The sequence below is a fragment of the Pipistrellus hanaki genome (assembly GCF_964339955.1).
Source record: "Pipistrellus hanaki genome assembly, chromosome: 9".
Taxonomy (NCBI): Eukaryota; Metazoa; Chordata; class Mammalia; order Chiroptera; family Vespertilionidae; genus Pipistrellus; species Pipistrellus hanaki.
In genome coordinates this window covers 37,933,737-38,077,915 of record NC_140511.1, presented here as the reverse complement: position 1 = coordinate 38,077,915, position 144,179 = coordinate 37,933,737, and positions in this window count along the sequence as shown.

The window sequence follows — 144,179 nt, the reverse complement described above, 5'->3', positions numbered from 1 at the left end:
TTTACAAAAGGTTGGCAAAGTATGCGATGTAAATGATAGTGTTTGGGAGGGGAGCAAGTACTATTTGGTGGGTGATCTGTTTTGGTTGGACTGAGGGCCTCTGTCCGTGCCAGGCAAGTGAGCAGAAAGGGCAGACAGGATGGCATGGGAACCATGCACCCTAACTTGTGCGCACAGAATCAGACTCTCCTGGGTGCCAGCAAAGGAAGCGGGAGCCCATGAAAATGTAAAACATGAGGCAGCAAATTATGACAGCCTGAAACGCAGGCACTGCAGTGTTGTCTGCGGATCAAAGTGAATGCATCTGCAGATAAACATATGGGGAAAATTGGGCCCATAATTCTGGGCCATTATGATTACAGAGCCGTGTGTGCGGCGGCCGCACTTAAATATCATGCGCTGTTCTTTTCCCACTCTGGAAATGGACTGAACGGACCACAAAATGCTTTGCAAAAAGGCAGGCAATCTGTGGGGAGAATAGAAACCTCCTTTATCTTGGTACAAAGGGGCCTGCATTTCGCAAGCGTAGCAAGAGCGGAGTGATGATTCTCGTTGGGTGGAATTCTGATTAGAAAATGCATATGATTTGTTTGTTGTGCGTGTGAGTGAGTTTGAGAGGAGGGCGAAGGAGAGAGAAGAGAATATCCAAATTGGCTGATTCTTTTGCTTCATCAAAGAATGGTGCAGGGGTATCCCGCATTTGAAGCTGCACACTTGGCGATGGCAATGGCTCTTTGTCTAGATTTCTTTTGGAAGGGAGATCAAGGCCGTGGAGCAGGTGATGATTTGTGAAGTGCTGGCAGTGTGACAGTCTCCCTGAGGGTATTCTGTGTCTGTCCTATGAAACATTCTAGGAGAAGGGGACTTTATGGTCATAAAGATTTAGAAAATACATGTATTACATCCTGTTACCTAAAGGCTATCATGCAAGTCTCATTCCAGGTATTTATCTGAAGTAAACAAAAACACTAGCTCAAAATTATACATGCCCCCCCCCCCCCCCATGTTCATTGCAACATTATTTACAATGGCTAAGATATAGAAAGGACCTAAAATACTATAAAAGGAGTATCATCCCCTGCACTGAAAAGTTGCTGGTGCGATTCATAGTCAGGGCACTCACCTGGTTGTGGGTTTGATCCCTAGTTGGGGCATGTACAGGAGGCAAGTAATCAATGTTTCTCTCTCTCTTTCTCTATTTTTCTGTGCTCCCCCCCCCGAATTCCTCTCTCTAAGCATGCCCACGAGTGAGGATAAAGCAAAACAAAACAAAACAAACAAACAAAAAAACCCATGGTGGTATGTATGTAAAAACACAGACACATACTCAGAATAAAACCATGTCATCTGGGACAACATAGATGGACTTAAAGGATTTTATGCTAAAATAAATCAGACAGGAAAGGACAAATGGCATATCATTTCACTTATAAGTGGAATCTAAAATAAAGCAAAATAAGATAAAACCAAGCTCATAGAAACAGAGAACAGATTGGTGGTTACCAGGCTGGGGGGTAGGGGTGTGGATGGGCAAATGTGTAAAAGTAGTCAAAAGTTACAAATGTCCATTTATAAAATAGATAAATCATAGGGATGTAATGTACAACAGTGATTATCCTATCTAACAAAGAGGGGATGTGCAAATTGACCATCTCACCATCACAAAGATGGCGGGCTATAGCCACAAGATGGTGGTGCTTGAGTCCCCCAGTCCTTTCAACCCTGCCGGAGCAGGGGGGTGTGCAGGCGTGCAGTGTAGCCAGACCACCCTTAGGCATGTCCAGCCACTCCTTGGGCCTGCCACTGGAGTCCCACAGTCTTTTCAGCAAGCCAGGGGGTGAGGGATGGGTAGGGTGGGAGGGTGGGATGGGGAAGGTGTCAGGTGCATGGTGCGGGCGGACCTGCCCTCAGCCCCGCAGCCACTCAGGGCTGGCCCGAGGCACAAGCAAGCCTCAGATGTCAGCTGCCCAGCCACCCAGGGCAAGTCTGAGCCACAGGCAAGTCTCAGATGGTGGCTGCCTGGCCACTCGAGGCTCAGGTAACCAGTGCCAGCAGAGGCTTGTGCTGCTGACAGTGGCAGCAGAAAAGGTGTAATGGGGGCATCGCCTTCCCCTAATCACTGGGTCACCTCCCACCCCTGAGGGCTCCTGGACTGTGAGAGGGGGCAGGCCGGGCTGAGGGACGCCCCTCCAGTGCATGAAATTTTCATGCACTGGGCCTCTAGTCTATAATAATAAAAGCATAATATGCAAATCAACCAAATGGCTGAACAGCGGAACAACCATCTGGATGACCTACTGGATAACCTTCCAGATTAAGCTGGGGCTCCGAGGATCTACTCTTGTACAGATTTCATGCATCTGGCCACTAATAGTTAACAGTTAATAGTTAATAGTACTGTACTTCATATTTAAAAGTTGCTAAGATAATAGATAAGTCTCATCATAAGAAAAAAAATTCTGTAATGATGTGTAGTGGTTAACTAGAGTTATTGTGTTGTTCATTCTGCATTAAATACAAATATTGAATAATTATGCTGTATATAGTATAATATCTCAATTATATCTTTAAAAAAAGCCTTTATTTTGCTCTCACTTTAGAGGGTGGTTCTTTTATTATCACAGCAGAGCCTACCTGGCCCAGGCTAATACAGTGATGCTATTGTACTAGTCCCTTAGAACTTTATTGTCTTTATCTATAACATGGAGATGATTATTAATTCATCGTGGGTTGTTACAAAATAACGTGCAAAAAGCCAAATTTAAACATAATAGATCCACAAAGAATAATTGATTCATTTCATCTACTAGTGTTTCTCAAAGACAATATTAAACATTATGCATAATGAGTTTATCTGAAATTATACTGAGAGTTTAGTAATGCAACGATAAAAATAACCATCATAATAGTAAATATTATTATTATGTTGGTTTTTCTATGCTATGGCTCTTCCATGTTAGAATGATTTTAATCTGCTCAGAAAATGAACTTGACCAAAGAATAGAGTTAGGGAAAGGGAGCAAGTGGACCTAGAATCTAGATAGATTAGACCTAAACCCATGATCTTAACCTACCATACAACTCTCCCCAGCAGTATTTGAAAAGAAATTGTGATTATTTCCAAACTTGAACATCCCTTATTTTCTTCTTTATTTGGTAGAATGGGGCCTTGCCTGAATGTTGAGCTGCCCAGGAGGCAGGAATCCACCCTGACTACCTGTGCTTTATGAATATTTATGATTCAGGGAAAAGCAACTGGCTGGCAGTTGTAAGCCCTCATGATAAATCTTCATGCAGAGGCTGTTCTGGCCGCAGACAGTTGCAGATTAGATCGGACAAGGAAAAATCAGGCTTGGGAAAGGTTCTTTGAAGCTGCATAATCAGATTATGATAATTTCATCAAAACCCAATTCAAAAAGCTAACATTTATCATTAGTCTGTGTACCTCCTAATTATTTCACGAGAATTATTCCACGCAGGGATGACAAAAAATATTCTAGCTTGAGAGAGCGTTCAAATGCAGTGTGTGCACAGCCAGATATATGGCATGGGCATATGGGTCACATTTGCATTAGGGGATTATTTGAGACAGTTTTCTGAAAATGACAAAGGCGGTGGTATATTTTAAAAGACTGATATTAATCATGAACATTAATTTCTCTTTGCCACTTTCTATAGTGAAACAAAAATTTGCTCCCAAATGGTAAGCAAGTATTTGCCAAGAATGGCAACAACCTTAAAATTACTCAAAGCACACATAGTTAAAAATACTTGTCTCAGGAGGATGTGAGAATCCCTAAATACAGAATCATTGAGAAGGGAAGGCATTTATCAACTTCTGCTTTCTCTGGTGTTCAAATCCTTCTCCCTTCTGTGTTCTTTACCAGGTTGGAGGCCCCAACCAGGGACTGAAGCTACAATACTCAGAGGTATATCCTTAACATCATTGCTCCTAAACCAGAAAGAAGCAGTCAATCACAGAGTACTGCATAGATAATTTACAAATCCATTCCCTGAGCTCCCTTGCTATACCCATTATATCAGCTGAGGCTGCTATCTGTTTCCTATGAACCAGTAGAATGTTTTCCACATTTTTAAATGGTTGAAAAAGTCAAAAGAAATGTTATGCTTCATGATGTGAAAGTTATATGAAACTCAGATTTTATTGCCTATAAATAAGTTTTGGGAGCATGGCCATGTTCATCCATTTGTGTATTGTCTATGGCCAACTTTGTGCTACAATGGCCGAGCTGATAGTTGAACAGAGATCATGTGTCCTGTGAAGTCTAAGATATTCACTCTCTGGCCCTTTACAGACATAGCCTCCTCATTGTTCTCCCTTTCCCTAGTCCTATATCTTTTTTTTAAAAAAAATATATTTTATTGATTTTTAACAGAGAGGAAGGGAGAGAGATAGAGAGCTAGAAACATCGATGAGAGAGAAACATCGACCAGCTGCTTCTTACACACCCCCTACCGGGGATGTGCCCGCAGCCAAGGTACATGCCCTTGACCAGAATCAAACCCGGGACCTTTCAGTCCACAGACCGACCACAGCTCTACCACTGAGCCAAACCGGCTTCGGCAAGTCCTATATCTTTTGATATATTCTCCCACTTCACTCACAATGATCAGCCTAACATTCAGCTTTGACACTGTTGATCACCTGTAACTCCCCACTCCAGAGTGCAAAAAGACTACCAAATGGCAGAACAAACAAACAACCAATCAAAGCATAATATTCTAATGATATGCTAAGGCTGCTCAACCACTTGTTATGATGTGTACTGACCACTAGGGGTCAGCCAGTTACCTGGTAAGCCAGTTGCTATGATGTGCACTGACCACCAGGGGGCAGATGCTCCCACTGGAAGATAAGCTTGTTGCTGGGGTTCTGCCAATCCAGACTGAGCAAGATGGGCCAGACACACTGTGGAACCCTCCTGCAGTCCCTCCCCAACCCAATTGTGCACCTGTGGGGTCCCTCAGCCTGGCCTGTGCCCTCATGTAATTCAGGACCCCTTGGGGGATGCCAAAGAGCTGCTTTCACCCTGATCTCACAGGCCACTCCCTTTGGGAGGGTGCCAGACACGGGGCTCATGGCTGGTGAGCGCTGCTGCAGCAGCAGGAGCCTTTCTTGATCTGAACTGTTTTGGCAGGAGCCTGTGGTAGGCTCAGCAGTGCCAGAATGAGTGAAAGCGGCAGATAGGAGCTGCGGACAGCATTGAATTGTGGGTTTCAGCCTGATCCCTGCAGGCCACCCAGAGGGACACCACCCATGTATGAGTTCATGCACTGGGCCTCTAGTCATTATTACTGAGCTTAAGTGATACGCCTTCCTTGACTCACTATCTTGTCTGAGTGCTCCAAACACAGATTTTTTTTTTTAATTTATTGTTTTCCCTTTCCTTTCCCTCCTCTCCTCTTTTATTTCTCTTATTGTAGCTCATACCTTAATATGTTGTCATTGTGGATGTGTGCCTATGCCCTTCAACACTCATGTTTTATATCCTACCATCCCGAAACCTAAACTGAATATTTGGATTATTATAGGTCCTCAGTGTCTAATTAAATAAGTGATATTTAATCTTCTTAATTGATGAACTTTGTTCATATTTTAAGATTTTATTTAAATGCTTCAATATCATATGGACCTTCTGTGATCATCCCATTGGCCATCCCAGGAGTAGTCATATATGCTTCTGAGAATAAACTATTAGGAATAAGGGATAGCTTTTGACCTAGGTGGTGTTCTCTTTCTGAATTTAATGAGCTGTAGACTTATGACTTGTGTGTTTTCCTAAATATATGCAATACTTCAGAAAATTTTATTTAAATTAAATTTTACCATAATATAAAACTCCTTCAGAGAAAAAGTGATTTAAAAATGAGATTTGCAAGATAAGTAATACCTTTTACTAATAAAATAATCACACACAGAGATAGTTGCTCAAATTTTAATAATTATTGCATTTTCTCCAAAGTTTCATTGTATCAGTTCCAGATTAATCATTTATATTAAGCCAATTAAATAAAAAGTGAGTGCCAAAAATAGAATTAATTCCTCTTTATAATATTAATCAGTTAATAAAATTTAGTTTTTCTCCAGCTTTGATTCTGAAAATGTTTAAACCAAACAGTTTCAGAACTCTGGTAATAGACTAAAATTATCTCTGAGACAATCAGATTTGTATTCATTTTTCAATTTCAAAAGAAATCTTTTGTCTCTCTCCTTTTTTATTTTTTTTTCACCCACTTCTGCCTTATTTACTTTCTCTCTCTTCCTCCTACCCAGTCTCATTTTTGACAACTTAAATGGCTTCCTTTCAGGCCTAGTGCTCTATATAATAGATTTTTTCAAATTCTCAAGTTGCAGCAATAATCATTATAAATCAATTAGACAGCTATTTTACAAACCAAAGGGAACAAAGAAATGACCAGTTTAGCATATAGTGGCTGCTAGAGTCCAGTTACTCTAGAGCTTAGCCCTCAGCCATTTCTAAGGTAATGTTTTGAAGGGAGAGGGAACTGAAGAATTCAGTTTGAGGAAGAAGTTCAATGTGAGGTGCAAATGGAGAATTCAGCTTGAAACGTATGTCACAATTAAGGTATAAAATCTAAGTTAAAGAAAGAGGATTAGGAGTTGTCAGGCTTAAGGAGGAGTTGAAGCTATGGTGTATGTAAACTTGCATTGGAAGGCATGGTGGGAAGAGAAGAGGGTAGAGAATGGAACTCTACATAGTACCAATATTTGAAAAGTTGCTGAGGAGCAGTGTCTGGAGAGGGGATGGTGAAAAACAATCCAGATTGCTTAAAGGAAGGCTGAGAAAGTGGTTGCATGGAATTGATGTTGAGAGAGAATGTCAAGAAGTAAGATGTCAAAAATGTAAAAAACAGAGTTGTCACACAAGATGAGAACTACAAAGCCCTTAGTTTTGGCAACAAGAGGTTGTTCTAGATTTCTACAGCTATGCCATTCCAATGGAGATGGATGGCAGTTTTCAATACTTTGAGGGTTGATAGACTGTAGACAACTGCGGATTATTCTCAGTTATGGGACACGAAATAGAGAGGCAACAAGGAGACAACTGAAGAAAGATATGGAGAAGTTGAAACTCAGGAAAAGTAAGGCATGGTGAGAGTCCCACAGGACTCTGAATTTGAATCCAGGTTTTTAAGGCTTTGAATGTTATGCTCTTAAACTGGTGTTAGGTTATTAAAAGACTTAGCAGGGTGTCAGGTTCAGACACACAAAGGACAGTGTTTTTAGGTCTAGTGACATGGAAGCATGAAACAGATTGACAGATCTCAGAGGGAAGGGGGGGTGGGAAGAGATGAATCAAAGAATTTATATGCATATATATGCAAAGAAATTATATGCATAGTCCATGGATACAGACAACAGTGAAGTGAAGACCTGAGGTAGGGTGGGAGCCTGGTGGAGAGGGGCAAAAGTGGGGTGAGGAGGGATAGCTGTAATATTCTCAACAATAAAACTAATTTTTTTTTTTTTTACACAAGAGCTAAGAGAACAAAAATAAAATAAAGCAGGCACTCAAATGTCAAGATCAGAATCCCCTCACAGTTATGGTGTAGACCAATTATCTTTTCTCCTTGGACCTGGAACTAAATATGTACTTAATGCAAGCTTTTTGACCTGGACTCAATAGAATGTCACCTATGTCCAAGGCATGACCAGATAATAGCATTGCTGAGCCCTAGGACAGCCTTCTAGTCATGTGATGATGAGTAATGCAAAAATAACACCAGTATATTTGCTTTTCATGTTGTAAGGCTATACTTTTCAAAGAAGAAAAAAATATTTCAGGAGCGATTACAAAATATAGATCATTTTTCTCCTTCAATTCAAAGACTTGCTCCATATTGAGCAAATGCTTATTTAAGCAGTTGCTGGGGGCTGGGGAGTGATAACAATGAGTACAGTAGAACTCATTTAGACTAATTTTTGTAAAAGGAGATGATTTGCTAAGCAAACAGGTGTTTCACAAGCTGAACTGAATTAGAGTGATGACTAAATCATAATGAAGCTTGCAATACACAAACATGATAAAAAGAATACTGTGTCCTGTTATAGGAGCTGGGTGTGCTGGCAATCTAATGATTCTGCCAGGATCTAGAACACGATCCACTCCACTTGTCCTGAAATAGATTCACTGACATTAAGGATCAGGAGTTATAAATTTGGAGGCCATGTTAAGCTTTCAAGAGAAAGTTTTTGTACAGGTGAAGCTTGCCAGATTCCATTGATTAATTGCAGAACATTTACTAGGCTTCATGCATCATTGGCATTGCCACCTTGAATCTACAAAATGTTTACATGTTTAGGTATTCTTATTTTACAGATGAGAAAGCTGAGGTTCAGGGAGGTTAAATTGCTCTGGGTTATACAGTTAGTAGGAAGTGAACCTGGGTAGGGAAGCTGTAGTTGTGGCTACTAAGTCAAACTGCACTATAATTACCTTCACTTAAGCACAATGTCAGGTGGGAAGTGGAGGAAATATGACAGGGTACCCTGTATCTCCCAGGAGTCAACTCATACCTCATCCCCTCATCCCCATGTAAGGCTTCAATCTTAGAGGAAATAGCACATAACTGTCAGAAATGGCATAGCACTGTCAGCACACAGCACAGGCCTTGTCCATTAGGCAACACTACTCACAGTTCTATTGGTTTCTCACCAGTGAAAGCATTGCCATTGTTTTCTTATAGTCTTAAATAAAAACAGGGGGTATCTAGGTCCAGTTTACTGAAAATATATACTGTTACAGTAGCTATGGAATCTGTCCCCCTGTACCATTTTGATCTTGGGTTGCCCATGCTTGAACAACCACTGGGAGTGGATAATGGCTTAAGACTATTCACACTGTACATACCAATGTCTCCATGCTTCAGGCATGTTTAGGGGCTGTTAGCGTGGGCTGGGCAGGCACTTTCTAAGCATCTATATGGATTATGTCATTTAGTTCTCAAGAGAACTCTATCAGGTAACTATTATTATTACTATTCCTATTTTATAGATAAGGAAAGAGATTCACAGTGGGTTGAGTAATTGTTTCCCCTTTTTCTTAAAGAACTTGCAATATAGAAGAACAATTCTATAATTCAATGTATTGCATTAGTGAAACTAGCCGGGTACCCACCCTACCTAAGGAAGTGTTGGCCTCTTCTTTTTATTCTCTTAGAATATTTCCACTCAAGGCACAAGCTAATTCAGGCTTCCAGACTCAGGACTTGGAGCCACGACCAATTTTAAATGATGTCTTTTCATCATACAACATAGTGTGCTGGGTAAGACCATGAGATGGATTTGGACCACGCTGTGGATAATGTTCAGTGCCAGGTAAAGGGTGTGACCCATATCCTGGGTGCAAGGAGAGCCTCCTTTGGGGCGAAGGCAGGGAAAGGTCCTTGTCTTAGTAAAGCCATTTTGGCTGCAATGTGGAAAGTGGGCTGGAGGCAGAGCTATCAGAAGTTACGAAGCTGAAACAGCTGCCTTGGTGAGTACAGATGAAGATAAGAATTGGGGAAGCAGCCAGGAAAAAAAACACAGTGTAAAAACACTGAATAGATGTGCATTAGCTGCAATGAGATTAGCAAATTGAGACATGATGCCATTGCAGTGAGAATTAGCAATAATGTATATAAAACACCGAATGCAGTGCCAGCCGCTACCCCTGAAAAATTCTTTTCTTACTGTTACTGTGACTGCTGCTGCTAAAAGGTGGCATTCCTTCCAGCACCAAGTTTTCCCTTAGCCAGGCATCACTTTCATCTTTTCTCAATCTTATTCTTGATCATCTATTGAAATCACTAAATCTAGTTTTCAGAGCTGGCAGGGCACTCACAGGTTGAGGAGACCACCCTTTCTTTCTCCAATGTCCATTTCACTGACAACAAACTGAGGTTCAGTACTGTGGTGGAGTTGGGGTTCCCATGTGCTGGCTGGTAAGGAAACCTCTTTTGAGGACCCTGAGCAGTTTCCAGGGTTCCCACCCACCACTTTGGATCAAGTGGCCCTTTGTCTGGATTCCCACATCTTTCTGTTCTTTTCCTAACTTAGTACCTTGCTATTTTAACACCATTTGTGAGTCTGTCTTCCCACTTGGCTGTGACCAGGGAAAGCCCACCAAAATGTGATTCTACAAGCCCCTGCATTTATCTTTCATGTTGCACTTTATACGTTTTCTATAATAATTTATTTCTAAAATATCTTTTTTTTTAAACTAGACTGTAACATTTTGTGGAGGAGGAAATATCTACCTTTTCACTATCACTAATGGCTAGCACAGTGCCTGCCCATGCTGGGACTGAAAATATAGTTGATGAATTCATGTATTAGTATTTGTATTCTCTGTGTGAATGCAATATCTGGCACACACTAGGTATTCAATCTATATTTGCTTCGTGTGTGTATATCAATGATTTATATATTTTTAAAACTTGGGCTTCAATACAAAAAGCTTGAACACAAAGTCTGTTAATCTTAAATGGATGACACATTTATTGGAGAGAACAATAAATGCAGTTCTTTAAAAATGGCCTCAGGTATAATAGTTAATGTTCAAGTATGACTTATTTACCATCCCAAATGTTTTTTTCTCTTTAAGAAATATGTGATGCGACACAAGTTACATTAGCTCACTTAAATGTATGAGAGAAGTGACTTATAATTTGAAATATAATAATTTACTTATTTGATTTATGATTTACCAAGGCTAACACTTAACTATTTGTTTTCTCATGTATAGTTATATAACTTACATAAGTGAATAAAAAGTTGTAAAAGAAGTCTGCATAAATATTTTTATTATTGCTGTTACTATTTTTATTTCACCCTTTTATAGTTTCCCAATTTAGGGTGGGTTGTTTTAAGGTGAAGATTCAGTCATTCTTTTGTGATAATGCTATATAGTTTGCAAAGTTTTATTTTCAGAAAAATAAAGAGAAAGCATGTAATTTGGCATCCAGAAGACCCAAATTTGAGATACAGCAGACTTTCTTCTGTTTTTTAATCTGTTAACACGTGTGCACATACAAATAGCCTATCCAGCCAGCTAGTTGCAGATATATACTTGGCAGGGCCCAGTACAAAGTGAAAAGGAGGGGTACTTTGTTAGAACATTATTAAACATTTCCTGATGGTGACAACACAGTACGGTGCTTCTAAGTGTGGGCCCTGTGTGACTGCACAGGTCAGGACGCCTTTGCAGCCAATCCTGCAGCAGTTAGGAGAATTAACAGGTTAAGTAACATGCCTCACACAGTGTCTGGCTTGTAATAGTAATTTAACAAATGGATTTCTCCATGTCAGCTTTCAAGTTGCTCTCACAGAGCCCACCAAGTCTAATGCGTTTGGTAGCTTCTGTCAGAAATGAGTTCTCTATACCAAGGGGACAAATGTGTTTTAAATGTGATCCACTTAACTTCCTCTTTAGGGTAAAGGGGGAACAATACACACTGGAACATCCAAGGCTTGTAGAACAAAGATGTGCCCCAAATGTCAGGTTATTCCATGTGGTCCTGTTCCCACTGGAAAGCTCATACGTTGACACCATGTGCTACCTGGAATTCCAGATGGCCAAGCTAAGGAACCATACCATCAAACAAAAGGTTCTGGCTCTCCACTGTGATAATCTTGGGCACCTAGGGGAGGGGGTGTGGAGTAACATGTTTCCTAATGAAAGTGGAAAGGAAAACCCAGAACAAATTTGTCCCAGATGGACACAGCATCGGACTCCTCTGGCTTTTGTAGCTCCCCTCTGCACCTCCAAATGCGGCTGTGGCATTAATGTGGATGCTTGAGTAAGGCTATAATCACAGGGTTTTACAGAACCTCCTCCTCGTGGAATGGATACGACATCTGGAATTAAAGAGGTATTCTCTTTTAATCACTGTTCAATCTTCCACAGGGATAAGTGAGGATGTATCTTCCAGCTGACCAAACTGATTCAGTTAAATAATATAATCTATTTATACACAAATGCAGATTTAATGTCACCGAGGTTCCTTAGCATGCAGTTATAATGAGCTATCTCTTTCTCCAGGTGATTAGGAGTGTTTAGTTTGTTTCAAATGCATATCAAGCCTCATGATTGCCAATGAGCCAGGGACTCTATAAATTAGCCTCCCACAGCTGCTGACCTCTGCAGGTGCAGCAAAGCCATTCATTTAGGGGATAAGTCTCCTCTGAAGGTAAGTTTGGAGCTGATTTTTTTCATTAATTTTAAAATGCAATGTACCTTGGCTATCCAGACTCCACAGACCCTTGTCTCCTCAGAACTAATCAGAAAATGCAATCATATGTAGGATGAGCAGGACCTGAGCACTCATTTCTCTTAAACATTTTTTTTAAGAAATGGGGAATCTGAGGTCTAGAGAAGTGCCCTCTCCAAGCCCACAGAGTGATTCAGTGTAAGACTTTCAACTAAAACCCTAGATTCTGATATTCAGATACTTGCTTTTTCTCACACAGTGTCAGCTTTCATCCTCTTGAAATGACAAATTACTGGGTGAGGTAGGCAGTGTGCTATGGAGGCACAATTGGCCTATAAATAGTGACCAGGTACCAGTTGGGGCCAGACCAAATGTTCTCTGTATGACCTTGAGCAAAGCACTTCACAAATAGGAGCCTCAGTTTACCTACCAGGAAGATGGGAATTTGAGGTGCACTCTAGGGACTGTCTGTTCTATCACAGGCCTTTTAGTAGCCTTTCCTTTTTAGAATATTTGTGACTCTCTTAGCTAAAGGCTTTGTATTTGTTCTCAAATATAACTTTGTTAGGATCCTTTCTGGGATGCTATTTTGATGAATTAAAAAACACACACATACTAATAGCCAACACAAAAAGGTGAAAGCTAAATGAAGAATGATTTCACATATTATCTTCTCTAAAGAGATGAAAGATTCAAGAAGGGAGACAGCAGAAACTGCCAATTCAACAAATGAGATTGTGCCTCTTGTCAATGAATATCCCTCTTCCTGTCTTGGTCAATAGCTGTGGAAGAAGCAGTTCTATCACCATGTGCAAAACGGATGCCTCTGCAGTTACTCCTGGTTTTCAAAAGAAAAAGTAATCATTGTGTGCTATTTGAATGTCTTCATAAATTTAATGTATGTCTTTGATCAAGATCAGTCCTGCATGGTCTTAGAATATCAATAGTCCATGTTCATTAGTCCTGAACTGAATAGCTTGCACACTTTGGCCAGAAGATGGGAACTGTTTTTAATGATTTTTTTTTTGCCACTTGGCATTAAAAGTGGGTTCTATGTCATTGGTAATTTTTCTAGCTACTTAGAGGCTATTCATTCCCTTACCCAACCAGGAAGGTCAAACGGTTGCTCTCTGCAAAGAGAGGTGTAGCTGCAATCGGACTCTCAGGATAGGGCATAAGTTATAGCAGCTGCTGGGCAGAAATTGCTTTTACTCAAGCCTTGTGGTAATGGGGTGGTCATGCATGTTCCCCATCATGCCATTTTTAGAAGAGAATGAATAGACTTAGGTTCTAATCCCGGAAGTGGTACATACTTACTGGTTTTGAGTTTGGGACAGTTATTTGATATAGAAGAGTCTTTTTTGATGGCCCCTAATAATCCATGTCTCTCACTATATACAGTCTGTTGTAGTCTCTTTAAACCTGGGAGGTTTCAAACATAAGCTATTTTAACCAATGATTGCTTCAACCATGATTTTTGTGAACCAAAAGAATGTAAAGGAACTGATATTCTGACATTTAAAATATATCTTAAGAAGGCTTGACAGTGTCCACTTTTGCACTCTGTGGTACATAGTTGTCAAGTAAGAAGTCTGGCTTTACTGAGACTGCCATGCTGGGTTGCTGTGAGGAAGCCCAAGTAACCATGTGATCACTACAGATTGCTCCATGTTTCATTGCTCCATGGTTCTCTGCCTGGAGGAAGTTTAGGCTGTGGTTAATACTCCAGCTGGGCTCCCTGATGGTGGTCAGCACCAGATTCCAGCCATGGAACTGAAGCTACTTTGCACCTTCCAATCACCCAGAACCCTATCTAACACAACATGAAGAAGAGTAATGGCTTAACCAACTGAATTATAAAAAGTAATAAATTATGTTATTTTATTATTATTATTATTATTATTTGTGTGTGTGTGTGTGTGTGTGTGTGTGTGTGTGTGTGTGAAATCATCTATCTAATAAAGGGGTTAATATCCAAAATATACAGGAGGATCTAATAAAGGGGTTAATATCCAAAATATACAGGAGGATGAGGTATGAGACTAGAGAGCTATTAACCAGACCAAATGCTTATAGAATTTAAGGCTCTGCTTGGTATCATGTCAATCAATGTTTCTAGTTTCATTTTCTCTAACGGACCCCAGATATTGTGCTCTGGCTGCTTTTGGCCATTTGGAATTTGGTGAATATCTGAATTGCTTGCAATAGATATTCATAGCTTTCACAACTTCATTCTTTTTCTCTTCCTATTTCTGTGCCATGAATATAGTGTCTATCAGGTAAAATGCCACCTATGAAGCTATTTCTACTCACCACTACCCAACTGCCACCTATACCCACTATAAAGTAATTGCCTCTGAGATCCTAGGAATATGATATTAAGGTAGGGTACTTACTGCAAGGATGCTGAGAACAAGTTGCAAATTCCTTCAAAGATCAAATCAAAGGACACTTGCATTTCCTTCATCATCAGTGATCTTTAAGATTAATCTAGATTTTTTTCTTTTAAAAATGTATGATGATTACCACTTAAAAAATAGGAAGGTGTGATATGTTGTATATACATACGTACATACAATCCAGCATTATTAAATGGTCAGATGCACAAAGTATAGTGGAGCTGCACAGAGCAATTCCCTAATATTATACTATGTTCAGAGGGCTGCTAGTTATCAGAGGTGCTTCTGATAACTAGAGTGCAACACCTCACCTTTTTTTTTTATTTAAATTTTCTGACAATTGGATCCTGAGATACACCATTCCCTTCCTCTTTGTCTTAAATATGTGCTCAGTGGTTTGTTATGGGAGTAAATGGGTTTACATGGTTCCCAAAGTGTCAAAATACTTTCTTACACTATATTTACCTTATTTGCAAATATTTGAGTGAAGTAAGAAACACAATTACGAATAATTCACATTGATTGAGGGGCTGTGTGATAAGCATTGAACTTAATAGTGCCAGGTATGTTTTTATATTTAATTATTAGACTTAGATATTCTATGGGACAGCAAAATACCCCAAGTAACCAAAGCAATCTTGAGAAAGAAGGACAAAGATGGAGGTATCATCCTTCCTGATTTGAAACTATACTACAAAAGCACAGTAATTAAAACAGTATGGTATGGGCATTAAAAACAGACACAGATTGATTGTACAAAATAGAGAGACCAGAAATAATCCCATGCATACATGCTCACTTAATTTATGACAAAGAGTCAAGAATATACAATGGAGAAAGGAAAGACTCTTCAATAGATAGTGTTGGAAAAATTGGACAGCCACATGCAAAAGAATGAAAGTGGACCTGTATCTTACACCATAAACAAAAATTAACTAAAAATGGATTAAAGACCTTAACATAAAACCTGAAACCATAAGCCTCCTAGAAGAAAACATAGGTGGTAAACTCTTTATCACTGATCTTGGAAAAAGATATTTTGGATTTGACACCAAAAGTAATGGCAACAAAAGCAAAAAATAAATGAGATTACATCAAACTGAAAAGCTTTTTATAGCAAATAAATCAATAAACAAAATGAAAAGCAGCCTACTGAATGGGAGAAAACATTTTCAAATCATCTATCTAATAAAGGGGTTAATATCTAAAATATACACAGAACTCATACAACCCAATCACAGATAATCTCATTAAAAATGGGCAGAGGATCTGAGTAGATATTTTTGTAAAGAAGACATACAGAGGGCCAGTGGGTATATGAAATGATGATCAACATTACAAGTCATCCAGCAAGTGAAAATCATACCCACAATTTGATATCTTATCTACACTTGTTAGAATAATTGTTATAAAAAAAAGATGAGTTAACAAGTGCTGGTTAGGATGTGGAGAATAGGGAACCGATGTATATTACTGGTGGGAATGCAATTTGGTACAGTCCCCATGGAAAACAGTATGGAGGTCCCTAAAAAAATTAAAAAATATGCAGTAATTCAATTTCAGGGTATTTATTCAAAGGAAATAAAAATACTAACTTGTAAAGACATCTGCACCAAATATTAATTACAAAATTAGTTATAATAGCCAGATATAAAAGCAAAATAACTTTCCATTGACAGATGAATGGATAAAGAGTGGTATATACATAATACACTCTCTCTCTCTCACACACACACACTGGAATATAATTCAGTCAAAGAAACAAGAAAATATTGTCATTTGCAACCTTGAGGGTATTATGCTAAGTGAAATGTCAGAAAAAAACAAATACTGTATGATCTCATTTACATGTGGAATCTTAAAACTCCCCCCAAAACCTCAATATCCTAGATACAAAGTACAGGTTGGTGATTGCTGTTGGCACAGGGTGGGGAGTAGACAAAGTGTATGAAAATGGCCAAAAGCTATAAACTTCTGATTACAAAATAAGTCATGGGTATGTAACATACAACATGGTGTTAATACGAATACTGCATGGCACATTTGAAAACTGCTATGAGAGTAGATCCAAAGTTCTCATCACACACACAAAAAAATAATCTCTTGTGTGGTGATGAATATTAACTAGCCTTGTGACAATCATTTCATAATATATACAGATATCAAGTCATTGTTATACTACTAAAACTGGTGTTAATTATATCTCAATAACTAAAAAACACATATATACACAAAAAAAGATCAGACATAAGGTACAAAGAAGGAAACCTATTTCCCCTGAGTCACCCAGATGGTGAAGAGCTAGAGGGTAATTCAAATGCTGAGTTGTCTGATTCCAACTGGTACCTCTTCCACCCCATCAACACTACTTCTCATGGACCCTATTCTTGGGGAGTCTATATGGCATATGCAAATAAAAATAATCACAAATATAAGAAACTTTATAATTAAGTGCTGCCTGAGAATTACAGTTATTTATTATAGGTGCTTGGGGGAGAGGAAGTCACTGTGGGTGAGTGTAGTCTGAGAAAGCATCCTGGTTGAGATGAAACTTAACATAAAGTTTAAAAGAAATCAGGTGGGGGTATAGATTGGTGGAGGAGAGCATGCACAAATTTAATTATTATTGTCTGCATTCAACACTTACTGAAAGCCCACTGAGTGTAAAACACAGTTAGTGTTATGTATGACACATAATGAGTAAGATTAGGCTACTTCATGCTGCCATATCTTCCCATGTACAGCTGCTTCTCTGACTGCTATGTTCTCCCTGAGACTGTCCAACTGCTGAGACACCCATTATTCAACATCCAGTCTGGGCATCTTCTTCTCTATGAAGCTGTTTATCTTAGTGGTTATGTCTCTGAGTAGCTGATCTGCAATGCCTGGATTTGAAATCTGCTCTACTAGTGAGTAGATGGTATGTCTTAGACAACTAACTTCTCTGCGATCCAGATTCCTTGTTTGTAAAATTAAGACATGTATCCCATAATATTATGACAAGGATTAAGTTAGTTAATATACATAAATTGGTACGGCACCTGACAGCTTTCTGAGTCAACAAACATTATCTGGAATAATGATGGTGATAGGTAATATGATGGAGGATGAGGAGGAAGAGGAAAAGGAAGAGGAAGAAAGAAACAAAGAGCTATTCCTGACCAAGTCCACATCCCTCGTTCTCCTGTATTACAGTGTCCTTGAATCACCACTGTCCATAGCCCAGGCAACTTACAGAACTGTTCTCCTCCCTCCTCCCCACTTTCATTACAGAGTGAGCTTATGACCAAACATAATTCTATGCACATCTGAATTTCTGCTTTTTGACATCAAATAACTTTTCCATACATCTTGAGCAAATTGTTGAGCGAATTCATGGAGTCCCCATCGAATTGTTATTACCTATGGCTGCCCAAAAGGAAACAAAGGAAAAAAAAATGACCACCAGGAAATAGGACTTTCAAAGATGCACCAATAGAAAACTAATTTTATAGAGGGAAGTAAACTTGCCAGAGAAATTGAGAGGAGGGGAGAAAGGGAGCTAGTATCTACTGAACACCTGACATGTACAAACCACTATCCCAGGAGAGATGGAAATATTACATATAGATTTTACATAGAGATTTCATTAATTTATGCTTATTATGTGACTGAGGATCACAAAAACATAGTGATAATTAAAATAAAAGTGATTTATGAAATAAATCAATTGTCTGAATTGTGCCTTATCTACTGAATTTTATCATATTTGATTTTCATAAGGATTTTTTTTGTGCCAGGTATTATTACATTCCTTATTATTAAAGAGGAAAGCAGGTTAGTGGAGTTAACTGATTTGATCCAAGTCAAGTAGCCATTCAGGGGCAAGAGCCAGTTCTAACCAAATTCAAAGTCAATGGTTATGTCTAGGAAGTAATGGCTCTACTGCTCCCAGATGTCAGGACCTCTTGGATAATATCACTAAATATCTGGTAAGTTATTGCCAAAAAGTCAGAACTGACTGATTGTGTTTCTCAACAGATTTCCTGTTTTGTCAATCTTTGGGTTATTGAAATCTCATTCAAAGAAAAAATAAATGATATGTGAGTATTGGAATGGATCTGTAAAAATAGATATTGCTAAAGAGACAGCAAAACAATACCTGGATTGTTGCTGGAAAGACTAGAAGGCAATGTAAGGTGCAGCCATGACAATGCACCTTGGAACCTCCAGCCATAGGGAATAATTGACTGAAGGCCTTGGCTGCCGCTATTTGATATCCATTGCTGAATTTGAAGCAAGGCCATGCCTCCCTGGCCTTCTCTAGGCAAGGGCTGAGCATGGTAGAGATACTAAGGTAGGCTAGCTCCAGGAAGATGAGGTGTTTTCTGAACTGACTTTAGCTTGAGGATCCCCCAGTGGCTTTGTTGGATTTGTCTTAGATTGCATGGTAGTCTCAAGGGTTACCCACCAACCTTCTCTCCCTCTCTCCTTTGCTTGGAGTCATAGACTTGCCTTGCTGGTAGCTCTCCCAATCTTCCCTGGTGATTTGCCTGCTTTCTCTCACACAGGCTTACCCCTTAAGAGAATCCTTGTATATTCAATCTGGTTTTGGAGTCTGCTTTTTGGGGAATCTAGATGAATACAATACAGAACAGCCATGTCTTAGCAAATTGCCTCACAGACTGATTCAGTTCTGACAATAATTTTTATGCAAAATGAGGAAATTATCATAAAGCTTTAAAAAAGATCACTTATGAGGGATATGAAAACTCTTAAAGTATTAAAATGATTTTAAAATTTATTAGGTGTTTTGCATATGGGCTCTTGCTTATTCTTGACCACAATCCTACAGTGTAGCATTAGTCTTCAATGATAATTGTCCAGATGAGAGAAATTATACAATTTGGAAGCACTCCTAAGGTTACACAATGTTTTGGTGACATGCTAAGGCTCTAATCTAAGTCTCATGACTGAGAACTTTCATAGAGTGAGGTTTTCAAACACTCCATTCTATTCAGCATCAGTTGTTGCTATATCATTTAATCATTCTTGTTAGATCTGCTGTTTACATATAGTAAAATTACAATGTGGTCAGATCTAGTTAAACGACTTCTTAAAAAAGGGATATGTATATATCCATTGCAGGTTTAGTAGTCAGTGTTCAAGGGTGGTTAGTTTAATTAAATTGAAAATTGATATACATGGAAAAGACTTACGATGTTTACCAAGAATCTAATAACCTAAGAGCTATGCAAATTTAAATTGATTTGTTTAGGCTTTCAACTTTAAAATATCATGTTTGTTTTTTAAAAGAAAAACTAGATACACACAAAAATAATGACTAAACATCAGAGGCCAATAATGAAGTGGAAGCTGAGAACAGAAGGCTTTATAAACTGCTGACTACAGACCTCACGTTTATATAGCATGCTGCCTCTTGGCAGGCACTGTCACAGATAGTATCTCATTTAATTGTTGCAATACCCTCAGAGGAAGGCATGATCAATTTGTTTCTAAAGATGGAAGAAAATGAGCTTCAGAGAAGAAAGGATTACACCATGAAAGGATTACAGTAGCAAGTATTCCTGGCTAAAACTTAAAGGTAGAGGAGGTGAAGTTATGGGGCTAGAGGCTTATGTGCAAGATTTGCCAAAGCAGATTTTCATGGTGGAAAGTGGGCCTATGGAGAACATTTCTATGCTGTACATAAGAAGGCATGATTTGAGCATTTGGCAACAATGACTAACAACATCCTGGCAGAATAATGGGTATAGGGACTATTGTGGGTCACTCTCAAATGGCCACATGAGACAAGATCAGTGGTGGAGAGATGTACCATTGGATGAGGAAGAATGTACCAAATGCCATGTGACAACTAGCCAATGTATGTGTTTTCAAGCACATGTGAGACTCCTCCACTGAGGATGTTGACATTAACTGGGTCAGCTTTTATAGTGGGATGGATTTCCTCTGTGTGCTGATTTAAACAGGAGCCAGTAAAATTTAGTTTCACTTTTAACATGACTCTTCTTCCTCTTTCTATAGACTAATAAAATGCAAATTCTGCTTATACAGGGAGGCACTTTGGTCAGAGCAGAAGAGCCCTGTGCTAAAAGTTAAGACAGCTTGCATTATAGAGCTAGTATTCCAACTCACTAGTTATGCAACCATGAGCAGATAATTGCTGTTTTCTGATTCTCAAAATAGAGGGTTAAACAGGAGCTAGCATGCTTTCAGGAGCTATGTGAGTGATGTGCCTATTTTATGTGACAATAGGGAGTACCCGGACCTCTGTGAACTGAGGAATATAAATATTAGAATACAAAAGTTTTAAAACTCAATGTTAGAAAAATATGCAGTCAACTTTGGTTTGTGGATCACCAATGTGTAACTTCTAGACTAAATGTTTTCTAAATTAACATTTGATGACTTCAAAGAGGAAAATGAGAAGCACTGATTTCTTTGGAAAATATAACCATTAATAATTGTTAAATGTATACTATCATATGGTGAATATTGTTCTCTTGTTAAACAATGTGCTTTTCCCTTTTGTTTTTACTCCTACTCACTGTAAAAGCAACTGGCATAAGTGGTCCATATGCAGTAAACACAGCGAGATATAAATTATTCAGAAATTTCAGAAATAATAATGTGTTACAGTGTTATTTCTAGGTAGACAGAGAGAGGAAATGGAAGAGGAGAAGGAAAAGAAAGAGGAGATAGAGGGGAAAGAGAGGGAGGAGGAGGGAGACAGAAGAATAAAGAGGTGAAAGAAAAAGAAAAAGTCATGAGACTAGTGGGCTTAGAGTACAGCTTTAACCTATGAACCGTAGAGAAGAACCGTAGAGAAGGAGACTCATAGGTGGTAGAGAAATCCTGACAGGCAGATGATGAGAACCTAGATGCTTGTTAGAGGCTAGAAGGGTCCTAGCCATAGAAATCAAAGCTAACTTTCCAGGATGTTTCAGAATGGATGCGATTGTCTTCCCAGGGTGTGCCCAGGAGACTGGATGCAAAATCCCATGTTCCACATTGTACACGAGCAGGAGGCCACACAGGGCTGAGCTGGAATTTAGTTAGTGGTGGCAGACTTACAGAGTCCTGAGACCCTAGTGTGTTGTGGAAAAAGCCAGAATTAATTCTCTAAACCTCCAGAGAATGTGCACAGAAAGGGCAGAAAGAGGTGAAGGGCTAAAAGGTCTGGCTGATTGGAAGAAAATGGGAATCAGGAAGAGGATGCAAAGTTGGGAGACCTGTGACTGCAAGCCAGGGCAAAGTGCAGGCAGAAACAGAGCTGCCAGGACACTGGCCCTGGCATTATGCGGGTATTTGCTCAGCAAGAGTTTCTTTAATGGATCTTATGCGGCCTTCCTTTAATCTCAGAAAAGACCAATGAAGTTGGTAAACACTGACTGAGCCCTGATATGCCAGTCACTGTGCTGGTTATTAAGAGTTAAACGTGTCATGGTCCCCTGTGTAAGATAAAATACACCAAGGGGCAGGAGGACAGAGAAGCAAGAAAGGAGGAGTTCACCATGTGAATAAAAGAGGTGTCACCAAATAGTACCAAGAGATGAAAGTCCCTGCTTCTGACAGAGGAGTGAGGCTGGCTGCAATGGAGAAGGAGTTGGTGATGGATCACTTGTATGTAAAATGCAGAGAAGTAAAGGGAGTGAATATAAAACCAATAAAAATGGCAATAGACACAAGGGGTATATAAGACCCAAAGGACACTAAAGAATGAATGAAGGCAACGGGGCTCTTTTTCTCTTGCAATAAATGATGCCATAAGAGACTTTGTATTCCCTTAACCCAGAATTATGTGTGGAACACAGTAGGTGCTAAATAAATACTGAAGGAGTGAATGAATTTCTGCACAAAATAAGGACATAGCTTCTAATAGTTAAAAATAAAAATAAAACAAAACACTCAAAGATAGGCTCAGATACCAGGAAAAGTATTGAATACTCCAAACTCTAATTTCTTAAGGGATTGGAATTGGTCTACACCACCTCCTTATTTTCTTTGTGTGCTGAATTCTTGGAGCCTGGGGTTGGAGGAGGCAGGAGGCAGTGGGTGAGAGCATCAGGCAGTCTTGGGAAGCTGCAGGAATCACAGACATCCTTGTTCCTGTCACTGGGCCTGGGGCCAGTCTTGCTAATTAACCATGTGGATGGAGATGATGGAAGTAAGCAAACTTCTATACCAGCTGCTCCCAAACAGCCCTCAGGTATAGCCCTACTGACAGTAAACAATCTGTCAAAGCTTTCCTTTCTGCGGACACTACCCTCCACAGATGCTAAAGTATTGATTGGCCTGAAACAAACTGAACATACCTGCCTCTAAAAATGCTTCCTGAGCCCAGCCCAAAACCCAGCAGAATTTCTTGGAGGATCAGTGCATATGTTTTGTTTTTTCTTCCATGAACTAAGAAAATGATTTAAAGGGAGTAAAAGTCCCACAAATATTTTTAAAGAATGTCTCATTAATTTTCAGGTCTCCTGAGGAGCAGCAGGGAATCAAGAGAAAGGCAGGACCAGTGCACAGATTAAAAAATAGCATGTCTGCCGAAGCCAATTTGGCTCAGTGGATAGAGCGTCCACCTGCAGACTGAAGGGTCCTGGGTTCGATTCTGGTCAAGGGCATGTACCTTGGTTGCAGCACATCCCCAGTAGAGGGTGTGCAGGAGGCGGCTGATGGATGGGTTTCTCTCATCAATGTTTCTAACTCTCTAGTCCTCTCTCTTCCTCTCTGTACATAATCAATAAAATGTATTTTAAAAATAAATAAATAAATAATAATAAGTCTATGTAAGCCGATTAAGTAAAAAATTTAAAATGTGTTATAACTATGTTTCTAAGTAGGCTACCCAGTAATTGTTAAAAAACAACAACATGCACCAGATAAAGTTTCAAATCCCATTTAGGCAGAACAATGAGATATTATTAATTTGTGTGGTCATTGTAATAGAGTCTGATGAATTTTCTGGTTGAATAATCTTTGGTAAACTATATGCCAATTAAGTAAGTATCAGCTAAATAAGTACAAACAAGTGAAAAATAACCAGGCCAGAGGAAGAACTTTCCATAAGACCTTCATCATCTATTTCCATGTGCTTTTCTCCTGGATTTTGGATCCTGCCATGTTTCCTCTACCCAGAATGCCTTTGCAGAAGGAATCCTGTGATGTGAATTCCCTTAGCTACTCCTCATGGTTCTCTCACCAGCCACATTGTGAGTGATGCACTCCCTGCTTCACCCCAGCTACTGGCTTTTTTTCAATTTTTTCCCCAGCATTTGGTTGCGACTTTTGTCATGTTATGTAATTATTAATATTTGTTATACATTTGCTTGTCTCTCCTGCTTGCCTGTGGATTTTTCATGGGTTATAATTATTTTTATTTGTTTGCTTCCAGTGACTATCTGGCTTAATGCCTGGCACACAGTAGGTTTCTAATAAATATTTGAAGGAACTCCCTTTATTCTTTCTTATTTCAGCTATTAAATACCCGGTGCCTGCTATTCACTAAGTGTTGAAAGATAAAGCTTCATGATCTTTCCCCTTCTCAGTTTGGCCTGCTGCTCTATTCTGAAAATTTCTTTTACCAACAAGATCCAGCTTTAGTGTAAGCTCTAGAATCTCTTCCCTGATCATGCCAATTTTCATTATCCATGGTCAATGAACTCACATATTTCTTGCTTTACACTCTCTGGTCTCTGCTGAACATCTCTTTGCTTGTATATGGAGGTTCTCAGAGATATCTAGAGAGACTAGAAAAAAAAAAAGCACACAATGTAGGATTTTAAAGTTAGATTTACTTGATTATTAAAAATCACATCTGAGCTATATGTATTAGTTTGCTTGGGCTACCATAACAAATATTACACACTGGGTGGCTAAAACAACAGAGATTTATCTTCTCACAGTTCTAGAAACTAGAAGTCCAAGATCAAGATATCAGTATGTTTGGTTTCCTGTCAAGGAATTCCCTATCCTTGGCTACCTGAGGCCTCTCTACTTGCTTGCATATGGGCATCTTCTCACTGGGCACATACATGGCCATTTTTGTGTGTACATCCCTGAGGTCTCTTTGTATGTCTTCACTTCCTCTTTTATAAAGTCACTGGTCAAATTGGATTAGCACCCACTTTGATGGCATTTGAACTCAATTACCCACTTAAAGATCTTATTTCCAAATACAGTCACTTTCTATTTTAAAGTACTGGGAGTTAGAGCTTCTACATATGAATTGTGTGGGGGAACACAATTCTGTTCATAATACTATTAATTTCCAGCTGGATGTTAGGCCTAAACTGCCAATTAGATGGAATGTCCACTTCCTTATCACTAAAGACCTTACATGCACTTGCAGCCAGGGCACTTCCTTATCACTAAAGACCTTACATGCACTTGCAGCCAGGGCGACCAAGGCCAAATACATATGTCCATGGAAAGCCTCACCCCTTACAACCTCGTCATGCCTCAGGGCTATGAAAAGCCTGGGAGACACAGGCCTGTGAGAAAGGGAAGGAAGTTAGGATAGACCACCTAGCCAATTCTATGGCAGGACACTGGAGAGGATGTAAAGTCGCTGTCCACTGCTCAAATAGTGGGGTTGACTTATATGGGACTTGGGCTATTGCTTATTCCCACAGAGGTTGAAATGGTTAGCGGGATACATTTTGGGGTGAGACTTATTTTTAGGTGGAGAACAGCATTGTGTTTAGAGTAATCACTACATTAGAAAAAGGCAATGATAAAATCCCATGAATATTTATTTACTTGCTGCTTCCTGAATATAAGAAAACTGTAAACATACCTGTTCCAGACTTTGGAATAACCCCCCCCCCCTTTTTTTTCCAATTTATATGGTTTAGTTAGGACTGGAGACAGGGAGGGTCAACATGGGCACGTACAAAGTTGAATCAGATCCAGTTCACATGAAATAACTATCTAGTAGACAGATAAAGCATGTTCATAAATTAGATCAAATGACATACCCCTGAAAGTCCCTTGTGAAGTGTAGGGTGCTACATAAAGGTAAGCTTTTCTCATAAATCACAGTACTAAGTATCATGATACTCAGTAATGCTGGTGAGGGAGAGACAAAGTGCAATGGGAGAGCAGATGACTCATCCCTATTAGCATCTTGCACTGTGTTAGGCCAAAGTAGACACAATAAATATGCACTGACAGGTAACATTAGGCCCAGGAAAGTCTTCATCCACCCTCCTGGAATCTCAGGAGAAGATCAAAATTCTTCCTTTATGTTCCGCCCTCTCTTCTTTCAGATGACACTCCAAATAATGCCAGCAGTACCGTGAAGTGATACAAGAACTTGGGTCAAATCCCAGCCCCACCCCTTGCCAATCACACCATAGGAACACTGCTAGCTATGGTGCCAGGTTTTCAATTCCTCAGCTGTGAATGGAGTTAACATTTTCTACCTTATATCTTGTTATGTGACTTTTAAGTGCCATCATTTTATGTATAGCATAGAACATAGTTCTTAGTACAAAATAAATTGTTTTTTGTGTCTTTCTCTGTTTTAAAAGCAATTCCTGGACTGGAGTTGTGGTGTATACCCCTTAATAAATGTTACATTCACCTTCTCCTTTTCTTCTTAATCTCACAATAAATTTAACTTTGTATCAATCCCTACATTATCTAATGAGACTCAGAGAAGAGATTAGATTAGATTAGATGACAGAATGTATGCCAGGCACAAATTTAGTGAGGAGTCACAAAAATCAAAGAATGGTGTACTATTCTTTTACTTTCCTTGAGTTAATGGAATCTGTGTGCTTATGAGGGGCAGGTGTTCGTGAGCACTGACTACCACTTGACCAACTCTTGTTCGCCCACAAATCATCTTTGTTGTAGAGTACAACATTCAGGGCCTGGGACCACCTGCTTGACTTATTATTTTTTTAAAATATATTTTATTGATTTTTTACAGAAAGAAAGAGAGAGGGACAGAGAGTTAGAAACATTGATGAGAGAGAAACATCTATCAGCTGCCTCTTGCACACCCCCTACTGGGGATGTGCCCACAACCAAAGTACATGCCCTTGACCAGAATCAAACCTGGGACCCTTCAGTCCGCAGGCCAATGCTCTATCCTCTGGGCCAAACCAGTTTTGGCCTCCTTGCCTTTCTTGCTTCAAGGTATCACAGTGCATGTTTGTTCAAAAGGAAGAGTATTTTGATCCAATTTTACCTTAATCACTTAATATGATCGTGGGCAATTAATTAAATTTCCTTGAGTCTCAGTTTCCTGATCTATAAGATGCATGAGCTAGCAAAACTAATCACACAATCAACCTGTAAGGATTAGATTGAATAACTTCTGTTATTATCCCTGCCATTATTAGTCACCCAATATTTTGAGTAGTGATAGCATAAGGCAGCCGAGTTCTCAGGGTAATCGCTCAATAAACAATTTTAACATAACAACAATAATTTTACACACAGATATTCATTTTTGCTTTCATACTACACTTATTAATTTTAATTATTTAGAAAAAAAAGCATAGGCTTTAACTATAGCTTATAATGCCATGTCAATATTTTGGTTACTTTTCACAAAATTAAAATATATATATATTGGTTGTCTCAGAGGAAAAACTATTTAGATTATTGTTGTTTAAGTTTTCTTATAATATGTTATTTGGGAATAGCAACTAAGGTTAAGAGTAGAGACTTGCTACTTAATGATTTTTGAGGCAAGTTTTCTTCTTCCCTTTATTTATTCATTCATTCTGTTAATGAATATTTTAGTTATTTCTATGGATCATACATTCTTTAAGGTAATAGTGAAATATAAAGCAGTTATAAACCTTGCTTTCATGCTACTCATGTTTTATTGCATTCTAGAGGGATTGGTAGACATATAACAAATAATTGATTTGAACATATTACAATATAAAAGAAACAAAGAGGGTGATAGATAATAGCAATGTATGCATATGGGGGCTGGTCTACTTATATAAAGTAATCAGAGACACTTCGTTGAAGAAGTTATGTTTAAGCCAAATTTTGAATAATGCTTACTGATAAAATGTGACACTCTTCACTTTCCAAGCAAAACTGGGAAGTCATTATTTTTAGATGACAGAATGTATGCCAGGCAAAAATTTCTACATAAAGTCTTATTTGATTTTTGCAAACTTTTAGACTATAAATACTAATCCCAATCAAAAGTGAATCAATCACCTCAGCTAATGAAACAAACATGCTTCCAGTAAACTGGCAGGTGAGGTTTTCTGAAATGTCTAAAAATATTAGACACTGAATAATGACAAACATTTTAAAATTCATAGCCAAACTCACTGGTACTCACTTGCACTCTCCCTTACATAAGCACATGAGAAAACCTCCAGAGACGATAAACAGAGAGGGAACAAACTAGTGATAAATAAGTGCTGAGTGGTTGCTTTGCAGGCATTTGCCAAGACCAGCTATCCAAAGTCTTGAGGTTTAATGGCTTTAGATCACAGAGGGTGAAGAGTTAGAATTTAGGAGTCTTATGTACATATAGCCCAGAACCTCAAAGGCTGTGTTTATGTTAAAGGGTAGTTTAGAGAGAATAAAAAGCCTGCCAGGAAAGCAAAGTCACAAGGAGAATTAATTGTTATTGGTGTTAGCTCTGGAAGTAGCGAATAAATGTCTCAGTGAGAATTTGTAACTATCAGCCATACCTCAAACAGGTTTGGAGTGTGAAACTATACACTGTGTGGTTTGTAAAATTTCAAGTATAAAATATATGATAAGTAATTTTGGATTTATGGTGCTTCAGGGATGCTGGTAGTAGTGCAAATGTAAATTCCCCTTAGAGAATCTAAGACACCAGGTTGAGAAAATCACAAACAGCATAATTAGAGATTTCATATTTTGGGAGTTATTATACAGAATATAAAAATATTTAATGTGTTTAAGGAAATACAACATAGATCCCAAAACACCAGCCTGGAATATTATTATTAAAAATGATTCAATGTATTTGAAAAGAACCACATTCAACTCCCAGAAGTTAAAAAGTAAGTACTTAATAATATACCATTTCCCCACACCCCCAATGCTCTCTCATCTGAGTCAGAAAGAAGAATAGAAATAGGTGAAAAGATAATTAGTGAATTGTGCAAGATATCTGAAGAACTTATACAGAATGCAGCACACACAAAGAAATGAAAACATTAGAGACATGGATAATAGAATGAAAAGGACTAACATATAGTCAAAATGAGAGTCAGAGAAGAGAATATGGAGAATTTTAAAAATGCAATATATTACATGTGAAAATGTTCTAAAATTAGTTATAAATGGATCCTCAGAGTCAGAAAACAAAGAAGTATCAAGTCAATGAGTAAAAACATATATCTAGATGTGCACTGGAAAAAATATAGGCATTAAAGACCAAGAGAAGGTCTTAAAAATAGTCATAGAGGAAGAAAATAGTTGAGTGTAGGAATAACAGACTTAACAATCATAATCGAAGTCAGAACAATATCTCAGAATTGACACAAAATAGCTATCAACCCAGAAGAAAACACAAAAAGATAATTCAACAAAATCAAATAATTAATGAACAAAATAAGAATTTTAACAAAAGACAGAAATAAACCAAACAAATCTTGAAACTGAAAATTTTAATAAATGAAAAGAAAACTGCAATAGAGAGCATCCTTTAGAACTTCTTCCCATGATAGAAGCTTACTTTTCTTTCCTGGAATTAACTTACGGTTTTCTGTCTTTATTTTCATCCTATAACTTCCTATTTTGGGTTACATTACTTATGCACATGCCTTTTTTCTATTTCTCTCCCTCAGCTGCTAGTGTGGATTCCTTAAAACACAGTGTAGTGAGTGCTCAGTAAGCATCTTCTGGGAAAGGGGACAGTGTGGTGTAGGTAGTGGGAAGAATGTAGGCACTGGGAGCCAGGTAGATACAGACACAAATCATAGCACTAGCACCTGCCAGCTCTACTGCCCTAGGGTGTGACTTCACTTCTGTGAGACTCATTTCTTCAGCTAAAGAGTGGAGGCAATTACACCTAAGATTTCAAGAGGTTGTGTTGTGAGGAATAAAAGTGTTAAAGACAGCCCTGACCAGTTTGGCTCAGTGGATAGAGCATTGGTCTGCAGACTAAAGTGACCAGTTTGGCTCAGTGGATAGAGCATTGGCCTGCGGACTGAAGGGTCCCAGGTTCGATTCTGGTAAGGGGCATGTACCTTGGTTGCAGGCACATCCCTAGTAACGGGTGTGCAAGAGGCAGCTGATTGATGATTCTTTCTCATCGATGTTTTTAACTCTCTATCCCTTTTTCTTCCTCTCTGTAAAAAAATCAATGAACTATATATATTTTTTAAAGTGTCAAACACAGTTCCTGACCCACAGCTGGAACCCAGTCTGTTCCCTCCCTCACCCCTTCCTTCTTTCACTTTGAAAGATACTCCAAGTGGCATCTCCAGTAATGAGAGTTGTATCAATGCCAACGTTATGGAAAATGCAGGTTTAATGGTAATCTCTCTACAGAGTGAGCATAATTGCTTTTGAATAAACATTCATTTTACTTGCAGAGTAATGAGGGCTTACAGATGATGATTTCATGCACTGAGCACTCGCTCTTGGAAGCCAGGTATAACCCTGCCAAGGGCGAATACTCGGGAGCAGATAAGGTTCAGCCCTGAACGTTTCCAAGGACCTTGGCATACACAGCCCTGGGCTCTGTTCCTCCGGTGCAGGAAGCACACGCACCTCTGGGTCACAGGGCCACTTTTCTGCCTCTGCAGTGGCACTCATTCTCAAAACCAGCCTTAATTAATATGCAAAATAAGCACACCTCTCTACCTTTCCAATGCTTTGAATAGCCTTTTTAAGATCTGAAGGAGGTTTTTCTGTGTTTCGGGGAAGATGTGGAAACTGTTCATCTTTTAAAGCACACATTCTGGATTGAAGTAAACATGTCTTTCCTGTTAGAAGAATGCCACCTGACAAGCCCATTACATATTAATCAAGCAGCACAAGGTATCCCCTTCCTCCCAGGACAGCTAGCTAGTGACATTGAAGATGCAGTCAGGTTTCTTCTGAGGTTTTTCCCTCTCTAGGCAAAACACACCTTGGTATATATTTTTTTAATCACAGTTCAAAATACAATTTTGTCCCTTAAGAGTGAAGATAGAACATATTTAAATGTGACATGAGAAAAGGAACAATAGTCTATAGATTCAGAGTAAAAACTCATAGAACAAGACTATGACCTCCCTAATTATTTACTGGAGGCGTGGTGCACAGATTCATGTACTGGTGGGGTCCCTCAGTGTGGCCGGTGGAAATTGGGCCAAAACTGGCTGTCCAAATGCCGCCTGCCACTCCTGCCTACCACTCCCACCCATCCCGGCCTCACTGCGCCTGCTGCAGGCTTGTGCCCAGTCAGTCCTGATCTGGAGAGCCTTGAGTCCTGTGTCTGGTGACCTTCACTTAGATGAGCATTGCTAAGACTGTGGGAACTCACTGACCACCAGGGGGCAGCATCTGTATTGAGTGTTTGCCCCCTGGTAGTCAGTGAGCAACATAGCAACTGGTCATTTGGTTGTTCAGTTGCTTACTAAACTTCTGTTAATGCAGCCTGAGAATTTCTTGGAGTTCTTGGTGATATTTTCCCACTGCTGACTAAACACTAAGCTCAGCAGGAACTAAAGTCCATAGTTCTTCTTCTCATGACCTGCTGCTGAGCTGTGCCCATTCCCCCCATACTCACATGATTCATTACCTCAACAGGTGTTTATTCAGTGCTCACTCTGTGCAAGGTGCTGTGTTAGCTGCGGGAGAGACAATCAAGAGACAATTCCAATTCTCAGTCTGTTCTCAGTCTAGTCAAGGCAACAGGCAATTACACACAGTAGGCTACAGTCCATAAGAAGTATGGGAAAAGATTCCCAGAGGAGAGGATGGAACTCATACTTGGAAAATCTGGTCAGGCTTCCCGGGTGAAGTGATATTGAATAATGCATGGGAATTAGCTGGGCCAGGAGGGTAGAGCAGCCAAAGCACAGAGAGCCTGACTTTCCTCACATATAGTGGCCAGGTTCCAGGGTAAGTATCCCAAGAGAAACTCAATCTTAAAAATCACACAGCATTATGTATTAGAAGAGAGTCAGAAAGGCACACCCAGGAATAAGGGAAAAACCACAGACCACTTCTGAAAGAGCAGGTATTTGAAAAATATAATCAGCCACATAAGCAATGCACAATGGACATGTAGAATATAAGAGGTTGGGAGAAAGCCAGAGAGGGGACTTCATCTTCAGCTTTTAGGTGTTTTTTTGTTTGTGTGTGTGTGTGTGTGTGTGTGTGTGTGTGTGTGTGTGTGTGTGTGTTTTCTTGCTGCAATCTCCATTTCCCATTCATATCTGTCCCCATTCCTCTCTCTTGGTTTTCTGCCAAGGTAGAGGCAACCTAGAGAAACAAGTCTTCAACATATCGGGAAATGTGCCATTATGTACACGTGATATAATGCTTTAATCTGTTAAAAGTTAACAGTATAGAGCCAGGAAGATTTATAGATAAGGAAGAATCAATAGGCCTCATATATATGGTACAATATGGGATCAAACAACAAATGTTAAAGTCCTGACTTTGGGATCTTGAACAAGCTCTAAAACCTTGTTAAGATTTCATCCTCTCATCTATAAAATTTACATAGTTATAAGGCTGAATTACTATAAAGAAAAAAATAAATATGAATAAAGTGAGCTGTTTTTTGTGATTTGCATCTCAGATCAAACACAAGATTTTAAACTCTAAGAAGACAGGCATCTAATCTTTATTTTTATCTGAGGACCCCAGTGCCTAGAACAATAATCAGCTCATAGAAGAGGCTCGAATATTTATCAAAAAATACCTGTAAAATGAAGGATTGGTTGGAATGCTTATTCACTTATACATAAGCCAAAAAGCCCAGAGTTCATGTGTATTGGGGTGTGGATGTGGATCAGGAGGCATTTCACCAGGGAATGTTGATAGGATACTTTCCTAGAAGTGCATTGAGATAACAGACTCATCAAACTAGGTATTCAGGAAGTGTCTGATTTGACTCTATATAATCATACTTAAAAAGAAATATATGAGAACCTGAAGTTTAGAGACATGAACTGATTATCATGGGGTCATAGTAGGTGAAAAATGGCAGGAGAGAGACTAGAGTTCTTTTCATTCCCTTGGTGACTTTCTCTCTCCCCCCCCCACCCCCCCAACACACTCTCTCTCTTCTTCCCCCCTATTTCTGGAGACTCACTAATTTAGCTGGTCCATAATCTAGAAACCTAGTTAATAAGGATATGTTTGTAAGGTAGAATCACACTTATCCTATATAATAAAGAGGGAATATGTAAATTGACCACCACTCCACCACAAAGATGGCAGCACCCACAGCGGAGGGGGGTGTTCCCTTACACCAGATGCTGTACCCACAGTGGAGGCTGAGTTCCCATAAGGAGCCTTAATAAGCAATCAGAAGGAACCTGAGGCTGTGCCTCTTCCCACCCCTGTGGGGTTTGACAGGGGACCTCAGGCCGTAACCCTCACCCCAGTGCCAGGCCAGGGGACCTGAGGCTGTGCTCCTCATCCAGTGGAGCTTGACAAGGGTGGGAAAGGAGAGAGACTGGAGTTCTTCTCATTCCCTTGGTGACTCTCTCTCTCTTCCCTCCTTCAACTGGATCTTGCCCAATAGGAGGTGGAGGGATGCTGGCCTGTCTGGGTCTTGTGTGATTTTGAGGCACACGTGGTTGGGCAGGGACCTGACTCTGGGTCCCATGGTGCACCCAGACTCTGACAGGAGGAAAATTTTCATATATATTTTACAAATTTTCTTTAATCTCTGTCACTTCTATTATAGAGAAAGGGCAAATAGCAATATTAAAATATTTCTTCTAATTAATCCCCTTTTAATGTACATGAATTTTATGCACCAGGCCACTAGTTATTATATAAGAATCTTCTGATTTACACATACAATGGTCTTTTTGAATATTCATTTCTTTTATGAAAGCCACCTACAGAGAACTCAGAACAGAGCCTTAAGAAAGCCTTCATTTAAGAGAAAGATCTTATGGCAGATCTTAAAGAACAGTGTTAACAACTAAGAGTGCTCATCATTGGGGCTTTATCCTTTATTACAAAGGGAATTTTAAAACCTGTAAAAAGAGAGGCTTATTACAGGAGCAATAGCTATTTGAAAGTTTTGTGTTTTTTTTTAAGGAATGGAAGATCACAGAGGTTGAGCACTCACAGCAAACTTACCAAGCAGGCATTCTGTATCCCATTTGATAGATATTAAACTAATTCAGAGAGTATTTCTATTGGGCCAGTACTCCAGGCTCTGGCAATAAAAGGGGCCTCTAGTGATTCTCAACCTTGTTTGCACATTACAATGACCCAAGTGCCTTAAACAATACTGGAGTCCCACCCACAGACATATTATTATTATTATTATTATTATTATTATTATTATTATTATTTATTTTTTACTTAGGGAAACACCTGTGCACTGAAATTTTTGAAAGCTAACCACATGATTCTACAATAGTGTGCAGTCAATTTGATACCTATTGCTCTAGATCAGGGATTCACAAACTTTTTCTGTAATGGGTCAAAGATTAGAAATTTTAGGCTTGGCTCAGACCATACAGTCTCTGTCTTGGTGATTCACCTTTGACACTGTAGCACAAAAGCAGCCACAGTTGATATGTAAATAAATGTGTATGGCTATACTCCAATGAAACTCTGTTTACAAAACAGCCTGCAGTTTGTTGACCCACTTCTAAACTCCAAAGCCATTATCTTGAATTAAAAGGGTAAACATTTGAAGCCAGGCGATTTTGTTTTGTGAAAGGAGGGCTGGGTTTGTTGGGGAGAACAATCTATAATAATAAAAGGGTAATATGCTAATAACCCTATAATAATAAAAGGGTAATAACAATAATAATTACCCTATAAAAATAAAAGGGTAATATGCTTCCTCGGGATGTCCTTCCTGAGGAAGCCAGGGCCAGAGGGAAGCTAGCCTGGGTTCCAGGTGCCTGTGGGTGCCCCGAGAGAAGCCAGCCCAGTCCCGGGTGCTGGAGGGAAGCAGGTGCTGGCAGCAGGGGAAGGAACTCTTGCATGAATTTTCATGCATTAGGTCTCTATTTAAAGATGAAGTAACAATTGTCCAAAAAAAGTCAATTTCTAAAAACATGCATAATGTATGTTGTTTTCATTGAGAAGTTCATTTTATGTTTTAAGAAAGGTCCAGTGTGGCTAATATTAATATTTTTAAACGCTGGTTTAAATGTGTACGACTATGCTTTTGTTCAAATATGCTGTGAACACACACTTTTAGAGTTGATCTTTTGAGACCAGAGATTCATGGTCCATATCATATTTCTGCTTGTATATTTTGAGTAAATACTGGGGTGTGCATGCTCTTAATTTATTAACATCATTTCCCAGACTGTTATCTTTGACAAAAAGTAGTATGTTGGGAGCATCCAGAAGTTTGCCTTCCTTGTTGAAAAGCAAAAGGCTTAGATTTAAATGATAATTTTTGGTTTTGCAAATTAGTTGTTGACATATCTCTGAGCTTACCATAATCAGGCCAAGACCTCTGCTTTTTTTTCTGTGGCAACGTTGTGACATTTCTCAGTCTTTTCCAGCACTGTTTAATTTTAGACCCCCCAGGTCCAGCCAGGCATGAACATGACAGGGAAAACATTAGGAGGGTTAGCACCAATGGAGAAACAGAGGGCTTTATTGGTTGAGCGGCTATGCAGTCCTATGCAGGATGCTAGGAGAAAGCTGGACATGTACTCATTCAGATCTCTCTGTTTTCCATCACCCTGTGCCTTGATGGTTTGGTTTATACATGGAGCTTCTGCCTCAATGCCCTGTTTGCTGCTGCTGCTGCTTCTACTTCTGAGCTCTTCACCTCTGCATTACACTTTATCCATGGGCTCTTGAGGGCATTGGAATTGGAGTCTGGCTCTAAAATCCAGCCCAGTGGTCACCCAGTGACAATGATGATAATGGTATTAATGGTTACTAGTAATTATGTACCAGCTAATACTTTGAGAACTTTCTAACTGCAAATTAATCAAAGTATTTTATGTGTATTATTTGGGCATTAATAGGATATAGCCCTTTGGAGAGAAGATAACACAGTCACTCCTTAAAGCACCCATATCCTATTAATATTTATAATAATAAAAGCATAATACACTAATTAGACTGGGCAGCTGAACAATTTTTTGGACATCATTCCAGACATCCTTTTGGACAAAGCCATGGAGATGGGGGCTGAGGCAGAGGCAGTTAGGGGTAATCAGGCAGGCAGGCATGTGGATAGGGGTGATCAGGCAGGCAAGTGAGTGATTAGGGTTGATCAGGCAGGCAGGCAGAGTGGTTAGGTGTGATCAGGCTGGCCGGCAGGCAGGTGAGTTGATAGGAACCAGTGGTCCTGGATTGTGAGAGGGATATCCCAGATTGCAAGAGGGTCCAGGCTGGGCTGAAGGACCCCTCCCTCCATCCCCCTACCCCATGCACAAATGTTGTGCACTGGGATGGATATGTATATTCTCTGCCTTCCCTATCACTTTATCACTGCTGGACACTTGCTTTGATATGATTCTTGTGGAATTCTCCTGTTACTGTCTATATACTTTATTGTGAAAAAATCAATCTGATTAAAACCTTCTTTGACATTTGGTAAAGATGGGCATTCAATCTAGTTTGAAAACTATTCTTTGGATACTGTCAAGTACAAAAATCCACAGGGGCTCCTTTGTGGAGAGCATTTACATGTCTACACAAAGTATTTGAACAGAAGGTAGCTTCAGTATTTAAAAAATCTTAATGTCACGGGACATCCAGAAGTTAGGTCAGACCTGTTGATTATCCAGTCCAGGAGCCTAGGCCTAGTCTCTTATGCTGTGTGGCATGATTCCCTTAAAGTGGGGTTGTACCTGTGCCTAATTATCATGAGCATGGAGAACACAAAGATGAGAATCACCACTCAGGATGAGTTCAGAGTCTAATGTGGCAGATAGATTGTGTAAGCACAATATCCTCATCAACAGCATCACTGCCATTCTCAATGACAAGAACAATGTAGCCAACACCATGACCATGACCATCACCACTCCCCTCACTGCCATCATCGCCCCCTCTTCAATAAGATTGCCAATGTGACCTGTGCCAATGAGGAAGGGCCTGATGGAGGCAGGAAGACTGCACAGAGCAGGTGTGTTTGAGCTACGTATTCCAGGACACATACACACATAGATATTTATCAAACAGAAGAGCCTATGAGATAGCATTGTAGTTTTCTAAGCTGAAGAGAGATTGCAGTTTCTGAAAAAGGTGTTTATTTCTCCCAGTGGCTATCAGTTTGTCTTGCTTTAGATCTAATTTCTTGCATTCTAAGTAAGATAATGCTCTAAAAAGAAATATCTCTGTGGTGCTTTTATATCTGTGTGATGAAACTCAGTTTTTACTTTGCTATATTATGAAATTTATGTTTTATATTACCACTAGAAGTAGCATTGGGCCAGTCAGACATATTACTTTAAAATAACAAATTTAAAAATTAGTGTGAAGATCGAATTTCTATTTAAGTCAAACAAGATACTTATAAAGTTAAGAAATCACTCTACATTTGTTATTGTAGTCAAGTATATATCATGTTCACAAAAGCCATTCCCAAAAGCGCTTTGCAGCTGAAGTTGTTGCTTGAGCCTTGATTAGTGAACTGGTGGCTCACAGAATCACAGAACATGAGCAATCACAGGGAACTTAGAGCTTCCTCACTGGGCAACACAATGAAGCAGGTGAGTGCAAAGATTCTGGATCCTGGATATGGGGCCTTGGCTAAACAATGGAACTTTGACATTTGTCAAGTATGAATAATAGCGCCATTTAACCACTGAACTCTTAGGTTGAAATAAGCTAAAATAAGTGAATGACCCATGTTCCTTTTATTTTAAGAGTTGGATACTGAGGCTCAGAGAAGCCAACCCTTGAAAGTCACCCAGTGAGTTGGTTGCAGCAAACCACCATAACTCAGATAGCTCACTGCCCTTGTACTGAGCAATGCCATCTGTTTATATAGGAATCATAGAGGACATGAGGCTGATTCCAAAGCACTAGGCCAGAGCCTACCTTCCACCAAGTCCAAGGTGACTAAGGGGAAGGGGTGGAGTCAGAGTGTTCCTCTTCAGTTCACTCAAGCCTTTCCAGTGCATAGCACTCTCCCAAGGGTACTTTACTATCTCTTGTCCCATGACGGCTCCACACTGTAAGAGGTGTTGCCAAAGCTATAGCTACTATAGTTATTAACATTTTATGAGCTTGTTATTCACCCCTTAAACTCCTTAATATGAAGCAGTGTATTTTAACAGCACAGCACATACCTAATTGATTCTGCTATAAAAAAAAGTTGCTGGACTCCTAGGATTTCTGTCTTTGCTTTTGAGTCTACAAGGCATTAATGAAAGCAATATAGATTTATGGACTTCGAAGTGGTTCAAGACAGTTCAAATTTTTCTTACTGGAGATGGCACAATTATGCTAATTCCAAAGAACCTTTTTTCTGCTATCATGAATGATGACCTCTCTTTAACCTTTGGATTTTTCCCCCCTGCAGATGCATCAGCTAATGTCAAATTCTAAGGACCCAACATTTTTACTTCATGAGATGGTAACACATATTTGGACTCTGGATCTCTAGACTGTCAACCTTCACCTATGGAAGTTTTGCCAATAGCTTTTCTCATCTCTTATGAAATAAATCTCATTGCTTTGAAAATAGCTCCAAAAGTTGGAAGGTTTGTGCCCTAGTTGTATGAGATACCCTCAGCCTCTATCCTCTGATCTTTAAAATGAAAATCATAGCATTTGCTCTGTATGAGGAATAGGACTTTTGTTAGTGTCCACATGAAGATTGGAACTAAGATTCCTTTACTTTAATCCCCATGTATTTATTGAAATATTACTTAGAAATAGGTTTATGAAAGTGCTTTAAGAATGGCAAAGAAATATACAAGCAAGAGAGATTATGATTACTCACATTCACTGGGCAATTTACTGAATTTCTTTTTATATTACAAAATGATTGAAGTGCATCTGAAGCTAAAATTATTTTGTGTCTTGAAGTTTTTTAAAAAATGGTGATGATTATCCTTGTGAAATAAGTATGCATTTTAAATGTGCTGTAGGCCATAGGACGAAGCTGGTGACCAGTGTTGTACAGAGGTGAATATCAATATAATTTATACCTGGGCTGAGAGAATGAATCCCCTGAATAAAGGTTCTAATTTTTCTCTTTTCCAGTTTCTTGCCTTGTAGAAGGATAAAGTTTAGATACCCAATTAGGAAAGAATAAAAAAAAAAGATGGCTCAACTGGCTGAGTGGTTGAGCATTGACCTATGAAACAGGAGGTCATGGTTCCATTCCTGGTCAGGGTACATATCTGAGTTGTAGGCTCAGTCTGCAGTAGGGGGTGTGCAGGATGCAGCTGATCAATGATTCTTATCATTGATGTTTCTCTCTCTCTCTCTCTCTCTCTCTCTCTCTCTCTCTCTCTCTCTCCTTCTCCCTTCCTTTCACAAATCAATATATATATATATATATATATATATATATATATATATATATATATATATATTTTTTTTTTTTTTTTTTTAAGTGGAAGTCCCCAATGCCCCATAGCAATAATGTGATGGAAATACATAATAAGTTGGTTTTTCAAATACATGAATCATTTAAGAAGTAAATATATAAATCATGATGCTAAGCATGGATCTTCCTCCCTTTTCTCTTCCCACAAATATTTATCAAGTCCCCCATTTTATGTCAAGTCCTGTGTTGGGCACATGTTTTCTGATTCAGGATTCTCCCAGTTTAGTTGAGTACAGAGGCATGTAAACCCCTAATTATAATAAATTGATAACATTATGCAATAAAAGGCAAGGGCAAGGACTGAAGGAGTAAAGACAAAGTCAGAGATGCCTGGGTAGAGGAGGGGATACTCCAGTTGCCTTGAGAGATATATTGGAACTTACCAGATGGGGGAAAATGGGCAGTGTGTTTGTTACAGAGGGAGGAGGGTGTCCAGAGGCAGTATGTTGTATAACACACATGACACAGTGTATAAATGGCAAATTGTTTGCTGTTCTTGGAATTACAAGATTGGTTTAGGAGAGAAGTGAGAGATTGTACTGCAAGACTAGGCAGTGGCCTTTGAAGGTCACATGATGTTGAACATGCTCACATAAGTAGAATTTCAATGTTGCATCTGAAGTGGGAAGCTGGAATCCATAAATGGAAGAATTATGATAACTGTAGGATCTTGGTGGTCAAAGTACTTAGTCTCTTTACTTATAAAATGATGACAATGCTATCTCCCACATAGGGTGGTTTTGAAATGTTCGGGTTTTTTTTTTAAAGTGCTGAACATGGAAAAGGCAAACTGTTGAGGATCAGCTTCTCCTCCACCTCTACCCCCATCCCCAGTGCTCTAGACCAGCAGTTGCCAACCGGTGATTTGTGGATTACTGGTGTTCTGTGAGATCCAAAAGTTGGCAACAGCTGTTCTAGATGGCACCACTTCTCATGATCTCAGTCTTGGCCCCTAAAATTATCACCCTTATCCTGAGTCCTTCAAGGTAATTTCTATTAACCTGCCAACACACACACACACACACACACACACACACACACACATCTTTATTTTATTTTATTGTAATTTTTTTGTTTAGAAAAAAAAATTACTCCTTTTACCACATTCTCTTCCATCTGTGACCTGACTTTTTCCTTCACTTTTATAAGAGAATTTCTTGAAAGAGATGCCTATAGCCTCTGTCACATGTTCCATTCCAATCAAGCTTCTACTGCCTCCACCTCCAGAGACTATTTATGTCAAGGCTATCAGTCATCCTCAGTGGTCACTTCCCAGTTCTTCTGTCCCTTTCCCTCTCAGCAGTGATTGATAGGGCTGCTTTCTCTCTGTAGAGTAGAATATTTCCTTCCCTTGGCTTCACTAATTTCATAATGTGCTAACATTACTCCTACCTTTCCACAGCTTTTGCTCATTCTCTTTTGCTCACTCTTATTGAGGGACTATCCCAGGCCTCTGTTCTGGACCCTTTTCTCTACAACTATTCTCTCATCCAGTCTGATGACTTTCAATGTTATGGACAAACATATCCATGCCACCAGCTCCAACCATCTCCCAGGTCTCCAGCAGCAATTACAATACTACAAACTTTCGCCCTGCTCAGTTTTGCTCAGCTGTTAGAGTGTCAGCCTTTGGACTGAAGGGTTGTGTGTTCGATTCCTGGACAAGGGCATATACCTGGGTTGCAGTTTGGATCCCTAGCCCTAATCAGGGTGCATGTGGGAGACAATGTGTTTCATGTCAATGTTTCTCTCTCTTCCCCCCTCCCTCCTTCTCTTCCACTATGTCTGAAAATCAATGAAAAAAAATATCCTTGGGTGAGGATTAAAAAAAAAAAAAAAGACAAACATTTTACCAGTTTATTACAAAGTAGAGTTCCCACTCCACAGTCCTTCCTTTATTTTTACCTCATCACACGACACACTCCTCTTTGCTCATTCCACCATATAATATTGTCTTTTGAAAAATTCCTTGAACATACAAACTTGCTACTTCTTCCACAGGAACTTTGTGTTAGATGTTCTTTCTGATTGGGTGGTCCTTCTTCTAATATTGACATGGATGCCTTTTTCCAGCCATTCCCATTTCTAGCCTTTCCAACATACTCCTTTTCACACAACTTATTCTAATTCCTCAAATAGCTATTAACACTAGTTGATCATTTTTTTCCTTTTTTTCTTCACTTATTAACTTAGTGTCTTGTATTCATAATGAGAACAGAGGACTTATCTTGATAATTGCTTTACCCAAGGTCTGAGGGCACTGTTTGGCAATGATAGATGACCAACAAATTCATGTAATAGGAATGAGTTGACAAATAAACCTTAATTAATTTCCTACAAATCCTATAAGTAAATTCTATTTGGGTGAATGAATGAATGAATGAATGAATAAATAAATAAATAAATAAATAAATAAATAAGAATCTCTACTCATCTTCTCTCATAAGACAGTGTTTTCAAATATCCATAACATGCACTGTACTTGAATTATTCCATGTGGTCCATATTTGGGTCAGTGGATTTACTTTGCACTGAGTTTGTCCCATTGTCAAATCATCTTAATTTCTTTGAAATCTTTTATCTCATTCCTTTTATCAGAAGGAAACAGTAGTAGCGATTAGCAGCTATCATTAACTATGGCTGCCCTTGACCTGTTGGGTGCCCCTTTCTAAACTTCAAGTGTCTGACGTGTTTTACCTGGGATGGGGAATAGAGTATGTTCTGAAGAGGTTATCCTGGAATATCTGGGCAAGGGGAGAAAGCTTTGTAATGTGCTTACACATAAGACATAGTGTAGGCATGCTGCTAGAAGGAAGTGGAAGACAAGAAAGTTTAGGAGATTCTTAGTGACTAAACCATTATGCATTCTTCAGTGCATGTATTTATATTTTGTCTGTTAAAAAAGTAATCTGTTAGCTTAATTCTCTTATTGGAGTAGCTTATTCTGATTAGCCCTGTCATTGTTTCAATACTCGCATGAAAACCCGGTTAAATTCCAGTTGTAGGGAGAGAGGGAGACAAAGTTGGTCACCTGTAAGTAAATAAAAGTATTCATTAAAACTAGGGGAAAATAAATAGAAAAATGTAAAAACTAAAAACTAAAAAAAAAAAAAAAAAAAAAAAAAAAAAAAAAAAAAGTTTAGGAGAAAGGGCTGCAAAAAAGGAAAGAGAGAGAAAGAGAGAGAGAGAGAGACCTGATTTCACACCCCAGCTTGGCTTGTCCTAGCTGTATCATCTTGAACTAGTTACATTTATTTTGAGTTCCCATTTCTTTATCTGTGAATTAGGCATAACAATATTCACTCCATAGGGTTGTTCACACTAAGTTGAAATCAGCATTAGCATTTCATTTTTCCCTAGTAGATTTTCCAGCACAAAGTAGATGTTCACTGTTATTAATAACAACAGGAAAACAGTAAAATTGACTCCCCATTCTAAGGGCTGACATTCAAATAATGACTTTGTGTTCTATCAAACTTTTACATAGAAATTTTATTTAAAGCATCTTGAAAGATGCAGAATAGAAAACTGAATGAGTATTAAGGGTCCATATTTAAACTTTGACTTTCCTTTCCATATAACATTTTAACATTGAAGTGGGACACGGAAGAAAGCACAAGACGCCCTTGCAGGGGACATTTAAACAGTGGCCAACAGGCAAGGATGTGGTGCAAATGAGTCTGTGTGCTAGAGTATTTTCTTTCAATTCAACCCTATTAACACTTTTTGAGTAGATACATTGAACTAGCATTCTACTGACCCCTTTACATGGATTAGCAAGATACTATACAAGACAGGCATGGTGATCACAGTGGACAGATAAGGAAACTGATGTTCAGGGTGGTTAGTAACTGGCTAATGGTATAGAGATAGTATTCAAATGAAAATGTGTCTAACATTAAGGCTAGTCATCATCATGTTTACCTCTTTTGTTTTTGTCAAATGCCCTCCTACTTCTGTAACTAGAGTTGTCAAGACCATTCTTCTAGTAGTCACTGTTAATCTGGAGGTAGATTGACACATGGAAATATAATTTGTTACTGGCCACTAGATGTTTTATGGAAGGTCTTATCCTCCCACGTGACATTTTCCTCTGCACAAAGTTATTTAAGTTATCCATCCATATTTTGCATGTAAATAATTAGGATCACAAAGAAATACTTTCCATCCAAGGACAAACATGACTTGGTAAATTTGCCAATAGGTCCCATATACTTTCCCAGATCAGATAAAAGCTCTTGGGACAGAGGACCCAGTGTCAATCTCTTTGGAGTGTGTGGAGCATGCCCACACCTCTCCCCACCCTCTTTGTGTTTCCTTGACTCTCTCTTTCTCCTAAGCTCTGGGGCTCTTCTTTGCCTCTGTTCATTAGACCCCCCCTTACTCTGAGCCATTTATTTCAAGGGCCTCAGTTGCCAGGCCACAAGATTCCAAACCACCATTTTAGCAAATTTTTAAAACACAAAGCCTTACACTATAGCTTGGTCAAGTTAATATACATTTAGAGTGTTCACCCAGGGCTCCTGTGATCCCTCCTGGAGAGATGACAGGGATGCTGTGCTCACTATTGCAGAACTTGCTGAAGACTGAGAGATGCTGTGTCATCCCTTTTCTAAATGGTTGGAATTAAAGAATCTTCAAGTTTCTCAAGGATGTTGTCGAGATAGTGCCAATATTACATAAGAAGAATTCCTGTTCAGATATTACTTTATCTGTAATCACAGTTAGTACTTAAATAACAAGTGGAAGAATAGGGCTTTTGGAACAAAAGGAGAGACAATGTGGAAGAAAGGCAGCCATGGAAAAAGAAGAATGGCAAAAAAATGTAGGAGAAGATAAGGTAAAATAGGACAAGGGAAGAGTAGTATTTATTGAACAACTTCAACATACCAGGAACAAATGTGGACACATTGCCAAACTCAAAGCAATTCAGTGAGATGTTATTATTCATTTTTTAAATACAAGAAACCAGGGTATAGACAGCAGGCTTAATGTATCAAGTCACACTGCTGGTTTGGGGCAGAGTTTGGCCATAATTTTACTGTCTCTCTTCTAATTTAATCATCCTAAGACTCCATGAGATAATTATATTCTGCTCTTATTCAGAAAGAAAGGAGCAGAGACTTTTGGTAGTTAAACACATTTTTAAAATATTGGCTTAAATTTAAACATGTTTCTTTACTGTATGAATTCTCAGAAATTTTACTCTAATAATAGCGACTCTATAAAAAATTACCTATAACATCACAAGCTCTTTTCTCATGGACCCTTTTTTTATATGAATAATTTCCAGGAATATGAATAATACAGAGTAAAAGAGTGCTAAACTAACTCAAAACACAAATTCACTATTTATTATTTGACCATAGTATTTTGTTTTGAACTATTTGACTTTAGGAAAAACACGTAAACTCTCTGAGCTTCCATCTTCTCATCTGTGTGATAAGGAAAATAATTTCTGTCATCTGACCTTATAGATTACCTCTGGCAAATCATCAAGAACCTCCCAATTACCACAAAAAGGAAGACTCCTTCTCCTTCTGCTTTAAGTCCTCAGGGAATCTCTTCTGTCCACTCAATTACATTCTCAATAGGTTGGCAGAAATGGAGGCAGCAGAAGCTAACATTGAGCAAATAAGTCTGACTCTGGTTGCCCAGCGTTCCTGGTAATGCATTGCTAAGGTCTTCTTTATAGAAACTCTGGGCCCATTTGACTTAGGACCCAAAGTCCAAATGAGCTGCCCTGGTTGCTGTGTCTCTACAATGACCTGCATTGCAGCACTTTCATCGTGGGTATGACTCTTACAGCCATTTACTAGCACTGTGCCCTTGGACAAGTTGCTCAGCTTCTTTGTGACATAATTGTCTCATTGGATAAAGTTGAAAATTAAATAGTTGATTATGTCCAAAACACTATTTCCCCCTCCTATCCCTGTATTTTGCTTTTGGTTTTTGTTCCCTTTCCTAAAGATAAAATGAATTCACAACTGAAACAGAAGATGGCCTGCCATACACTGCAGTTGGGAACTCTCTACTGTAACATGTGCCTGAAGAAGGTTGTGTTGTTTGGGAGAGAGTTGTCCGTGATGTACTTTCTTAGCAGTAGAGCTATGGAGGTGGGGAGAGAAAGAAATCTTCCTTTGTCAGTCTGTGAAATCTTTTTGCTTTCTATCCTGTGGCCTCTATTGATCCTTCAGTCTGCTCCACTGGGCTTAAACTGCAGGTCCAGGTACATCTCTCAAGTCTCACACTTGTCTTCCCCTGACTACTCCCAGGCTGAGTCAGGTGACTCCTCTGCTTCCACTACTTGAACGCACATTGCACATATGGGATTGTACTTCTTCCCCAACAGAAATAGACATTTTCTGCTCCCCTGGAAAGCCCAGTGAGGGAAGAGACAAGGTCTGTCTTGCTCACCACTCTTTCCTTAGCACAGAGCATAGGTCCAGCAAATGTATAAATTAAAAAATAACCAGTGGTGATCAAACAAGTGAATCTAAGTAATTTGTCCAAATTAATTACTGGCAACTGATCTGAATTTAAAGAGCATGTGCTTTCCACTAAGCCTCATTAGCTCCTAACAAAATTGTTAGATTATACAGGTATGTTTGCCTTTCAGCAATCAACTAATCTATTAACCAAGCCACACTTATTTATTGACTTTTATGATTACTCTTGGAAAGGTTTTAAGCTCTATTTTATTCTTAGAGGCAAAGTTAAGGAAACCTTTCAGTTCAGTTCATTGGAACAAAATTGATATCCTTAATATGAACCTGGTATTGTATTTATGCTTATTCCTGAGGGGCTGGCAATCAAATGGAAGAGTGTGACATGCTAATAGATATTTTTCAACCTTATAACGCTATAATAAAGGAGGACATTAAATCCATACCATTCACATGAAAACACTAATGAAATGGATTTTAAAAACGACAAAACCTTAATTGGATCATTATTGACACGATGGAATTGAAGTAAAAAAAAAAAACACAGATGAATAATTCAGAATATAATCATGACCTTCTCTCTTGGGACCATTAACCTGTATTTAGTATTCAGACATAATGAAGTTAGGCAATCTTACATATTTCAGATACTCATGAAATAAAGTAAACACACATACATACACACACACACACACACACACACACACAAAACAAACACACACACATTTTTGTGGCAGGGGGGTGGTGAAGGTTTTTACATGGGCACAACTGTCAATCTTTATATCATAATTTTCTTGAGAAACTATCCTACATTTTAAGGTAGAAGATAAAGTGTTCATTTGTGGCAAATGATTTTAAATACAAGATCCATGCAGTTTCATTATACATTTCTGTGGTTTATAAAACTCAAAGTATCTACTGTCTAAAGATTTTTCAGCAGCTGCAGTTCTAACAGACTGGGATGAGCAGGAGAGTTGTGTCAGACTTTCTACGTCCCTTTCCCTCCCTAATAACCTCAAGAACTCAACTTTACTAAAAAAATAAATAAATAAATAACTATTTCTATTTTTTAAATGTTTTTTAATTAATTTCAAAGAGGAAGGAGAGGGAGAGAGAGATAGAAATATCGATGAGAGAGAATTATTGATTGGCTACCTCCTGCACACTGCCTTCTTGGGATGGAGCCTGCAATCTGAGCATCTGCCCCTTTCCTGGGAATCCAATTGTGTCCTCCTGGTTCATGGTTCAAAGCTCATTCCCTGAGCCATACCAGCCGGGCACTACTTCTACCTTCCTTAAGAAATATTACAGTGAATTAGAATCTGACACATCTGGGTTTAAATCTCAATCTGATAGTTTCTAACTCATCTTGGCATTAGATCACTTCTGATATTTGGTTTCCTTCCTCTACATGTGAGGCTCCAGAAAAATGAGATGAAATGTGTAAGTTTCTTGATCATAATAATTGTTAAAAAATGTTAACTACCTTTTAGCTGAATGTTCAAAAATACAATAGTCCACATGTGTTGAGCAACAATATAAATTCATAAACTTTGAAAAATATAGGTTAATAAAGAGGTGAGAGCTCTGGAAAGTAGAGAACATGTGAACCTTCTGGAAGAAACAGCTGCTGCTCATATCCAGTTGATTATTTTAAAACTGGAGTCTCGGTGCACAAAATTTGTGCACAGGGGATATGTGTCCATTAGCCCATCCTGCACCTTCTCCAATCTGGGACCCCTCAAGGGATGCTGACTGCCCGTTTTAGGCCTGATGGTAGTGGGATCAGGCCTAAATCGGAAGTCTGACATCCCTTTCATCATCCAGGACTGCTGGATCCCAACTGATCACATGCCTGCCTTCCTGATTGCCCCTAACTGCTTCTGCCTGCCAGCCTGATCACTGCCTAACCACTCCCCCACTAGCCTGATTAATGCCTAATTGCTCCTCTGCCAGCCTTATTGCCCCTAACTGTTCTCTCCTGCTGGTCTGATTCCCCCCCCAAAACTGCTCTCCCTGCAGGCTGGGTCCCCCAAATCTGCCCTCCCCTGCAGGCCTGGTACCCCCAATTGCCCTCCCCTACAGGTCTGGTCCTCCCCCAACTGTTCTTTCCTGCAGGTCTGGTCCCCCCAACAGCTCTCCCTTGCAGGGATGGTTGCTCCTAACTGTGCTCCCCTGCTGGCCATCTTGTGGCAGCCATCTTGTGTCCACATGGGAGTAGCCATCCTGTGTGTTGGAGTGACAGCCAATTTGCATAATATTCTTTTATTAGATAAGATAGAGACCTGGTGCATGGGTGGGGGTCAGCTGGTTTGCCCTGAAGGGTGTCCTGGATCAGGGTGGTGGTTCCTGGGGCTTGAGGTGGCCTGGGTGAAGGGCCTTTGGTGGTTTGCAGGCTGGCCACGCCCCTTGGTGACCCAAGGATAGGCCAGAGCTGGCTGGAAGCAGGTATCTGGGATTTATTTATCTTCTATAATTGAAACTTTGTAGCCTTGAATGGAGGCCAGGGGCGACCAGGGTGGGAAGGGCATGGGGCTTCCTCCATTGCCAGGGGAAACCCAAGCCTCCTGCTCATTTCAGCTCTGTGGTAGCAGCCATCTTAAGTTGGGCTAATTTATATACTTGCTCTGATTGGCTGGTGGGTGTAGCAGAGTGATGGTTAATTTGCATGTTTATCTTATATTAGTGTAGATGGACATTTATTTTTGGTAATAAAGCAAAAGGGCACTCCACATTATTTCTTTTCTTTTTTTCCAATTACTTTAAATTTGTTTTGGGTGACATTAGTCTACATGAACATATGGATTTCATGTGTGGATTAGTAATTTACAAAATCTGTGTATAGCACCATGTGCCTACCACCCAAAGTCAAATCTTCCCCTGTCCCCTATATTCTCCCCCATCCCATTCCTTTTGGCAACTACCACACTGCTGTTTGTGTACATAAGTTTCAGTAAGATAACACCTTACACAGTTAGAGTGGCCATTATCAACAAGATAAATAGCAAGTGTTGGAGAGGTTGCAGAAAAAAGGGAACCCTCATTCACTCCTGGTGGGAATGTGGACTGGAACAATCACTTTGGAAAGCAGTCTGGTGTTTCCTCAAAAATTTAAAAATAGAGCTAACATCCGACTCAACAATCCCACTCTTGGGTATAAACCCAAAAAATTATTTTCTTTTTTTAAAAGAATTTTACTGATATTGAGAGAGGAAGTGAGAGAAAAACATCTATGGGCTGCTTTAGAGCCTGCAACCAGGGAATGTGTCCTGACTGGGAACCAAACCAGCAACTTTTCAATGCATCGGGAACCCAATCAGCTGAGCCACACAGGCCACACCTGCCCTTCCAAGGTCATAAAGGAACACTGATATACAGAACCACCTAAGGATTACTTAATTCTCTATGGGCCTTTACCTTTTATTTTTTGATATTTTCTATGGATTAGAATCCAAATTCTGTGTAGTTACTTATTAATTTTTAATTATTTTTTTCCAGTAGAAAAGACATTAGTTTTGTTGTCCTTTAGAACATTCACCAGTTTTATATTTTAATCTAGCCATCTTATTCTAACATTTATTTCTGCAATGTCTATAAATAGTTCTGCAAATGCTCTTTGAAACAACATTATTATATGCTAGTTTTCTTGTTTATGAATTAATTTTCGGTATCTGTTCATTTATATTTGAATGATTTTTTAAAAAAAAACTATATTGAATATTATACTTTGACTTTCAAATGTTTTTGTTGTTATGATATTTGAATTGTGGCTTCTGAGTCCATTACTTTACTCTCTTCTGTCATATTTCTATTTCTTCATGTTGGAATGGGCTGCTCAATTCATTCATTTGTGTTAAGAAATTCTGTTTTTAATGTAAAGCATAAACCTAAATTATCCATCCTTGAAAAAAATGAATGAGATGCATTGGCCATTCAAATACAGATCAAGCTTTAAATAGGTAATCTTCAACTCCAGTGATTTCCAGAATAAGAGACACCAGCTACTTACTAAACTTCCCACTCCATAGAAATAGTTGGCCCATAGAACTTCATGAGCAAGGATGAAATGTCATTCCCATTGAAAGTGGTATGATTCTCATGGGTAGTAATGATTATTAGCTTTATTTATTTTAATTATGACTTTCTAGGAATTTGGTTCAAAATGTAATACTTAAATGTAATAATTCCCTCAGTCTCTTAGTATCAGTTTGAAAGACATGGATTTTAGAATCATACAAATCAAATTAAACTGGGTTTGAATCAGTAATAGTATTACAAAGTAAACATAAGTAGAGGATAACTTTCTTAGCATTAGCATTTGCTCCTGAAGATATGGATATTATTGTCCTCACTTTGTTGTAGAGGTTAATTGAGACGATGTCTGTAAGATCCCATTGCAGGATACCCTGTGTTTAGTAGGTGGTCTCTCCACTTACCGTTCTGTCTTGCCTGCCTTTATCCTAAAATCTTTTTTGAATAGAACCTTTGCTACTTGCTATAATAATATCTAGGATTACTGAATGTGCATTTTCTGTCAGGCATTAAACTTATATGTAATATGTTTATTTTAAAATGCAAATATGATACCATTTAGAAAAAAAAAACACATTTTAATTAAAAATGGATGAGGATGGTTTATATACAATGCTTGAATGGGTTGACTAAACAGATTCATAAATTGTTTGGCTGCATTTGTACAGAAAAGTTATCCATTTTTCATACTGGTTTTCTCTACCTCATCTAGAAGTCAGCATTCCATTTTCAGCATAAACATTTCCACATGCATAGGCATTCAACATCCTCATTTTCTCTTTAACTTCCAGATCTTTATATACTTTGAATAACTCACAATAATATACAAGAAACCAAAGACTTTCCAACTCAAGCTTTCTAATATACCCTTGGTCATAACAGAGTGACATAATAGAGTGGATTTGAGTTCTGGCTCCATCATCAATTCACCAAATGATTTGGACAAGTTATACAAGCTCTATGACTAATGAGGCCCCTGTGAAACAAGAATGGCAAAATTCATGACACAAGGCTGCTATGAAGAGTGTATGAGAACTCATGTGAAGTGTTAGCACATGGAAACTATTCAAAAAATGATTTTTAAAAATACATTAATATTATTACTGCTCATAATACTGCCCTTTTTGATGGTTGTTTGGTGAATTATGACTCCATTCAATTTTTACTGGCTATTTAAATGCAAGCATTGAAGGCTGTGATGATACTGGACTCTTTTGGATGCTTTTTCTGAGTTCACAGTGGAAGTTTTCATGCCCCACTTACCTCTAGAACTAATAACATATTTTAAGAGCATTTGATAGCAAATGTATTAATATTAAAGAACTCAATTTAAATAAAATTTAAGCAAGGATTACCAATTATTTAAACTTGATATTTTTGTTAGAGCAAATGCTGTGGGCTGAGTATAAAATCTAAGGTATAATTAGGTATCTTTAATTAATTCTCACTTATATATTAAATTGAATTGAATAGATTTTACAATAAAAATGGTCTTTTTCTTCTAACAACTCTAAGCTAAGCTTCAGGGAAAGACTTTTACCTCCTAGTTACCTATAATTTTAGAGGCAAAAAATGCCCACCAATTTATTAGCTTCATCTATTAGTATCTGCTTAAAAAACCATAGGACTGACTATATTTTCCCTCAGAATATATTTAAGATAATTATTAGATTTCATCTCTAAACACAAGAACTTTTCATCCCTGGAACACTCCAGTATTCAAACAGATGCAGAGTCCTTTTCATGATCAGGTATTAAATCTGAGTATATCTCCTGCTAAACTCAGCATTTACTCTCTAAGTTACTCCTCAAATATACTTCTCTGAAGATACAAGTTTCACCTGATTTGAATAAATGGCTTCAGAAAACTTTAAAAAATATAGTGGCCTGGGGATTCCTTATCCGCAATGGCTGAGTAAACTCTTACCAGATGTGATGGTTCATAAGAGAATTATTTATAATAGAATCAATCCAAGTATCAACTGGTGAAAGCACAAAAAAAAATTGTGACCTGTCTAGATAATGTTCATATTTGGCAATATGAAGGAACCGACACGTTTCAACATGAATAAACCTCACAAACTTTATGCTAAGTAAAAACAAGTCAGAAAAGCAGGCAACATATTCTACTAACAATTCTATATAATAAAAGCCTAATGTGCTAAGTGTCCAATAGTTCAGTTGTCCACTCAACCCATCAAAGTATAATATGCTAATGATATGCGTAAGGCCGCTCAACTGCTCCCTATGACATGCACTGACCACCAAGGGCGGACAGTTGACCAGTGGACCAGTAGCTATGATGTGCACTGACCACCAGGGAAGACACTCTGACTGGCAGTTTAGCTTTCTGCTGGGGTCCAGATAATTGGAACTGAGTGAGATGTGCCAGACACACACTGGAGCCCTCCTAGGGTCTCTCCCTGGCTGACCAATCTCTCATGTTCCTCCCCTGGTCCAATTGTGCACTGGTGGGGTCGCTCAGCCTGGCCTACATTATCTCGAAATCAAGGACCCCTCAGGGGATGTCCGAGAGTCAGTTTTGGCTCAATCCTGCAGGCCAAGCTGAGGGACCCCACTGATGCATGAATTCGTGCACTGGGCCTCTAGTATGAAATAACCAAAAAAGGCAAAAGAGATAAGATGTCGATAAGAACTTTCCTTCGGCTAGGCTTGGGAATAAGGACTGCCCCCATGATCTCTTTGGGGTGAGAGGCATGTTCAAAAACTTGAAAGTGGTGATGATTTCATAAGTGTGTACATTTACCACAAATCATTGAATGGTATATTTTAAAAACTTGAACTGTATGATAGGCAAATACCTCAAAAATATTAAATATCAACAAATGAGAATTATACAACTGAAAAAGATAGTATCTGAAATAAAAACAAATAACTGGATAGGCTTAATGTAAAAATAAATAAAAAGAGGAAAAACTTAATAAACAAAATCAATGGAAATGGATTTGAAGAGAAAAAAATACTGAAAAATAATAATAACATCTTAGGGATCTATGGAACAGTAACAAAAGGTTGACCATAATGTGATTGGATCCAGAGGAAATAAATTGAGGGAATGGGGCAGAAAGATCTGAACATGTATTCATTGAAAATCTTCCAAATTTAATGAAAGATAAAATTGGAAGTTAAACAAGCTCAAGTAAAAACCAATCTGGTATAAGTACAACACAACCATGTGTAAGCCATCATAGTTCTAGTCCCACAAATTAAAATGAAAATATTGAAAGCAGTCAGAAGAAAAATAGGTTACATTTAAGGAAACAATGTGAATGACTTTTTACTTTAGAGCAGTTGAATAGTGTTGTTCACGTGCAGAGAAGAAAAAATATCACCACTGACAATGACAATAAACTTCTCACCAGAATTTTGTTTCCAACAAAAATATTCTTCAAGAATGAAGACAGAGTCAAGACACATTCAGATACTAGAAAGCCTAAAGAAAATTCTCCAATTTGAAGGAAACTGACAGATGGAAACTCAGATGATATCAGGTAGAAAAGAATAAAGAACATCAGAAATTATATAAGTGGATACTTGTAAATTACTATTTTCTATTAACTTCTTTAAAATACATGCAATGCTTTGTGGCAAAATTATAACATTGTTTTGTAATGTTTATAATATAAGAACATATGTATTACAATTACAGTGTGACAAATTGGAAGCTTACTAACTATATCTACATAACTGCAAGTTTTCTACATTTTATGTGAAGTAATTCAAATTATATATAAATAAGCTTAAAGAGTTAACAATATATATTATAATCACTAAAAATAAGGCAAGGATATAAATCTAAAAGACCATTCATAAGTTACAATATAATTTTTAAATATTTCCTGTCAAAAGAAGGCAGGGAACACAAGGAAAGCAGTAATTAAGCAAATATAGGGTGTCTCAAAAAATGTATACAAATGCTTTAAATAATTATAAAGTCAATGTTTATCAAAATACAGGTCATTTTCAAAATTGAGCTATCAGCAGTTAAAATATGTATACACTTGTTATGTGTATAGTAATATGATGGTAGAATCAAATCTACCTATATCATTGTTGAAGTATTATTAAAAGCTCAACTCTTCAATTAGCAGTCAGGCTTTATCATACTATATACATTGTCTCTAAGTGCTGCACTTTAAAGATTCAGGCAGGATAAGTTAATGGAAATATATCACACAAGTAGTATACATAAAAAGGCTGAAATGTTTGTATTTTTATCAGACAAAGTAGACTTCAAAATAAAGAATGCACGAAACAAAATTTGTCACTTCAAAATGATAAATGAAAATATAATTATAAATGTTTAAACAATTAATAATTTTAAAGAAACAGAATTAAAATAAAAAATAACAACTCTATAACAATGCATGAAGATTTTTAACACCCATCTTTTAACAACTGATATCAGTTAGACAAAGAGTAAAAACTTGGAAAATAAGAATAAAACTACCAACTCCTTGGAAATAATTGATATTTACAGAATTCTTATTCTACATTTGCAGAAAAGACATTCTTTTCCAATGTTTATGGTGCATTTGCCAAGATGATCTCTATATTTTCATTTACATTAAAAAACCCAAGACATTTAAAAGGAATTGAAACCATAAGTAGTATGTTATATGACTACAGTGTTCTATGTCCAAAGGAATTAAACTAGAAATCAATAACAGTAAGTTACTTAGAGTATCAGATTTAAAAATTAAACACATGCTTAATATTTAGATATAGCTGGAATTTTTTTTAATTTAATAGGCCAAATAATAAAAAATAAATCACAAAGGAAATTAGAAAATAAAATTTTGAACCAAATGATAATAAAACAAAGCATTTCAAAATTTGTGTATTATAGCTAAAGCAATGTTTTAAAGAGACTTTATAGGTTTAACTGCTTATAATAAAAAAGAAGAACAATCTAAAACCAATAAGTTAAGCTTCCCACTTAAGGACATTGAAAAAAGAGTATTTTATACTATACTCCTAAAAAAGTGGAAGGAAGAAAACAAATATGACATATAAATGAATAAAAAACTGAAAAATAATAGAAATAAAAAATCAATTCTTTAAAAGTGTCTACAGAATTTATAAACCCCTAATTATTCTGATCAAGTAAATAAGAGACATTATAAATTACCAATATTAGAAATGACATTTAAAATATAATAAGTTAATTTTATAAATAACGTTATAGCATTATAGCATAAAATTACATAGCTTGGATGAAATGTAAATATTTCTTAACAAAAAAAAATACGACCGACTCAAAATAAAACAAAAATCTGGATAGCTCTGATTCTATTAAACTTGTATCACAAAACCTTTCTACAAAATAAACTCCATGTTCTAACTATAAATTATATCAAACATTTTGGATGAAATAATACAATTCCTTCAGAAAATAGAGGAAGAAGAAATATATCCCAACTTATTTTATGACATCAGCATAACTATAACACTATAACTAGACAAAGACATCACAAAAATATCTTAGAATAATAAGTACAAAAATACTTAGAAAATTAAATACAACTATATCTAAAATTGACAATACCTCATAATAAAAAAGTTTTATTCCAGTAATTCAAGTTTTATTTAACACAAACCAGTCAATGCAATTCACCATATTAAAAGAATAAATGAAAAAAGCTGTATCATTACAATGCATTCAGACAAACCATTTGACAAAATTCAATACCAACTTTGTTAGAATCTCTCAAACAAGAATAGAATTTCCTCATTTTGATATAAGGCATTTAGAAAATCTATAGTTAAATCTTATTTAATTATTAAATATTGAACACTTTTCCATTAAGATCAGTAACATGACAAAGCTGCCCTTCCCACCACTACTTTTTACCATTTTACTGGAGGTTCTAAGCAAACAATAAGTTAAGTAAAACAAAAGGCCAAAAGGCAGGAAGGAAGATATAAAACTATTTTGACTTGTAAACAACCTGGTTATTTATGTGAGTAATCGTGAAAAAAATGCACAAAACAACTACTAAAACCTATGAGTGGCATTAGCAAGTTGCAGAATACAAGATTAATACAGTAGGTTCTTGGGTTATGTCTGAAATCTATTACTATGGCGCAATGTAACATGATTTTCCCTGTAAGTCAGAACCCACCTACATAAGCACATATGTCAATCACATGTAACACATAAACAGCAGTAATGAAGTGAAACAGTAAACAAATTAAAATAAAATAAAATAAATATAACAATTCCTGACTTTTACTTGTGGTAAATAAATAATAAAAAAAACATAAAGCACATATGTATGTACATACATTGAAATGATGGACATTTTCTTTTTAATAAATAAGTGAGAGATGGCTACATAACCACAAAACAACGTACATCCAGTCTGATGTAACCAGAGGACTGCCTGTATATAAAAATCAATTCTAGTCTTTATATTCTAACAACAAGGCAATTAGAAATTAAAGTATATAACAACATCAAAAATACTTAGGTATAAATGCAACAAAAGAATTTGCAAGACTCCTGCTCTCTACACTATGAAAAAAATAAAGGTATATTTATATCAAAGAGTAATATGCTAATGATATACTAAGGCTGCTCAACAGCTCACTATGATGTCCACTGACCACCAGGGGGCAGATGCTCTGCCTGGAGGTTAGATTGCTCTTGGGGTCCTGAGATCAACTGAGGGAGATGAGCTGCACATGCCCTGGAGCCCTCCCATGGTCCCTCCCCAGCTGACCTATCTCCCGCATCCCTCCCCCGCCCTGATTGTGCACTAGTTGGGTCCCTTGGTCTGGCCTGCACCCTCTCACAATCTGGGACCCCTCAGGGTTTGTTGGAGAGCCAGTTTCAGCCTGATCCTGCAGGCCAGGCTGAGGGACTCCACTAGTGCACAAATTCATGCATTGGGTCTTTAGTTTATTATGAAAGGACTATAGGCTCAATGCACAGATTCTTGCACCTTGAAAAGAACTGTGGGTTGCTAGGCTGCAGTGGGCACAGGGGCATGTCTCAGCCCATCCTCTGCGCCCCTGCCTGGCCTTTCCCACCACATCCCCTGGTTCCCTGTCTGCCATCAGGCCCACTCCTGCTGCCACTGCTCCCACGCACTGATGGTGTCGGCCCAGCTCACACCTGCTGACAGCATGAAGCAATTTGAGTTGGCGCCAGCAGCAGGTGCAAGCATGGTCATCACTATTAGTGGGTGCAAGTGGCAGCTGCTTCCCCTGATCACCCCTTAAGAGCAGGGTGAGGTAAAGAAACCCTCAGGAGCAATTGGGGCTGGAAGCTGCCACTTTTGCAACCACTGATAGTGCCGAGCAATTGGGACCAGTGCCAAGCTCTGGCAGAGTGTGCAAGCAGTGACTCTGAAGATGGCTGCAGGTGTGAGTGGGGCCATGACCAGCAGTAGGTGTGAGAAGCAGCTGCTGGCCCCAATTGCCCCTCAGGAGCAGGGGGAAGAAGAGAAGCCCTATGGACAATCGGGGCTGATAGCCGCTGCTCACCCCCCTGAAGGCACTGAGCGATCTGGGCCACCACCAGGTGCCAGCAGTGGGTGTGAGAGGCCGTTCTGACACCAGCAGCAGGTGTGAGTGGGACTGGCAGCAGATGTGAGGACTGGGTAGGACTAGGGAACGAGGAGCAAAGAATTTTTAGTAACCACCATATGCTCACCCAGATGATAGCGGCCGGCACCCAACCTTGGTCAGGTATTCCCACTCCCCTGCTCCACCATCCCATCTCAGCTGACACCACCATATTCCCCTTGTGGTCAGTACACGTCATAGCGACCAGTTGTTCGGTTGTTGTGCTGTTCAGTCTATTTGCATATTAGCCTTTTATTCTATAGGATATTACTCAGGAATAGCCAGATGGGATAGATTCCCAGGACAAGGTGTGAGGAAAGGGCACAGAACTTCCTTGCACTCCCTAGGTGCTCCACCCTCCCCAAATTTTCACAAGTCCACCCCTTCCTTTCCTATTTTTATGGTGGCTTCATTCCATAGGCATGGTTGATGAAATCACTGACTCTTGAACTCAATCTCCACTCCCTCCCCTTCCCTGGAGGTGGAGAGATGAGACGGAAATTTCCAACCCTTTAAATTACAAGGTTAGTTTTCCTGACAATAAGCTCTTATCCTTGCCTGTTTTCCAAAACTAATCTCATAAACATAACAAGAAACACCTTTACAGCTCTTCTCCAGAGATTCCTAGGGTTTTAGGAGCTCAATACCAGAAACAAAGACCAAATGTGTATTTCTTATTATAAATCACAGTATCTATATATATAATGGAGAAATGTGTTAATTAACTGGGACTCTGTAATGGGTCAACCAGACAAGAAGAGATTGTGTATGCAGTGTTGGGGGGAAGGGAGGCAGGGGCCTCCACATGCCTGTGCTCGGTGGAGGGGTTGGTCAGCAGCCACCGAGGCCACTTGAAGGACCACAGAGGGAGGCAGGGTCAGACCTGCAGTGGCCCCAGTTACTTCAGGGCCTGAGTAGCCAGGCAGGACCAGACCAGCAACTCCAGGGTTGGTGACACAGCCAGACCTCCCTACAGCCAGGTCCAGCCTCACAGATTGACAGCAGACAGCAGGGCCTTCTTGGCCATAGGCGTGGTGACCCACAAGCAGGCAAGCTGTCCCACAGGCAACACCAGGCAGGGCCTGCTTGGCCGTTGCAGTGGTATAGAGCAGGCAGGCCCTGCAAAGAGCAGAGAATCATGGGGAGTTGGCCTAGCCTAAGCCCTCAGTAGGACATTCCCTGTGGACTCCCATATTAGAGAGGATGCAGGTTGGGCTGAGGGACCCCACCCCTGTGCACTGGGCCTCTGTTCACAATACAATATTCATCAATTGGAAGGCTCAACTTTGTTAAGCTCTCAATTCTCTCAAAATTCCTGGAGGCTTTTTACAAGCTTATGTTAAAAAAAAATACATGCAGAATATCCACTCCATCTTGCAAAAGATAAATGAAGATGGAAGATTTATATTACTCAAAATCAAGAAATACTATAAGGCTACAATAATCTTGATACTGTGGCCTGGGTATGGGATTCCACAGATCTAATAAACAGAACAGAGAATCCAGAAATAGAGCTACCCTTATGAGAATTGATTTTTTTTGGAAAGAAAACAAAACACCACCACCAAAATAATGTAATGGGAAAGGGAAGTATTTTTAAACAACAGTGCTGAAATCACAGAATTTTGATGTGAGAGATGACATGAAACCCTACCTGACACCATACACAGAAATGAATTCAAGAAGAGTCATAGACAAAATGTAAGAGATAAAATCATAAATCTTTTGAGGGGAAACAGACTACTTTCATGACTTTAGGGTAGGCATTTCTTAGGTCACTAAAAGCAATAACCATGATAGAAAAAAATGATAAACTGGATTTCATCTAAATTAAAAGCATTTGCTCATCAAAAAAAAATCATAAAGAAAATGAATAGCATGCCACAGACAGGGACAACTATTTGCAAAACAGACTTTTGACAAAGAACAGCGACCAAGATGTATAAAAGTCTCTACTTTAGGCATTTGCCCAGGACAAATAAAAACCTACAAATAAAAACCTATGTTCATAAAAGACTTGTATAAAAATGTTCATAGCAGTTGTATTCCTTACAGCTAATATAAGCAACAGCTCTGGCAACCTTCAATAGGAGAATGGATAAACAAACTGATATATTCATTTCATAGGTTACTAGTCACAAATAAAATTAATACATTCATCAACATGAATGAATCTCACAAACATTTTTCTGAGTGAAAGAAGCCTTACATAAAAAAGAGGAACTGCAGTACAATATGATTCCACTTACATAAAATCCTAAAATAAAAGAAACTAATACTATGGTGACAATTTTAAAATATTTTTTTTTCCTCTGGGGAATTTGATAATGGTAGCAATTCATATCGTGATAGGCGCTTGAGTTGCTCAGGGGTATGCACTTGTCAATAAACAGTGAGTGTACACTTAAAATAATATACATTTCATTGCTTGTAAATATTACATTAAAAACTAAACAAATATTGACTTCTAGTTAGTGGTATGCATCCTGAAATATTTAGGGAAATATGTGCTCATGTATTAAACTGTGAAATGCATTGAAAGACGGATGGAATAATGGGTAGGAATACAAATATATGTCAATATGTAATAAAGCAAGTAAACAAAATATTAATGGTAGAGTCCAGGTGGTGCATATGTGGCTATTCACTGCAACATTTTTCAACAATGATGTGTATTTGAAAGTTTTCAGTTAAACATTTTGGAAAAACAAAGAAAATAATTGGTTTTTTGAATCCTACAACTTTTAGTTTCAAATAAGACAATTTGCTCAAGTTCAGAAATATTTAGGAAATTAATAAAAATATTGGACATTGAAGGCAATTCCCACTTGTTTACTCACATTTTTGAGATGATTTGGTGAGCCGTCTGCTTCCTCGCCATCCTCACTTGCAGCATTTGCCAAGATTCTCCTTCTAATTCCACTCCACGCTTCTTTCCTTTCCCCTCCCACATGCCATTGTTATTTTCTTTTCTGTCTCCTTTTCTTAACAACTCCTAAAACAATTTCCCCCAAGGTTTTGCCATAAGTCTCAATACTGTCCATTTATAAGTCTCAAAATTGTCCTTAAAACCAGTGATGTCAGAATTCTATGGTTTGTTTTCAAAAAGCCCTGACTCGTTGGCAAACCAGGAATCTCCTGAGTTGGACTCTCTGTGAGCGAGACCCTAGAATCTGTGGTCAACAAGATCCACAGGTAACCTGAGGCACCTGCTACCAGCTCCTGATTTAGGCACTTCCCCTGTACTCACAGATCATCGTGCCCGGCTGCACCTGCTCCTCCTCTTCAGCACGCCCACTTTCATTCCTTTAGTTTGTTTGTTTCTTTGCTGTTTACCCATAAGATTAACGTCTTCTTATAATGATGCTACAATGGTGTCCTACCCGTATACTGCTCCTGCTTGGCTTGACAAGACAAGAATCAGGAAATCCACATTTGAGGCATCAAGGACTGGCAAGTTTATTTCTATAGTATAACATGTTTTTCTCCTTTTTATCATCTGTATTTCAAAAACGTTCAGACACCAACTTTTCCCAGAAGTGCCTGACACATTTATGACTAGTTCCCAAAGCAGCCAGTTCAGTTTTATCCATTCAGAAGAGCTATAATGTTTCAGCTTGTGATTGCAAATTGCTTACGTATATTTAGAAAACAATATTGTTATTGTTATTATTATTATTATGTTCTGCAGAAAAATTAACTTTGTTATTATAAATCTAAAACTTTCTAATTTGTAACCCTCTCTCCACATCAAAGTAATTGTTTTTAGTTAGCATAATTTGGAAATAATTGGAACTTTTATAAAAGCAACTACAGCAGAACCACTTAATTATAAGACTCACGAGGCTGGAGCAGTGTCTGTATTGATCACCACTGCATCCTCAGCACTAGCGTCATGCCTGAGACCCACTCTCCAAATGAACTCTTCATAATACATCTCCAATATGTAAAGATACATTATATTACCAACATCACAGGATTTGTAAAAAAAAATAAATTATATTATGATAAAGTTTTTGATGCAAGATCTTGTACCTATATAGTATATGCTCAATAAGTATTAGCTTCTGTCCCTGAGTTTATAGCAAGAGACATAGCTTAGTCTTCTATCAGGGAAAGTATATTTAGGAGTGGGATCAGGTAGGCGTAGCCTATTCCAGATGTTACAGGAAAAGAAAGCAAGTACAAATGGCTTTACCCATTATCTTCAGTGTTTCAGAGTTACTGCTTCCTTTCACTTTATTGTATTAGTTGTAACAACCTCCAGATCAATATCTTGCCTGAAACATTTTTTTTTGAATGGTAAATATGTTTATAGGAAGATATAATCTCCTGTCCCCTCTCACTTAGGCTTTTGTCTACAACCAAACAGAATGTGAATTAAGAACAGATCTATATACCTAATTTCCATTATTTTCAGAACTCATGAAGGTCAGGGATCAAGTAGTAATGTGGCAAGGAAAATGACGATGGAATACAGATTTGCATTGATTGTCCAGATGCCAATAACTGCAAACACGCAGGCTCTCAGTCAGGGTCTTTATTTAAATGCTCACAGGTGAAGAGATGCCTATTAAGGCTCTTTGATAACTCCTGGCTGTAACAAGCAGAGTTTCTGTAAACCAGTACCAATTGATTGTCAGCAGTTTCAAAGCCCTGAGATTGGAGTTTTCGTAGGACTGGGAGAAAAAAGAGCTAACTTTACCCTCTTAGTTTAGCCTGCTTCATCTTTAGTTCCTTTCAAATCCACAAATATTAACTCTAAAACCTCTAAAAGCAAAGCAATGGGCTGAAGGTCAAGTGTCCAAAGTGAGAGAAGCATATGCTCTTAAGTGACTGGAGGAGCAATCTATACAGGGTTCATCATGCCACCAGATAGGCTGTGATACTCATATGTGGAATCTAATGAGCAAAATGGACTAACAAGGAAAATAGAGACTGACTCCTAAATAGGGACTGGGTTAGGGGAATGGAGTAATTGAGTAAAAAAGAAAAAAAAACAGAGAAAAATCTGATGGACATGGATAACAGTGTGGTGATTGTCGGGGGTGGGGGGTTGGTAGGAGCAGGTATAGGGGGGTAGATGATGATGGAAAGATGCTTGGCTTGTGGTGAATACATAATACAGTATAAAGATAATGAGTTTTGGAAGTATGCACTTGAAGCATGTATACTTTTGTTAATCAGTGTCATTCCAACACATGCAATAAAAAGGGCAAAAATAAACCCTTTTGTCAAAATTAAAAAAAAAGTTGTGATAGCTTCAGGGATGATGATAATGAGGAGGAGGAGAAGATTGAAGAGGAAGAAGAAGAGGAGGAGGAGGAGGGGGAGGCAGGAGAAGTAGAAAACTTTTCTTTAGAATGCTTCCTCTGGCAGATATTCTTCCAGGTGTTTGAGTGCTTGAAAAGGATTCAACATATACCATATAGACATTACAATATCTTAAAGAAAAATGGCATGAATCACTTCATTTAACAGTTGGGGAAACTAAGGCGGGAAACTAAGGCATCAAGTTGTTAAGAACTTAACTAAAGTCACATAGCTAATAAATGCTGGGCTAAAATTTTAACTCAGGCACTCTGTCTCCAAAGTTTTAAGTGCCGAGAGGGGCAACAGAAGGAGTCATTAACTCTAATTGAGGGTAGTTAATAACAGGAAGTGATATTTGAGCAAGAATTGGAGGCATGTAGTCTTGGGATCTGGACCCACAGAGAGAATTATAGGTTCTATAGTTCTATAGTGGAAAGGCTATAAAAGGCAGTGGCATTGCCTGAGCGAAGTCCTAGCTGTGCAAAAGTATGTCATGCATGCTGTACATTTTTCATTTGCTCCCCCAGTTTCTATTACAATTCCTCTCTTCCCTACTCTGTACTCTGGGAAGCTGGTTTCTATATACATAGTCACATGGACTCCCTTGCCTTCTGTTTCCAGTTGTGTTTGGCCATTGGGAGGCACCAACATGAGAGCAAAGGGTGAGAAGACAGAATCCAGATTTCTTTTCCCCGCTGGTCAAGGGTTTGTCAATGGCTGTGATCTTTTACCTAAGTCTACAACATCTAACAGTAGGCTCTTCGACACAGCTACAACTCCTTCCAAGTTCTCTACCCATAACTTGTCCATTCACCAAGCTCTCTTCAGTTACCTTTTTAAGTGTGCCCTTTCCTACTGTACATTGTCTTGTATCTGCTATACATTGTCTTGTAGAGTCTCCTTAGGGAACTCTGGGCACCACTATGTGGAGAATGAACTAGAGGCTGCCCAGCTCCAAGGCACGGTGGTGAGAAATGGAGACTTGAACAAAGGCAGGGGTGGTGAGTGGAGTTAGAAAGGAGGGAAAAAGGCTTCATTCATAGGATTTGCAAGTAAATGAGTGAGGGGAAATAGAAATGGCTTCATACACCCAGCTAGGTGGCCTCAAAGCTGCAGAAGTAATACTCTTGACCAGCTAATAAGAAGCCAGAAGGTATCTGGTAGCTGAGAGAGCATGCCCAGGACTGATACCTGTTTTGCTCCATTTTCTCCATCTAGGGCAAAGGGGTAGTTGCCTTTATTCTCTCCTAGGATTTCTAGAGTTTTGCAGTTTTTAGTTCTCTAACTTGTTGAATTCTGAAAACAACCTCATGAATTAGGAAAAACGGATATTAACACATTCATTTGAGAATGGGAAAAATTATGTTTTGAAGGAGCAACATGACTTACTCATGGCAGTGTAGCCAAAAAACAAAAACAGAATATGAGGATGAGAACTAATTTGGACTTCTGCTGCCTCCATGTTTCCTTTTTATCAAGGCTCTTAGTATGTCTCAGGAGATAACAGGTTAAGTTAAAGTGCCAGGGCTCTGCTATAAAGATCTTGGAATGCAACAGGAGAGTGCCCTGGCCCTCTTTCTGCACCATGATAGCAAATCCTGTCTCCTTATAATGTTAATCCAAAATATTAAAAGAGATACTCAACTCTTAAGAATTTGCTATGGCCAATGAATTAGGTAAAACAGAAAAGCCACCCAAAAAGTCAGTAACAGAAGCGATTATTTCCAAAATGATATTCAGTTTTCTGACGGGAAAAAAGATTTGTATTAGAATCCTGTCTCTACCATTATAACATATTAAAACTGGGGGGAGTGTGGCATAGTTTTCCCCAAACAGTTTATGCAACTTATTCATTCCTTGATAAGAGAAGCAAATAAGTGAAGCAAAAGAAATAACATTAGGGTGATGGAACAGAGATATACTAATAAATATTCAGTGCTAAAAGATTTCAGTGATCCAAAAATATGGAAACATCATGGAAAACAAGATTGGATAAGTTTCTGTAACATAGGGCTTTGTAAAACTGTTATTTGCTGATATCCTCTAAGTGAGACTATAAATGTTAATTTCAGATATATTTGTTCTCGAACCCTATTTTATAGATATAGTATAGAAAATGCTAAGTAAGTAATCTTCTGGGTTTGGTGGTCATTTTTTAGTGCAGAATAGACATGGAGATGATATTTACTATTTGGTGAGCTGTTTCTTTGCATCCAGCAATTTACTGATATGCTTGCACACATACTCATTGTTAATTCTCACCAATGCTCTTTAGAATAGATATTATTCGCAGATGAGGACACTTGGGCTCTGGGTAACTAATTGGCACATAGTCGCTTAGCTATTAAGTTGAAGACCAGGCATGGCATGGTGCTTTTTTAAGCCCTTATTCTTTCTGGGATATCAGAATCACACACCTTGTTATTACAGAGCAGAGCTGGAACATAGATTCTTTCTTCTACAATTTTCTCAAAAATGTAAATGCTGGAACATTGTCTTGCCCCATGCCTAGCCTCTAGTCTAACTCTGCCCAGGTAAGATCATAGATAAACTATAGCCCAACACTCTTGTGGACTTTCCTCTTTGAAATCAATATTTTTTATTGATTTAAGAGAGGAAGGGAGAGAGAAACAGAAACATCAATGATGAGGGAGAATCATTGATGGGCTGCCCCTGCTTGCCCCCTGACTGGGAATCCAACCTTGACTTCCTGGTTCATAGGTTGATGCTCAACCACTGAGCCATGCTGGTTGGGCTGGACTTCCTCTTTGCATGCCCACTTCTAGGCTATGGGCTCTCTGAAAGCAGCAACTATGATGTATTCCTCTAACAGTGCTAATGTTAGTGTAGCACTTGGTGCTGTTTGCAAAATGAATGTCCAGATTTTGTAGGTCAAACCACAGGGTCATATGTTCTTCATTACATCCACCCAAACTACCTCTGCTGCCTTTTACAGATGAGTCCCATTTTGCTTTCATAAGAGTCTTAGAATGGTTGGTTGCTCACTTCCTTATCATGAGCATTTCTAGGGCAAAGGAGCTTGATTATTTCTACCTGCTCAATCCATTCTGAATGAGAAATATACATGGCTTCAGTTCAGTTCAGTTCAATCACTCAATTCAAATCAAAGTCCCTTGAGTCCAATAAAATATAATTCAATACAGTTTAGTATCACCATATTTCTTGTTTGAATTCATGCTAGTCTGCACATTCCTGGGAAGCAAGGATGGTATCACTATTTCCCCTGCTCCTGGCACAATGCATTCCATTTAGTAGGCCTGCTGTTGATGAATGGATGATAAAATAAATGAGTAAATATTTAATATATTTAGCTAAGAAATAAGCATTGAAATAAAAAAAAGAATCTTGATTTTATTCCTGCACCTTTCAGTTTCTAGTGGTAGATCTTGAGTGAGATACTTAACAACTCTGAGATTCAGTTATTTTATGTGTAAACTGAGAAAAATAATATTACCCAGTTCAGAGTATAGTGACTTTAATTAAATGAGACAATATAGGGGAAAGTGCTTTGCATTGTGCCTGGCACATTCAGATCAGCTTTGTTGTTGCTATGGATATCATAAATACAAATTATAGTTAAACTAGAGGTCAAATGCTTGAAATTCAGCATGGGGGAGTGGGGTACCTCAGTCCAGCCTGTGCCCTCTTGCAATCCGGAACCCCTTCGGGGATCTCCACAGGGATCAGACATAAACCAGAAGTTGGACATTCCTCTCACAATCCAGGACCACTTGCCCCTAATCACTCACCTGCCTGCCTGCTCAGTGAGTGTCATAGCGACCAGTTGTTCCACCATAAAGGTCACTTAGGCTTTTATATATATTAATAGTTGAATAGTTGAATGAACAAATGAGTAAAAATTTCACTGGGTATAGTGAAGTTGGCAGTGATAAGCTTCAGGTCTAACTCTGCCCCTTAACTACTGTGTAGACTTGGAAAAGTCACATGACCTGTCTGAACTGTTTTCTCATCTGTAAGTTGGGATAACTATAGTCTACATTTCAGGGTTGCTTCTAGGCTTAAGGAAATAATGCATGAGCATTGCACAATCAATGATAAAAATCTAGAGTATAATAAGAAACTACTACTACTTGAATGTAACAAGCAATGTCCATTAATATGTCTAAGGGAGTTGGCTGAAACATAGAAATAAAATCAGGCTTACTCATATGGCTTGATGACAGATGTGAACAACCTTGTGAGTCTGTTTTAAAAATGATAAATATAAGCCTGCTCTTTCCTTCATACAAGTTAAGAGGACTAACATTTAATGAAGTTTGAAATATCATGGCCAATGTCCATGGGAAAGAGAAACACTAATGTGTTGAATAGACACTTCAGGGTTTGGTGCTGTTGTTGCCTGGTGTTTGACTTGTGCAGGAGAGCAGGCCACCTGCAGGCCATTGTCATCCCCTTCTGCAGGTGCTCAGTTTAGGATTTCAGGGAGAAACTGACATTGACTTTCAGCATTGTGCTTCCAAACCTAGGTTTCTATTGAATATATAAGGACTGAAAATAAAGACCAATAGTGAGTGGGTTGGCACCATTTTCCAACATTATATATTAGGGAAGGCAAGTGTGATTAAATTTGTGCAGTGCCTTATATTCTGTAGGTGTTGGGCTAATATGTAATATTTGATATTAATCAAGGCTTGAATTTTTTTAATGAATACATGCTACCTTGGGTTGGTTATTTTTCTTTTAATATAAAGCTCCTACTTCCTTTTTAGCTCCAACTTCTTCACTGACAAAATGGGCACAGTTATATTTAATTTCATGGGTGGTGGTGAAAATAGTGAGATGTTTATTCAGAATTTATATAGCACCAGGATACTTCACAAATATTAAGCTACTTAGTTTGTATACTAATAATTTAATTTGTATAATATCCCCTCTTTATGGATAAAGAAACTGAGTTGCTGAGACTTATTAATTTAGCTAAATTCACAAACCTAGTCGGGGCAAAGCAACTAGCAGAGAGCTTGGTGAAGACTAGGTCAACTGTAAGAGATTGTGCTCTTGCTATGCCTAGGGCTGATGCCATAAAGCCCCTCATCCCGTGTGGTTATATCCCCATCTTAACAAAATTAGAATGCAAGTACCATATAAATGCAGAAGAAAACTATAAAATCCACATATTTGTTTTAGTTATAATATTTCTTAGATTAACCCAGACACAGTAGCTCCTCACTTTGGAAGCTCACTGTGGATTTGACTAGAGAAGACACAAATAAATAGACTACTACTGCTTGGTGTTGGCCATCTCAAAAGCCCATCATGCAGAGGGACTTAGGGACTCTTTCATACATAGGACACTTACACAGCTTAGTCAGACAAGAGTAGCCCTGGGTGGGCAGAAAGAGGAGACTCCTAACAGGTGGGTTCTGGCATTAGTCTGGCTACCATACCCTTATTTTCTTGGTTCTAGAATTATCCTAAGCACTCCATATCCAATAAGCTAAACCATCCCACTACTTATTTCTTTAATGTTCATTCCACTTTCATTTCCTGAATGAATTCCAAGTCTCAAAGTGGAGCAACAGGCCTGGCCAGAGGCCCCATCCCACAGGACTCATTAGTGCCCCCTCATCCTCAAGCCTTCTAGCTTGGAGGTTTACCAATCTAGGTTACTCATGGAGATCAACAAAATGCTCATCATACTAGACCACAAACATCATCTTGCATTTGTTCTTTATTATTCCATAACAATTAACCACAAACTTAGGTGCTTAAGACAACACATGCGGCCCTAGCTAGTTTTGCTCAGTGGATAGAGCAGCTGCCTGCCTGCAGACTGAAGGATCCCGGGTTTGATTACAGTCAAGGGCATGTGCCAAGGTTGTGGGCTCGATACCCAGTAGGGGGCATGCAGAAAGCATCTTTTTTTCTCAACTTTGATGTTTCTAACTCTCTCCCTCTCCCTTCCTCTCTGAAATCAATAAAAATTTATTAAAACAACAACAACATGTGTATTATTATCTTCCAGTTTCCAAGAGTTCAAAGCTTAGCACACTTTATTTTAGCTGGATCCTATGCTTAAGTCTCAGAGGCTAACATCAAGTTGTGAACTCACTGCTATTATATCTAGAGATTATATTAGGGGAAGATCCACTTCAAAACTTGCTCAAGTTGTTGAAATAGTTTATTTTCTTTTAGTTATAGGTAAGAGGTCCCCATTGTCTTGCTAGCAGCTGGCTGAGAGGACAACTCTAAGCCCCTAAAAGACCACTCCCAAATGCCTGCCATTGGAGCCCCCTCACAGCTCAGCAGTGAGGAACCTCCTTGTGTCAAACTCCTCTCATGGTTCCAGTCTCTCTTTCATCCCCTTCTGTGACCAGCCCCAGAAATCTCTGCTTTCATAGGGCTCTTGGGATTAGATCCACCCAGGTACTCTCATATTAGGCCAACTGTGCAATAGAACATATCCTGATCATGAGAGTAAAAGCCAGTATATTCAGTCCAGGGCACTATGCTGGGCATGTACACCAGGGGGAAAGGAAGGAAATGATGGGGGCATTTTATAATTCTTCCTACCACACATGTCTACCTTGAAATCTGGCTGCCAAGTCCCATCCTTTGTTAAAGCCTCTCAGGGAATGATGCCATGCCTCATTATGAGACAAAATTTATGATCCTTACCACCTACCCTTGGAACCTGAGTTTCGGGCAGGTGGCTCCCATTAGGAAATCAGCTTCCATGGGCAGCTCAGTCCCTTTAACTGAATACAGATTGTTCCCAGACTCTCGTTCTTTCCTGCACTTGCCACACACCTCACACTGAGCCAGCCTATACAATGGAATTCAAAGGCCTCATTTATATAAATAAGGCCTTGAAACATACAGTGGAGAGAGTTGTGGATTCTGCCTGGTGAAAGTGGTATTGAGAGGGAAAAAGGTTCAGCAGAGGGGTGACAGTTGTTATGAATTTGATATAGGATGAGAATTATATTAGAGAGCAGAAAGAGCATGTCAAGAATAAGTCAGGAAAGCCTCAGAGAACAGGTGACTGTGATGCAGAATTAGTTTAGAGGGAATGGAATTTACAACTACATGATCAGGAGAGAGTACAAAAAAGATATTCTATACCACTAGAGAGGCCTTGTGCACAGATTTGTGCACTGGTGGGGTCACTCTGATTGGCCTGTGGGGATCAGACTAAAACTGGCTCTCCGGCATCCCCTGAGGGGTCCCAGATTGTGAGAGAGTACAGGCCAGTTTGAAGGACCCCACGGGTGCACAATCGGGGCAGGAAGGGCTCTAGGGCATGTCAGGCCCATCTCGCCCACTCTCAATTGGCAATATCTTGGCAGCAAGCTAAACTACCAGTCAGAGCATCTGCCCCATGGAGATCAGTGTGTGTCATAGCAACTGGTCCAATGGTTGAATGATTGGACACTTAGCATATTAGACTTTTATTATATATGATATTCAAATTGGAATTTAACTTGAAAATAAATGTAGCCATTGGTTCTCAAATAGGAGATGGCATGATTTGATGTGTTTTGAGAATAATCACCCTGGGGACAGGGTAGGTTGACTTAAGGGGAACTATTGAAGAAACTGCTACAGTAGGCCAATGGAGGGCAGTAGTTAGAAAATTAAGAAGGCAATGATTTAGATACTAATTTTGAACTTGAAGGCTCTGGGTATAGGCTTAGAGTATGCCATTAACTGCATATTGTAATTTTGTACCCTACATCACATAATTCATTTTATATTCTTCTCTAAACTTTGCATCTGTCTGTTTGTCTTCTTCAGTGATCTGCATGAACTTTGATACTTTCATCCTTCAGGTGTCAGAAACAATATTCATCAGGTGAATATTTCACTTCCACATGGATTAATAGCAGAGTGAACACATTGTTACTTTCATGGACCCAACATTACTACCCCTCCTACCACAGCTAAGATATCCCAGGGTGATTTATGCACTCTCTAATGTGTCACTTATTCCAGATATCTTTTTCCAAGCTCTCCAATGGGGGTCATTGTTTCAGAAGCATCTGCTTGTGATTTAGAGACATTTGTCACACCCTGTGTCATAAAAATAACATTGATATCTATCAAAAAACTATGTGTTGGAAATCTAATCTCTGGTGATATAAGTCAAAAGAATGGCTACCCTTTGGGGATTACCTACTAGAAGGGGACAGAAAGCAGCCTTTTGGGGTGCCACCAATGTCCAATATCTTTCTCCGGTAGTGGTTTCATGGCTGTGTTTACTGTGTGAAAAGGCATTGAGCTGTGCCCTTAACATCGTGCGCTTTACTCTATGTGAGTTATGTCTCAATAAAAACAAATAAAAGAAACAAGGAAAGAATAACCATGTGTCATTCCTGAAACTTATCTATAATGCTTAGAAGGTGGGTTTTATGATTTCCATTATTTAAAAAAATTGAGGTTCAAGTTCAAGTGACTTCCCCAAAGTCACATGGATAGCCAGAGACAGAGTCAGAAACCAAGCCCATAGTGTACTCATTACATAGGCTCTATGTTTTTAACTATAAGACTAAGGCTTTGCAAGGCTTATTTCTGACCTGCATTTTTTTTTCCCCTTTCTGGAATACAATGAATTCTGGCTGTACATATGTCCCTCTACTGTGCATGGTAGACTTATTGTATTTTAATATGGTTGGCGCCAATGAGGCCACAGACCTTTGCACAGGGGCAAATTATGATTTTTCCCCTTCTATTCAGGGGGACAAAGCTCTGAGACAGGAAAAAGCTCTGAGACAGGAACCGGAAGGGGCTTAGACTGGGAAGAGTAAACTGCCCTACCTTTTGCTGGGTCTCTTAGCAGAGCCTTCCTGGGAAACAGAAAAAAAAAATGGTCTCCACTACATGGACTTGGGAACACTCAGAGTGGAAACCATGATATTCAAGTGATTATATATTATTTCATAAATGAGATGATCTAGTTTATTTCCCTTCCATATTCATTTGTCCTTTGGCAATGTTTGCTTAAGTGGGATAAAATATCCTTCATTCTGAGTTTAACTATATATATATATATATATATATATATTTGATGTGTTTTGATATATATATATATATATATATATATATATATATATATATATATATATAAACTGCAGATTCCTGATCCTCATTTCAAACATATATAATTAAAATATCTAATGGAACTTGGATTATTTAAATCAGTTCTCCCGGGGGTTTCTTCTAATACACACCTAAGTATAAAAGCTGCTGCCCTAGAGTTTACAACAGTGACTTGAAACAACCCACTTTACTCTGGGATCTCTGCAGAGCCTGCATCTTAAAAGGGAAGTAGCCCCTCTCAAAGCTCATAATGAAAATGAAAATGAAAATGACTTAGTAAGAAAGCCCTGTGTGAAGCAGCAGAGGGTCTTTGAAGCCAGACTCTTCATCACAGAGACTCTTGACACACACAAAACTTGTGGATTTGGATTTCCCCCCCTCCCCCCCACCCCGAGATTTATAATGTAAAATTCACCCTTCCAGAGGTTTGGTTTTTGGCAAACACAATGCCATGTAACCATAGAGTCTAGATATAGAATAGTTTCATCATGCCCAAAGTTTCCCTTTCATCTTTTCATAGCCTACATCCATCTATACCTCTAGATTCTGGCAGCCATTGGTCTATTTCTGTCCACTTAATTTTACATTTTCAAGATTGATGGCATTCCATCTATCTAGAATAATGCAGCCTTTTGAGTCTGGTCTCTTATTTTCTTAGCATAATCCACTTGCTAATACATAATCCCTGTTAAGGTGTGTGTCAGCACATTCTTTCTTAGAGGCCCAGTGCATGAAATCCATGCCTATATCCTCTCACACAATAGGGGATCCCACAGGGGATGTCTGACTGCTGGTTCAGGCCCAATATTAGTAGCAACCTCTGCCTGCCTGCCTAATCAACCCTAACCACTCTGCATGCCTGCCTTATCACCCCAACTGCTTGCCTGCCGTGTTGCTCCTAACTGTCTTTCCTTTTGGCCCCTGCTGTGGCAGTTTCATCCAGAAGATATCCAGAATGACATTTGGAAAGTCATTCTGCTCTCTGGTCTAATTACCATATTACACTTTTCTTATTATAGATTATTGAGTAGCATTCCATTGTATGGATATCATAGTTTGTGTGATGAAGGAGGAACTGGCCTGACTCAGTGTGGGGGTAGGAGGTGGTGGGGTGAAGCAATGGCAGAGTGTGTGACTGAGAGCCCTCAGTTTCAATGTGACAGTATACCTCTGTGATATTATCCTTCAATGTCCTCTAGATGTGGACATCTATACATAGGAGCAATTTTTTCAAAGGTGGCCATAGAATGCAAAATATTCTTATAGATTTATCTCTATTAATTATGATTCATTTTACTATTTCCAGCCAAATTTGATTTGGAGGACATTGGTGAAGGATCAACTGAATGTCTGGTTTTTACAAGTTGACTTATTATACAATAGAATGGAGACTGTGAAGAACACTAAACTATAGTGGCAAACCCAAGTGTTTGCTACTTCCTAGTTAAACTGAGTTTATCTAAGTCCTTCCTGCTCTACTTACCTTTCCAAGGTCTTAGAGACTCAGATAGGTAATAGATGTCAGACCCTGTGAACACCTTGAATTTATTTGCATATGTTAATTACCTTGAGAGGCATCTGTGCCTATATTGTATCTTCACTACAATTCTGTGTGGCTCAAAGGTAGTATATGCCTCCACAGTGCTTCCAATAAAGGAAGAAACTCAAACACCTTTGAAGGAAAACAATGAAAAGAATCTATATAACATCCAATTTAATCTCAGGCAGCTTAATGTGAGAGTTATGTTGTAGAAAATGTTTTTATAAATAATTTTAGGTCTGAGAAGTGATCATTTTGACTCTGGTGAGTCTGGACATGTTAAAATCCCTTTAATTTTTTTCTTTTGTTTAAAACTTTTATATTTGACATGTACACTAAGCTGCCAAATTAAATTGTTAGTTATAAAGTAAAGGACAAATTCAAAACTAATATACAGTGTAAGTATAAAATATGATTTTGTAATATCTAAAGTTTACATATTATATTTTTAGTTTGTAAAGTCAAATGCCTTAGTAAGTTATCAAATCATATAGAATTCTGAAAAAAATTAAATAAAATTAGTTCCTTGGTGAAACAAGAATAATCATATGGATATCATGAAGTTAAAATGAGATAACATGAACTGTGGTTAGGAGAGGACCTATATATTGATTGAGGACCTATTATGGAGAATTTACCTAGAATATATTTAGGGTAATAAAATTTGATAAAATAGTGTCTTTGCCTTTAAGATACAGTCTAATGGATGTGTGTGAGGGACAAGATAAATGAAAGGAAAATAATGATTCCACAAGATAATATTCTGAATGATAATGTAGACACAATGATATGAGAATATAGAAGAATGGGCACTGAACTTTGAAAGATTGTGAGAAAAATTATTCAGAAAACTTTCTTATGTGAGCTAATAACATCTGGGCTGATTCTAAAAAATTAAGTAGCACTTAGGCCACTGACAACAACAACAAATGGAATGATTTATAGGCATTCAATATCTTTCAATACTTTTACCTGAATTTAATACCTTTTCCACCACTCACTGGATGAATAACCTTGGGCAACTCACTTAGTCTCTCTTTTTTGCTTCCCAATATCCTCATAGTGTAAAAAAGGGGGATAAATGAATTAATATTGTGAAATACCTGGGAAAGAGTACATACTGTATAAAAAAATTAAATCACAAATAATTAAGCCAAGCAATCTGCATCTAGTAAGATCTAGAGAAGAGATGACAGAGTGTATTTGGAGTTGTGCTCAGGTTATTTTTGGAAGGAGAGGAAGATGTGGAGAGAGAAGCTGTAAGCTCTGGGGTAGCTATTGATTGTGAATAACAGAAAGCCTTGTAGTCCATTCCAAGGGTGTTGGGTTTTACCATGATAATAATGAGAAACAATGAAAGCATTTAAAATCAGGTAGTGACCTGAAAATACCAAAATTAAAAAACTTAGGGAAGATTCTTTGTGATATTATAATAAAAGTGGGTGTCCTGAACTAGAGAGGCAGAGAAGTATTAAAGAGGTGAAATGGCAGATCTTCATATCAGGTAATTAGAAGTTGACAAGATTGGGAACTAAGTTTAATTCCAAAGCATTTGGCTTTTGTGTCTCTGGATGGAGGAGCCATGCACTAGAGAAGAGACTGGAAGAGGAGAAAGAGGGGGCTGTGGCTATGAAGAATACGCTATATGGATCCTACTCTGTCTCATTGTCTGGGAAACACAAGTGGTGGTTGCTCACTCAAGGGCTAGAATGAATGGCATTCCTCTGGCTTCACCATGAAGAGAGGAGTGATGGATTATGTGCTGTCTCTATGTTGAGTGAATGAAACTGAAGGTCAGCTCTAGAAGTTGAGTCCTGGAAAGCTTTGATTCTGGGAATAAACCCGAAGCTAGATGGAGCTCAACTCAAAGCAACAAAGTGAAGCCAAGAAAAAGGGGGGGTAGGGAGCAGGAGGAGTCTAAGAATTTGATGCGTCTAAGAAAGTGTCAGTGCCGGACACAACCACAGGTCCTCCTGAGAATGGCAGCCCCACAAGATTTTTCTGATGAGTTACTGTGATTTGGAACATGGATCTCAAGCACAACTGAGCCAGTTACTTATCCTATGTTGGTTAGACTGGGTCTGGTGCCTGAGCCAATGTTATACCACCTGGATACCAGGAAGTCATTACTGTCCCCTCACCCCCACCACCATCCCAATACAGCTTGGAAAGAAAGCATAGATATATCCACTTATATCTTTTCTTGCAATGGACAAATAGACAGCACCCATGGGCATGGTATTTTGAACTATGTTGCTCTGTCCCATGATTGTTGGGTCCCAGTGTGATTTTCCACCAATGAAAGAGATGATACTCTGCCATACCTCACATCCCCAGTACATTTGCTATCAATTATATCCACTTTTGTAAGAGAAAGACACTGAGACTCCACATGTGACATTGTTATAAAAACCAAAAGAGGGAGAAAAAAAAGACAATCTCATTCATTGGATGGCTAGAACTCACACTGTCCAGATAAATTGGATATTCCCCCCTATTATACAGTGCCTTGTCAATACTTTGATAAGTATAATTCAATCAGCAGTCTATGCTAAGTTTTATTAAAATGTCAAGAGGCTTACCAGTCAGAATAAAAATGCAGGATAAAAAACATATTTGTGGATTTTACTAAACCCCACACTGTTGGACCACAATTCCTACTGTTCAACAAATCCAGGCTCACTGGTCTCCGCTCTATTGTGCTAAGAACACAAAGTAATAGAAGGAATAATGTTTTCCTTTTGCTCTGCTCAAGCTTTAAGCTGGAAACCGGACACAGCAGGCCGCTTTCTGTATAAAGCCAGGGGATTTGACAGCTACCGTACATGTGCTTTTGGCTCAATCTAAAATCTCATTCCCCAAGTTTGGAATAACTGGCTACCCTCCTACACTAAAACTTGATTTGCCTGCTTTTCCTTTTCTGCAAAAATCACAAATCATAACAAATAGTTATTATTATTTCTTTTTGTATTGAAACCACAATAACATCTAATCTCTGGTAAGAAAACATGAAAGGAAGGCTAAACAGAGAGAACTGGGTTCTTGCATTACACTCCTTTATCCTACATCCAGGCTTTCAGGAGGTGAAAGTTGGCATTTTCAAAGGCCTCAACGGCACACCAGTTGCTGGGAGGTACATCAAGGAACAAAGTGAAATCTTTCCTGAACAAGCGATTATCAAATTGCAGACCTGTCACCAGCACTTCCTGGGAAGGGTCAGCACCTTCCCTGCTTCCCCCGCAGACAAAGAATGTGTGACAGGCAGATCGATACATCAGTTAAATAAACAGCTGGCTAATAACAGAACTGACTGAACACAAAGGTTGGATTGAAGACAATGACATAAAAGTGCTTTTTTGTGGACTTTTTCCCTATTCAACAGCTTGTTGGGTCCTGCTTTTACTGTGGTTTTTTTTTTTTTTTTTTTTTTTTTTTTTTTTTTTTTTTTTTTTTTTTCACTAGGTGAGGCTGATGGTGATTCTAAACTCAACTGCACACTAATGATGTGCATGGGAGGTGCAGTTTGTTATGAATAGAGGAGTGGCCAAGCCAACTGATTTATCAGCCTCCTGTGGATGATGGCTGAGGCCCAAATCAATTGTCATTAACTAATTACTCTTCTCCTTTTGTCAAGATAAATTGGTTCATCCGATGTGTTTTCCAAGTGTGTCAGGTGAATTGCATTAAAAAGGATAAACAGCACTCTTTCTCTATACACTCTGTCGAAAATCTTAACAGCTTAATTGCTATTCTGCTGATTGGAGAGGCAGCCTGGGTGGTAATTAAGGGCCAGGTCTGGGACTACTCAGATTTGAAGTTTTCTTCACTACCTTCTAGTTCTGGGGCCTCCAGCAAGTTCCTTCCCCTCTCTGTGCTTCAGTTTCCTTACTAGCAAAATGAAAATAACTGATAGAATGTGAGAATTTAATATAATACAATTTAAAAAGTCATGTATAGTGTTAGGCATGGTGACTGGCACATAGTAAAATAGTAAACTTGCAAAATATACTTTTCAGTATTGTTTTCCTAATGACTTGGGATCACCATATAAGCATATGGGTTGTATCTTTTTCAATATAAAATATTCAGCTACTTCCGAAAACTCATTTAATCAGTGATCTCAATGATTCCAACACCTCACCTCTACATAGTATGGTTAAGGAAGCACTTTCCTATCCAATAGTAGGCTTAATTGTCACAGAATTCTGCAAGAGAAATCAGTTTGGAATGTCTATTATAGGATGGGGAACTGAAGCTTCAAGAGGTTATGTAATTTGTCAATGTACTCGACCATAAGTGGTAGATCCAGTCCAGTAAACCGGGTAACACATCCAGTTTCTGCAATCACATCTCAGTTTAAGTATTTGCTCTGCCATTTCTTAGCTGTTTGGCAATGGACAATGTGCTTAACTTCCCTGAGCTTCTATCTCCTCATCTACAAACCAGAGATACCTACGTCCTAGAGTTGTGGTGAAGAGTAATAAAGAAACAAAAAGGAAGCACTTATTAGTAAACTTGGTAATTGGTAATAATTCAGTAATTTGATGGCTATTTGTTCATTATCATGATCCTCCTCATTAATTAGGTAAAATGCTTAATAGGGGCACTATTTTTTCAAGTTTATCACAAAATCTATTATTTTTCCACTCTATTACCTCCTCCTCTTCCTTCTCCTTTGCTCTTCCTAATCTTGTTTTGTCCATATGCCATATGCAATTAGTATGAGTAATAGACCTCTTGTTACAGTTGAAAGTTTTGACATTTGGGTCTGTTATTCAGTCCCCTGTGAATAGATCTTTTGGAGTGTGACCTCAGTGGCATATGCTAACAGAGTGGAGTTTCTTCATCTGTAATGTAAACCTTAGCCGACCACTGCCTCCTGACACATCCTCTCTCTATTAGAAGGCATCTAACAATGAACATCATTAATGCATTTATCGGATGTCTGCACCAGGAGAGAAGATTACAATGGCAAATGAAACTAACCTCATATGTTTACTATGTCTATCAAGTAAGTATCTGATCACAGCATGGTAAAGGCTAAGAGGAAGGTGATTAGTGCCACCTGAACACTTATAAGGCTCCTGTGAGTCCCTAAGAAGGTTTCTCTGAAGCTGATTCAGTTGAATGGTTTCTGACAGATGAGAAGTTAAACAGGAGAGTTGCAAAGGCCAGGTGGTGTGGTGCGAGGGATGCGGACACTTGGAAATGTTCAGGATATGGCAATCATGCAGTATCTGAATTGAGTCCTCTGTTGGCCAAAATATGACTTCGGTATTTATCCTAAAAGGAACAAGATACTTGCAGAAGCTGTAAACATATGATGAGGGCAGGTAAAGGGAACTAATAAAATTTGTATTTTGAAAACATCACTCTGGTTGTGAAGAACAGATGGGAGGATGGTGGGAGTGAGTGCAGGGAGATAAATTGGGAAGCTATTGGCTGTGTGTGATCATGTCATAAATCCTCACAAAAATGTTGTGAGATGTGCTTATTATTCCAGTTTTACAAATGAGGAGTCTGCACTTCAGAGGTATTAATTTGCCTCCTCCAGGTGCTGGAACTGGTAATTGGCAGCTGGAAGAAGAGGTTGCTGGCAATGAGAGAACTGGGTTCAAATCCTGCTTTAAGGCTCAGCCTATCTGGTCCCAAGTCTGGTCTGCATGCCTCAGGATAAGCGGATGTGGAAGTGGGCTCCTCACCAGAGAGGGATGTGGGTAGAGTAGTCCCTCAGCCTTTTCTATGACACCCACACATATGCAGGCACACGTGACTTCACAAGAATAAATAGGTGTATTTTTTTATATTTTTGTTGATTTCAGAGAGAAAGGGAGAGGGAGAGAGAGAAACATCAATGACAAGAGAGAATCACTGACCAGCTGCCCTCTGCAAGCCCCCAACTGGGGACTGAGCCTGCAACCTGAGCATGTGGCCCTGACCGAAATGGAATACTAACCCTTCAGTCCGCAGTCCGATGCTCTATCCATTGAGCCAAACCAACTAGGGCAATAGGTATATTTTTTTTAAAGAAAATCATAAAATGTAAGTAGCTTAAAGGCAATACTGGGCTTGAGGTGGCCAGAGTGAAAGTTGACGTCTAGCTGAAACCGGTTTGGCTCAGTGGATAGAGTGTAGGCCTTCGGACTGAAAGGTCCCAGGTTCGATTCCAGTCAAGGGCATGTACCTTGGCTGCGGGGGGCACATCCCCAGTAAGGGGTGTGCAAGAGGCAGCTGATCAATGTCTCTCTCTCATCGATGTTTCTAACTCTCTATCTCTCTCTCCTCCTCTCTGCAAAAAATCAATAAAATATTTTAAAAAATCAAATTAAATAAAAAAAAGAAAGTTGCAGCCTGCCACCCCCACTGTGCGAATGTGAATGTGCTGATGTGAATGCATCAAGCCCATTGCTCCTGCCCCTGTGTCTGTGCTCCTGTTTGAAAGGTTCTGCCTCTGTGCCTTTTTGCAAGTTGAAGCCTCATCTTTAAAAACCCAACCTATCCCTATTGTACCTGTCACCAATCTGGGAAACACCACCCCACCCTTTACCTCCAGATGAATATTCCAGTTGTTCTGAAAAAACTTTTCAGACCTGCCCTTCCCCCAGCTCCCACCATAACATAACCCTGCCCTCTTCTGTCTCAGCCCAAACATGCAATGGGAATTCATTCATATTTCAACCCTCTTCCCCACTGGACTTAGCTCCTTCAGTATCTGGGCCTCTATCCTGGCAAATGTATGAGAATAAATGCATGGAGGGGAGGAATGGAGGAAAGAAGGAGGAGGGAAGAAAAGGAGGGAGGAAATGGACTTAAGGTGTAGTTGATGAGATACTGCTTACATGATGTCACACTGTGTTTAAAAACAAGCATGGAGTTATGCTTGAGCCCCTCTTGAGTGCTCTGAAGAGAGAAAGAATGAAGAGTTATTGTAGTGCCATGACCAGGTTGCTATGTCTGTGGAAAAGAAAAGAAATATTCATGTGACAGAGATGGATTTGTTTTGCTCTTGGAGGTAAGGATAGAGAAGATATTCTGGGTGGCAGCCTGACAAATCCCATCCTTTTCTGCAGCAATGACATTGTTTCCGAGAAGCACTCATCCATGGCCAAGAAGGCTCAGGGGAAAAGTGTTCCGGGCTCTGAGCTAGTCAGAATTTTGTCCTTGCTGGAGCATCAGAGACTGGGTAGGCAAGGGCTACAGAAATCACAGGTTTGCAATGTTCTTAGGGGCCATTTATCTACAAATACTCATGCAGAGGAGATCACCGAATTCCAGAGAGGTCAAGTGCCTTCCTGATGGTCACATTGCCAGTTAGTACAGAAGAGGGTTTATACTCTGTGCCCCAATGTGCCTTCTGCAACCTGGCACACACATTGATTATTCATAAAAGGTCATGGTGTTTTTCATTCCTTACATATTTTACTCTAAGAAACATAAAACTAGGTAATCAATACTGGCCTCCTCCCTAGCATGGGGATAGGACCAGGAAAAAACAGTCACTATGAGCTCCCATTTTTTCTGTCCATTTTTCCACTTCTGAGGAAACAAAATGCAGTATCTCAGTAAATTATCCTGACACAATACTGTGCCAAAATTATGAATAATTATTATGTTTAATTGTGGTAAAATACACATGACACAAACATTACCATCGTAATCATTTTTAAGTGCATCATTTAGTGTTTTACATACATTTATATAGCTGTGTAAACAATCTCCAGAACTTGTTCATCTTGCAAAATGGAAACTACCCATTAGACAAAAACTGCCCTTACCCCCTCCTTGTAGTCCATAGCAACCAGCATTGTACTTTCTGGTTCTATAACTTTGACTATTGCAGGTATTGCATATAAGTGGAATAAAAGACTATTTGGTTTATTCTTTTGTGACTGACTTATTTCACTTTGCATAATGAATCCAAGGTTGATCCATATTAAAGCATGTGTTAGAATTTCTATCCCTTTTAAGGTTGAATAAGGTTGAATACATATCCATTGTATGTATATACATTTTGTTTAATAATTCATTTGTCGCCGGGACTGGTTTGGCTCAATGGATAGAGCGTGGCTTGGGGACTGAAGGGTCCAGGGTTCGATTCTGGTCAAGGGCATGTACCTTGGTTGCGGGCATATCCCCAATAGGGGGTGTGCAAGAGGCAGCTGATCGATGACTCTCTCTCATAGATGTTTCTAACTCTCTATCTCTCTCCCTTCCTCTCTGTATAAAATCAATAAAATATATTTTTTTAAAAATAATTCATTTGTTCATGGGTACTTGGGTTGCTTGGCTATCTTGAGTACTGCTATGAACATGGGTGAAATGAGTAATTTACTTTCAAAACATAAATGAAAGTCAATTTAGGAATATTTTTAATATAATTTGAGACACATGCCAGGTTTCAAGTACTCAATGAAACCCCATGGGAGTGTGTCATGGGGTGACCCTTAAGAAATCACACATAGAGAAGAGACTTAGGGTATCAGTTACCTTCTAGGCCCAGAGGTGTAGTTCAGCACACCTATCCCTTAGGGCTGCTGGGAGGCTTAAAGGAAGTGACTGAAGAAAAGCACTAAGCACAGTAGCACCTCCATATACTTGCAATCTCCTTTCCTTCCCTCGTACTCTCCCTCCTCTGGAATCAGTTGGCTGGGGGTGAGGGTGGGAGGATGGAGAGGAGGCACAGGATCCATGATTGCTTATAGCTCATCAAGTATTCTGAAAATGATTAGACTGCAGATTCTGCCTTTTGTATAGTCAAAACATTTAAAATGCCATTAAACCTCTGCTTTCCCAGCTCTGTGGGTTCCTGCAACCTACAGCTCACAAAATTTCTGTGTCTGCAGGAGTTCATAATATACTCCAGGCTCCATGTGGTAATGCACATGTTTCCACAGAGCGATTATGGGGAAGAATGCAATGCGGCTAGACTCTTATTTTGAGATGGCAATTTTGCATGACATTTATCTCTCCCCTTGATTATGTATTTTTGTTCCCTGGGATCATTTTTCATGGGAATGGAGGGGGTCTATGAGAGTTCTGTAATCTAGTTTATTTAGATTTTTGATCTTTAAAGTTTTGTCCTATAGGCATATAATGTAGCAGAAAAACACAAGCTCCCATGTTGCAAGGGGCTTTAATACACTCCAGTGTTCTTGGACTATCCATAGCAGAGATGTGGGATATCAGAGAAGAATCCAGGAGATAACATTAGAAAAAAGAAAGGGTATTTATCAGTATACATTGTTTATGGAGCACCTCCTTTGTCCTGGAGCCTGAGCTCAGTGCTTTACCTTCATGATCGCTAATCTGTCAACAATGTTTGTGAATCAGAGAGGTTAAATTACTCAACTTAGTGTTAAATAACCCTTAGGTAGTTCGAGTGTCAGGACTGGAGTCCAGCAGTGACTGGCTCCTAGGTCTGTGCTCAGGTAACTATACATTTTTTAATGTGGTTACTGAAAGCCAGGAACTCTCCAGTCCAGTAAATACAGGGTTGGTGATGCTGATGCCTACAGTTGCATCCAGGCAAGACTATACTTCTGGATTACATAGGACCACCTCCAGGCAGAAGCGACCTCCGTGGGGTAAAGTGTTCTGAGAATTTAAAGAAAGGCACATAAGCATCCATTAGGCTAAGTTGGAAAATGTTGTATGGACCTGAAGAACTTGCAGGAAGAAAGGCATTTGAGAAGGGGATTGTTGCTTGATCAAAAACACAGAAGTGGGAAAACCTCAAATGGGATAGTTGAGACTGAAGCTAGAAAGCTCTTTCTCATACAAGCTCTGGTGAGAACCAAGGTTACTATAACTCTTAGCTTGTGTTTTGCCATGTCTAAAAGAGCATGTGTGCTTAATGCAGATGAGACAACTACAGGGAATGAGGTTCATAATCTTGCCCCAGCTGTTACTCTCCGATGAGCTGTGTCATGTAGCTGACAGGGAGCAGGAATTCCAGTCAGAGGAAAAGTGACCCGGACAAAGGGGAGAATTGAATCTAACAGGTCCCTTTAGAGAGCTCCTAGATAGCATGTCAGGCACATCATCATGCCTCAAACTCCAATGGCTTGCCAGTGCAGCCTGCATGGAGCTGCTCTTCCAAGTGTCCTTGAAGTATCTCCTGCCCTTACTCAGGGTGGAGAAGGGTTCCTCTATCACTCCAGTCTTCATCAAACCTCCAACCCTGACTATGGTGTCTTTCCTCCATCTGCATATACTTCCCTCTTTCCATCAGCATAAGGAGCATACCTATTTCATTTCTTATGACTAAGTCTCATCCTTGGTAACAAGTCTTCCTCTTCTCTAGGCAGAGCTGGGCTCCCAAACACTCCCACATGCTGTTATGGTTATAATTGTGAATATTCTTAGTGTGCACAACTGGAATTACCAGTGTCCAAGTTTGTCTGGTCCATGGACATTGTATACCTCCAGGGCTTAGGAAGAGTGAATGAATGGGAGAGGGAGTGAATGAGTGATGATTGCTCCATTCCCACAGCCTGATACAAGGTCTGCACCAGTGGGCAAAAGGGTTGGGGAGGGAATGAGTGAGGTGAGAGTAAAGGAAAGGATAAGAGAGCTCACAGTGGGACAGTCATCTGATCCCTCCTCTGACCAACGCCCTGTGATGATGGATGGACATGGGGAGTGACAGGCAAAGGATCAATTTCCAGAGACAGCTGCCCTGAACTTGCCATAAAATTTAGTGAGTGACAAATGGTACTCAAATAGTTTCTTGGGAGAAAAAAAATCAATTGACCTAAAAAAATAAAAATACCTATAAGAGGATTAAAATCTTAAAAGACAGCGTGCAACTGTACAATTCTGTCGTGTAGGGTTTCAGCAAGTACCTGGTAGAAATCTCTGGTATTTTCTTTTTAAATTTTTTTTTTTTTTTTTTTTTTTTTTTTACTAGTGGCCTTGTGCATGAAATTGTGCACAGGAAGGAGTGTGTCCCTCAGCCACACCTACACCCTCTCCAATCTGGGACCCCTCAGGGGATGTCCTACTGCTGGAGATAGGTCCTAAACTGGCAGTCAGACATCCCTCTTGCAATCTGGGACTGTTATGGTTATAATTGTATACCTCCAGGGCATATACTTCCTCACCATTCACCTGCCTGCCTACCTCATCACCCCTAACCACTCTGCCTGCTGACCTGATTGCCCCCAAATGCCCCCTTTCCAGTTTAATCACCCCTAACTGCTCCCCCTATTGGCCTGATCGCCCCTAACTGCCCCCCCCCCCGCCTGCCTGATCATCCCCAACAGCTCCCCTGCTGTCCTGCTCACCCCAACTGCCCTCCCGCTGCCTGCCTGATCACCCCCAATGCCCCCCCCCCCTTGCTGGTCTGTTTGCTTCTAACTGCCTCTGCCTCAGCCTCACCACCATGGCTGAAGATGTCCAGAAGGATGTCCAGAAGGTCTCCTGGAATGTCTCTCAGTCTAATTAGCATATTACCCTTTTATTAGTATAGATTTTTTTTTTTCCATTTCCTGTAGAACAGCTTTCTCCAAAGCAGTGTTCCTTGTCCAGTAATAGCTTTCAGGCAACCACATCCTTAGCTGCAGATAAATCGCATCCCTGTATATTGGCACATTTCAATAAAGGCAGCCTGGGAGAGCAGACAAAGGCCACCCTGTCCTTCCATAGATCTGGGTGCAATTCTAAATTAGACCACTTAACTAGTTGGGAGATCTTGGATGAGTTTACTCCTTTATAGAAATGTCTCCTTATATATAAAATGGAAGGAAGATCCTCAGCCATCCGTTGTGAGGAATGAATGGTTTTTAGTAGCTGATCCCCACATGAGTGTGGTAAAGGCAGCAGGAATGGAATCTGGCAGAACAAGGCCTGAGTTGCAGTCTTATAATTTTCGAAAGTTCACATAACTTTTTAAAAGAGTTGTTATGTTTCTCAATGTACACACATTACACAGGATCATAAATAAAGTGCACCAGATGCTACAGGGATGCATAAACAGGGAATTGTGGTAGCACAGTGGGATGTGTGTTGGAAAAGCAAGGCAGGCTTCAAGGTAGAGGTGACAGTTGAGCTCCAGTTTTGTCTTCAGTAACCAATACCAGCAAAAGAGCTTCTCCTGGTGGTCTCCCTCAGTTATGCCATTACATGTTAGAGCACTAGGCATCCATTGCCCTGGGGAAAGATTGGAGTAGAAAATTTTATGACCTTTGTCAGATAGGGCTAAGTGCCCGGGAGTTGACAGATTAATTTGTGAAGGATTTCAGAGCCTTCAGAGGATAGAGGAATCATGACTCAAAACCCTGTTTAAGAAATTTAAAAGTAGAATGTCTTGGACAAGATTTACTAAGAATAATTCACGAGGAAAGCAGGGGAGTGCTGCTGGTGACCCTGACTCAGCTCAGGGCACAGGGTACAGGGCATAGGGCACAGGGCTGCATAAAAGTTCTGGATCCCACAAGCTAGGCTGAGGCTGTGTGCTCTTTAGGACTCAGTAACCCTGACTCAGAGTTCAGTTTGACAAGAGCATCCACATATGGGAACCAAAGCTGTACCTTTGGAGCTAATGCAGGAGCCCCCACAGGACTAGCAGGGGCCCAACAAAATGTGCAGAGTCTAGCCAGGAAAACAGAAACCGTCCCAGTCTTAATATGGAGGATTAGTTATGCAGATAATGGAGCTCAGAGAAGCCAAGCAGAGCACTGTGGGATGACCCAGAGATTAGCAATAGAAAAAAACAAACAAAATAAAACAAAAACAAAACAACAACAACAAAAAAACACACAGAAAAGGGAAGTAAGAGGTGTTATCTGACCCAAGAGCCTAAGGCCCAGAGGAAGAGGGAGAAACATTTTTGTCTCCTTAGGTCTACTTTCTAACCTCCCTCTATTACTTCCCTTTGGCTGAAGCCATTTAGAAGGCAGCTGATAGGAGGCCTGGACACTCCTGCCCATACAGCCCCTCCACCTTGCAATGTACAGCAAGGCAGGGGAAGGATGAGAATGGGGCTGACAGCAAACAGGTTTACAAGGGCAACCTTGGGCACTGGTCAAGACAGGCCTTGTGGAGCCAGTCTTCCACAGCGACACCATATGGCAGCAAGAAGTCATAGTTTAAGGGGGACTGATCAGATTCTGTTTTCTCTAAGCTTTACTATACCCCAGTGCTCTTGGATAATCCCTTGGGAAGATGTGAGATATCACGGAAGAATCCAAAAGATAATATGAGACTTCCTGTTCAATTAACTGACAAAGTAAATTGTATTTGAATGTAATTGAAACCCATGTTAGGAATGAGAGCATATAGATTACATGATAATATAGTAATAATTATACCAACTAATATCAAGTTCTATGTGCCAAGCACTGTATTAAACAACACTTTATGTAAATTAAGTCACTTAATACTGCCAACACCCTGTTAGGGTATATATTATCACCTTGTTTTGCAAATAAGGAAACTGAAATTTAATGACTTGTGGAAGTCATACAACTAGTAAATAGCAAAGATATAGTTTTTAAAAATATATTTTTATTGATTTCAGAGAGGGAGGGAGAGGGATAGAGAGATAGAAACTTCAATGATGAGAGAGAATTATTGATCAGCTGCCTCCTACACTCCCAACAATGGGGATCGTGCCTGCAACCCAGGCATGTGCCCTGACCTCCTGGTTCATAGGGCACAAAGATAGGGTTTTAATCTCGGTTCACTTGAAATCCAAAATATATGCTCTTAATCACTATGGTATTATGCAAAGGAATGAAAGAAGGTCCTCCCCATCCCAATGAGAATATAGCCTGTTTCTTCCCACTAGAAGGGGTGGAATCAAGTGCCACACAGTGGAGAAAAAACCTCACATCACTAATGCAATGCCACATGCCAGAAATCAGCATCAGGACCTTGATAATGTAAAAATATATTTGCACAATGTGCTGCAGTGATAATTTTCTCAGCTTCTGCAATTGGGTAATCTGACACTAGTCCTGCTCTCCCCACAGCTAGAGAGAGAAGCTTGATCCCAGGTAATGGAACAGGGGAAATGGGCTGAAACCAACCAGAAGAGAATTTGAGCTGATTATTCTGCAAAATATGTCTGAGCTCTGAGCTCTTATGCTATGAAAGTTGCCCCAGGGATGGTGCAGAAGAGAAGCCCCATTGCCTTTAGCTCCTCTGAGTAAGTGCTGTGTAAACACAACATATCCAACTGAAAGTTATGCCAGTGTCCCATCAGCTAAGGATTAGTGAGGGCTGCCAGAGGCCACTGCAGACACAGATGGAGATAGTCCCTGGTAATATCAATCCTCCATGCAACACCATCGCAATACAACATATATGATCTTGTTAGAGCCTCTCAATGATCCTGTAAAGGAGGCAGAACAGAGGGTGCTGTGGGAGCAATATCTGACTCAGCTTCTGATAACAAGATTATTCTAGGGAAAGGCCACCTGCCATGAGGGAGCTGCAGAAAGTAGCAAAGGGGCTTGCAGCTCACTCACTGTGAGCCATTCATTTACAGGATCCAAGCATAGCCAGACTTCAAACCTCACTTCTACTACAGCTGTGGATGCTTGGGAAGCTACAGTTCCTGTTGCATTCCTTTCCAGGTCTCATCAGATCATTTAATTGTCCTGAGACCTTTGAAAAGGGCTTCACAGGAGGCTTGGGACAGTCAGAGTAGAAGAGAAGCTGATGCTTCAGCTGAGGTATGGAGAAATCTAGGATTCTGGACACGACCTGGTCCAACATTGCATCTTTCAGATCCAATTCATTTTAACTCAACATTTATTAAATGCTCATTAATCAACCTTCTCAGTAAACTAAGATCCAGAGAAGTTAAGATATTTTTATAATCATCCAGTGTGCTCAATGCAGAGCTGGGCTTATATGACAGGTTTCCTGAGCCTCAGGAGAATACAATTCATGGTATATCTCCCCAACCCCATCTCTCCAACCCAACATTTTCCTCTCTTGGAGCAAAGTAGCACTGAGGGGCTTTAATTGCCTTATTTTTCCTGTTGTTAATACTAGTTGAGAAAATGCCAGACACTAAGATCTGCCATATTTCATATACAGGTAGAATGGTAACTAGTGATCTACATTACCATAATTAAGACTTTGCCTACAAATTAGCTGATTGAATTTGTCAGATCTGACAATGGTTTCATGAGCCACAGTGAAATCACAATTTCATTTGACATGAATGAATACTGAAGCAGCTATTTAACCTCAGGCAAGGCTAACCTATCTAATCTTGATGATACAATGGAGTGGAACCTTTGACTTGCAACCTAACCTCAGAAACCATTGCCAGGTCATCTGCAGCGCATCCAATTTTGAGCACTTATTACACACCAAGTGCTCCATGTCCTCTTATATATGTCACCACATGTAACACAACAAAATGAGAAGTGCTAAACCTATTTCACATATGAGAAAGCTGGGGCACAAAAAATGTTAAATAACTTGTCCAGTTGCATGGCTAATTAGGTACAGGAGTTACAATTCATAGTTTTGTTTTTCAATTCCAAATATCATGTTCTTTTCCCTGCAGAGAAAGAATGCTTTGAGAGCAAAGAATAAAAAATGAAAATTCAGATTTGGAAGGAACTTGATGTTGCAACTGCATGGAGGCAGGGCTACTGGGTCTTCAATCACAGCAGTTGTCAGAGGAACAGGAGTAGCTGGAGGTAAGCATTGTAGAACTGGAGAACTGGGCCCAGGACATCAAGTAGACCTAGGACTAGGCTCTGGAGTCCTACTGTCAAGGTAGTGAGTAAGGACAGGTCATGTAATCACTGTCATCAAATATATATACACGTCTAACTGACCAAATGACTGATCGACTGATCGCTATGACACACACTGACCACCAGGGGGCAGATGCTCAATTGCAGGAGCTGCCCCCTCATGGTCAGTGTGCTCCCACAGTGGAGCACTACTCATCTGACCCACAGACCCCAGGCTCATGGCTGGCAAGCGCAGCTGCAGTGGTGCGAGCCTCTCCTACCTCCACAGCAGCACTATCCAGTGGCAGCAGGCACAGCGGGGCTAAGAATGGCATGGTGCGGTGCCCAGCCCAGGCTTGGGCTCCTCTCTGGCCGCCTGACACTTCGGGCACTGCTATATCCCTCAGGGGATGTTGGACTGCAGGTTTCAGCCCCATCCCTGTAGGTCTGGCCTCTAGTAATCCTATATAATGAAAGAGTAATATGCAAATTGACCCTAATGGCAGAATGATCAGAATGTCTGCTGGGCCAGTCAGTATGAGGCACACTGACCACCTCTTGGTCCCTTTCCCCGGCAGACAGGCTCCAATCACCTGATAGAGAATGGGAATCAGGGGTGGGTGGTGAGGGACATAGGTGGTACCAGGCCAAGGCCACCACCATGCGGGTCATCCCATACACAGAGGGCAATTTGAGGCAGGGGCTGGGCCAGAAAGTGGGCAGGAACGTCTGACCTCTTGGTCCCTTCCCCAGGTCTTCAGGCAGGGATCACCAGATGGCAAATAGAAAAACAGGGATGGGTGGAAGATGGCTCTGATTGCAGCCAGGGAAGATGGCCCTGAATGCAGGCCAGTCCTAGGGACCATACCCATGCAAGAGTTTTGTGCACTGAGCCTCTAGTAAGATATAATTGTACACTCCTTTGCAAAGTCATGAAGAAGTAGTGGATCAATAGAATGTTTTGAGATTGGCCAACTTGACTCAGTGGTTAAGCATCAGCCTATGAAACAGGAGGTTATGTTTCAATTCCAGGTCTGGGCATATGCCTGGGTTATGGGCTCAATCCCAGGTATGGGGTGTGCAGAAGGCAGCCAGTCAATGATTCTTTCTCATCATTGATGTTTCTATTTCGCTCTCCCTCTCTTTTCCTCTCTGAAATCAGTACAAAATATTTTTTAAAAAAAGGATGTCTCCTATTTTGCTGTTGAGAATATAAATTGACATAACCATTTAGGAAAATACTTTGGTATTACTTCACATTGAATATTCACAGTGTCACTCCCAGATCTATAAAGAGGAATACATTCACATGAATGACAGAAGACATGTTCAGGAATATTCACAGCAGCTAAAATTTGGACATGACCCAGAAACCATTCTGTTTAAAAACAACAATATCATATGCTAGCAATATATTATATATCAAATAATCCCAAAATATTATATCCTTTGTGATATCCTTTTTTATATATAAATAAAAAACTAAGTAAAACAAATCAAAGCACCCTAAAGGAAATCAAGAGATTGATGAATATAAGTTTCAGGGTAGTGTTACCTCAGGTGGGTGGGATAAGAGATGAGATAGGTGAGGATCACATGTTAGATTGCTGTGGTTAATGGCCTTCATATGGCCACGACTCCCTGTATCCACAATCTGGATAGTCCTCTCCCACACTGACTGTGGGATTAGTAAATGACTTATTTTGGTGAATGAGATAAAATAAAATATGATGCATACCAAGCTTGGCCTCTTTTGCTTACCTTGGAACACTGCCACCACTGCCATGTGAATGCACTTCAACTAGCCTGGTAGAGAAACATGGTCCGGCCAGCCTGTCACCCACAGCTGACAGTCGCTACTAAACAACAGTAGATGTTAGATCATCCAGCCAAGACTTCCCAGATTATAAGTTTCACCCTGGTGAGTCCAGGCAAATTACTCACCCACAGAATCATGAATTAATAAGTCATTATTATTTTAAGCCACTAAATTTGGGGGGACTTTATTATATGGCATCACCTAAACAATTTATTTTTACTCAGGCTGGTGATTTATTTGATAGGAAACAAACAAACAAACAAATGAGATGAGAGAACACGAACCAATGACAAAAGCATATACTGTGAACCAACGGTGACAATTAATCCAATTCTCTACACCCGGGACTCATTTAAAAACAAACAGTAACACAAAACAGAACTCATCTCTTAGCTTGATGAATATATCAGCCTGCAAGCCAATCTTCCCATCTAGAATCCTTTGCTCCTATGGCCAACTGCTGATTGATAACCCTTCTCCCAACTCTCAATGTATTCTCTGACTAAATTCTCACTAATGAGCATAAGAGGAATTGATGTGTGCAAATTCCAAGTCATCTTAATAGTCTTGGACACTCTTCTCCCTTTTCCTTCTCACTCTCTAGAAATGACAAGGGCTGGAAAATCTCAGATACTAACTTTGAGGATATTGCATCTGCCAGGTTAGTCGAGTCCTTGGTGGCTTATGGACTCATAGCCTGCTTACTTTACTTGAATTGCTACATGAGAAGGAAATAAATTTATATATTGTCTGAAACACTGGAATTTGTGAATGTTGTTTATGGTGCACTTTGGTTTTGCACCAATTAATAAACAACATCCATCCCAATCCTACAATAAGCTTTTTGATGTAGAATTCTTTTTAACAAATATAAATTCCTCTATTTTTTTGGGGGGGGGGAACTTTAAGCAAAACATTAAAAAAAGTATAAATCTTGAGGATAATTAGTGGTTTGGGATATATCATTCCATATGTTTAATACATGTAAAATTAAACATGTCTGCATTAATGATATAATCTACACTGTAGTATAACCTGTGCTGTTTATTTAATAATATAATATGTCTTTCTTTCCATACCAACACAAGGTCTATATAGTAGTGTATTAATAGATGTACAGTATTTTATTTAAGAAACCTTCTATGTGACTTTTTTCAACTTTTCACTGTTTCATTAAAAAAAAAGTCAGGAACAGTCTTACATTCATTTTTTTTTTTTGTGCACTTATCCAAATGATTTCCTTAAGATACTTTTTACAAGATGAATTTCTGGGAGAGAGGATGTTAAATACATTTAATGCATACCTTATCTGGTGAAATGTCTTAACAATTCCCCATTTTCCTTAAGATAATGTCCAGACCCAATTCCCTGGCATAACCTAGCAGGAATTTTCCTTACTAAGCTTACATTGGCCCTTGAAGACTTGCCTCCCACCCCCCAGTGTATTCCATGTTTTTAGCCATGTTGATTATCATTTTACAAGGAAGGCATCAAGTTATTTCATAACTTTGCCCATCTTATGTTACTCCTTAGGTCTTGGTTATTTTGTATATGCTGGTTCCATATGTCACACACACACACACACACACACACACACACACACACACACACCTTCAGTTGTGAGATAACTTCTGTTCTTGAATATCTAGCTTCACATTACTGATTCCGGAAAGCCTTTTATTATAGTTTCCCTCAGCTCGATCATCCCCCGCTTCATGTAGAAGGCATTCATGAAATGGCCCATATATCTTCATTTCTCCCAGGTTTTCTGGGTGATGTTGCCATCAATATTTACTGTAAATAACATTTAAGGGTCTGACAATATCCCTCTGACCATGTTGATATTGGTTATAGCACTGGGGTGAGTCCAAAACTACATAAATAATTCATTAGAGATTCTATGTAAGAGAGGGGAAATAAGCCAGGTAGGAAGTGCAACCATATCTATCTATCTATCTATCTATCTATCTATCTATCTATCTATCTATCTATCTTGATAGACAGACATAGACATAGATATATATTTTTCTATTGATTTTTTAAATTGATTTGAGAGGTAGATGGAGAGGGAGAGGGAGAAAGGGAGAGAGAAACATTGATCTGTTGTTCCATCTCTTAATGGTTGATTCTTGTTATGTACCCTGATCAGGGATTGAACCTACAACCTTGGCTATCGGGACAATGCTCCAACTAAGTGAGATAACTGGCAGGGCCATAGGTGAAACCTTATATTAAAGTTTGAAGATCATGATGAAACTGGCCCTAGACCTAATAGATGTTCCAAGGAAAACCTAGTATTCATGACTGTGTCAAAGCCTCAAATGAATGGCTACTCTGCATGGACATGAGAATATTATGTGTTGTTGATTAGGAGGGGTTGTTTAAAATATAAGAGTGTGGGCAGGAGATCTAGGCTATTCCTCAGGGTTGGAGCTCAAGTCTCTGTACTGTGGACACTGTTCCTCTTCAGTTTACATGGCACAACAATTAAGCTGAAATAATGGACTAGAGCTTACTGAGATTACTCAGGTCACAGACTGTCAAGTCTAGAAATAACCTTTGTGCATCACTAGTCATCTTCCAGATGAAGAAACTGAAAATTGGAGAGCATAGGGCTTCGATGAAGATTTAAAGAACCCTAGGGGATTGTCTAATGAAACACTTATGTAACAGATCAAAAACAAAATAAGAACAAAGTGTCTATAACACTCACTTGTCTAAAATCCCAAATGTTACTTAGTCTGAGAATCAGGATGAAGTCCCAGGTCTTCTGAATTCTCACCAATTCCCTTTTGATCAGCTCTTCTAGTTTCTAGGGGTGGACAGCGTAAGATGGTTCTCATTATTCCCTCCTTGCATGTCTTTGTGCAATCCTCTCACCTTGAGTGAACTTTTAACCAGAAGACTATGACAAAGATTATAGGATGCCACTCTTTTAATTAAGTTATATCCTATGAGACTTTCCCTTAGCAGACTCTTTCAATTCCGCCAAAAATTTGAGTGAGCTTGAAGCGAATTCTTCCTCAGTCCAGTCTCTAGCGCAGTCAACACCTGGATTTTGGCCTTGTGGGATCCTAAGCAGAATATATAGCTAAGCTGTGCTTGCAAGTGCTGACCCACAGAAACTGTGAGATAATACATATTTGTTGTGTTAAGCTGCTAAATTTGTGGCAGTTTGTTACATAGCATATAATACACTAGACCTCCAATAGAACTATCTTGCATTTTAATTAATTAATCAAAATTCTAAAACTATGTGATGTGACTGCAGTATACATTAAAAAAAAACACAGGGAGGGTAAATGGTGATGGAAAGAGACTGGACTTAAGGTGTTGAACAGACAACATAATGTACAGATGATGTATTATAGAATTGTGCACTTGAAGCTTGTATAATTTTGTTAACTAGTGTCACCCCCAATACATTCAATAAAAAGAAAGAAAGAAAGAAGGAAATGTAGAAGATAGTTATTAAAAATAAATAAATAAACAACACAAAGTTAGAAGCCCTTGGTGTATTCAGAAGCTCAAGTTCACTGTGGGATAGTGTGAGGTGTTCATCACAAGACAGTCTGGACTGGATGTCTTTTCTGAGGCTCTGTCTGCAGGTCTGCAGTCCTCACAGTAACAGAGATATTGTTCTGCATGAATGGTAACTGAAGATCAACTTCTTGCACATGTGGGAAGCATTTGCATATACAGAACACAGGCTGGATGTTAGAGTATTCTGTCTATTGCTAAGCATGGATATAGAAGTGAATAAGGTTGGTAAAGACTACATTTCAATAATTTAACAGAATTAAGGCATTGTTACTAATGTATCAAAAGGTTATTATAAGGATCATAAGGGTCTATCACTTCTTCTTGAATTAGGGCATTGTATTCATCATAATAAAATTTATACCTCATTGATGTCAGCCAAAATGTGGTAAAAGCTGAACATTTATGCTTAAGGAAATAGATGACATCTTTTTATAGCAAGAATGTCAGCTAGTTTTTATCTTGTATGCCATCTGTAATTGATTAATATTGGCAGCTTATATTGAAGTAGGATTCACGAGAAAAAATGCTATACTCAACCAGCAACGTGAACTGTGGGCAAGGGAGGCCTGAGGATTGATATGCATGCCATTCCTGTGAAATAGTTTGGGTTGTACACTTTTGTTGAAATGCATTTTCAACCAACTTGGTGATTTGGAGTATGTCGCCCAACTTTTCTAAACCTTAGCTTCTCCAAAGAGTTACCATCATAAGTAGTTATGAAAATTATGATTGTCTATGTAAAATTCCCCAGAAGAGTGTCAGGCCCCTATTACAATTTAAAAAAAAATTCATGAATGCCCAAACTTGGAAGTAATCAAGATAGCCTCCAGTAGGTGAATAGAATACCTCGTGATACATCCAAACAAAGGAATATTATACAATGTTAAAAAAAATAAACTATCAAGTCATGAAAGACAAGAAAGAATATTAAGTGCATATAATTAAGTGAAAACAGACAGTCTAAGCAGGCTATATATTGTATGATTTCAACCATATGACAAAAGAGACAAAGCTATGGAGACTGTGAAAAGGTCAGTTAGGTTGCCAAGAGTTAAGGGGGAGAAAGGGCTGAATAGACAGAGCACAGAGGATTTTTTTTTTTATGGTGAAACTATGGTGATCATTGCCATCATTGTGGAAACATAAAATTGTAAGTTTTTCCAAACACAAAGAAGGTAAAACACCAAGAATGAACTTGGAATGATGATGATGTGTTAGTGAGAGTTCATCACTTGTAACAAAGGCAACATTGTGGTGCAGGATGTCCATAGTGGGGGAGATTGTGCATGTGTGTGACAGAGAGTATATAGGAACTTTCTGTTCAATTTTTTCACAAACCCAAAATTGTTCTAAAAGTAAGTTGCTAATTAAAAATGCCAAATTATTTTCCATCTTTAAATATAGTTAAACAGGTGAGTGAGGAACTAAATAAAAGTGAATTGCACTAGAGAACAGTTGTAGATATCAGTATATCATGGGGGGGCGGAACTTTAGTGACTACATAGAGGTATGAGATCAGAAGAAAATGGGAATCAAATGAAAATCACAGAGGTGAACATATCAGGAGGAGATGGACCTAAGATGGGATAGGCAATTTGAATGGCTAAAAGCACAAAGTGAAAGGTACAACTTCTGAGTTGACCTTTTTTTGTGTGACAGCCATGAGGTTCATGTTACTTAACCTGTGTGTGAACAGGTGCCTGCTATCCGACTACTTCCATCTTAGTTCCAACAACTGGACAAACTCTCATGTAATTCCAAAAGCAGCATGAAGAATGGTGAGATATTCATTTTTGAAGCAATGAAAAGAATAGGATCATCTAGTTATTGAAATGGCTCATATACAGAGTAGACAAGGGCATCCTCACTCCAGCTGAAAAGCAGAAACACTCTGGGAGGTGTCCTCAGCTTCGAACAGCAGCATATAACTCAGAATTCTGAGTGTGGGCTGTTGCTCTCAGGTCAGAGCAGAGCCTGACAGCTGGAAGTGCATAGATTGCAAGCTACCCACTGGAAATCAAGAAATGACTGCTTCTGCCTCGATACCATCTATAGACTAGGAAGAGAATCAGAAAAGAAAGTATCACATAGGAGTATAAAATGGTAACAAATAAAGTGTTCAGTCCTTGCTCTCAGAAATTCAAGTTTCAAGGAGAGAGATAGTTAAATATACTCCATGGCATTCTATACTGGGTGCTGTACAGCAGAGAAATGAACACTATACTATGGCAACATGGGAAAGCTTTTACTTTTAACAAGTGTCAGGATCTGCTTATGCTATTCAGACTCACAAGATAAATGCATTTTCCTGACTTCTAGGCTTTTCCTGGCAACCAGAACAGTAGGGTTTAACAATCTCATGTACAATGGATGTAAGTCTAAACTGAAACAATTACTAGGAAGTCATTTTTGGTAAGCCTCCTAACCTCTGTGAAACTCCTAAAAAAATTATAGACAAAATGGAGCTAATAATGATATCTCCTTCAAAGTGTGTTGAGCCCAATCCTAATTAATAGGGTTGGTGTGAAGGTCACTTGGAACAATGGTTATGGGTACACTTTGAAAATGGCAAAGCACTATAAAAGTATAAATTATTGATGCCATTTAAAATTTTATTATTTAATATTCAATGTAATTAATTCAAATGCATGTTCCTTAAGGGCTAGAAGTGCACATTTTCATTTCTCCCTTTTATAAAATAAATGCATAATAGCATGTTTTGAACATAATGTTTTCAGTAAAAGTCTTTGACTGAAGGATAACCTCTCTTTGCTTTCTGAAATATCAATTGAGTTTATGAAGTTAAGGACTGTTTACAGACATAAGCTGCTATGTTACAATTTAGGATAAAGACACAATCCATTGTTCCTGGTCAAGGGGAGGAACTATTGTTATGATCTGTATTATATGAAATATGTATATATGCATATGCATATATGCACACATATGGGCGTGTATAAAATCATAGTACCTTCTCTGAAATCCATATAGTTGCCAAAATTGAACCCAGCTATACTACACTACATGTAGTCTCAAACAGAATAGAGCTGTATACCTCTGCAGCTAGATAACATTATAATGAATCTCTTATTTTATTTTGTGTGTGTGTGTGTGTGAACTTATTTCCTCATATTCTATGCAGGGAATCTATTTCTTAATTTGCCAGTCAATTAAAATGTGCTTTGATAAAGAGTTGAAGAGACTTTGCATTATCTCTGAGGACAAATACACATTCCTTAATGTACCAGTCTATTTAAACTGTGGTTTCATTAACGTCAAACTCTCAAAAGGAACATGTCAGGAAGAAACAGGCAGGGTTATCGGACTAGGAATTATTGTCTAAAAGGATCAGTTTCTGTTTCACTTCAACCATCTGTCTTTGTAGTTGGTCATGTTTTCATACTTTACAACACCTAATAAATAAAGCCTTTTTGATATCCTTTCAAAAGATGCTTAATAAAATAGTGAAACCAACATCTCTTTTTCAACAGCTGTTCATAGTAACTGGGAATGTCTCGCAGAGAAATAGGAAAATCACTTCCCTTCAAACTTGCTCAGTAGGGATAAATGGTTAGATTCAATTTTTTTATAACTGTGTTTCATTTGAACAAAACCCTCCCTTCCCCCAATGTGCCTTTCATACATGTGAATGAAGGCTGATGCTACAAAGAGCCACAAACCAAAGAAAGAACAGTGAGGCACTATTTCAGGTTGTAGGGAATATATAACAGAGAAAGAGGCTGAATTCAGAATCTGAAAAACCGGGATCAAATTCTTACCTTCATGGCATAATTGGGTCCTTTGGAAAAACCCTCAAGCACAATTACAATTTTTCTGTCTGTAAAATGGGGAAAAAAGAAGACTGTTGGACCTCAAAGGGAGGGTGGGGATAAAAGGGAGAGATCAACCAAAGGACTTATGTGCACACATATGAGCCTAACCAGTGGTCAAGGACAATAAGGGGGTGGGAGCATGAGTGGGGAGAGGATTGGAATTTGGGGTTGAGGACAAATATGTGATACCTTAATCAATAAAGAAATTAATAAAAAAAATCTCTCCAGCTTATTTCATAGGTTTATATGTAAAATTCAAAAAACAGATCCTTATTATCATCATTGTTAACTTTTTTAAGTGCTTCCTGTGAATCAAAATTAAATAAGAATGCATGTTGTATGTATTGCGTATCCACTAATAATTACAGTAGTCCCATAGTGTCCTATCTGTATTTTGTGGTTGAGGAAATGGAAGTTAACAGATTTGTCCAAGGTTACAAGTAAATAAATGGTACGGCAGAATTAAAATCCAAGCAAATACTCAGTCTGTGCAGTTAGCCACTACACAATACCACCTCCCATGATCATGGATATATATACACTCAGAAAATAATAAACCACTAGGTAAATGCATATAGATTGCTAATTTCCATTTAACTAGGAGCTTACAATGAGTTAAAATACCTAGCAAAGTGACTTTTAAGCAGCGAGAGCTGGGTAAATGATGCTTCAAACATCAGTATAAATCCTTATTTGTATTGTATGTTGGTACCTCATAAGACAAGAGACCATTTTACTAGTGTCATACCTATGAAGTAAGAGGCAGGTATGTACAACTACCTTCTTACTGACTCTCTATCCTTATTACTCCTCTCCACTTCCCACAACATGAACAGTATGCTGATTTATGCCCTAGGTTGGAAACAACTTAACAAAACATCTATTATTTACTTTACAAATATTTATTGACCATCTGCTGTGATTCTGTTGTCCAATATGTACGTCATGCATGCAAAAGTTTTCCATACACGAAGATAAGTCAAAACTATTATAAAGCCAAGAGTCTACTGGAGTTTAGAAGGGCCAGAAACTCAAGAGAGGTATTAGATTTTTATAGGAAGAGAAGATGGAAAGAATATTCCAGCTTGTGGACTAGTACATGCAAAGGCAAGAAGACCAAAGAGAACAGAGTATATTGGAGCCAAGGGTATATTTGATGGACTTAGTTCTAAGGCCATCAGGCATGGTCAGTGTCACTGGGAAGTGGCCTTCTTGGAGGGATGTTACAGGAGAGAAACCAGAGCTAAGGAAGGCCAGAAAGACTAGTTTAGCCAGCCAGAATGCTAATGCCCTTATCTATTTACTTGAAGTTTCCTATTAAACATCATCAGGAGAAGACCTGATGTGACCCATTCATAAACTAGTGTTTTGACATGGCAGCACTGTATCCAACTTGCCTCTACTCTGCACTCAGGACCATGGCTGAAGAATATACCTTATAATTCTGAGTACCTGAAGAATATCTATAGAATGGATATGGTCAAAGTTCCCTTGCTGTTTATAAAATAGCCATTTCCTTATCAATAATTGATCCTTTGCCTGGTCAGGGGTTTAGTTTGCATATGGTCTCAACTTTCATTTTGGTGATAATCCCTCCAAATCTCATGTGGACATGCCTAAAACATCAGGCCTGGATTTTAGATGAATGCTATGCTTGAGGGTTTCCACAGTCTTAAACTCTATAGTTTGGGGATTGAACCCAAGGTAAACTTGGCTGTGAGCACATCCAGAGTTCAGCTGGCTCTAGCATAGCAGCAACAGCTTGGTGGGGCTAATAGGAGCTATAACTCACATTTGTCTGTGAGCAAATGTAACTAGAAGCCTCAGGCTGAGAAAGTATATCAAGGTAGAGAGAGAGAACTTTGGTCTTATTCTTTTATTCATAATCTCTTTAAGAAGAAAATAAGAAAAGAAAGAGTCCCAACAACTGTGCCAAGTATTATGCAGAAAATTTCCCATGGAAGGTTTCATTTGATCCTCAGAACTTGGTGAAGTATTATAATCTCACATCATAGATGAAATGATGAGTCTCTGAGAGGCTGAGGGACATGTTCATGGTTAATAGGTGACTGAGAAGGCCTCTAAATCCAACATGTGTTACACTATATCCTGATTCTCTTTATTGGTCTATAAAACACTCATATAGTTAGTGACTTAAGTGAAAAGATTTTAAATTATCTTAAACCAAATATCTGGGTTGTGGCTTCAGATACATTTGTTATGTCTCCTTAGCTCTTTACCATTTAAGTGTGGACAATTCTATTCAATAATAAGATCTTGATAGCTTTTTCTTAAAATATATATTTTTATTGATTGCAGAGAAGAAGGGAGAGGGAGAGAGATAGATAGAAGCATCAATGATGAGAGAGAATCATTGATTGGCTCTTTCTGGCATGCCCCACACTTGGGATCAAGCCCTCAACTTGGGAATATGCCCTAACCAGGAATTGTACTCTGACGTCCTGGTTCATAGGTTGACGCTCAACCACTGAGATATGCTGGCCGAGCTCAAGCAACCTTAATTGCTATGAATCATGCTGGATGATAGGGACACAAAGCTGGATGGGATTCAGTTTTGCCCTTGATTATTTGTTTATTTAAGCAACATATATTGATCACCTTCTTTGTGCCAGGCAATGAAGTAGATTCTTAGAGCACAATAATAAATGATAGAGCTATAATTTCTGGCATTATTTATAGTCCAATGTAATTCACTCACATTGGAAGTGCTAATTCTAAACCTCCAGCTGATAACTACTTCAACTCTAGTTAAAGTAAGAGACTTTTGTTGAGCCATTCACACTTGTTCATCTGAGCACTAATATTACACATTTATAAAACATTTATAATAAGATGAAAGAGAAAGAAAACAAAATCTAGATGTCGTCCTGTCCTCTGATTGAATATCTTTCAAAATCTAGTAATCCATTTGAAAACTAATGCTCATGGGTCATGCAGGGTGTTCAATATTAGGTTTACAATTTATATGTAAATTAATGCAATAATTAATAAATTATAATACAAAAAAAAACTTTTGCATACTCACAACTGTAAACCTATTTTTGCCTCACCCTGTATTTAAGAAAATATTTTTCAATAATAATATAGTCAATTGTTATAATCCTTAAGGATTATTTCCCATGGAAGAAAACCATCTCAAAGTGGTAGTTAGTCTTTAACTATATAATGCTTCATCCATTATTTCTGCTGGAGGGTTTCTGAAAGCATTATTGAGAAAATAGGACCAAGAAAATGAGGAGTTAACACCCACCCAAATTAAAAATAATTTAAAAAATTTAACAAAGCCAGCACTGGCAGAGAGACAACATTGAGTACATCATCTATTTACACAGTGATACCAATGTAAGAGTGGATAAGATAGCTTTTGATATAAACAGACAGTGTGCTTATTCAATAAGCATATATAGTGAGGGTTTTTCCTATGAAATCAATCATACACTATATCTGCCATCCATGCATTATACCCAGCCAGGTTGAAAAAATACTTATGGAAGGATTCTAATATAGAGAGAGCAAATTTGTGTAAGAGAAAAAGGTAGAGGCTCAGTTTATAGATTACTTTCAAATACTGATGCAAAATTTCCTGTCATCATTTACCTGCTTAAAAAAAAAATAATGGAAATTGTTATCTTGGCTTTTTAGAATTACAGATCGATTCAGAAAAATCCAGTGGAAATGTGAGGATTGACTGGGAAGGATCATAAGGAAACTTTCTGGCGTGATGGAAATGTCCTGCCCTAATCTTCCAGGGTGATTGAGTTGCTAGAGTGTGGGGAGTTGAGATGGGAATATTATTTCCAATGATAACTTTTCCTCCATGAAAATATTCTGTCAAAGATTGCTTTTGCAAACATTTACAGAAACCACATGTGTTTTTGTTCAAGACTTGGGAGTGTAGTGAACTTACTCTTCTTAGGGACATTAGAAGAGAGTGAAATCATGATTGAAAATATCAAAGTGAGGCAACATAGAGTAAGAGTAGAAGCGTGCGTGCATGAGTGCATGCATGTGTGTGTGTGTGTGTGTGTGTGTGTGTGTGTGTGTGTGTGTGTGTTGTGGTAAAGTATTGAGAGAAATAAAGGAAACAGGAGCACCTGCACAAAGAAACAGGTAAGAAGGAAGACCCAGGAAGACCCAGGTAAGAAAGGCTAAAAACATACTTTGATCAGAATTTCTCAATAGCTGTGCTCAAAGCACAACCTTGGTTTTCTGAAGTGTGCCCAGTTTATTGACCAACCACTCAGAAACTGCCATCTTAAGTAGTCACAGTTCTTAAGTGTTTTGGAATAACTGCAAGAAGAGACTTTCAAATAGTCTGGTCATAAAAACAAAAATGCATATATGTGTGTGTGCAAAAACACAGAAACAAATGCATCTTGCTGGGCATCATGTCCACAAAACAAATTCACAGGGCTTATCCCAGAAATCACTGGGGAGCAAGATCCTGAGACTTTCATGAGGTGGCAAATGAAAATTAATTACACAGAAGCCATTATTTCTCATTTAGAATGTATAAAATATCATGAATGCTATTCACATTGAGTGTTCTGTCATTACTGCTTTATTTTAGTTAACATAAAGTCTTTCGTAGAATTTCCTTCCAATTTTTTTCTCACTGAGTCCTTTTTTATTTTTATAATGTCTCAAGTTCTGTGTAATAGAAACCATTGTTCCATGTTTTTTAAGAAATATAATCCTAATAGTTGTATCTCATTATAAAAATACACTTTGTTGTTGCAGAAGTAGGAATTATGTATTGTGATGAATATGAAAGAAAATATAGCTTGCAAGCTCCCTGGGCTCAGTTTTCTTAACTTTAAAATTTGTGCATTCAAGGGAAATTATTAAATAGTTCCTTTTGCCTGGCTGGTGTGGCTCAGTGGTGTGACTCAGAGGTCACTGGTTCCATTCCCAGTCAGGGCACAGGCCTGGGTTGTGGGCCCAGTCAAAAATGAGGGGCATACAAGAGGCAATCAACTGATGTTTCTTTCTCATGATTGATATTGTTGTCTCTCTATTTCTCTTCCCTCTTAGTTTCCCAGTCTATTCATTCACATCACTCACAAGGAAGCAACTTTAGGGACAAAAATCTCCAATACTTTCTTAGTGAGTTCTCAAAATTAAGTTTATATCTAGAAAGTGTGAAATCATTTAAAAAAAATGGTAGAGAAACAGAAAAAATAATCATATACCATTCTATTTAGTCTCTCTTTTTCTTTTAAACTTAATTAATTCTGAATTCCTTAGCAAGACATTCAAGATTTCTATGATATTGCTCTAAAGCACCTTTCCAACTTATCCTGCTACAACTTCTATCTGTTCCATTAATATGCTGAAAATGGTCCCCTACCATGTATTTGCTTGTTATTTTCTACCATTCAGGGAAGCCCTCCTCTCTCTCCAATAAAAAAGGTACTCTTCCTTCATGGTCAAAGCTCAAATGCCAACTTTCTTGGATCTTTCTGATTAGAACCAGACTTCCTTCTCTCTGATGTGCTGAGCAATTTATCTATCTTGGAAACACAGCCTGCTAATATTGAAATACTTATTTCATTATTTTTATAATAAAGTTCAAATATCATCTGAGTTTCTTCTCCTTATATTGAGAACTCCTTGAGGGGAAAAATTATGTCTTATTCATACTTGTATTTCACATAAGTTCTATGCAAAATGCTTTTATAATGTCCTAAAAAGAGTATCAGAGTAAGGGTCAGGAATTTGGGGTTTCAGTTTTAGGCCTTTTAATAACTAAGTATTTGGTCACAGACATATTATTTAAACTCTAATATCTTGTGTAATATAAATATAAAAAACATTACTTCACATGAATAATGAAATGCTAAAAGGCTTTTAAAATTCTAAAATACTATATTAATTCAAGAATTAAAGTTATTAATATTGTTCTTATAATTTTATTATAATTGTAGTAACTCAATGACTATTAAATGTGTCTTAAATAAGGAAAAGGCAAGAGTAAGTAGATAATAAATGTCATATTTGAATTCAGCTATAACAGAATGGAATGACTGCAGACATTATTTTTCTCTCTTTCCCAAAACTCTATTAAAATAAAATTAAAGGAATATTTTAGTAGTTAAAAAATCAACATTACAAAGAGAATGAAGAGAAGACAAGAACAGACATGGGATTTCTACAAACTTCTTGAAATATGGAAGTATATAGGGAAGTGATAAATGGCATAAGTGAGCAGGGTTCATAAGAAACTCTAAACCCGGAGAGAGACATACCAAGAAGAATCTGCAAGATCCCCCCAAGAAACTCAAGACAGATCTGAAGTTGCAAAACCTAGGCTGAAATGGGAATAAAGAGCATGCTAAAATGGTGTGCAAAGCAGTTTTCATATATCTTTCTGTACTCCAATGAGCAGGGTTATTTCCTCTCCCTCTCGCTCTCCCTCCCTTATCCCTCCATCTCTCCATCCCCTCTCCCCCAAAACAGAGGTTTATACTGTAGGGAAATGAACCTTGGAACCTCTGGACTCCTGAGAAACAGGAACAATGGAGGATGGAGGTAGAATGTGGGGCCAACAATATAGGCAGTGGAAGCAAGAGTTTGTATTTTGAATTTTAGAGCTCCCAGCTTTTTTCTTTTCATGGCTTCTCAATGCAAGGAACAAGGTGTGTCTCTCTAAAGCTAGAGGCTGGAGGATTTATCTCTAGAAAAAATAAATGAGGAAACTAGGGATCAAACATACCAATAGAATCATATGGAGAAGAGCTGTTTGCCATCTCATTTCTCTGAAGTAAAGGCCAAGAATCAAAGCCAGCTCTTATTCCCTTATCCTTCCCGCACCCAGAGACTCTTCAATATGCTTTTTTAATGTCTCTTCTTTAAATGTGAGTATCTACTGAAGAGTTGCCTTACATATAAGGAGAGATAGAGATAGAGATGATAGATGATAGATAGATAGATAGATAGATAGATAGATAGATAGATAGATAGATAGATAGAATATGAATGAAACTCCAAAGAAACCAAAGCTGGAAAAATTTTCAAGAAAGAGAAAAGATGATACTGAATTCATAAAATGAACACAGTATGTATAATAAATGGAGAAAAATAAATATGTCTAGAAAATTAAAATTACTATAACCCATCTAGTATGGGAAAGTGGTTGAGTGTCAACCCATGAACCAGGAGATCATGGTTTAAAACCTGGTCAGGGCATATGCCTCGATTGTGAGCTGGATCCCCAGTAGGGGGCATGCAGGAGGCAGTGGATCAATGATTCTCATCATTGATGTTACTATTCCTTTCCATTCCTCTCTCTAAAATCAATAATAAATATATTTAAAGTTATTTTTAACAAGCATTATTCTAAAAAAAAAAAGACTAAAGAAAAGTTTCAAAAATTTTTCCAACGTTGGACTAAAAAACAAATTTGGAAAGTTAGGATAGGAATAAGGGAATATCTAACAACCAACAAATAAATATTTAATTAAGTTAGAAGGTTCCCTGCCACCCCCCACCTCCCCTGGAAGTAGGTAGAAACAGAGACAAACATTTCCTATTCAGCTTACTGACTGAGACATCCACTGATTTAAACAACAATCACAATACCAACTATAATATAATATAAATCAGCTCACCTAAAACCTGCCCAATCCTTGCAGGTTTTGGAGAAAAATTAATTAAAAAGAAACATAGAAACTGCCACATAAGTGAAGAACACAAATCTCCAGCATGTGGGCCAGAGTGCCCATGCTCACAAGGAGAACAAATAACTACATCAGGTCACTGGGAATAGAGACAAGATCCTAAGGAACTTCCATGGAAAACAAATCACAAGTCAACTCCTGGCAACCTGAAGTCAGAATGGAATCGGACTTTTCAGCAGTAATAATTAACTCTAAAATTCCCAGGCAATGTTTTCAAACTGCTAAAGAAACATTATTTTTATCCTGATTGTCTTTCAGTCACATTTTCAATCAGATATAAGAATAGAATTAAAATGGAGTCCTTACTAGAAAGTGATTTAATAGCTATAAGTACCCTCTAGTAATTCAATGGTACATTTCAGAAAAAGAATTAAATTAAAAATAATGCCTATGATTCAGGAAAGAGGGTATCTCCCATAGGAGCAGGGTGCAAGAAGATTTAGGATGACTGGATATAATCAGTTAGTCTTGAACAGCAAAACAGAGGAATCTAAAACAGAGGCCTCCATATAGAGGAAGAAAGTCATACGTAAATTGATTTTCTAAAATAAATTTTAGAAAAGTCTCCTAATTGAAAAGTCTGTTGAAGTATTTATGAATAATTGGTGAAACAATAGAGAAATTCATAAATAAAAATAGTAATTTATTAAAATAGCATATAAGAAATGAATCATAATATACAACTTGAAATGCCAATGAACAATATTTAATCCTTGTACTGATTACTACCAAACTTCATCTACTATAACAGAACTAAAAATATCTAAAAACTGCTTGGGCAGTGTTTCTCAGTGGTTGAGCATCAACCTATGAATTAGGAGGTCAAGGTTCAATCCCTAGTCAGGGCATATATGGGTTCAATCCCCAGTAGGGAGTGTGCAGCACACAGCTGATCAATGATTCTCTTTCATCACTGTTTCTATCCCTCTGATCTACTCCCTTCCTCTCTGAAATCATTTTGTAAAATATCTAAAATGGGTAAATCAAGAAATGGTTATATAAGCAATTTATTTAAACTATTTAGAGATCAATACCATTGTAAAAACAGGCAGGTTAATGGTTCAAATCTGTGTGAGTTCAAAAGATGGAGGAGAGGGGAGGCAAAGTATATTTTTTCTTTTTTATTTTAATCCTTTAATTTCTATTTAAATTTTAAAATCACATCCATATGTCCATGTAGCAATTTTGTGGTTAAAAAAATTGAATTCAGAAAAATTAAAAGAAAAATGTTCCATATTTGAGAAGCAAAAAATACGCTGGTATAAAACCTGGTCATTAAACTAGGATTTCCTTCAGCTGGTTCACACTCCATCGCTTATGTGCACAGAAGCAATGAATGCACAGGCCATTGAGCAATTTTGAGTTTAAATAAATCTTCTACAACTGGAATGTCGTGCAGTGGGAAGTAAGTCAATAAAGGGTGGTGAAATGAAAACCCTAAAGTTTCTAAGTGTTGCTGTTCATCCTGGGTACATACAAAAATAGCTTCTCCCTTTTGGATTACTTATTTTGATCTTTGGTAAATCAGACAAAATTAAGTGCTCAAAATAATAAAAAAAAATGCAGTAAGTCAAAAGCAAAAGTTTCAAAGGAGCTTATATTTGGGAAAGAAGATGGGAAAGAAAACTTACATTTACTGAGTGCTTACTATGTACCAGGTTTATTCATGCAACTCATTCTCACCTCACAATGGCTTTGGGAGACAAATGATGACCCTCTTTTTAGAGATGAAGAAACTGAGCACCAGAGAGGTTAATAACCTACCTAAGTTCACATATGGTAGGCTCATATTGGTTCCTAGGCCTGTTTCATAGGAGGTTCAAAGCAAGTTCGGTTTTCTCAGAATTATGTTTCTCATTCCTTCACTGTTCGTCACTCTCTACCTGGGGCCCAGTGGCCACAGTGTGTGCCTCTCATGAGCCAGAAATTGATTTCTTCAGTCCTTAAGGGAAGTGAAGTCCATTTCCTCTACTTGAAGTATGGTAGCAACCATACTGAGTAAAAATTGCTGTTTAATATTTTAACCTTGCTGTTTTGGGTTCTGTATTCATTTAAAAGTTATTTTGATTTTCTGTACTTATGAATGATTGAATATTCCCTTGATGGTGGTTTGAATATCCTATTGATTGTGATCTCACTAGTCATGGAAACACATTCCTGAGACCCAAGACAGTTTAATTATCCTAAATTGCCTTAGTAGCTACAGATAGTGCATTCCTGTTGATTCAGTGATCCCAGAATCTGGACAGCATAATTATTCTAAATTGTCCAGGTGGTCCATTCCAGATAATGTGTTCCTGTTCATTCAGTGATTCATTGATACTTTAGATAACTAACTTGCTCAGTTTCACTTCTGTAAAATCTCAAAACAGATTCCTCATTTCAAACCCAAAACGGTAATTGATACTTTTGTGATATTCTGCCAATATAAGCCAGATGTGGCAAACTGTTCTGGGCTGTGAGATTTGGAGCTTTAGCCACTTGTATGCCACTGGCCTTTAATAAATGACTCCAGAATTTGACTTTTTTGAGGCGTCCTTTGTAAAATGGGGGTTACACTACAACATACTCAAGTCTTTCTTTCATGGTACTGTCACCATTGTCTATGGACATCATGAGATGGAAAAGGCTGGAAACACTGCTTTACACAGAAGTAAATTTGCTCTCTTACACTTTCATTTTCTAGATACCTTTACCAAAACGTTTTAAAACCACTCTTAAAAAGCATTGTATGGTATCTGGTAGTGAGATCCCACCTACTTTGTTCTTCTTTCTCAGGATTGCTGCAGCTATTCAGTCTTTTTTTATTCCAGATGAATTTTTTGAAACTTTGTTCTAGGTCTGTGAAATATTCCATTGGTATTTTATTGGGGAATACATTGAATCTATAGATTGCTTTGGGTAGTATGGACATTTTGATGATGATGATTCTACCAATCCATGAACATGGTATGGTCTTTCATCTGTTTATGTCTTCCTCTATCTCTTTTTCCAGTGTCTTGTAGTTTTCTGCTTATAGGTCTTTTACCTCCTTAGTTAAGTTTATTCCTAGGTATCTTACTTTTTTGGTGCGATGGTAAATGGGGTTGCTTTTTAAAAATATCTTATTGATTTTTTTTACAGAGAGGAAAAGAGAGAGATAAAGAGTTAGAAACATCAATGAAGAGAAACATTAATCAGCTGCCTCCTGCACACCCCCAACTTGGGATATGCCCGCATCCAGGGTACATGCCCTTGACAGGAATCAAACCTGGGACCTTACAGTCTGCAGGCTGACACTCTATCCACCGAGCCAAACTGGTTATGGCTGGGATTGCTTTTTTAGTCTCTTTTTCTGTAAGTTCATTATTGGTGTATAGAAATGCCAGAGATTTCTTAGTATTAATTTTGTATCCTGCTACATTGCAGAATTCATTTAGTAAGTCTAATATTTTTTGATGGAGTCTTTAGGGTTTTCTATGTACAGTATCATGTCATCTGTGGATAAGGAGCGTTTTCCTTCTTCTTTTACAATTTTGATGCCTTTTATTTCTTCTTCTTATCTGATTGCAATGGCTAGTACTTCTAGTACTATGTTGAACAGGAGTTGTGAGAGTGGGCATCCCTGTCTTGTTCCTGTTCTTAGGGGAAATGGTTTTAGGTCTTGCCCGTTGAGTAGGATGTTAGCTATGGGTTTGTCAAATATGGTTTTTATTATGTTGAGGTCTGATCCTCTATTCCCACCTTGCTGATAGTTTTTATCAAGAAAGAGTGTTGGGTTTTGTCAAATGCTTTTTCTTTGTCAATTGATATGATTATGTGATTTTTATCTCTCAATTTGTTTATGTGATGTATCAAGGTATATTACAAAGCCATTGTTCCCAAAACAGCCTGGTACTGGCACAAGAACAGACATATAGATCAATGGAATAGAATATAGAACCCAGAAATTGATCCAAACCATTATGCTAAATTAATATTTGACAAAGGGAGCAAAAACATACAATGGAGTCAAGACAGCCTCTTAAATAAATGGTGCTGGGAAATTTGGTCAGACACATGCAAAAAATAAAATTAGACCACCAACTTACACCATATATCAATACAAAAATGAACTCAAAATAGACAAAGGACTTAGACTTAAGATGGGAAACCATAAAAATATTAGAGGAATCCACAGACAGCAAAATCTCACACATATGCCAAAGCATTTCTTCACTGGTACTGCTCCTATGGCAATGGAAAATAAAGAGAAAATAAACAAATGGAACTACACCAAAATAAAAAGATTTTGCACAGCAAAAGAAGCCATCAACAAAACAATAAAAAATTCCACTGCATGGGAAAACATATCTGCCAATAATATCATGATAAAGGTTTAATCTCCAACATTTACAGGGAACTCATACAACTTAACAAAAAGAAGATAAACAACCCAATCAAAAAATGGGCTATGGACCTAAATATATACTTTTCAAAAGAAGTCAGAAGGCCAAGATACATATGAAAACATGCTCAAAGTCACTAATCATCTGAGAAATGCAAATCAAAACAACAATGCGGTACTATCTCACACCTGTCAGAATGGCTATCATCAACAAATCAACAAATGACAAGTGCTGGCGGTGGTGCAGAGAAAAAGGAACCCACGTGCACTGCTGGTAGGAATTCAGACTGGTGCAGCCACTGTGGAGAACAGTATGAAGTTTCCTCAAAAAACTGAAAATTGAACTCCCATTTGACCCAGTGATCCCACTTCTAGGAGTATATCCCAAGAAACTAGAAACACCATATATGAGCCCCTACGTTCATAGTAGCACAATTCACCATAGTTAAGATTTATAAACAGCCTAAGTACTCATCAGTAGATGAGTGGATTAAAAAACTGTGTTACATCTATACAATGGAATACTATGCTGTGGTAAAAAAGGAGTTCTTAACCATTTGCATGGATGGAACTGGAGAGCATTATGCTAAGTGAAATAAGCCAGTCTGAGAAAGATAAATATCACATGATCTCATGCATATATGGAATATAATGAACAACATAAACTGATGAATAAAAACAGATCCAGAAACAGAGAAACATCGATCAGACTGTCAAATCTCAGAGGAAAGGTAGGGGAAGATAGGGGTAAGGGGAAGAGATCAACCAAAGGACTTGTATGCCTGCATATAGGCCTAACCAAGGGACACAGACAACAGGGGGGTGAGGGCATGAGTTGGGGGGATGGAAGTATAATGGGGAGGGGGGATAAGGATACATATATAATAACTTAATAAAATAAATTTTTAAAAATAAAAAGCATTGTAAGGTGCAGATAACTCTTGATTGAAATAGAATATTTTGATGTAAGGAGGGCCAAAGGTATCAATCATTTTAATTCCCTTGAAAATGGGTCCAGATCAGCCCTATGACCTCACCTAGAGCGGAAAGTGCTCTTAACTCCATGTGTTCTCACCTTCCTAGGGAACAGGAAAGCAGGGATGCTGTGGCCTTGCCCTGTATGAATCTGACCAGACAGCCTTGCAGGGAAGGTTTCTGCTTTATCCTTTCCCTTGGACAGGAGGCCTTCAGAGGAGAGGCACTGAGTCTTCCTTGTCTTTGTATGTATGGCGCTAGAACAGTGTCTGTAGCAGGCATTCAAACATTTGTTACATGAATGAATGGTTCAATAAAAATCGTGCTCATAGAATCCAGCACAAGCTCTCTCTCCCTAGTTTGTTAGCTCTCTCACTTCAGACAATTCATTTCTATTGGTAAATGGGCATTAAATAGCAGCTAGTATTTATTGAACATTTACTATGGCCCAACCAAGGCTAGACGTGTTTTGAAAGTATTGCCTTATTTGGTTTAAAACACATTTTGTGTTGCAAATTGTCTGCCAATGTGGACAGAGATCGGAGCTCCTTTTCCCATGTATTTCCCAACGCAATAGAACTTGGTCTGTAGTATATTTGGTTTCAGTTTCTAGCTCTCCTCTGGAAGCTGATGCAAAGCTGCAGATCACTTAGGCCCAATGAAAGTGTTAGAACTCTTATCCCCACACCCTGTGAAACTGGAGCCGGTGAGAATCACATGGCTCTATCTGCCTTAAGAAAGAAGGAAATTAGCATTCTCCTAATAGACAGAATGTCACCGGAAAGTTCAACCTTCTTCATAATACTGTAATTAGTATTTCATATAGTATAATTTTAGTCTTGATGAGATAAGCACTTTCTGAAGAAATTTCAATATCTATATTGCTAGTGCTGGCAAAAAAAAAAAAAAAAAAAAAAAAAAAAAGGCAATTTAAAATGACACATTTTAATACATAATAGCTGCCCAAGCCTTTTGATGTAGCAGCATGGATATCAAATTCTTTGGGAGAGAATGAGGTCTGAGGTGCTTCCCAAGGGTTGGTGCCTTTATAATGAACACAATACAAGTCTGCTGAATGGAGCCAACCACAGCCTCCTGGGTCTTTGGCTGATCAGGCTGGTGAGAATGTTCCCTTCAGCTATTCCTGTAATTCAAGCAGACTCAACCACAGGGCATGCCAGCAACCTGGTGGCTTTGCTTTGTGCTGGGCATTCTGCTTTACAACCTGTATGTCATTAATTCTCATTCTATAGATGAGAAAAACCAATACTTGCTACTGCATAGGTAGAACCAGTAGGAATTAGAATACAGATCTACCTAATTATTTCAGGCTCTGAACATTGCAATGGGTTGCCTCCAGGAAACTGTTGTTTATGAAAGAATTTCTTGCTGGGTGGTCAGATCCCATAGCTATATACACTGAAGGAAAAAAAAAAAAGTGGACTCCAACATGTTCCATTCTACATAAATAGCACTGATAGTGATACACACTCCCTGAAAATACCCTAGCTGGTTAGGGCTTGGAACAACAACAACAAAAAAAAAAGTTATCATTTGGTTTGTTATCTTTTCTGCAACCATTGGGTTAAGACTACCTGCAGTTATGAGGACAGAAATGGTTTGTGATTACAACTTCTTATAAACCTTCTCTGAAAAGGGAAGTACAATGATATTGCTTTGGCATTGTGCTACCTTCCTGTGAGTTTACTTTAACAGATAAGTTTGATCATTTTCTAAACAGCTATAAAAGATGGGCAGATATAGGCATCTACTGGGAACTGCAGGTTGGGGGTGATTAAATTGCATTCCCTTCACTTGGATGGCACTCTTGACCAGTGCTAATGATTATCTTCACTACAGGGACAGCACTATTATCACTGATGCTATGAGGAGGAAGAAGAGAGATGAGAAGAAGAGAGGAGACATGGAAAGAGGATGAGGGAGAAAGTAGGACAAGGATATTTCTATGTTAGCTACTATGTCCTCTTCATTTACATGCTCCAGAATGTAACACCGTTGCTGGCAAATAACTAATCCTCAATCAAGAATGCATCGAAAAATTCATCCATGGATGGATGGATGGCTCAAAAGTATAAACTACCCACATGAATAGTCTGCTAGGCCTACCATGATAAAATACCACCAATTGGATGGCATAACTTGTAGAACTTTATTTTGTCACAGTTCTGGATGTTGAAAGTTCAAGATCAAGATCTAGCAAGGATGATTTAATCTGAGCTCTCTCCTTGGTTTTTAGATGGCTGCCTTTTTGCTGTGTCCTCACATGGCCTTTTGCTCTTTTAGTGCACATTCCTGGTGTTGCTTCCCATTTTTGAAAGCATACCAGTTCTGTTGGATTAGGGTCCCCACTGTATGACATAATATAATCTTATTTACTTCTTATCACCAAATATAGTGACATTGGGGCTTTATAGATTCAACATATTAATTTTGGGGGAAACAAATCATTTTGTAACATTACATAGTTCTATTCTAGTTTAAATGATGTCTTTATCATGGATTATTTTCTGATGCTTATAATTAGAATAATGTCTCTATCATTTGCACTCCTGTAGCACAATGCAAATATCTGTGCTTAGAACTCATCAGTTAGCTCTTTTCGGGGGCATAGAAGAAACCTCCTAAATGGTCTCTTTGCCTTTGGTCTTCCTCTCAATATGTTATCACAGGCAGCTAACTATTACTAAAGGAAGGAAGAAAATGGGATCAACATTATTAAGGTTATTAAGCATAATCAACTAGGGAGCATAAGCCTGCTGAACCAGGAAGCAGCAGCTTCACATATGCCAGGGGATAGCATCATTGTTCTGCCAAGGGGATTAACACCCTTCCCTTTCCCCATGTAGGAAGCAGCCCACCATCTGGTACCTGGAGAGGATACTGTGAGGGATAAAGGTGGGTGGAACAGGGAGAGGTAAGCACATAGTCAGTAAGAGGCAAGATGTAGATTAATGGGTTGTATCAATAGAATCAATGGAGAGAGATTATTGTGAGGATAAGAGTGAAAAAAATGAAGGGAGGAAAGCAATGAAGCAAAAAGAATAAGAAGGGAAATACTATGTTACGCATATAAACTCTGCCCAAACTTCTGATGGCCCTCAGTACTCTGAAGGGAGAGGGTAGATCCCAACCCCCAAATAAGGTGAAAGAAGCAAACAGATTTTATGCATATCAGAGAAAAGTGAAAATCTGGAGTTTGAGTTCAGACAGGTTAATTGTTTGTTAAAGAAATAAATGCTCTTCAAAAGAACATCAACAGAATCCAGAGTTTCTACAATATATAATTCACAATGTTGGAGACACGTACTTGGGGGGAAAGGCCAAGAAACTATATGCATGAAACAACAAATATATCCTCTTCAAAATGAACTAAAAAATAAGATAAGCATATCAATGAAAACTGATAGGATTTGCCAGGTGGGTGCTGCTCAGTGGTTTCTGTGAACCAGGAGTTCATGGTTTGATTCCTGGTCAGGGCATATGCCCAGGTTGTGGGTTTGATCCCCAGTAGAAGTCATGCAGGAGAGAGCCAATCAATGATTCTCTCTCATCATTGAAGTTTCTATCCCTCTCCTTCTTCCTCCTCTCTGAAATCAATGGAGGAGAGCAATGGAGGGGAAAAAATGAGGGACATTTGTAATAATATGAACAATAAAGATTTATTTTAAAAAAAACCACATATTTTAAAAACCTGATAGGATTTGTTGCCACTAGGTCTATATAGGAAATGCTGAAGCAAGTTTTTCTTTAAGATTGAAGTGAAATTAAGACATATAAAATACTCAGAGAGTAATAAAGAACACTGAAAATGATAAATATATTAGGTATTCACAAAGAACTATATTTCCTCTACACTACATGATTTTTTAACATGACTGTTGAAAGGAAAAATGGTAACATTGAATTACATAGTTTATAACATACATATTGCAATATATATGACAACTCCAGAGATAAAACACATGCTGTGCCCTAAAACAAGTGTCAACTCAAGAAATGTCTAAACTTGTAAAGAATTTTATGAGTTTATTTGAGCCAGACTGATGACAACTGCAGGAAAGCAAAATCTGAAAGGATTGAGAAAATCCTCCAGAAAAATGGCAGTTTTACCACTTATTTTATACATAAAAATCAAACAGGAAGATATAAGGGGGTTACATGAAATTCACTGGTGATAGATTAGGGAGCTGGGAGAAAGCAAAGTGGGGCTTCCTCTCTGCCTGACCACACTCTTAGTTAAGGAAAAACTTGTCAAATGGCTTCCCCCCAAATTCCCAAATGAAAAGTGGGAGCAACATCTCCATGCTTGATGAAGCTGGTATAGGAACTACTTTCTCATCCAAAGCCCAGAGAGAGGAAGAGGAAGATAAACTTTCTCTTTTCCTTGTTGCCACACTAAGTCAGAAAGAGGCAGTCTTTTATTTTACCTCCTTTATTAGATACCCTCCTCTGGTCATAGGTGGATAGTATGTTCACTGTGGTGAACTTTGGTTGGGACCTCCACAGTCAACTTTTGTTATGCAAAAGAAGTATGACAATTTGGAAAATCTCTTTGCTCACAAAGCTTAGCAAAATCCTGTTTTATACATTTGACGCTGACATTTTGTTCATTCTCTTAATTTTTCTCATTTTTTTCATCAATCTTCCATTATGAATCTTAAATTCTAATGAAGAGACTAGATCTATCTCTCTTATTAGGGCAAATGACATATACTCAGAAAGGGAAAAGAGTGTTATAATAGTTTAAAAAAATGATTTTCCTAGTAAAGAAGCCTGGTCTAGGTATGAAATCCTAACTAATAAAAGAGTAATATGCAAATTGACCATACCTCTGCTACACCCACAAGCCATGCCCACCAGCCACGTCCACCAGCCAATCAGAGCGAGTATGCAAATAAACCCAAACAAGATGGCTACAACCACAGAGAGCAGGAGGGAGGTTTGGGTTTCTCTGGCAATGGAGAAAGCCAAGCTTTCTGCCTGCCCTTGCTGGCCTAAGCCTCCACTCAAGGCTACAAAGTTTCAATTATAGAAGGTAAACAAATCCAAACAGAAATGGCTGCTGGCCACAGAGAGAGCAGGAGGCTTGGCTCCACTCCAGGCTACAAAGTTTCAATTGTAGAAGATAAATAAATTCCAGATACCAGGGCCTCTACTTGGGTTACCAGGGGGCATGGCTGGCCTGCAAACCACCACTGGCCCCTCTCTCAGGTCACCCCACACCCCAAGGGAACCACCACCCTGATCTGAGACACCCTTCAGGGCAAACCAGCTGGCCCCCACCTGTGCACCAGGCCTCTATCCTATCAAATAAAAGAGTAAAATGCAGATTGACCATCACTCCAACACACAATATGGCTGGCCCCATGTGGTCAAAGATCCTGTCCCTATGTGGACACAAGATGGCCACTTCAAGATGGCCAGCAGGGAAGGGAAGTTGGGAGGCAACAGGCTTGCAAGGGAAGGCCTGCAAGGGAGGGCAGTTGGAAGTGATCAACCATGCAGATGAGGGCAATTAGGGGTGACCAGGTAGCAAAGGAGGGAAGTCGGGGGTAATCAGGCTGGCAGGGGAGCAGTTAGGCATCAATCAGGCTGGCATGGGAGTGGTTAGGTGATGATCAAGCTGGCAGGCAGAAGTGGTTAGGGGCAATCAGGCAGGTGAGCAGTTGGAAGCCAGCAGTCCTGGATTATGAGAGGGATGTCCCAGATTGGAGAGGGTGCAGGCTAGGCTGAGGGACACCCCCCTATCACCATGAATGAGTTCTCTAGTGAATATAATGAGACACCACACATACACTACTTGTTTCAAATAAAATGCACTTTATAAATTAGAATTTTATACATCTTGAGTTATAATGGTCATTGCAAGATAAAATTTTATTTTATCATTTATTTATGCTAAAAATTTCAGGGTCACCTGCAATTATTACAAGGTAATTATAATTTTAACTTTTATTATTTTGAAAGATATGTGTATCCAATGGAACAACTTGTGTATAGAGGTGTATATATTTATGTGTGTATATGTGTGTTCATGAATGTCCAGTCCTCTGCACAAATATTCAATGGTTTTCTGGCTTACAAACCAGAATTTTCAAGTTATTTTATTTTCCTCAATTAAGATGTGAGTTACTCATAAATCATGTCCATTTAATTAAAATTTTGTAATATTGAAGAAACATTTTAAAATTATAATAAAAGCAATACTTTATTCTCTTCTTTTAGTATGTGCTAGGTAATGTGGTATATACACACATGCATTTCTTTGCTTTGTCAGCTGATAGGGCCCAGTAGCAACAGTATCCTAATAGCAATGAGCAAATCCAGCATCTACATATTGGTTTCTGATATCATTCACCAATAAAAGCAACAAGGGATCCTTAGAGATGTGGCTAATTCTAGGATCTAAGGCAGTACCAGAAAGTGAAAAATTCCTCAAAACAAATAAACCACAAGCACACATAGGTATGGACACATGCGCATACATAAAACAATATCAACCCAACACACATAAAACAATAACAACCCAAATGTTGAGTATGTAAAAGGGAAACAAGCCATCTGACAGAACTATCAATGGCCAAGGCTGGAACAATTTGAGCAACAAAATAAATAAGATAAATAAAGGTTATAAACCTAAGTGTAGAGTAGATATTCACAGGCTCATGCTGATATAAATAAATGATGTGGGGGGGGGGGAGGATCATAGACAAATCTTCCATGTGGAATAATCTCAAATAATTTATGTAGATGTTCCTCTCTCAAAGAGGTAGAACACAATTTCTCACTCCTTAAATACAAAGTGACCTTGTTTTAAGTATAAAATGTATGGAAAAGGTGAGAAAAATAGTAAATTTAAAGAGGTAAAACCTGGAAAATACTATCTGAAGCCAGGTGATCAGGACTCTCATCAACAGAGATAAGTCATATTGATAGTATATGCCCTTGATAAGAGATGATGCCAATGGTACTTTGCCTCTGTGGTCTTCCTCCCCCAAAATACATGAGCCTAGTCTAATAATGAAAAACACAAATAAATAACACATTGAACAAATCCCACTTGAGGGACTTTCTACAAAGTCCCTGACCAATAATCCTCAAAACTGTCAAATTATAAACAACAAGGAGTTTGTGAAACTGTCACACAGAAGAGGAGCCTAAGGAAACATGCCTTCCAAACATAAGGTGGTGTCCTGCATCGGATCCTGCGACAGCAAAAGAACTTTAGGGAAGAACTGAAGGAATCTCAATAAAAAACAGATATCAGTTAGAAACAATGGAAGAAGATTGGTTCATGAATTGTGACCATAGTGATGTAAAATGTTAATCATAAAGGAAGCTGAATATTTCTTGTACAGTATACAAAAATTCTCTGTGCCATCTTCACAATGATGCTGTAAAATTAAAACTGTTCTAAAAATGAAAAAATATTTAAAGCATGCTCCTCTATTACTAAATATATCATTCATATTTATCAGCTTAGGCTAATTTACATTCTTTTTAAAATTAATTTCTTTATTGATTAAGATATCACATATTTGTCCTCAACACCCCCCCCATTCAAATCCCCCACACACTCCCCCATTCATGCCCCCACTCTCCTATTGTCCTTGACACTGGTTAGGCTTATATGTCTGCACATAAGTCCTTTGGTTGATCTCTCCTTTTTATCCCCACCCTCCATTTGAGGTCCAACAGTCTTAGAATGTAAAATTTCTTGTCCTATTCACTAGTAATTTATTGAGAGGCATGTGAATGTAGGGGGGGAAATGCTTGGGAATTTAGGCCCATTAATTTTTTGGATGTTCTGTAGGTAACTGTGGCCCAAAATATCATTAAAGTGATATAGACATTGAGAGAAATGCAAGGGTGTGTTAGATCAGTTTTAGCTCCCATAAGATCCAGGACTGCCAAGGAAACAAGGGCTGAGCCATGCCTGCCAGTTCATGCTTATGGTTTTTTCATGCCCCTTGCTTGCTGAGCTTTGTCCCCATGTGGTTCTATTCTGACATTGAATGTGTATACATGTGCTTTACCAGAATTTTACTGCAAGCCCATCCCTGGGAGGGCAGTAGCCTAAGTATGGCTGTCAAGCACTCGGCTGCAATTCCTGTTCATAGCCAGTGTCATCAATTAGAGGCTCCTTTCTGAATTCTTAATTTATGGACACATTGCTATTGCTATAATTGGTACATCCTTTATCACTAATTAGTTCATAAGCCTTTTACTCTGGAATTAGACTCTCTTGTTTTTCCTGCAAAGTCCTTTTTTGATTCTCTTACAATAAACCCTATCAAAAGCCCTTCAGAGACTTACTGAAGATGATGGAGTAGGTAAATGGTGTACTCACCTCCTTCTACAATCACATCAAAATTACAACTAAACTACAGAACAACCCTCGTTGAGAACCACCTGAAATCTAGCTAAAGTCTTATAACTAAGGATATACATAAGTCATGTCTAGGCTGGTAGGTAAGGCTGAGACTCCAAATGGGCTAGTCCTGTACCCACATGTGGCAGATAAAAACCAGCAGGGATGTCTTCACTGAACAGGTTGCACCTACTGAGCAAATGGTGGAACCCAATATCTGGTACCCAAGCCCAGGGTTCCAACTCTAAGAAGAGAAGTGCCATAACTACTGGTTATAAAAATCAGTGGGGGTAGTGGCTAAGTGACACAGAGCTCAGGGTTGTAGGCTTTCTTCTTGTAGGTCTGCACAGACTTTCTCAAACTCACTGGCTCTGACCTCCACTGCTGGGGCAGAAGCCTGAAAGATTCCAGGAATTTACAGGGAGAATCTAAATTGTGTGGCTTCAGAGTGAGGCTGGAGGGGCAGCTTTCTCCCAGAGAAAAGTGCTGGCAGATCTGACTGTTGACTGTTCCTTTGATTAGCTCTCCCCCAACAGAGCAGTCAGATGGTCACCGCATCTGAGTTTCCATCAACCTGGCTAACACTGTTCACCCTACTTTGGTGATTCCATGAGACCCACCCAACCTGCAGATCCACCCAAGCCATTTCCAGTGGCTTTTCCATACTAGTGGCCTGTCTTAGCTCATGCTGTAAACTTTACTAAAATCTCTCAGACAAGTAGCATCAAGACTCAGCATGCCTTTTACCTCTTGCTAAATGATGTTCAAAATTCACTAGGTCAATGAAGAAAAACAAAAACAAAAACAAAAACAAAAAAACAGACAGTAACTTCTTGTAGTTAGCAAGTTACAGAGTTACAATTGGAGCCTTTCTTTCCCATTGTGTATTTCTACTCACATCCTTACTCCAGGGGAACAACAGAAGATTTGGGGGGTTAAGAAAGACTCAGGACTTGATCAAAGTCAAAGAATTGTATGCACTTACTAGGGAAGAGTTTGTCCCTTTAGACACCAATCCTCTTACTACAAGTACACCTTACATTGTGATTATCTTTTTTTAGCCTCCTCCCCCAACCCCAATGAGAAATTTGTTAAAAGTATAGTTTATTTCTTAGTAGACAAAATATTGACTACAATCAAGGGATATAAGAAGAAAAATCTCAGGGTTGGAAAATAACTCCACTAGGATTCAAGTCTAAAATTCCAATCCTAACACTGTTATAGATAGTCTAGAAGTCGGAAGACCCTAGATTAACATTATCCATAACAGGGCTAGGACTTGTCCTGATTCTTCTCTGTAATATGTGATATAAACTCGGTTTTCTCATTGGTACAGGTAGAATAACTCATAGACTCCTGGTACAATTCTAGAAGGGGCAAGTTTCAAACAAGGCATTATTGATTGAGGGGGATTCTGAGTGTTTGAGCTGCTGGGATTATGTGAGCATGTTGATTTAGAATGGCTCAAACATTCTCATATTCAGGAGTTATGCAAAAATTATTTTCCTAGAGCTCCTGCCCTCCTGAGCAGTGGCCCAGTCTAAATAATAGAATGAATATGTATTATCCCAGACTTGTACAAGTTAGTTAAATGCTCTAAGAAGTCTTAGGTTCTTCTGTTATAAATAATTATCTTTTATAAAATATAAAAGTACCTGCCATTATTATTTAGAAAGGAATAGAAAATGCATTTCTTGAATACTTTCTAATGTCCATCATATAATATTATATATTTTTCCAAAAACCTACAGCAAAATAAATGTAAGACACAGATACACTTCTTAAGTAAACCTAAGGCTTATGGACTTCAAATATCTGCACTTATAAAGCTGAGGACAGCTGTAGCTGGCCTTTGAGTTTATATTTGACTGATATCAAAGCCTATACTGTTTGACACATAGTGGGTGAGGGAGAAATTCAAGCTCTTCTCCCTTCTCCTTCACATTGGTAAAACTTATTTCCAACACTCTTTTTTTGGCTGTGCATCTGTAGTTAGGAATATTCACCAATATGTCTGTACACAGTCAAATCCTGTGTGCATATGCTTTTTTAGAACAATGGATGGTGTGAGTCCTAAAAAGTAAATTATGTCAAGGTGTCTTATCTGGCACAGAGGTTGTAAGACAGCCTTGATCAGCCTGTTGAGACATTCTAACTATCCTATAATTCAACCTTAGATCTTCTAACTACCTACAAGAGCCTGGGAATTACATAGGATATGCAAATTAAAATCCCTATGAAAAATCACACTGTCTTTCATTGTAATGATTTCATTACTGATGGTAATGGCAGTTGTACCTCTGTGGGCTTTCAGTAAAACCTTCCAGCACCTTGTAGAAACATGTGCCTTGTAATCTGAGGTGGGATGGAATCCAAAGTAGACATAATATATCCTATTACTTTCCTTTTCCATTTCCTTTCTATATAAACCTGGGAGAGATTGTCAATTAATGTCCACGAGTTAAAATACTTTATTATTTTTTCCTCTGTTTAACTCTCTTTTATATAATTAAGTCTGATTGACATGAACATTATTATTAAGGGCAAAAATTATAATAATCCCTAATGAAAGAAGTCTGTTTACTGGTTTATCAGAGATATTCCCTGGTGCAAGTCTTGGGGCCAGGACTCCATGTGGTGATTGCTTTGAAATGCTAGGTTTGATATTCCCAGCATGCATCATTCCCCTAGTCCCATAGAGCTCTCTTAGAAGTCCACAGAATGGTGGGCAATGCAGAGAGAATTGCACACTGAGAGGATTAGGCTTCTATATTTAATTATTTTGTCCAAGTGAGGTCTACTTGGGAGGGAAGAACAAAGCCTATGTTCACTCTAACACATTACTGCTTCTCTAGGTTGAACAATATTGGAACATCACTCTTCATACCTCCTGCCCATCACTCATCATGGAAGGGCACTGGTGCTTAAATAAATTGTCTCAGGCCATGTAGCATTTGAGTTTATTTTTATTTTTATTTTTTTTAAATATATTTTATTGATTTTGTATAGAGAGGAAGGGATAGAGATAGAGAGTTAGAAACATCGATGAGAGTCATCGATCAGCTGCCTCTTGCACACCCCCTACTGGGGATATGCCCACAACCAAGGTACATGCCCTTGACCGGAATCGAACCCGGGACCTTTCAGTCCCCAAGCCGACGCTCTATCCATTGAGCCAAACCGGTTTCGGCAGCATTTGAGTTTATATTAAGAAATTTATCTAGGCTCAGGTTGAAGTAGATATGTTAAAGAGTATTAGAGTCCTTACTGCTTTGGCTCAGTGGATAGAGTGTCCACCTGAGAACTCAAGGGTCCCAGGTTTGATTCTGGTCAAGGGCATGTACCTTGATTGCGGGTACATCCCCAGGAGGGGGTGTGCAAGAGGCAGCTGATCCATGTTTCTCTCTCATCAGTTTCAAACTCTATCCCTCTCCCTTCAAAAAAAAAAAAAGAAAGAATTAATAAAGTATTTTTAAAAAGAGTGTTGTAAACACAGGACAGTGGGCCTTGCAGTATGTTATCTAGTAGCTGTGTGGCAATAGGCAAATTTCTCAACTTTTTAAAAAATATATTTTATTGATTTTTTACAGAGAGGAAGAGAGAGGGATAGAGAGTTAGAAACATCAATGAGAGAGAATTATTGATCAGCTGCCTTTTGCACACCCCCTACTGGGGATGTGCCTGCAACCAAGGTACATGCCCTTGACTGGAATCAAACCTGGGACCCTTGAGTCTGCAGGCCGATGCTCTATCCTCTGAGCCAAACCCATTTCAGCTCTCAACATTTTTTATACTAATTTATGCATATATTTATCAAATTAGTATACTTCATGAACCCTTGAAGTAATTCTCAGCATTAAGTAATTACATAAGTACATGTAGGTAAAGAGCTTACACATGGTCCCTTATAATTGCTTATTGCACTGTAATTCCTCTTTACTTGATAGAACCATTGACCAATGCTCCCCTAGCTCTATTTTTATTGCTCTTTCAATTTTAAAATGTTGAAGATGCTACAGGTGGTTCAAACCTGTGGGGACTGAAATCCAGGGATTCCTGCACTTGCATTCTTTCAGCAAGGAAGCTGCTGTGCCTGGGCAAGATGGCAGCCAGCCCAGGAGATGTGTTTACAGTGAACTTGAAATTCTGTTTGATGGTAACAAGCAGTAATGTGATCTTTCAGTGAAAAGCAACATTAATGCAGGGAGATCCTAATATAACATGATGTGAAATTGCTAACATAATAAAGCTATATGACATTTCTGCCTCAGCGTGAGTTCTCCCAGGGAGTCATCCTGCTAAGGAAGAGGATGCAGGGATATGAACGTATAAGGCTTCCCCTTCATCTCATAGTGGTGCAGTACAGAGGATGGTGAAGTGCTCCGACTAAAATTTCCCTATCAAACCCTGGCTCTATCCCTTACTAGCCCAGAGACAGAACAAAACAGAGCAATATTTCCCACAAACCCAGGATGTTGCATAGCATACATATGAGAAACAGTGGAGTACAGTGGCTAACAGTACGGTTTCTAGAGCTGAATTGTCAAGGCTCAAATCCTAGCTCTGCTGCTTAGAAGCCATGGTCCCTTTAGACAGGTGTTTAACTTCCCTCAGCCCCAGTTTCCTGGACTGTAAATTTGGAAAAGATAATAATACCCAATATGTGTGGTTGCTGTGAACTTAACACTATAAAATGTTTTGTACAGACCTTGGTGCATAGCCAAGTGCTCAGTAAATATTGGAAGTTATGCCTGAAACATGTTAGTCACCTCCTATCTCTATATACAATAATACAATTTGACTTGCCAAACTGGAAATGATTCTTTTTGCATTAAACTAAACGTGAATATCTGATCGATGTATTGAAAATGTGAAGAACTGCTATTACAGCACTTAATTGTGGTTAGTTTTTCTGCATAAGTTTGGTATTTTAAGACGGTGAATTCCTTAAGAACAGTAACCGTATAGTTTTCTTTTATATTCAGTTGGCATAGCAGGTAGTCAATAAAACTTGGTTGAAAAGCTGAGGAAGAAATTGACCAGGCAGTTTAATGAATGAAGCCAAAAATGCCTGGACTATACCATTTGCAATCTATTCCCCCCCACCTCTTATGACTCCATGTTTGTGTATCTTTCAGAACTAATTCATTCTGTTCTGTGACTAATGATAAGAGGGGCTGTTATGAGAAGGGACTGCTTCGTAAGCCCAGACACTCCCCTCTCATCACATAAAAGGCATGCATTATATTTTTATGAGCCTTGCAATCTATTCTGTTTTGTGGTCAGACCTTTGGGAATGTATTCTATGAAACTTTATTGAGACAAAATATCTAGGGACGTTTGCATATGTCTGAGCTCAGCACAATATTACTTTTTAATGCACTTTTGACTTTGCAGGCAGAGGATACAGTAAAAAATGTAAAACAGCAGTAATTGGGGCTTTTTTATAATCTGCATTTTGCCTTCCTTGTTTGAAAATAAACTAGTGCCTCATCTGAATGAGATAAACTTATATTCATTAGTCTAACACAGTTACAAGTGGACTATTTCTATTGTTGAGTCAGAAATAAAGCTTTACTCCATGACAACATGTACAAGGCACAGGTGGAGAACATTCCCATTGATTGTGATCAATGTCAGTTCCTATTATATGTATATTAGAGGAACAAGCATTCAGTGTCTGGCAACAAGGAGGTTTATTGTAAATATCAGACTCACAAGCTCAGAAATGGAAGAAACTTATGTCCATCTTGGGGACTAAATTTAGTCCCAGTGAGGTTTAGGGATATATCAGGTCTATGTCCAATGTCATCATCTTATCGCATAGTGTGAGAGAAGTAGTCTGGGCTAAAATTAAAGTGTGAAAGCCAACCATAGGGCCAAGGTCTAAAAAATGAACCATTACATGAAGTCAGGAAGGGCCAAGCACAAAGAAAACACACCAAGATGATGATAAAACCAGCATGAGAGCCAAAAGACTGGAGTCAAACATGGTAGTTAATAGCAAGTAGATGAGGCTGGAGAAGTGAAACTGGGAGACAAGTTGTTGAGGAATAATTTTGAGGCACAGGGATGCAACCTCAGCTAAAAGAAGGCAGCTCTTGGACTGAGACTAAACTCAGACACTGGATGCCCACACTGAACTGCTCTCTCTAAGCCAGAGCAATCCACCATGATGTAAGACCATATATATATATATATATATTTTTTTTTTCTTTGCTGGAAAGTCCCTACATGTGTGCAGCTCATTGAAGGTTAATTGACAAATATTTTCCAAGAGAATGGACCCTTGAACATAGCATTTCAAGAAGTGGCAGTGAAATTTTCCCTTTAAAATTCCTGCTCACTAACAAATTTTGTGCCTCAAAGAATCAAGTGATCAATATTTAGGGCTCAAGCAGTTTTATGAAAAAAAAGAAAGGATTTGAGATATTAAAATGAGGGTCTTTTAGAAATTTCAAGTAAAAGAGAAAAACAAATTCTTCAATACTAATTTTTATCTTTACATTAAGAAACTTTAAAGTTCACCAAGTTTTTTTTTTTTCATTCTTTATAACAGCCTTTGATAAGAATAAGGGAGGTAAATTGACTTGCCTATAATTACAGAGCTGGGAAGTGGCCCAGGGAGGACTTGAACCAGGTCCATGAACTAATTGGTGGCTTTTCCTTCCCACTGCATGGCCCCTGAGAATATTTGTGTTTATATGAGTAGGGTAAGAGAAAGTCTTGCTGTTAATACATTAGATGCCACTGTTTGTTCCTTCATTTGAAGGTCGTTACTCCCACAGATGCAGCAAAGGAGACATGTGATTTGTGGACATCAACTGCTAGTTCAGAATGTTCAGGTTGAAGGTAAAGTGGAAGAGAAGGGCAAAAATCAATGATAAAAATAACCCTGGTTTTAGAATTAGGACAAGGTTAGTAATTGAACTCCACTGATTATTCACTGTTTATCTTAAGAATTAACATCAGGAAGCCTTCCGTGAGTCCCACTTGCTTTCCACCCTGCCCCTGCCATGGCTGGGCACAAAGCATTCTGTACCACAAAGCATCAGCTCACAAAGCATCCTGTCCCTCTTGTCATAGGATTCATCTAGCACCATAAAGGGGCTGGGAAGGTGTGTTTATTTGCATTGGCCTAGCATAGTGCCTCCTGTGGTAATGTATTAGTCAGGGCTTTCTAGAGTTAGAGAGGGAGAAGGAGAGAGATAGGGATGGGAATATTATATAGAATGGCCAGAAACGAGAGAGAGAGAGAGAGAGAGAGAGAGAGAGAGAGAGAGAGAGAGAGAGAGAGAGAGAGAGAGAGAGAGAATCATTGATTTGGCTCATGTGATTGATGCTAGAAAGTCCAAAATCTGAAGGGCAGGTTGGCAAGCTGGACACCCAGGAAAAGAATTAATGCCACAGTTTTGAGTAGGAGGCAGTTGGGGGGCAGAATTGCTTCTCTCTCGAGAGAGAGACCCCAGTATTTTCCTTTTAAAGCATTAGGCTGATTAGATGAGGCCCACCCCATTCTGATGGTAATCAGCTTTATTCTTACTAGTTTAAATATTTATGACATCTAAAACAAACACACACACACACACACACACACACACACACACACACACACACACACCAAAAAAACAAAACAAAAACAAAACAAAACAAAAAAACCTTCACAGAAACATCTGGCCAGAAAACATCTCGGTAGCAAAGCCTAGCCAAATTGACAAGTAAAATTAATCATCACAGTAGGCTCTCAATAAATATTGATATATATGCCACATATCTTCTGTTTTCTTCTCATTATCTACCCTTCTTCCTTTTCCATACTGTTACCTGGCCTAGTAGGCTGTTCTGTATGGAGTATATTAACAGACCCTCAGGTGATTGTGTCCAGTCAATGGGAATCCTAAGAGGACCTCAGTGAGAGGGAGGAGGGTAAGGTCAGAATGTTTGTTTTACTTTTGTTCCCCTTGAAAACTCCTCTAGCACTGGCTTTGTGCCTTAATCAAGGGGCATTGTGCTTTTGAAGATGGGCTGCTCCATGACTCTCTCTCTTTCAGACCCTAACAACTTCTCTTTTTCCCAAACCTTTCAGAAATAGGGTGATATTAGTTTCCCTTTTGTTACCTCTGGCTTTCTACACTGTCATTTGTGGTCTCTGTGTATTTTGTGTATAATTTTATAATCAGCCCTCTTAAAAGTAAACCCTCTATGAATTAATTAATTTAAATATGCATTTATTTATTAACTGATTGAGATAATTAAACATAGTTTTATTCTTAATCTGTCCTCAGCTATGGTTTCTGCATCTGTAAAATGGGAATAAAGTAGCTTCAAACATAGGTTCATTGAATTATAAACCAAATAATCTATGTATCATGCTTAGCACACATGACAATTTCCTCACAAAAAATAAACAAAACAAGTGAATATTAGTAGTGATAGTTGATGAATATGGTCACCTAAGTTAATTATAAAGATAAGTGTTGAAATGAGAGCTGACAGACTTACTGAGACCTTAAAATGCATCATTAACTTATTCATTCATTTACCAACATTTACTGAGCATGCTACCAATACTATGTGCTGGTAACACAGAGATAAACAGGACTGATTCTATCCACCCTTGTTATCACCACATTAGCTGGCACCTCTATCATATCACCTTGGCAATGGTAACACCCTTAGAACTTGTCTCCCTGCCAATCCCACACCCTATCTGTCCATCACATAATGGCCTCATAAAAACATAAATCAGATTGTGTCCCTCCCTGTTTAAAATCCCATGATGACTTCCTCAATGCTCTTTGGAATGCTAAGGCCCTGTGTGAGTTGGCCCTTGCCCATCCCCTTTCTTATCTTGAGGCACTCTTCAACTTCTTAGTGGAACTACAGCCACAATGATCTTGCTTTGGTTCCTACAATCACCAGGTTCTCTCTCCACTGGTCATTCCTTAAGTCTGAGCACTTATTTTCCCCAGGCCATTTATTTCCTGATCTTCCCACCTACTCAGGATCCCTGTCACAGTGTTACAGTACTTACTACCTTTTCCAGTGGAATTCTTTACATTTACTGATGAATGTATTTCCCCCTCTAAAATAATAAGTCTTATGATGCAGGGACCCTGACGTTTTGTTGACTTTTGCTCACCATCTTATCACTATATATGTGTTCAGTGCTCAAAACATGGTCTTGACCTTGGAGAAACTCATCATTTTGTTTTAGTGGCTGGGCTCCTATGAATGATGGTAGGAAATAAGAACATTTTTCTAAGTTTTCATCTGAATAGGAAGTGCCCATGAAATGAATAGACTCGAAGAGACCATTGTGGGAATGCTGAACAAAGCTGATGCCTAGAATTAGAGATCTCATAAGTTTAAACCCCACAGCTTCTCCTTTAAGGACAAATCAGCACGAGCAAGTACCACAACCTTGCAGAACCTCAGATTTTTGTCATTAAAATGAGAATAATAATGACTACTTCACAAGCCTTCTAGAGGACTAAATGATATACAATATTAAAAGCATCTAGTACAGTGCCTGGCACAAAACAGAGAAGTTCAGTAAGTTTTATATTTTTACTTCTTATGATCACCAGACCTGGACTTGGAATCCAGGTTCATTCTTAACTAGTCCCCAGTCCCAGCACTGGTCAATATTTCTGTTTATTTTATTTAATCTTATAAGTTGTCTCAAATCCCTAGTGGACTGACAAAGATAAAAAAAAAAAAAAATAGTGTTGTGTGACTTTAGGTAATCCTCTTAATTTATCTGAGCCTAAATTTCCTCATTCCCAGAGTGAAGATAATTATATATATTAATACTGTTGTTATAGAAATAATTCAGGAAATAAAGGCACTTTGGGGATGATAAAATGAGACAGATATGTGAACTGCCTATTCAAATGCCTTATATAAGATACATACTCATTTCTTTGAATCTCCCCTCTGCTTATTTTCTACCTTTTCTACTTTTCCCCTTCATCTCTCCTCACTTCCTTTCCTCTTTCAGCTACTGATTGAAATGAATACATTGAGCCATTACTATATACAGATCCTGGTGCTAGTCTTAGGGCATAAAGATAAAGAAGGGGAGACCGCTAATGTGAAGACACTCATACTAATGGGCAGAAACAAAAATATCCTAACAGTTATGTTGTGAGATGTGTTATAATAGAGATATTACAAAGTACTACATAATCATAAGGAAGACTCCCTGGGGAGGTGACGTGTAAGCTAGCTTTTAAGGTGAGCTGGCCTGACATCACTTCTGCTCCAGAGGTTGTCTTCTGTGTTGCTTCTTTTCAGTCTTGGGGCACCCGTATTTAGATGTTACAGGAAGGACTCATCTAAACTTGCTTGGATTCTGGCCACAAAACAACTTCTTAAAAGATGACCAAATCCATGCAAGATGACCAAATCTTGCATGGATTTGGTCATCTTTTAAGAAGTTGGATAAAATCATTTTATTGTTGGATAAAATCATTTGTTCTTGATAAAATCATTTGTTCTCCATTTGGCAAAAGGAAAACTTCAATGGCCTTCTAGGGAAAGCAGATGACTAGGCCCTCTGATTGTCTCCCACCCACCCAGCCTACCCAGAGTGCAGGGTCCTGTGTAGGAGCCCACACCCACATGGCTTTGCTATAAAGCAGTTCAGGCTCCTCCCCTTCATTTCTCTCTTTTGTAGTTCAGTGTTTTCTTTGCAATCAGAGAAGATATTGCTCTGAAGATACCGCAATCTGTAATATTTGAAAAAAGACCAGATCACTGTTATTTATTGAAATTGCTCTTCCCTCCCACATAAATCCTTGTGATATAATCTGGATAATGAAAGTTCTGCTGATTGCATTTCCACATATATTCAAAGGAGTTCTTGCCAGTCACTGGCCTCTTTGAAAAAAAAAGGCTTATAATACATTCCAACATCTTTAATGATATTCATGTTAAGTGGCTTGGAAATGTAGAGTCGATAAGTCTGTATATTAGCTTGGCTCTCTTGGTGCCTTTTACAAAAGAAAGTCTTATCCAAGAGAGTAGATGAGCACCATTTGCATAGAAATGACTTAAATTGATATCTGTGTCTCTCTCTGCCTCAGTTTATGACTTTTCTATGATAACAGCACCCCAAATATTGGGGAAATGCTCCTTCTGCTTGCTATAACTGCATGGTTCATATGGCAACAGTGAACCTCAGAACTTGGACTCCTTGCTATGAGAATGCTGCCTACATTGGTCCAACCACAAACCTTTTCCAGGAATTTTCAAGCTGGAAATTCAGAAAAAAGTTTCTTTCTTCATGGTAGTTGTGAGCCCTAGGTGCTGTCTGTCTTTCCAGTGGCTGAGAAGTAAAGAAAACATGCAAATAAATGGGAAATGGAGAGAGAAACCTGGTGGGTTTCCAAATATTCTTGTCATTAATTAGAGATCTCTTTAGATCCCTGCTGTTTTCTTCCATTATGTGATAGGAGTCAATAAACTCCCCTTCTAAATACTTTAGTTTGAATGTCTGCAGTTTATACCCAAAAGCATCCTGAAATAGTTCCCTCTATGATGTTTACCCTTTTTCAGAAGCAGTTGGTGAGGTGAAGTGGCATTGTTAACAGTCCAAAGTGAAAGGTAAAAGACTCCTTTAAAATCCTAGGACAAATTAAATGGAGGAAAAATCCCCCAAAATTTACCTCTTGGATGAACTTGGTCATCTTTTAAGATGTTAGCCAAATGGGATAGGGTTTAAGGAAAAGATGATGGGTATTAGTTGGCTAGGGCTGCCACAACTAAGTACCAATGGCTTAAAAATATATAAATTTGTTTTCTCTCTGTTCTGGAAGCCAAAGGTTCAAAACTAAGTTGTCAGTAGGCCAACGAGACCTCTAAAGGTTCAAGGGGGAAATTCTTCCTTGTCTCCTTGTTTTTGTGGCTCCTGGTATTCTTTGGCTTATGACAGCATGCTTCTATCTCTGCCTTGATATTTACATGACCTTCTTCCCTCTGTATCTTTCTGTGCTTTTATTCCTGATTCTTATAAGGAGATTCTTATTTGATTTTGAGTCCCTATTAAACCTGATCTCAATCTTCATTTTAATTATATCTGCAAAGACTCGATAGCTAAATAAAGTCCCATTCTATGGTCCCTAGTGGACATGAAGTTTTTGGGGACAATGTTCAAGGCACAACAAGGGCCAAAATTAACTGAGGTTCTAGACTGGATCCTATAATAAGTTGTTAACTGTGTAACCCTTGATAAAATCATTAAAGTACTATGAGCCTCAGTTTCTTTATCTATAACTGTATGTAATATTAACCATCTCTAAAGAATTTATGTCAACATTAAGGAAATAAATGTAGGAACATTGTTCCTAATGCCAGACATATTGAAATGCTTAAAATTTATAGTTCTACAATGTCTTTACTTTAGTAATGATTGTCATTGATTATATAAAAAGGAAGAAATAAATAAGTGTCTAAATACATTAAACAGAAGTAAAAAAAGCCATCTACTGTGGCAGTTCCATTGAAGAAAATCAAGAAAGGCTTCTTAGAGAAGGTCTCATGTTTTGCTGGACCTCAAACATTTATAGTTTTATTAAGCTATGAATATGCAATTAAGTTAAGGAGAAGGCCTAGGCTGATATGATCAAACTAAAACCTTTAGTAGTTCAATTCTTCAAAAAGTGGGCAGATGCCACACACGTTATAAAAATGATCAGTTTGCTAATATTAACATTCATACATGTTAGTATAGGAGTAATTTCAAGATTACACTCTATAATGAGAATCTGGAAAGTAGCTATTATACAATAGATATACTGTAGAAAAGTGTGGTTTTTTATATTTTGAAGATGCTTTGGATGAGCAGGTTGACATTTTACAATGAATTATGAGAAAGAAAAATTTAACTAACAAGATGTCATTTGGAAAGTGTGTTGAAATTATTATGTTTCTTTCAAGGAACATATATATGGACTGTTCCTTAAAGATAGGGGTAATGGCTGCTCATCACAGTGTCCTCAATGCCTGCTATATAATAGGTGCTCACAAAATATTGGTTGAACAGCAAATAAAATTGCATCTCATAGTGTATACCATATGAAAAAAAAAACAATATGCAAACCTGGCACATGTGCTATCACGCTTATTAATTTTTCCCATAACTACATTAAGAGTTAAGAAATCCAAAATTAGAAGTAAATTAGGATTAAATGCAGGAAATTGATCTTTCTGCTTTCACTAAATTTTGCATCCTTCCCTCCTCAGGTGATTATATATACAGTACTCAGACTGAACTTTAAATTTTTAGTAGTGCCCAGCTGAATCAGCGTATCTCAGTGGTTGAGCATCAATGTATGAACCAGGAGGTCACAATTCAATTCCTGGTCAGAGATCAGGGCACATGCCCAGGTTGCAGGCTTAATCCCCAGTAGTGAGGGTGCAATAGGCAGAATATCAATGATTCTTTCTGATCATTGATGTTTCTATTTCTCTCTCCCTTCCTTTATAAAATTAATAAAATGTATTTTAAAAAATTTAGCTGGACCATATCACTGCTTTGGTCACAACCTCTAAATACTTATGTGATAGACTACAGATGACTATAAATTATCGTTATTCCTATTTTTAAAAGGTAGAGTCTAATATTATTTTTCCTTCAATTGAATGATTTATAGTCTTAACTTACTTGACCAAGGGCATTTGATATAAATAATATGCTAGGACTTCTGAGCCTAACTTATTTTTATGCACACTTATCACTACTGACACTTTATGTACGTATTTATTTATTGTCTATTCCAAGGACTATAAGCTTTATGAAGACATAGACTTTGTCTGACTGTTCATGGCTCTGTCCCCAGGACCCAGAATAGTTTCTGCCACATAGTTGATAGTGAATACATATATGTTGAAAGAATGACTTGAATGGGACTTATAAAATTGGATTATTAACACAGCACTGGTGACAAAATAGTATTCTAAAAATCTTCCCCTTTCATGGCAGGACACAGGCTAATGAACTTAATTGCTATTTCGTCTGCTTGAATTTCTATGATTTAACTTAATCTTCCATCCTTGCCCTTCAAACCTATGAGCTCTTGATTTAATCAGCAGGATCAGAACTGTTCTACTTCTCTTTGACCTACAACCACTCACAGAAAAATGATTGACAGTTAATCATGTCTTAAGGGGATCTCTTCCTCTCATTTGTCTTTCTCTATAGTAGGGTTGAACTAGGTTACCCACTTCACTAAAATAATTATATTAATGCATATTTGAAACTTATTTCTCATACTCTTTGTGCATATATTTTTATTTCTCTACATTTTAAATAAGGTGGCAGTCCTCTTAACTTTATAAGGAAAAAAGATATAATCAAAGGGAAAAAAGAGAAAGAAAATTGTCATTGATTGTATGTTGACTATATGTGAGATTCTGAACTTAAAAATTTCCACTTTACAAAATATCTAGTCCTTCTCTCTAGTCTCCCCAGAGTTGGATCAGTTCTGAAGTTAAATCTATGGCACTTGCATATCACATAGAATCACAGATAGAGATCAACAGATGTCATTGTAAATATGAAACAGAAAATATTGTCAACTATTCAATGTATCTCAGTAATGATATGCTTCCTTTTTTTCTTCACATGTTAATCTGGTAGCCTGGATACTTTATATTTCCAATAAACCAACCACCTCCCTACAATGGAGATTCCATGAGAGGAGGGGTCTTGCTTTGTTCATACATGAACATTTGTGCCAAGAATTGTGGAACCTCCATAGTGGGTATCCAAAAATGTTGCCGTTGAATGAACACAATTAATTAATTGGAAAGTCTGCATATCATTGCTGGTCTTATAAAAGCATTGAAACTGCTACATAGCATTTCTTTCTATCATAAGAGAACATTACCTCCTCTCTGATATCTAACCCTGCGATATCTAACACACTGATTAAACTCTACATGGCCTCACTTATCTAGACGTGATACAAAACCTTTTATGTCCACTTCAAAGTATGTTCTTAATATTCACAAGCCCCATTGCTAAATATGGTTATTTCTCTTCTTCTGAAGCATTAAATACAATGATTAACTCTCAGAGACCATCAAGAGCTAATGAAGGAAAATAATTCTGAAAGCTCCTCAAAGAGAACTGCCTTATTCCCTTGCTTTTCTTCTTCTAATCTCTTAATGTTCCGCCTTCTTATTCTATATCCCAGTCTCTCATATAATCTTCTGGTTTCATCTGATCTGATCTTTGATTTGGTGCCACCCGTCCACCACACACAGATACACATGCACTCACTGCAAGTATTGCTGGATTCTCAGCTCTCCATTCTCTATTGCTGTTGGTGGGAATTGTAGTTCCTCTAAGAGACTGTGTCTCCATTAATTTATACAGTAATATTTTTTGAGCAACTGCTATTTGTCAACGCACTCCTGTAGGTGCCACAATAAGGATAAACCACAGCTTTGGTGCCCTGAAGTCCAGCTACTAGTATCTGAGCCAGCCTAGGTTTTATGCTGCTGTTGGCAACCTGGAATTCCTGCTGGAGGGAGTGATCAAAGAATGATAATCCTCAAAGGAACAAATATTTTTATGAAATGTCCATTTAAAATCAAGCAGTAGTAGGTTTGGAGTATATATTCAAAACCTGCATTATTTCATTAGAACAAATACTGTTAATATATTAAAAAGGCATACACTATAAATATAACTTTTAGATAACACAAAACAGATGGCAAACAATAGCAAAAACTACAATATATTTGTGCAATAAAGTCTCCATTGTTAGAGGATAAATATTGTTAATTCATAGAGCATTGTTTAGATTACTTCAAACATCAGCTTTGGCTCACTTTTGGGGAATATTCAATGTGGAGGTGGGAGGTGCATGTGTTAAAAGTATAAATCCATTAATGACTCAACTAGTATTTATTTAGCATCTACTAACTTGTTTGTTGTACCAGTTACTAGCATAGACTGAAGTGATTAAATAGGAATATCCTGGAGATATTTATGCACAAAGAGTAGTAAATGGCATTATGCAGGACCTAACATAGTGCTTCATGATGGGGTTATTTTTCAGCTAGGACCTCACCAAAAAGCTGCTCTTCCCACAAACAGTGTAAACAGTGTACTTTGCTCTCTGCCTTGGGAAAGCACAGAAACTCAGTAAGAAAAAAAGTTGTCAGAGATGCTAATAGGGCACTAATTATTAAGATGAGGAGAGAGAGAGAGAGAGAGAGAGAGAGAGAGAGAGAGAGAGAGAGAGACAGAGAGAGAGAGAGAGAGAGAGGATAATAATGCTAAGAAAACAAAGAGACTGAAGAGGCTTTTCTAGTTGTGAGTGATTACTATCACATACTTAGGGAATCATGGGTGGGGGACATACCATCATACATATTAATTAATTAAGATTTGGAATTCTGTCAACCGGAGTGATTGCATGAACAGAGACAGAACAAACTGCCAAAGGCAACTTTGTAACATAGATGTTCATGGCATCACATTCTCTGACAACTTGCCTCATTTTTAGCTCACATTCTAAAATATTACCACTTTGATAGTTTCTGGACCTTATTGACCTCTATCCTATTGGTTTTATCGTTTTCTATTATATCCAACCCCCTCCTCATGCCCTTCCTCTTGCTAAACTGCTCTGATTGCTTCACTTGTGAATGTAGAGATGTGAATATTTGTCGTTTATTATCAGTTTCTCTTTGGAGTTTGGATTTCCTGCCAGACTGTCCTCCACATCTGCTTATGTCTCCTGCTTAGGAAATAGGCTGACTTGTTGCCAGGGCATTAACTCCCTTCTATTTTTGGTGAGAATATAGTCTAGGGCTTTTCTATTTACTTATCTCCTTAAATAATTTCATTTGGTTCCATAACTTTAAGTGCCATTTATAGTTTGCTGGATCTCAAATATGAAAGTGTAGTCCAGATATATTTCAGTTCTAGGCTTATATATCAAGGTCCATGGGCCATCTTCATTTTAATATCTAGTAGTTGCTTCAAACTCAGAATTTTAAAAAGAAGTGTTTAAAATTAAGCTTTACCTCACTCATGCAAAAATACTGTTCCCCAGCCTTTCTTTACACACAATATTGTCATAGGTTGTTCAAACCAAAAATGAAGGAATAATATTTAATTGTTTCTCTGTCCTTCCCTCCCTCTCCAGCCCCATGTTCAGACTAATGTCAGGTCCTATCATCTCTGAATGACGCCGAGACCATCTACTTCTCTTTATTTTCCAAGTCACTACTTCCCGCCCCCCTACATCTTACTGGTGCTACTTCAACAGGTTTCTAATTTGTTTCCTTATTTTGATTCTTGCTCTCCTTCCATCTAGTATGTACAAAACAGTTGATTTATTTTATTACAATGGAGCAAATATTTCAAAACCATAATTTATACCATGTCACTTTGCCATACTTAAAGGGCTTTTCTATTGACTTTTAGAATAAAATCCAAACTTTGAGCATAATTTACAAGTGAACATAATCTTCACTCTGACTGCTGCCTACTATGGTCCACTCTTCCCTTTACTCACTTATGACCCATCTGCACTGGCCTCCTGTCTGTTCATTCAATCACATGACTAAGTATCTCCTACATTCCAGCTATTCTTCTTAAGCCATAAACAAAAATGTCCATACCCATATGAATTTACATTTTGGTAAAGGGAATAGACAGTAAACAAATAAGCATATGATTCCAGGTAGAATAACTGTGATGGATTAGCAATAAAGCAGGAGAAGAAAATAAAAAGTGATGAGGCTACTTAGTTTAGATAGACTGGTATGAAGCAGAGATCTGAATGAAGAAAGGGTTTGAGCCAAAAGAACTTATATGGATAACTACTCAAGGCAAAGGGAAGAGAAAGGACAAACCCTCTGAGATGAGAGTTTGCTTGAATTTGAAGAATAATAAACAAGAAGGTCAGTATGGTGTAAAAGACTAAATAACAGAGACAGGTGTCAATGTCCAAACCCTTATTGTACTTTGTAACTGCTTCAGGTTTTCAAGAAATTGAGACAGGAAAACCCTAGGGGACTGTGAGCACAGGGGCAACTGACTCACTCAGATCCCTGGGAGATGACATGATGAGAGTAAAGTGGTAAATGAGTAAGGGTAGATGAGAATTACTTAGAGTATTTCAGGTTAAAATGGTGGTATCTTGGAAGAGAAAGAAAGCAGTGGAAGTGAAGAGATGTAAAGGCTTTGGGAATGTGTTTTGAAGGTAGTACTAACATAACTTACTTATATGGGTGTTGATAAATGAGAGAGATTAGGAAAGGTTTGTTTTTTTTTAATTTTTGACCTGGCCAACTGTATGAATAGGTGATGAAACACAGCATTCACAGTGTCCTGGGTTCTAATAAGAGTCATTTACTCAGCGTTTGAATGCCCGTTGTATACCAGGCACAACACTGGACATTGGGTGTACAAAGATTATTCAGATTCTGTTCCTGCCCCATGAGATGTTCATGTGGAGCATGAGAGATGGATATATATATATATATACAATGAATGTATATTTTCCAAAAATCCATCAGCTGAACACAATTTAAGGTAGCCATGGCAGTAATAGTTTCAACCTCAGGGAAAAACCCTGGAGTTATTCCCAACTTTTCTCTAACCAAATCCTTTTGTGTCCCTTGGCATTTGCAATTTCATCTCTTCTTTTAATTTTCTATAATAGCCACAAATCAGGAATATCATTACCTAGTGTCAACATAAATGGCATATCATTTCCCATTTAAATATAATTCAACACTCCCATGTTAGTTCAATATCTTTGTCAGAAATAGGAAACTGCAGGCTAAGAGCACATTGATCTAAATACATACTTAGTTGCTAAAAGGAACATAGATTCATAAGTAATGAGATGATTGACCTTACACCACTAACAGTAAGTACTTTAACTAGAGGTTTCCCTATAATAGTTGTAATTAAGGACACCTTTCTGGACCTATACTTTTTAGATGTGTGGAAGTCATGTATGTGCAATGAACCCAGATCAATGGACATCCACCATCAGTAGTCTTTCTGGGCTTCTTGTTCTGATCACAGCAGATAAGGCCAACTTGTTTTAAAAAACAGAATATCCCGTGCTTTTGGAATATAAGTGGATCTAAAATATCCCAGGAAGCTGAAACTGGATAGTATGTTCAAATTTTCATTAAACCATCAATATAATTGCTAATAATAGAAATATCAACAGTTTGTTGAAGGAATAAATGTCTGAGGCCATTAAGAATATGGAATAAATTAACAGATTTTTTTTTAGATGATGTTAGGTAACTCACTTAGAATCATAATAATTTAAACTAAGCTGTCATCTTCTCCTTGAGCAAATCTTCTACTCCTAGATAGGATAGTGGGGCTCTCGGTCACTCACACAGCACCCAGAGCATGATTCCATTTTTTGTTTTCCTTGTAGGTGGAAGTTGTGTGTGATTAGGGAAAGCATTCCTGAATTTTCATGGGAACTTAATACATGGAGCAAGTAGGATAGCTATAAGGGTCTCTAGTTACCATTTCAGTTAGATGATTATTACAAAAATATAATAATAGTATTTGCCAGGAGCCTGCTTTGTATTAAATATTTTTAGGGCTATAAATAAATTCTTCATGTAATCTCCACAATAGACCTTCAAGGTAGGTATTATAGTGTTGTTGTTTTTCAATTACAATTGACATTTAGTACTACATTAGTTTCAGATGTACAGCATAGTGGATTAGACAGTCATATAACTTACAAAGTGATCCCCCCACAAGCCTATTAACAACATGGCACCATAATAGTTTTTATATTATTGACTCTATCCCCATTAATGAGAAAATTGAGGGTCAGAAATGTGAAGCACATTGTCCAAGATCACATAGCTAAAACCTGGTGGCATTAGAATTAAACTTAGGCTTATATATATTCAAAAACATTCATGATTGGTTTTAAGCTCATAGAGGCCAGAAAACAAATTGGTGGAAAGCTTGACACTAATTTTCATAAGGGTTGACTATACTTAGCTTTTGAACCTGAGTCGTTGATAAAATATTTTCTCTATACAAGAGGTTCCAACTTTGGTATTGGGTTTGTATAGTTCTTTGTAGTGGCGTGGGGATGGGGGGATGCTCTGCTGTGTATTATATGGTATTTGGCACACTCACTGGCTTCTTCTACCCTTTGGTTGCCAGTGGTAGGTCCTCAATTTTCATAGCCTAACATGTTTCCATACATCGCTAACTGTCCCTGTCCTGCCTTAGAACCACTGGTCTACACATAGACAATAAATCCCATCTCATGCTTCTTATAAGGAATAAACTCTCTCTCTCTCTCTCTCTCCTTATAAGAAGAGAGAGAGAGAGAGAGAGAGAGAGAGAGAGAGAGAGAGAGAGAGAGAGAGTTTATTTTTATTTTTTTTGCAGGACTCACTCCAGCTTGACTGTAATGAACTCTACCTGCAAGTAAGTAAGAAACAAAAGATTTAATGTTTTGCTAAAATGTCCTAAAGTCAATATCTCAGTCAAATAGGATCAGCACTTTCTTGGAACAAAATGTGAAACTGAAAGACAACAACACGTCTTGCACAGGGGCTTCTGTGCTGTGTGAAGCAGGCCCCGGGGTCCCACTCCACTAAACTTTACAGCACAGGCTTCTTAATGGCAATCGGGGAAACCAGACACTAATACGGCCCCTGTACATAAAATTCCAGATCTTTTAACAATACAGAAAGGAGCCATTGTGTGCCTTGCACCAGGGTAGATTGTACCATAAATATTCATTAAAACACAAGTCTGAAAAGACATGCTACTTTTACAGATGAGGAGGCAGAAAGCAGTCAGAGCACTGCTTGGATGAGGTCAGAGGGGGATCATGACCAGGAGGAAAAGGTAATGGGTCTTCTGAAGTCACTTGAGGGAGGGGGGAAGGCTGGAATAGGAGCTGCATTTACTGGGATTCTCTGTATGAGATGCATACACAGTAGGTACTCAAAAAATGCTCATCACAGTCCTATTACATTTAAATAAACTAGACTAAAGACCAGATAGCATATTGTCATCATCTACCTTCATGTGCTAGGCAATGTTTTCTGGCTTATTACATGCTTTATCTCATTGGTGATAATCATAACCCAAAATTTCAGTATAACATTTCCTATTTTATGGGTGAAAAAGGCAAGGAAAGATGACTTGCCTAAGGCCATAAAACTTAATAAAAAGGGGCCAAGATTTTAATGTAGGTCTGTGAACTCCAAAGTCAATGCTCTTTCAGTTATATTACAGTATAGAGAATGTGAAATGTAATGTATTTTATGATCATCCACATTAGCTTAATTGATGTTCCAAATAATTCTTTTTGATAGAGAGGCCAAGTAGTATGACCTTAAATTACAGATTAGCAAACTGATCCTTATTTCAATTCTAAAAACCATTTGATTTATCTAAGGGGTATCATTAAGCTTAAAACTAGAAGCAGCCCTAGTCCACGTCACTAAGTGGTTAGAGTGTTGAATTCTCCACACCCCCACACACACAGAGAAGGGTCTTGGGTTCAATTCCTGGTCAAAGGCATATGCCTGGTTGATCCTGGCCCTGGCCCTGGTTGGGGCATGTACAGGAGGCAAAAATTAATGTGTCTCTCCCACATTGATTTTTTTTTTCCCTCTCTCTGCCCTCCCCTCCCTTCTTTCACTCTCTCTAAAAATTTATGGAAAAATATCCTCACAAAACAAAACAAAACAAAAAACAAAAACTAGAAGCAAAGACAACTGCATTCTTAAGGTTTACATTGCCTGTGACACAGTGGCTGGGGTCAAATTCAGCTAGGTTAGCACAGAAGTGGCTAATCTATACCTTATTCCCTTTATTTGAAACATGGGAGTAGTAAAAGTGTCTACGTCAGTGTCAAACTGAAAACTAAATGAATTATATTTATAAAATGCTTAGAAGAGTGCACAACACATAATAAATATTAAATATTAGTTATAATAATTATTACTATTTCACAAACATTCATTGAAGATCTCCTATATGCAAGATGGTAGTTTAGTTGGCATGGGGATTCAGCAAATATTTATTGAGCACCTACTATGTGCTAGACACTATGTCAAGTGGGTTACAATGATGAACAGAATTTTACAGATAGAGATAAAGTCCTTATTGTTCTTCCCAAATCTCTTGCAGTGTAAGTTATATATAATACTGGAGTCCTGCCTGGTTTATTCTCAAATTTGTTTTCACTGATAAATCCCTTTACCCAGCCTTCCAAGTTAACACACTTTCATCCCTACAAAGTATCTTGGGTCTCTGAGCAACAGGGGTGGGGACACTGATAGTATTAAATAAACAAATACATACATTTGTTTAACATTCAATCTATGCAAGTACTGAGTTAATATGCTCATACATTACCTCATCTACTCCATTTAGTAGTAATAGCCTATTATAAAATGCATTCTTTTTTCTTTTTCTTTTTTAATATGTATTGTATTGATTTTTTTAAAGAGAGAAAGGGAGAGGGATATAGAGTTAGAAATATTGATCAGCTGCCTCCTGCATACCTCCTACTGGGGATGTGCCCACAACCAGGGTACATGCCCTTGACCGGAATCGAACCTGGGACCTTTCAATCTGCAGGCCGACACTCTAGCCACTGAGCTAAACTGGTTAGGGCTATAAAATTCATTCTTTCATAATGTTCACTTAATAGATGAGGAAAAAAATGAGTCTCAGGGACACTAAGTTACTTGCCTGAAATCAAACAGCCAGTGAGTAACTTACCTGTTACCTGAAATAAGTAATCTGACTCCAGAGCTCTCAAACATGACTTACTGGTATTTTTACTTTCTTTTTTTTTAATGTATTTTTTATTGGTTTCAGAGAGGAAGGGAGAGAAAGAAGGAAAAAGAGATAGAAATATTAGTGTTGAGATAAAAGCATTAATTGGCTATCTCCTGTATGCCCCCTCCTGGAGGTTGAGCCTGTGACCCAGGCATATGCCCTGAATGGGAATCAAACCTGTGACCTCCTGGTTTATAAGTCAATACTCAATGAGTAAGTCATGTCAGCTGGGCTATTTTTATTTTCTTGCTCTACTTAGGCACTCCTGTCAGTGTTCCATCCATTCCTTTTCCCTGGGAAACAGTGATACTACAGGAAATAAAAGCAAAACTATCTTTTCAAAGGGAAGAGAGCCCTCTTTGGAAGTGAAAGCTTACTGCATGCTTAAGATCACACAACTAAGAAGTCAAAGAGCCACAATTCGAATCTAGACTTGATGCAAAATATTTCTATGTGTATTTTCCTGTCTGTTTTTTATTAGCAGTGGTGAGACTTAGAATCGGAAGGAAATTTGGCTTGGCATGAGCAGATATTTTCCAAATGAGACCTCTTTATGTTCTATGGAAATGAGCTTAGACATCCAGACTGGCTACTCTGGATGTACGGAAGGAAATGACATTCAGGGTGTGTTCCACTAACAAAACACATGCCTCTGGTGGACCATGAATGAGGATTTTTATAAACCCTGTAATGTTTCTTGGAACACATTTACACTTATGTGTTCATTCATAAAATATCAACATTTAAAATACATCACACATTTTATAATCATATTTTGACATTTTTGAGGCTCAAAAATGAAAATTCTCAGTGAACTATCCATTAGTGAGAAATCACATGGCAGGGGAATTCTAGTTAAAAATCACAAAGTTACAGTATTGGAATCAGAGAGACATTGGGCTAAATGTTGGGAAGACTTGGCTTCTTGAATTTGGGGAAAGTGAAAGATGAGAGAGAGAAACGATGGGAACAAGGAGAAAGGAGGGAGAGGAAAAGCAAAGCAATGCAAACAAACAAAAAAATCCCACATGGGAAAGGTTTTGGGGAGAGTGGAATAAGGAGAGGAAATACTTAGGTGGATGCAAGTTAAGAGAAAGGAGGAGGATGGGAAAAACAATTTGCAAGTTATACCACCAGTTAAATTGAATCTCACTTAAAGTCTCTTACAGACGCTAGTAAAATTAGAATGTTCTATTTGTTTGTTTTTGGTTGGTAGACATCTTGTTTTCTTTTTCTTTTAATAATGCACTGCCATAATTAGCATAAAGCATATGGGACTGCTAAATCTTTAAGCTTTATGTAAATTATCTTTGAGTAATAGGCCAAGGATGTAATAGATAACCTAAGTTACTATCCATTTAATTCATTCCATTCAACAAACATTTATTGAGCATGTACTATATGTGATATAGTGGAAATATATAAAATATAAAATATACAATGTATGGGCAATTATTTGTGGGTGATAGAAAAGGCTTCAGAGAACCTGTGAGACTTTGGAAAAGTGTTAGACATTTGCCAGGAAAACAAGCATGGGTGATATTCATGAGAGAGCCTCAACTAATGCACAGCAGTATAAAATATCTGGACTATCTAGGGGCAGTCCTATGCATTCTTTCTTATCCAATAATCCCCATTAAAATGACCTGTGCAGCCTGGGCTGTGGTGGCTAAGTGGTTAGAGC